The sequence below is a fragment of the Pipistrellus hanaki genome, assembly GCF_964339955.1.
Source record: "Pipistrellus hanaki genome assembly, chromosome: 19".
Classification (NCBI taxonomy): domain Eukaryota; kingdom Metazoa; phylum Chordata; class Mammalia; order Chiroptera; family Vespertilionidae; genus Pipistrellus; species Pipistrellus hanaki.
In genome coordinates this window covers 10,178,671-10,283,774 of record NC_140521.1, presented here as the reverse complement: position 1 = coordinate 10,283,774, position 105,104 = coordinate 10,178,671, and the positions used below count along the sequence as shown (strand labels likewise).

The 105,104-nt window shown below is 58.8% G+C and overlaps 6 protein-coding genes across 13 annotated transcripts; 2 read left to right on the top strand and 4 right to left on the bottom strand.

Moving 5' to 3' along the window:
• Positions 1-20,429: 20,429 nt before the first annotated feature.
• Positions 20,430-22,824, top strand: CCDC188 (coiled-coil domain containing 188; the record flags this gene model as incomplete). Its single annotated transcript, XM_084867626.1, has 9 exons — positions 20,430-20,969; positions 21,119-21,226; positions 21,387-21,491; positions 21,594-21,650; positions 21,746-21,805; positions 21,925-21,989; positions 22,182-22,230; positions 22,493-22,542; positions 22,638-22,824. 9 exons carry the CDS (start codon positions 20,430-20,432, stop codon positions 22,822-22,824), a joined length of 1,221 nt encoding a protein of 406 aa, XP_084723752.1.
• Positions 22,825-23,604: 780 nt separating this feature from the next.
• On the bottom strand, positions 23,605-40,561 carry ZDHHC8 (zDHHC palmitoyltransferase 8). 2 transcript variants are annotated; one of them, XM_084867625.1, is made up of 11 exons: positions 40,306-40,561; positions 32,694-32,815; positions 32,356-32,513; positions 31,584-31,756; positions 31,296-31,398; positions 30,890-30,981; positions 30,572-30,716; positions 30,288-30,408; positions 30,102-30,211; positions 27,141-28,156; positions 23,605-24,331 (listed from the first exon to the last, which is right to left on the bottom strand). In XM_084867625.1, exons 1-11 carry the CDS (start codon positions 40,407-40,409, stop codon positions 24,106-24,108), a joined length of 2,370 nt encoding a protein of 789 aa, XP_084723751.1. In that variant the 5' UTR covers positions 40,410-40,561; the 3' UTR covers positions 23,605-24,105. The 2 variants fall into 2 exon arrangements, with proteins under 2 accessions (XP_084723751.1, XP_084723750.1); XM_084867624.1 differs by lacking the exon at positions 23,605-24,331 and adding an exon at positions 24,949-26,166 and having other exon boundaries at positions 40,306-40,559.
• A 3,435-nt stretch (positions 40,562-43,996) lies between these two features.
• RANBP1 (RAN binding protein 1) lies at positions 43,997-52,037 on the bottom strand. The gene is made up of 6 exons (XM_084867960.1): positions 51,688-52,037; positions 50,338-50,474; positions 47,507-47,664; positions 45,607-45,735; positions 44,751-44,816; positions 43,997-44,245 (listed from the first exon to the last, which is right to left on the bottom strand). The coding sequence occupies exons 1-6, from the start codon at positions 51,700-51,702 to the stop codon at positions 44,124-44,126; spliced, it is 627 nt and encodes a 208-aa protein (XP_084724086.1). The 5' UTR covers positions 51,703-52,037; the 3' UTR covers positions 43,997-44,123.
• Positions 52,038-52,103: 66 nt separating this feature from the next.
• On the top strand, positions 52,104-58,366 carry TRMT2A (tRNA methyltransferase 2 homolog A). Of its 3 annotated transcripts, none has more exons than XR_014793506.1 (13): positions 52,104-52,481; positions 52,666-53,231; positions 53,451-53,559; positions 53,824-54,005; positions 54,183-54,297; positions 54,395-54,510; positions 54,586-54,697; positions 55,289-55,411; positions 55,601-55,676; positions 55,978-56,094; positions 56,248-56,354; positions 56,453-56,720; positions 58,158-58,366. XR_014793506.1 is itself a non-coding variant. In XM_084867921.1 (13 exons), exons 1-12 carry the CDS (start codon positions 52,443-52,445, stop codon positions 56,682-56,684), a joined length of 1,884 nt encoding a protein of 627 aa, XP_084724047.1. In that variant the 5' UTR covers positions 52,104-52,442; the 3' UTR covers positions 56,685-56,720; positions 58,158-58,366. The 3 variants fall into 3 exon arrangements, 2 of the variants coding, with proteins under 2 accessions (XP_084724047.1, XP_084724046.1); XM_084867921.1 differs by having other exon boundaries at positions 56,248-56,344; XM_084867920.1 differs by lacking the exon at positions 58,158-58,366 and having other exon boundaries at positions 56,248-56,344; positions 56,453-56,927.
• Positions 57,783-81,818, bottom strand: DGCR8 (DGCR8 microprocessor complex subunit). Of its 4 annotated transcripts, none has more exons than XM_084867890.1 (15): positions 81,660-81,818; positions 77,195-77,409; positions 75,779-76,776; positions 75,227-75,386; positions 72,974-73,116; positions 72,537-72,819; positions 69,761-69,958; positions 69,395-69,496; positions 68,579-68,677; positions 66,357-66,439; positions 63,546-63,646; positions 63,131-63,237; positions 61,750-61,877; positions 60,391-60,504; positions 57,783-59,537 (listed from the first exon to the last, which is right to left on the bottom strand). In XM_084867890.1, exons 3-15 carry the CDS (start codon positions 76,496-76,498, stop codon positions 59,454-59,456), a joined length of 2,322 nt encoding a protein of 773 aa, XP_084724016.1. In that variant the 5' UTR covers positions 76,499-76,776; positions 77,195-77,409; positions 81,660-81,818; the 3' UTR covers positions 57,783-59,453. The 4 variants fall into 4 exon arrangements, with proteins under 4 accessions (XP_084724016.1, XP_084724018.1, XP_084724015.1 ...); XM_084867892.1 differs by lacking the exon at positions 81,660-81,818 and adding an exon at positions 81,415-81,464; XM_084867889.1 differs by lacking the exon at positions 77,195-77,409.
• Positions 81,819-85,939: 4,121 nt separating this feature from the next.
• Positions 85,940-103,885, bottom strand: TANGO2 (transport and golgi organization 2 homolog). 2 transcript variants are annotated; one of them, XM_084867955.1, is made up of 9 exons: positions 103,856-103,885; positions 97,081-97,177; positions 96,045-96,133; positions 94,982-95,101; positions 94,021-94,135; positions 93,407-93,477; positions 91,513-91,666; positions 89,259-89,363; positions 85,940-87,041 (listed from the first exon to the last, which is right to left on the bottom strand). In XM_084867955.1, exons 2-9 carry the CDS (start codon positions 97,134-97,136, stop codon positions 86,921-86,923), a joined length of 831 nt encoding a protein of 276 aa, XP_084724081.1. In that variant the 5' UTR covers positions 97,137-97,177; positions 103,856-103,885; the 3' UTR covers positions 85,940-86,920. The 2 variants fall into 2 exon arrangements, with proteins under 2 accessions (XP_084724081.1, XP_084724082.1); XM_084867956.1 differs by lacking the exon at positions 103,856-103,885 and adding an exon at positions 100,022-100,161.
• Positions 103,886-105,104: the final 1,219 nt, after the last annotated feature.

Sequence of the window (105,104 nt, the reverse complement as noted above, 5' to 3'; positions counted from 1 at the left end):
ACAGAGAGAAGGAGACAGAAGTGGGGGAGGTGTGGGGCCAGTGGAGCCAGAGGAGGAGGGGCTCAGGGGCGGGGCCTGGGGAGGGAGGGAGAAGGTCTCAGGCTGCAGGCGGCCACGCCCAGGCCCCCTCCCTCCTGCCCGGAGCACTCCGTTGGGGGTGGGAGCACAGCCTGTGTGATGATGACAGCTGGACCCGGTCCTGCTCCTTGTCATTCAGCTGCAGGGACAGAAGGAAACCTATTTCGGAACCACTGGCAAGGGGAGGGCCTCCTCCCCCCACCACCGAAGACCAAGGCCTGGCGACCGGCAGCTGGGGACCCTCGGCGACAACAGGACCCGGAAGCCGCCGGGAGGGACTCCCAAGAAGCTGGGCCCTGACACAGGAAGGGGCCACCTCAGTGGGACGCCACTCCGCCCGCCCTTGCCCTGGAGCATGGCTCTGCCCCCCCCCAGGGGTCCTCTGGGATCCGGGCCCCCCACCCGCCAACAGCCTGCCAGCCCCGAGCGGGAGCAGTTAGAGGCTGATGGATGGGTAATTGTTTTACCTCTGAACAGCCCAGGCCCGTAATTTGGAGGCATAAATCCCAGCCCGGCGGGCTCAGCTGGCACAGAGCGACACCCGGAATTAAACGGGGGGAGCGTCACAATTAACAGCCCGTCAGCGTGACCGGAGCAGACCTGCCGCCGGGCAAGCACATCCCCACCTCCCCCTGGGGTCCTGGGACGGGGCGGGCACCCCCACGGGGTCCCTCTCTGTTCCTGAGTGTGCCAGGCACTGCCAGGGCTCTCCATCCCCTCGTCCCCCAGAAGGGGTGACTCCCCTGGCTCCCTGGAGCCCCAGCAGACAGAGCCTAGCAGCCCCCAGCACCCACCGGCCGGCCCTCCCTGCCCCTGCCCCTGGCTTCCCCAACCAGCTCCCAGCCCCGGCCTAGGGCCAGGGGTCACCTTGGGGGCCCACACTAAGATGGCAGCACTCTCTCCACATGTCTGAGGACTCACTTGTCCCCGTGTCACCCCTGTAACTCACATTTCCCCAAGCCTCCCGGGGGCCCATCCTTCAGACGGGGGGTCTGAGGCCGGTGGGGGGGGGGGGGGGCCTGGCCTCCGCGGCCTCGGCTCCCTCCTGTGGGGGTGCAAGCCCCCCGCTGCTCAGGGTGCCCTGGCCCTAGACCCGAGGGGCTGGGGGATCAAACCCTCCCAGGCTCTCCAGCGTGAGCCGGGTCGATGAGTTGGCCAGAGGTCGGCAGACTCATCAGTCCGCACAGAGCCAAATAGCAACAGTACGGCGATGGACATTGCTGTGGAGAGCCAGATTTTTTTAACGTAAACTTCTTCTGACGCCACTTCTTCAACACAGACTCACCCAGATGGTGCCCAGATGCCAGCTAGAGCAGAAGACTCTGTCTGTCAGGAGAGGGGCCGAGACCCCAGCCCAACCCGGTGTCTGAGGATGAAGCCGGAGGCACCGGAGGGGACCAGCCCGGCCAGTTCCAGCAGGCACGCTAGCAGCCCCCAGGAGCCATGCCGACCTCTGCCCAGGGGGCCCCGGCCCCACCAGGCCCCCTGGGCCTGTCCCAAGTCAAGTGGGGTCCCGCCTGCCAGAGGGGGCTGGAGGGGGCCCCAACACCTGGCCAGAGGTTTTACACACACAAAAAAAAAAACCTCTTCCTGACAATGAGAGCCCCGGTTAACAATCCACTTCCTGCCAAAACCGGTTTGACTCAGTGGATAGAGCATCGGCCTTCGGACTGAAAGGTCCGGGTTCGATTCCGGTCAAGGGCATGTACCGTGGTTGTGGGCACATCCCCAGTCGGGGGTGTACCAGGGGTGGCTGATTGATGTTTCTCTCATCGATGTTTCTAACTTTATCTCTCTCTCCCTTCCTCTCTGTTTAAAAAATAATAATAATAATACTGTAATAAAATATATTAAAAAGAAAAAAAAAAAGAATCCACTTCATAAAAGGCCACTTGCTTGGCGTTGGGAGCAGTCAAACGGCCGCCAAAACCTGATTGTCTCTGAGCTCGCTGTCCGGTAACTCAATGACCGTGATTCTATTTTCTTATTAGCGTCATTGTGTTAAAGCGCCTCCCTCCCCCGCGGGGCCTCGGGGTGCAGGGCAGAGGAGGCTCCCACCGGCTTCCTCCGAATGGTCCGTGTGTCGTTCGGCACAGACCGGCTCCCCTAAAACTGCCACCCGGTGGGGAGCTCCGGAGGGGCCGTGGGAGCCGGGTCTCAGGACGGGAGAAGGTCACAGGGGGACGAGGGCTGGGCGTGCTGAGGGCGGGGGAAGGCCTGGGCCAAGTCAAGGAGACACGGAGGCGGTGCCGAGGGCGGTCTGGTGAGGACCGGACGCCGGGGAGGGGGAGTCACCGGGGCAAGGCCGCCAACAGGAGGAGCGTGCCCTTGACCTTGGATGTGAGTTGGTGGGGAGGGTTCCTCCAGGGTCCCTGGGGGGCCCTGCAGCCAGAGGGTCCTGAGGGGGGGTCTTAGAGGTCGCCGTGCCTGCCAGAGCCCCGGGGGGAGCCCCAGGCAGCCCTGGGCTCGCTCTGGGCCCCACAGACACCCCGCCCTCTCCCCAGGCCCCGGAGGGAGGGGGACACCGCATTACCGATTCGGGGCAGGTCCGGCCTGCACGCTGCGTCGGAGAAATGCAACACAATTAATTAGCCCCTAAAAAAAAAAAAAAAAAAAAAAAAGGCGTTTGAAGTGTTTATTGCAGGACAGAGCTGCTGGTTTTATAAGCAGAGAGGGAAATAAAGCGGTGGGGATGACAAGCCGGGAACAGCTGCACAGGGACCCGGAACCTAATTCATAATTCAGCAGACTAATCAGAGAACATCTTCGGCGGGCGCCGTAATGAGGGGACGTGAGGCTGCAACTGATGAGCCTGCTCCCCGCAGCCCTGCCTGGCTTCCCGGCACAGCCCGGCCCCGGGCGGCCCCCCGGGTCCGGCCCGGCCCCTCCGCCCCCAGCCCTGCGCCAGGGGGCCCTGGGTCGGCCTCCCGAGAGGCCTTTTCTCAGCAGTGACGTTCGTGATGAGCCCATTTTCCAGGAGAGGACACGGAGGCTCGGGAGGGCAGGCTGTGCTGGGGCCGCAGCAGCCCTGGCCCTCCGGCCCGGCTGGCAGAGCCCCTTGGGCCTCAGTGGGGTGAGGAAGGGGCCACCCCCTCGGCAGCCTCTGGCTGAGGCGCATGTGGGTTGCTGAGCCCTCGCCTTCTGCACAGGAAGTGGGGGCAGAGCCGAAACCGGTGTGGCTCAGTGGATAGAGCGTCGGCCTGGGACTGAAAGGTCTCAGGTTTGATTCCGGTCAAGGGCATGTCCTCTGGTTGCAGACACATCCCCAGGAGGGGGCATGCAAGAGGCAGCTGATCAATGTTTCTAACTCTCTATCCCTCTCTCTTCCTCTCTGTAAAAAAAAAAAAAAAAAATCAATAAAATATAAATTAAAAAAAGAGGAGAGCAGAGGGATGGGAGAACTGGTGCCCAGTTACCTACCTGTACCGGTTGCTGCCGGTAACGAGCCTGGAGTTGGGCAGGAGTTGGGCAGGGCTGAGGATCTGTGCCACGTGAGGTCTGATGGGGCCCCCGGGGCACTCGGTGCACACCCCGACTTTCCCCGCGGCTCGAAGCCCCTCCCCAAGGCGGTCAGCCTGCACAGGAGACAGCTCAGGGCCAAGAGCAGCGGGTGGAAGCAATGGGCTGACCACAGGCGGTCCAGGTGGCCTGGGTCGGGGGCGGGATTAACCCCGATGGCCAAGGAGTGTGTGGCCGTCGGCAGCGGCCTCCTGAGCCCCGCAGGCTGGGCCCGGCACAGTGTGCTGGAGACGGCAGAGGGGTGGACGCCCACCCAGACCCAGCAAGACCCCTAACAGCGGTCGGCAAACTCATGAGTCCACAGAGCCAACTATCAACAGGACAACGATGGACATTTCTTTGGAGAGCCAAACTTTTTAAACGTAAACTTCTTCGAACGCCACTTCTTCACCAGACTCGCCCAGGCCGTGGTATTCTGTGGAAGAGCCACACTCAAGGGGCCAAAGAGCCGCATGTGGCTCGAGAGCCGCAGTTTACTGACCGTGGCTCTAGAACACAGGACCGACAGCCCTAGCCAGTTTGGCTCGGTGGATAGAGCATCAGCCCATGGAGTGAAGGGTCCTGGGTTCAATTCCTAGCCAAGGGCATGTGCCTCGGTCGCAGGCTCGACCCCCGGCCCTGGTCCAGGTGCGTGCGAGAGGCAACCAATCGATGTCTCTCTCTCTCTCTCTCTCTGTGTCTCTCCCCTTCCCTCCACTCTCTCTAAAAATCAATGGAAAAATGTCCTCAGGTGAGGGGAGGGAGAGAGAGAGAGAGAGAGAGAGAGAGAGAGAGAGAGAGAGAGAATGTAGGACCATCTGAAGCATCCTGAAGTTCCAGGCAGATTTCCCCTTGGGCGTCTTTTCCAGGAAAAGGGAGAGGGAGTGACCCCAAGATTGTAGCTGAGCTCCTGTATCTGAACACGGATGGGGAAGAAACACCCCCAGGGGCCCCTCCGCGTAGATAAGAGGTGCAGTAACCCCGGACTGACCACGCTCAGCAGGTGGGGCCACGGGGACCTTGTGGGGCCAGGAGGTGGGGCCACCGGGACCTTGTGGGGCCAGGAGGTGGGGCCACGGGGACCTTGTGGGGCCAGGAGGTGGGGCCACCGGGACCTTGTGGGGCCAGGAGGTGGGGCCACGGGGACCTTGTGGGGCCAGGAGGTGGGGCCACGGGGACCTTGTGGGGCCAGGAGGTGGGGCCACCGGGACCTTGTGGGGCCAGGAGGTGGGGCCACGGGGACCTTGTGGGGCCAGGAGGTGGGGCCACGGGGACCTTGTGGGGCCAGGAGGTGGGGCCACGGGGACCTTGGGCAGGTGGGGTCTTGGTGCTCAAAGTGGGATGCCCTAAAGAGGGCTGGCTGCCTTCAGTGTCCCCTGAATGCACGCCCCGCCCCCCCCCCCCCAGCCTGCTCCCCGGCAGCTATTTGTGGGGTCGCCTAGGGCCCAGACCACGTGTAGCCACATGTGGCCCCTCCTCCCTGTGGGGCAGATTCCTCCCTCTTTGTCCCCCGCCCACTGGCTCAGACAGAGACCCACCTGCCCGAGGCCCCCCAGTGTGCACACGGCAGCAATGAGGACACGAACCCGGTGTCCCTGGCTCCAGAGTCCTATTTTGGCCACAGGCGGGCCCCACCCACCCCCTCCTCAGGCCCCCAGAGCATGGACATCCATCCACCCCCGCCACCCCCTCTCCTCCAACGCCCCTGGTCCGGGTCCTGTCCCCCACGGAAGGAGCTGTTCCTCTTGACCGTGACCCAGGACAGGCCCTCTGTGAGCCTCTCGGAGCCCTCGGACATGGGCCCACAGGGTCACTGTGGAAGGACCTGATTTGGGTGGGTCAGGCGCCCGCTAGGCGTGGCTGCTTCAGTGTCCAGAGCTCTGGGCTGGCGGCAGTGCCGCCGCCTCCGGAGTGGCCGGGGGAGCAGGACCCCTCCAGGGCCGTGGTGCGTGCAGGCCCCCTCCACGCCTGGCCCGCCCCGGGGGGTGGGGGTGGGGCAGCTCTGGCAGCGGAGGAGGCAATCTCGCTAAACAAACACGCCCGTGTTTGCTCTGCAAACAGCAGCTGCTGCTGCACCGCGGGGGGTGGGGTGGCTCAGAGAGTGCACAGGGGGTGCTGGGCCGGGCCCAGATGGGAGGGCGGGGCAGAGGAGGTGGCTCCTGTTCCCCACAGACGCCAGGGCGTGGGGTGCCCCTAGGAGGAAGGAAGCACGGGCCCTGCTTCCATCTCCTAGCGCACACACTTCCCCAGCCCCTCAGGGGCGCCGCGCTGGACCCGGGGGACAGGAGGGCCAGCGGCTATGTCCCTAAAGCTGGGGAGGGGGTACCGGGCCCAGCACCACCACCGCCAACCAGAGACCTGCCCAGGCCCCACCCCTGAGCCCACCCACCCCCTGCGCAGCACCCCCCTCCTGCACACCACCCTCGGCCAGAGCCACTCCCCCTTCGGGGTCCCCCGGGCCCCATGGAGGAGCCTAGCCCAGAGGGAGGACAGCACCCACAGGGTGAGCTCCACGGAGCTCCCAGAGGGGCCTTCCTCCTCACCCCGCCAATTCGTCCGGGAATGGAACCAAGACTCAGGCGGGACAAGCAAACCAGGCATGACCCCCTTGGCCCCTGGGACAGCGGGGCCAGGAGGGCAAGAACCCACCTGTCCAGCCCGCCCCCCACCCCACCCCACCTCGTGCCCTGGGGCTCCTGCTGGAACCGCTGGCCCTGAAGAACAGCCGAGCTGCCCCCCCCCGAGGACAAGGGGCTCCTCACTATCGCCCACCCACCCACCCAGGGGACCCCAGCCCCACCAGAGGCCTCAGAGCACCCTAACCCCCAGGCAGAGCCCCAGGCAGGCCCCCAGGGGGACAACAGGGAAAGGGACACCCCGTTCGGAGGTGACAGGGGCCTCCCTCTCCTTTCTCCAATTTTTAAAAATATATTTTATTGATTTTTTACAGAGAGGAAGAGAGAGGGAGAGAGAGCTAGAAACATCGACCAGCTGACTCCTGCACGCCTCCTACTGGGGATGTGCCCACAACCAAGGTACATGCATGCCCTTGACTGGAATCGAACCAGGGACCTTTCAGTCCGCAGGCCGACGCTCTATCCACTGAGCCAAACCGGTTTCGGCTCCTTTTTCCAATTTTATGCATTTTCTACTTTTACTCACGTCATCGGACCAGGACGCAGGCTCCCCGCTGGTGTGCGCGGGTCTGGGGGCGCAGGGCTCACAGGAGGGGCGCGCTCCCTCCAGACGGGGCCCCAGGTGCATGGCCCGGGCACCGGCTGGGTGCCCTCCCTGCGGGCAGCTGGCGGTCCCCGAGGCTGCACCAGCCTGGTTTACTGCCTCTGCAGCAGTCACATCTACGTGCATCTGATGGGACCCTCGGCTACCGGACACGGAGCAATTCCAGCTTAATTATTCGTCAGGAAGCGGGGTATCACAGTCACAGGGAGCTAGGCACAGGGCAGGCCAGCTGCGCCTCGATGGGAAGGTGTGGTCCGGGGGCGCAAGGGAGGCTGAGAGTCCTGGGGACGGTGGGGTCCCAAGCGTTCTCAAATCCTCCATCTCCCCTCCCCTCAGGCCCGCCCACCACAGGACACGCAGGCCTGGCTCCTGACCTCCTGCCGCGCACGGCCCAGGCCTGGGCCGCTCTGCCGCCAGCGCCCTGACTCACCACCGCCTCCCTCCCTCCCTCCCTCCTCTGAGCCCCCTCCTCTCCCCGACTCCCACTCCGCAGGCTGTTGCCTCTCCACCCACAACAGAGAATCGCAAGGAGGTTTGGAGCTTCTGCACGGGTGGGAGGTGTTTTATGCAACTTTTTATTTTGAGGGCAGGACAGTTAAAGATTTTATGTGTGTTTCTCTGAGGGGAAAAAAAAACATCCAACGACTGGTAGATGAGGTGGCTTACAGCTCGGACCCAGCTACTCCTCCTCCACCTTAACTCTCCCCTCGGATTCCCTCCGCCCTCGGCCTGCCCTGGGCACCTCACAGTCAGGCTGCCCCTCGGCCCCAGGACAGTCCAGGCCCCACGGATCTCCGGTCTAAGCCACATCTCCCGGCCCCACACACAGAGTCACCTCCTTCCTCCAAGATGTTCTACCTCTATTGATGCATCCTCCTTTCCATCCTCACTCCCCTGAGGAGGCAAGTTGAGGGTCTGAACCGAGAGGGGGGCACGGAGGTCCAGGTGTCCGATGCTGTCCACCCAACACCCGTGGCCCGCCAGGCCCCCAGGCTGAGCCCAGGCCCCGAAACCTGTGAGTGAGAAGGGCCCTGGGTCCCTTCTCTCTGGCACCCAATCAGGGGACCCCCCCCCCCGTGAGACTCAGCCGGGGGTCCCCCCTGCAGCAGCAAGAGGGCCCCACCCCATAATGCTATCGGCCGCCTGCACGGAGCATCCACCGAGGGCCCCCCCCCCCGCCGCCCCCGAGAGAGACAGGCACTTGGTGGCAACCGTCCAGCCTCCCGCAGGGCGGCGGGGCTGTCCCTCCCGGAAGGACCAGGAAGTGGGTTCTGCCGGTGGGCTGCTCCGTGTGGAGACCACGCCCGCCGCTCTAATATCGCCGCTTCCCGTAATGACGATCATATTTTCCTCATCGGTCGAGGCCCAGATCAATGGCTGTTGAATAATCGGAGATTGACTTTAATTAAAGTCTGAGACCTTTTGTGAGCTGGCTGCAGAGGGGATGGCGTGAACTAGACCCCTTTCTACCTCACCCAGAGGTGGGGTGTCTGTGGGCCCTGGCCTGGGACTCCCCCACTTTTCCTCCCCAGGTTCAACCGTGTCCTCACTCCCCCCTCCCCACAGCCCCCCGAGTCATTGTGTCCCCTGCCTCTGCCACGTCCGACGCTCAGCCTGTGAGGCAGGGCTGGCCGGCGTAGGGGGACCTGGCCCTGCAGCCACTTCCCCATCTGGATCTTGGATGGCGCTGGGTCCCTCCCCTCCCTGGCCTCAGTCTCCTCCTCTGTGACATGGGGTCAGAATGGCCCCAATGCCGAAACCGGTTTGGCTCAGTGGACAGAGCGTCAGCCTGCAGACTGAAAGGTCCCAGGTTCGATTCCGGTCAGGGGCATGTACCTTGGTTGCGGGCACATCCCCAGTAAGGGGTGTGCAAGAGGCAGCTGATCGATGATTCTCTCATCGATGTTTCTAACTCTCTGTCCCTCTCTCTTCCTCTCTGTAAAAAATCAATAATATATATATATATATATTTTTTTTTTAAAGAATGCCCCCAACACCCAGGCCCGCCCACAGGAAGCACTGCCACAGTGTGTCTCCTGTCACCTCACGGGATTGCCTGGGCATGTGGTCCAAGACTCTCCCCCCGGCCCCCAAATCTGTCCTTTAGCGTCACCCCCACCCCCAGGCCTCGGCCTCCGGGGTGTGGCCGCCCCAGCCCTGCCCTGACATCGCCCACCCACCAGAGGACCGAGAGCCTCAGGCGGGCTCCCTGCCCAGTCCCCACCAAGTTATCCACTAGGCCAGGCCACCCCCCTGCCCGCCCTCAGAGCCTCTCAGCACCATGCCAGGAGCCAGGGATCCTGCACGTAACCCTGTACCCGCCTCCCAGAGCCCCCTCCCTCCTGGGGACCCCAGGCCTCAGCAGCTGCCCCAGCTGCCTCCCCCCCGCCCCCCCCCCCCCCGCCTGCTGACAGTTTAATGCCACGAAGGAGGAAGGTCATTAGCAGGGATGTATTATTAATGAGGAGGCCTCATTAGCAGACCAGTAAATCTCCCGGTCTGGCCCTGCATCCCTGATGATGAATGGGGGAGCAGTCCAGCCCCCGGGAGGGTCTGCCAGGCTGCAGGCAGGTGACCCCTGGGTGCCAGGGCTTCCTGCAGTGCTGTCCGGGTCCCGGGCAGGCGCTCAAGGACGGTCAGTGCCACGGTCTGGGGCCCCCGCTCCGCCCTGGACGCTGGGTGAGCCTGCGCGTCCCCACGCCCCACCTGCAGAGGGCAGTCACGGGAGCGCCCGCCCCGGCCGACCTCTGACCCCACCGGTGAGGAGCAGACACTGACCTCAGCAAGTGTGTCTGAGTGAGGATGGCCTCAGGACCCTGATAACAGGAACCTCAGCACCCAGGGTCAGTGCCCAAACCCACTTTACAGATGAGAAAACAGGCCTGGGCTGGGCAGCCCCAATAGCAGAGACTGGGACCAGGCCCCTCCTGGCTGCCTGGAAAGCCTGTTGTTTTTGTTTGTTTGTTTGTTTGTTTTGCTTTTTGTTTTGTTTTTTTAAGTATATTTTATTGATTTTTTAGAGAGAGGAAAGGAGAGGGATAGAGGGTTAGAAACATCGACGAGAGAGAATCATCGATCAGCCACCTCCTGCACACCTCCTACTGGGGATGTGCCCGCAACCCAGGTACATGCCCCTGACTGGAATCGAACCCGGGACCTTTCAGTCCGCAGGCTGATGCTCTGAGCCAAACTGATTTCAGCTGGAAGGCCTATTTTTTTTCTTTCCTTCCCGGCTCTGCTGGTTGGGGTGCATCTGGGAGCACTCCTCCCCGAGATCACCCTCCCCTCCTGGGCCGATGAAGGAGGCCTGGGGGAGGGGGATGACAGGAGTCAGGGAGGCTGGGCAGTGGGCAGGGCTGCCTAGCCCACTGTGCGGCCCACTGGGTGCTCCAATGGGTGGACAGCCAACGCCTGTGCCAGGAAGGGAGGGCATTTGCTGGGCGCAGGAGGAGGGTGAGCAGGCACCAGGGAGGAGCCTCAGGAAGCCACCAGGCTCAGAGGCGCTGTGAGCCCGACCCCGACCTCAGAGCCGCTGACCTCAGAACTGGGCACCATGACAGGCGAACAGGCAGTGCCGGCCAAGGCGCTCCCAGGGCCATGACCCGGACAGAAGCCCAGGGGATCTGGGCCTGAGGGCCCGGCCTGGAGGGCCAGCACCAGCCCTCTCAGGGGCCCCGTTTACCCATCGAGGGGTGATGTGCGAGGTGCACCCTCCACGGTGGGAGGTGGGGTCATGCAAGCAGGGACCACTCCGGCTTGCCCATCACCATGGCGACCACGTGCCCTGAGCAAGGCGAGTTCCCTGCCCAGCCCCCCCGTGGCCCTGCTGCCACCTTCCCTGCTGTGTCCCTCCAGAGGCCGCCTTTTCCTAAGTTTTTGCTTTGAAAAACTTCATGCTCTCAGCAAAGCCAGGACAGCAGTTTAAGTGGCCATCCCCCTGCTCCTGGCCCACCATCCCTGCCGTGGGGCAGGCGGTCGGGGACAAGGTGGCTGGGACGGCTCTGGACGCTGGGCGGACTCGGGGGAGGGGCATAAACAGGACGGTCCCGCTGGGAGGCCAAGGTAAAGGTGTCAGCTGAGTCTGGCCAGATGGGCCAGGAACCAGGACCAGGGGGGGAAAAAAATGATTCACGAAAAGGGCAGCAGGCCCCCGAATCCTGCCCCTGCCAGGGCTCCTGGCATCTCCTGACCCACTGGCCGGGGTGGGCCAAGTCCACAGACTCGGGGCAGCTGGAGCCAGGCCTCCTGTGCCTGGAATGGCCCTCTTTCTCTTCCGGTGGGTGAAGGCGTCCCTGCTAAACTCAGGCCTAGAAATTTAGGGCAGCACAGAGCAACCACTCACACTTTAGTGAGAATTGATGGATAGAAGCCAGATCCCAAAGGCATGACAGGGTAAATGGGATGGTGTATGGGTGCTCCCAACAGGGCTGCGGGCAGGAGGAGGACTAAGGACTGGCCCTCAGAGGCAGAAGATGCCCCTGCCTACCAGCCCTGAGACCCAGGACACCTACAGATGTGGGATAGAGAGCCCTGGACCCACTGACCAACTCTATGGCTGTTCCACATGCCCCCTCCGCCCCCAGGAAGGAAGACAGGCTTTGCCTACCTGGCCAGTGATTGGGCAAGATGCCCACCACTCTTGGCCAGGAACAGGGGGATGGCCACAGGTGGGTGTGAGGTCCTCACCATCCCCATGGGAAAAACGCCCGCCCCTGGTGTGCAGGCCCTGGACACGGGCAGCCCGGGGGGGCCCCAGAGTCATGCCCCAGCCTAGGTGACTGGGCCACCCCCCAGCACCAAGGTTCCTCTCACTGTGCTGGGCATCAGCAACGTTGATGGATTTTCATTTAACTTTCTCTTTATCACAATTAGGTTGAAAACCATTAAGCATAGTTGTTAATCATTAAGTAATTATTATCTGCACTTATATTAATTATCTGGCCATCGGAGTGTCACGAAGATTTAAGATTTTTAAGTGTTAACTAGAGGCGCGGTGCATGAAAATTCGTGTATGTGGGGTGAGGGGTGGGGGGACTCCCTCAGACCAGCCTGCACCCTCTTGCAGACCAGGAGACCTCAGGGGATGTTCAACTGGTGACGTAGGTCCTACACCCCATCACCCTGCCACCGCTGGTCACCGCCGCCCCCCCCCCTTCGACTGTCATCCCTCCCTCTGCCCCCTGGCACCCGCCTTGGCTGGCCTGGCACCGCCCACTCGCCAGCCCCGCCCCCTCACCATTTGGTCAATTTGCATATTAGGCTTTTATTATATAGGCTATTTCCCAAACACAAGGGAGTTTGATGCACTCCATATATTCTCTCCTGCCTGGGGTGAGGCAGGGACAATCCCCAGGGCCGTGGTCAGCAAACTGCGGCTCTCAAGCCTCATGCAGCTCTTTGGCCCCTTGAGTGTGTCTCTCCCACAAAATACCACGGCCTGGGCGAGTCTACTTTGAAGAAGTGGTGTTAGAAGTTTACGTTTAAAAAATGTGGCTCTCCAAAGAAATGTCAATCATTGTCCTGTTGATAGTTGGCCCTATGGACTCATGAGTTTGCCGACCCCTGTTAGGGGTCTTGCTGAGTCTGGGTGGGCGTCCGCCCCTCTGCCCGTCTCCTCCCTCGCCCAGCCCCCAACTGCTGGTCAGGCCCTGGCCCTCACCCCTAGGTGTCAGGACGCAGTCACACTCCAGCCCCTGGCACGAGGGGGTGGTTCTGAGCACCCCCAGGCCCTTGGCTCACCTGCTCTGCTGCTCACCTGCTGTGTGACCCCAGACAAGCCCTTTGCTTCTCTGAACCTGTGTGCTCACCTGGAAAATGGTGATGAGGCAGCTGCCTGCCCCCCCACTCCAGAGGGGGTGGAGGGGAGGGGGTGCCTGTGTTGATGATCTGTGTCCCTGTGGTGGGAGGTACGGAGCTGCTGGCCTGTGACAACAACGTGTGTGTGTGTGTGTGTGTGTGTGTGTGTGTGTGTGTGGATGGTGGGGCCTCCCCTGCCATCCCCAGGGGTTCGCCGTGAGCACCTCCCCCCACGCCCCCAGGCCCATTCTAAGAACCCGGAGTAGGGGCACCACACAGGCCTGCTGGAGGTGGGGGCCGCTCCTGCCCAGCTGGCTGGACCCTGGGCACCTGAGAATCAGGTGGAAAAGAGAGATTTCAGGGGCGGCAGAGCCAGATCTGAGGCCAAGAGCCCAGCTCAGCCCGAGACCCCAGCCCCGGCTACAGGAGAGGACAGACCCCTCCCGAGTCTGCTGACTGAAGGCCTCCGGGTGCTGATCCCAGGAAGACACCCCCCGCCCCCCAATCCAGACTGAGGGCTTCCTCCCACATATACACACACACACCCTCTCAGCCAGGCAAGCCACTCCGTCCTCTCCTTCCCTGAGGCTTCCTCTCCCTCCCCGGCCCCTGGTTGTGTAGGGTAACCCCCACCCCACCCCACTTCACCCCCAGAATCTCATCGCCAGGGTCCGATGAGATCAGATGGCCTGGCAGTGACCCCAGCCCCGGCTTCCAGGCCCGGAGGTCCCCACAGAGCCCCAGCGTGCTAGCAAGCCCCAAGGGATGAGCTGCAAGGACCGGCCGCCGTAATCAGCCTGAAACGTGCCCCTTTGCCGGGAGGAAAATCCCATCTCTGAAACCGGTGTCCCGGCGCCGGCTCAATCTCACCCTCGGGGCCATAAAACCCTTTTCCAATCACCGGTGCTGCTGGCTGCCAGCGCCGCGCCTCCTGGGGACGTTATTTAGAGCCCAGACACCGCTTGGGGGAGCGGGGGGGGGATCAGGTCAGAACCCCGAACCCCATCAGGAGCCCCCCCTCTGTTCCACCTCCCAGGCCTCCGGGGACAGACTAAGCCCAGCCCAGGGCACCGGGCAGGGAGGTGGGCGTCCAGGCAGCCACACAGCCAGCGGCTTCCTCTCTCCCCACCGAGCCCGCAGGGCCCCGGGCGGGCCCATCTGGGCGGGGAGGGAACGCTGAGGCCTGGCAGACACAGCCCCGGCCTCCTCCTGATTCCCCTCAAGCCCCTGATTACGGAGGAGAAGGATGAAAACACCATGTTTACACCTTGCCCCCAGTTCCTGAGATAGATTAACTGTCTCACCTGTGAGGCAACGCTCAGGGTGCACCAGCCAGGGGGCGTCTGCCCTCCATCAGCTTCTGGGGGGTGGGGGGGCTTCCCTAGCAGTGTTTCCCAAACTTCTCTCAGGATGAGAATCACCTGGTGGAGTTGTTAAACGACAGATTCCTGAGTCCCGACTAAGAAGTGCTGAACTGGAATTTTTGGGAACATAGAGGTAAAATTGTATGCTACTTAATTTAGTGCTCTAAGACAGAGCTCTAAGTTACGTATAGTAAATCTGTGGTAAAATTGAGTTATATGACAATTGGTGGAATTGTATACAACACAGGTAAAATTGTATACTCAACTAGTGCTCTAAGACAGTATGCAATTTTACCTCTATGTTCCCAAAAAATTCCAGTTTAGCACTTCTTAGTCGGGACTCAGGAATCTGTAGCTTAACAATGCCACCAGGTGATTCTCATCCTGAGAGAAGTTTGGGAAACACTGCAAGAGGAATGCCTCCTGCCTTCCCCAGACACCTGCGGGCCCCGCAGCCCTGAGCGGCCAGGCTGCCTGAGACTGCGCCACCAGCCGCACCTGGGCTGGGGGGAGAGGGGGGAGACAGCTCCTGTGCTGGGCAGCTGGCTGATGGTGTGGTGGCAGCCAGCTGGCATCCTAGCCCAGGCGCCCCACCCAGAGAGCCAGGCCTGAGGCCAGACGGAGGGCCAGCAGTGACCAGGCCTGGTGGGACCCCTGCCCCCACTCCTGTTGGCCAAAGCTGGCTCCAGGGAGCCACCTGGCCAGTGGGCTGTGGTGGGCACCTGGGGGGGTCTCATGTAAGGTGACCAGACGTCCCGCTGTGGGACTGTTTTAAAACGCCGCTGCGGGACGCGGGGCAAATTGTTAAAAATCGGGACTGGACGTCTGGTCACCTTAGCATGGTGTCCCAGGGTCAGGCACTGGGAGCTGCTGTCCTGCAGGCAGGGAGCGGGAGGGGGGACCAGCTGTTGGCCGGTTTGTAAGCTGGCTGGTGGGTGGGTGTGCTGGTCAGGGTTAGCTACGGGGGGGAGTGATGGTGCCTCTCGCTGGGTGGGCCGGTGGGTAACCTTTAAACTGGGTGGACGCTGACCCAGGCTGCGGACCAAATTCGCTGCACGGGTTCGAATTCGCAGGCGGGACTAGGCTGACCCACCTTCACACCAAGGACCAGCAGTGAAATGCCCTCACACCGCCTGCCCACTGACAGACAGACAAGACAGCACAGGGCCCGCCAGCCCTGAGCCCCAGCACCTTGGGAGGGGGCAGGCAAGGGGCCCTGAGGGTGCCAGTGTGAACAGTGGGGTGAGAGTAACAAGCCAACCACAGATCCAATCTGGGTGAGAGCTTCCCCCCAAGCCCCCGGGACTGTTCCTACCTTGTTGGAAGCTCCAGTCAGGGCGGAGCCACCCCTGGCTGCTCCTCCATCCCGGGGCACTCGGTCCAGCGCAGTCTGCAACCAGTCTGCGGGGTTGTGGCGCCATCTGGTGGTGAGTCCTGGAACCCACACACCGTGGCCTCCCCAGAGAGGGCACGCAGTCCTGATGGCCTGAGCTCATTGGTTCCAAGGGCCACTGGGACACTAGCCGCCTGTGGCCACTCAAGGTCTCTGCCCCTCGCCTGGCACCCAGCCTCTCATTCAACCCCTCTGGGCCTGTTTCCGGGGTGCAGGGTCGGGCCCCAGGAGCTCATGGCCCAACACCGGTCCATTCCCAGGAGGAGCTGGTTTGGGCCCGAGAGTAAAGAGCAACATGGGCAGGCATCCTGGGTTCTGGGCCCAGTGAGGGGTCTGGTCAGGTGACCCTGGCACTGACCATCGGCTGCTCCAGCCACGCCGGCTCCCCAGGCACCACTGTCTGTCCAGCGGGGCCAGAGGAGCTTAGGGATGCTGAGAAGTGGGTGCACCGACCTGGCTGGGGTCCTCTGGGGAAGGAGGGGGGGTGTCTCTGGGCCCAGGCAGGGTGGGCACATCCTGTCACCCATCCTGGAGCACAGGAGCCTCGGCGGCCCCCAGCACAGCCACCTCCCCGGCCTGGCGTCCCCGGCACCCCGGCTGCTGGTGATTTATCGGTGCTGTGTGCGTCCCCGAGAGGGTTTCCCTGACATTCCTATTATCTCCCTGATTCTTAAGTAAAAAACGAGCAGCGGTCTTCGGAGAGTCCCCGGGAAGGGAAAACTAACGTGGTCAGACACACCGGGGACAGGGAGGGCCCCGGAGCACGACCCCCATCTCAGCCCCAGCCCCAGCCCCAGCCTCAGCCTCGGAAATGGGGCCACCCGGCTGCCCCTCATGGCACAGCCCCTGGCCTTCCTCTGACCTTCACCTGCACCCCCACCTCCAGGGCCCGCCCAGACAGGTCTCCGTCCTGCAGGGCTGCGCCCCAGGCTGGGAAGGGGAGCCACCGGGGCTCAGAGAACAAGGTGTGTGCCTGCCCTCCGGCCCCGGGATGGGGTGTCACCCCCGTCTCTCACACCATCACACCCCATCCGCCTGGCTGAGTGAGCTGGGGGTACCTGGGAGGCCCAGCCACAGGTCACCCCCCGTGCGTGACACTCAGCACAAAGGACAGCTCGTCCCCGGGCCCCGGCAGGGGGCTGAGGGTCAGGGATAACCTGAAGGCCCAGGTAAGGGGGAACCCCAGACCGGTGGCTCCAGGGAGCCTGGGGGGCCTCAGGGACACACCGGGGGGCTCTGAGGACGAGAGGCGGGGGATCTGGGCCAGGAGCCCGGGTTGGGAGGCACAGAGGCGGGACTTTTCCTGAGGGGCCGCAGCTGGCCCGGCGACCCCGAGTTCCCTCTGCTCCAAACCCATTTCTCAGCTTCGGAAATGAGCGCGGGGCGCTGACTGTCGAGGCCACCACCGTGGGTCCAGGCAGGTGTGCTTGGCTCAGGGCAGGAAGGGGGTGGGGCTCCGGTCCCTCTTCCCTGGCCCAAGCCCTGAGTAAGAGCTCCAGGCTTGCCGAAACCGGTTTGGCTCAGTGGCTAGAGTGTCGGCCTGGGGACTGAAAGGTCCCAGGTTCGATTCCGGTCAAGGGCACGTACCTTGGTTTCGGGCACATCCCCAGTAGGGGGTGTGCAAGAGGCAGCTGATCGATGATTCTCTCTCATCGATGTTTCTAACTCTCTATCCCTCTCCCTTCCTCTCTGGAAAAAAATCAATAAAATATATTAAATAAATAAATAAATAAATAAAAACTCCAGGCTCCCCGAGGCCACTGGGTGTCACAGCAATGGCCACTGGCATGCAGGGTAAAGCATTGCCTGGCAATGGCTGGCGGTGGGGGGAGGTGGCGGGGGGGATACGGGGGTGCGGGGGGCGGCATGGCCTGGTGCTCCCCATCCTGTGCAGGAGCCAAGCCTTCCATCGAGGCCAGCGATTCTGCCTGTCCAGGACCCCATCCTGAAGCTACCCCCATGCAGGACCCCCTTGATTTTTCTGGGTGCTTTGCATACATGAGAGTATCCGTCCCCATTCTTGGAAATGCCACCACGATGCCGATGGGCCCCCAGCACCCTCTCCCTTGGGGCATTCTCCAGCTGAGGGCCACAGGGGGGGGGGTAGGCAGGAAGGCCTCAGGGAAGTGGGGTCCTCGGGGGGTGGGCCTGAGCCTCCAGCACTCGGGGACACAGCCTGATAAAGGTGTGGTGGCCGAAACCGGTTTGGCTCAGTGGATAGAGTGTCAGCCTGCGGACTGAAAGGTCCCAGGTTTGATTCCGGTCAAGGGCATGTACCTTGGTTGCGGGCACATCCCTGATAGGGGGTGTGCAAGAGGCAGCTGATTGATGTTTCTCTCTCATCATCGATGTTTCTAACTCTCTATCCCTCTCCCTTCCTCTCTGTAAAAAAAATCAATAAAATATATATATATTTTTTTAAAGGGGAGTGGGGGGGAGGTGTGGGTGCATCAGGCAGCTTGGAGTTTGCAGCCAGGAAGAAAGGATCCCCAGGGTCCCGGGCGGCAGAGGGAGGCTGCAGTGGGTGGGGCCAAGGCGCCGGTGTCATCCAGGAGCCCCAGGCATCTCCTCCAGCCCGCCTGAGATTGCCCCTGCTTTTGGGCCTCTCAGCTGGGCCTTTGCCCCTGGGGAGGCAGGAGGCACCCCCTTCCACACACACACACACACACCCCACCCCCAGGCTGCCTGTGATACGGCTGCTGTTCCTATGGGGACCGTGAGGACCCGTCTCCATGAGGACCGCCTCTCCCCATGGGCTGCTGGCATCTGGCGGGCCCAGGGGCACTGCACCCTCTGCACCACACAGCCGCCCAGGGCTCACGGCTCACCCCTCCCGTGGCTGCCTCACCTCCAGTTTCCCCGAAGGGGTGCTCTGAGCTGAGCCCAGCCTGACACCTGTGAGATTCTAGAAGAATGGCAAGGCCAAGGCCAGGGGAGGGCCCAGGGGCTCCTTCCTCTGTGGATGGCTGAGCAGACCCACCACCCCGGACTGGCATTTCCAAGGGCAGCTGGTGCCTGAACTTGGCTCCAGGTCCATGCTCACCTCCCACCCCGACCCCTCCCCTGCCAGAGCCTGCTGTTGAGGGCTGCAGAGGCCACCCAGGCAGGGACTCCTGGGGCCGGGCCCACATGTGCCAGCCAGTGGACGGTGCACGAGCCTCCGCCATTGGTGAGCGGCCCACACGGGGGTCCCTGCAGTGTGTCCACCGCCTGCCCGGCAAAGAGGACAGGAGAGAGGCCCCTTCGTTCCGAGGGAAGTGGAGGCTGGCTTCGCAGGGCAGCCTGGGTGTGGATGGGGCAGGGCAGGAACCAGGGGGCTGGTTAGGGGGCGGGCAGCTTGACCCCCCAACACCTCTAAGGGTGAGCGGGTGACACGTGACTGCTCCCTCAGGCACACCCGCCAAGCCTCCCGCTCCACGCCCAGAGCTAACTGCAGCCAGCAGACCTCCGCCCACCATCGGGGGCCGGCTCTCCAGGGGCCGGAGGGAGGCGCCAGCCCGCTCTCTCCTTCCTCCCTGCACAGGGGCGGGCCAGCCAGGCGCTGGAGGACAGCGTCTAATAAATAGGAAGGCCTATGAACGAATAGAAAGAATGAGCCACAGAGAGAAAAGAAAGAAGGAAGGAAACAAAAGGCCCTCTCTCCAAAAACCCACTTCCTTCCTAAAATAGAATAAGCCGCTCTGAACACAGAGGACAGGGGCTCCCAGGGAACAAAAGAGAGGCACCGTCCACGGAAACCGGATGGCTGGAATTTACAGGACCAGCAGCCAAGCCCGCTGCTCGGAAGACCACGGCCCGCCTCGCACTCCGGTGGGAAAACAACCAGCAATGGGAGGTCAGAGTGAGAAGCTCTCAGACCCCCGAGGAGCCTCCTCATCTGTCCCCCTGGGGCACACCGTTCCCAGCCAGAGCGGCGAAAACCAGGAGTTTAGTCCAGGGCTCGGCGCACCGGCCGCCTGTGGGCCATCCTTCCAGGGCCCCCCGGTGCCAATACGTTAAGGGCTTACTGGCTCCCGCGGGCGTGGAGGTCACAGTTCGATTCCCGGTCAGGGCACAGGCCCGGGTTTCGGGCTCCATCTCCCGTGTGGGGCGTGCAGGAGGCAGCCGACCAATGATTCTCTCTCATCATTGATGTTTCTCTCCTCCCTCTCTCTCTCTCTCTCTCTCCTCCCCATTCCTCTCTGAAATCAATAAAAACATTTTTTCTTTTTTATATATATATTTTATTGATTTTTTACAGAGAGAAAGGGAGAAGAATAGAGAGTTAGATCCTCCATCACACCGCGGTGTGAGGGAGGATCACACCAGACACCTCGCTTGTTGTTTGATTTTGTTTTAACCATGTGTCTGCAGTATGGTCTACGTTTAAAGAACATAGCCAAGGCAGGTGGGTAGCTGGGTGGGTTGTGGAGTGGGTAGCTGGGGGGTGGGGGGGGTAACTGGGTGGGTGGGTAGCTGGGTGGGTGGGTGGAGTGGGTAGCTGGGTGGAGGGGGGGTGGGTAGCTGGGTGGGTGGGTAACTGGGTGGATGGTGGGGTGGGTAGCTGGGTGGAGGGTGGGGTGGGTAGCTGGGTGGAGGGTAGGTGGGTAGCTGGGTGGGTGGGTAACTGGGTGGATGGTGGGGTGGGTAGCTGGGTGGAGGGTGGGGTGGGTAGCTGGGTGGGTGGGTAGCTGGGTGGGTAGTGGAGTGGGTAGCTGGGTGGAGGGTGGGGTGGGTAGCTGGGTGGGTGGGTAGCTGGGTGGGTGGTGGAGTGGGTAGCTGGGTGGGTGGTGGAGTGGGTAGCTGGGTGGAGGGAGGGATGGGTAGCTGGGTGGGTGGGTGGGGTGAGGATGCAGAGGGGTGACCGGAGGTGGGCACTTCAGGGACAGGGATACCTGGTGGGAGGGGCCCGGCCCATTGTGACCTCCCTGGCTGAGTCCGGGCCTTTGTGACCAAGGCCCTGAGGCGGCCCTGGGAGCTGTGACCCCGGGAGGGCCCCCGGGAGGGCCCTCAGTCAGAGGGCGGTAGGTCTGGCCAGGCCAGAGCCTGGACCTGGGGTCAGGAAGGGGTCATAGGGAAGCATGGAGGGACAGAAAACCCTGGGGCCCTGTGGCCACTCCCACCCCCAGTGCTCCCAACCCTCGACTTCGAGCAGCCACGGAGGCTGCCTGGAGCCGCCGCCCTGCCAGGGGTTTGTGAGGTGGCCCTGCCTGGTGCCTCTCAGCTCCACCCACTCGGTGGAGTCTTCCGGAACCTTCCCAGCCCCGGGGGCAGCGGGCTGCGGGCCCAGCGTAGGCAGTGAAGGACCCGAGGGCTTTATCGCCAGCGAAGAGGGAGAGATGCAGAGGCAGAGGCCACGGGACCCAGCGGGGGCGAGGCAAGGACCGATGGAGGCGGTAGGGCTGGAGTGGAGCTGGCCCCTGCACTCAGGAAGGGAGCAGGGCCCGTCCAGGCAGGGGGGACCCCCCAGCACGGGGCCCCGGCCCTTCCCGTGCCAGCACCTGTCCCCGGGGGCAGGGACCCCAGCCCCACCCAGGCCGGCCTCCCCCCAGCTCCAGAGCGGGCCCATGGGGCCTGCGGAGCAGTCCTTCCTACAGCTGGAGCAGGAGAACCAGAAGCTGGTGAGTGAGGCACCAGCCAGGGCCGCTCGCTCGGCACCTGTCTGTGCGGGGAGCTCACAGCTGTTCCTGGGCCTCCATGTCCCTGCGGCCCCCGCCCCAGCCCCGGCCGTGACGGGCTGCCCCACCTCTCTGCCTCCTCCTGCCCCCAGAAAAGACAGAACCAGGACCTGCGGGAGCAGCTGGGGGCCCTCCTGGGACCAGGGCAGCACTTCCTGCCCCTGTGCCCGGAGCACTCGAGCTGCACGGCCCTGACCTGGGTGAGTACCCACCTGGCAGCGGCCGGGACCCAGCAGGACTCTGGCGATGGCCAGGGCTGGCCCTGTGATACCACCGCACCCTCCACTCCGGGCCCCCAGGGGTCCCTGACCCCCCGGGGGCCGCCCACGGCCTGGAGGCTGACCCCGGGCTCTCCCGCAGCCCCGGGAGCAGGCCGGCGCCAGGCCCCTGGAGGACAGGGCCCCGCTGCAGCTGCTGCGGCGGGAGCTGTGCCGGGGCGAGGAGTCCTTCGTGCAGCAGTCCCAGGTGGGCGCCTGGGCCGGGCCGGGGTGGCGGGGGGAAGCGGGACCTTCCTGCAGCCGCCCACCGACGGCTCCGCCCACACCCCCTCCCGTGCTCCTCCCCCAGAACGAGCTGCAGCAGATCCGGCTGTCTTTCGAGAGGAAGAAGATGGCCATCACCGAGGTGCCCGCCCGGCCAGGGTGGGAGGGGCGCGGGGGGGCCCCCCTGTGGTAGGGCACCTCCTGGGGGCCTGACCTCGCCTTCCCCCCGCCCGCCAGGTGTGGGACGGTGTGGCCGAGGTACACATGGCCCTGAACAACCAGGCCACCGGGCTCCAGGTAGGTGCCCTGAGAGCCACACCTAGGGGAGGGGGCAGGCAGGAAGTGAGTGGGTGGTGAGGCAGGGCGGTGATGGGGTCAGGGGTGGGGGGCTCTTGACCCTCCCCCCTGTCCCCTAGAACCTCAAGAAGGACATCCGGGGCGTGCTGGACCAGATGGAGGACATCCAGCTGGAGATTCTGGGGTGACCTGTGCGGCCGGGGGCCGGTGGGGGGCGGGCGTGGCTCACTGAGCTGGGACGGTGCCCGCGGCGGCATCCTGTTCAGGATGGGATGCGCCAATCCCCAACCCCTCCCCGGGTCCGTGGCACCAGACCAGGGGCGGTGCCAGGCTGGCGTAGGGAGTGCCCGTGGCCCTGACGGTACGCCTCCCCCAGGGACCGCGCCCAGTGCCGCACCCAGGCCAGGAAGGACCTGTGCTTATCAGTAAGCCCCGGCCCTCCCCCAGTTTCCCACCCCGAAGGCCCTAATTGGGGAGGGGGATGGGGAGGGGGGCTGCAGTGGAAGAGGCCCAGGGTGGGCGACCCCCAGGAGCCACGGGGTCAGACTCAGCAGGGAGACACGGCTGCAGGTGCCCATCCTGGGCATGGGGGGCAGAAGCGCAGCACCCAGATCCCACAGGGAAGGGCAGGCTCTGACTAGCTCCCCCTCCCTCACACCACCCCCCCATCCCCCCGCCCGCCCGCAGAAGATGCTGCCCCAGCTGGGATGCTCCGAGGGCCTCCGAGGCCAGCTCTGGTAGGTGGTGCAGGCGTGTGCGGGCAGAGTCCGGTCCCCCCGCCCCCGGGGCCGCCCCCCGGGTGCCCCTGCCCCCTGACCGCCGCCGCCCACAGGCTGCTGGCCCTGAGGCTGCTGCTGGGGGCCCTGCTGGCCTGCACCGCCGCCTACGTGTATGTGGTGGACCCCACGCCCTTCGAGGGGCTGGTGCCGCCCCTGCTGAGCCGCGCCGCCGTCTGGAAGCTCCGGGCCCTGCTGAGCCCGTTCCTGCGCCTCGAGGTGGACGACTTCCTGCCCTTCTAGGCTGGAGGCCCAGCGGCCCCAGCGCGGAGGCGGCAGGCGGCCAGCACGGCCCCGGGCCCCAGCCGCCGCGCCCGCCCCCGCCCGCCCCGCCCGCCCACGGCGCCGCCGTGCACACCGCCCGCCGGGAGCCTCGGAGACGGGGGCGGCCGGTCTGTCCTGAGGGGCCGGGCCTGCGTGCGGCTGGACATACAGTGGTGACACACACGGCGTCTGAGCTTGTCTCCATGGAGATGGGGGGACCCTGGCTGCAGCCTGGAGCTACTCTGAAAGTAGGGGGTCCCTCAGGGTGGCACCCCACCTCGGCCGGCCTTCATGCCCCACCTGCCCGCTGGATGGCGGCCCCTCCACAGCAAGCCCCCGGTCTGCCCCCCGCACCCAGAGGCCGCTGAGCAGAAGGTGTGACCAGGAGGGTCTCCCCACGGAGTGAGGGCTGGGCATCCCCAGGGCTCTACCCTCCTCGGGGGTGGGGTTCTCAGCCTGAGCCTCCTACCTCTCACCTAACTTCAGGCCCTGCCCAGGAGACACCCCAAAGCTCCCCACACTCTCCCGGCCACCACCGCCCGCCCCACTCCTGTGCCCTCCTCAACCCAGGGTCCCTGTCCAGCCCAGCCTCCTGGACTGCCCAGGACCCAGAGGACAGGGGCGGAGCCACGTTGGTGGTGGACAGAGTGGTGGAGGTGAACACCAAGCGTTTTATTGAGGGCGTTAAGGAATTCCTCCGAGGACGATGGGAGCTCTGTGGCCTGCTCCCCCCCCCCCCCCCCCCCCGCGGGAGAGGCAGAGCCGTCGCAGAAGCAGGGAAAGGGGCCGAGCGCGCAGGTGTCCACTTCAGAGCGGAGACCGCGGGCAGGGCCAGGGCAGAGCGTGCTCCCTGGGCAGAGGCTGGGCAGGCTGGTGGCTCCGGGACATTAAGGCATCTGTGCTGGGCTCAGGGAGGGGCGAGGGCAGCGACCTGCAGGACAACCTGAGACCCGCCCACCCCCAGCCCAGCCCAGCCTTCCACAGGGGCCCGGCTTCCCGGGGAGGAAGTGGCGTCTAAGGTGCTTGGTCAGGCAGGGAGGTCAGGCGATGGTGTGACGCCCCAGGAAGGCCGTGCGGGTCCCAGCAGCTCCGGGGCCCCTGCCTGGGGGGCGTTGGACCCCCTGCGGCAGACGGGAGCTTCCTGAGGCGGCCGGGCCCCCGGTCGCGGACCACGGTGGGCGGGGGAGTCCGTCAGGGCTGGGCCCGTCGGCCCGCACCCCCAGGGCCCGTGGCCGCCGGGCCTCCCCCGGTCCCGGGTGCCTATGTGGCGTCCCGCTCGGGCCCCGCGAGGCCGGGGGACAGGCCGGGGGCCGCGGCGTGCAGGCGGCACACAGCTCCTCGGGGAAGCGGCCCCGCGGCCGGGCTCCAGGGGGCCTGCAGCAGCGGGCGGTCCTTGGGGAGGCCGAGGTGGCACAGGTGCAGGCCGGGGGGCGCCCCGGACAGGCCCCGGCGCCCCCATCCGCGGCTATAAGTGCCGATCCGCCCCCTGCGGGCCGCAGCGTCCCGTGAGAGAGAAGCAGAAAGGTGGAGGTCAGCGTGAGGCTGACAGGGGCAGGGGTCCAAGGTCTGGGGTACCCCCCCCCCGCCGCACAGGGGGCCGACCCCCGCCTCCCCATCTCTGAGCCCTGAAAAGCTGTGCATTCCCGATGCCTCCCCGCCCCCGTACCTCCCATTTAACAGGCAAAGATGGGGGGCCCAGCGAATCCAGCTGAAGGTCATGGCAACGGCCCCCACAGGGCCCCCAGCCAGCGGGGGGGCCCCATATGCACCCCCTCCTCCACCTCCTGCGAGGCCCTGGGTTCCTGGGGGGCCCCCCCGGGGGCAGCTGCAGCCCCAGCCTTTCTCCAAAAGCCCTGTTGCTGCCAGGAATGACGCAGACCCAGGGGAGCCGCACGCTCGTCAGCCAAAGACCCGTGGGCCGGCCCCCACCTCCCAGGCCTCCAGCTCCGCTTAAGTCAGCAGAAATGCCCACGCGGAACGTCAGACCCCACTCTGCCGGCCTCCACCGCTCCCGGAGCCGGGACCCCCGCCCCCCTCCAACACCCCCCAGAGCCCCCTGAGTACCAGCAACAGCCCTGGCCTTGCTCAAGGAAAGGATCGAAATGACTCTTTCTTTTTTTAATAAAATTAGAGATATATATAGATGTAGATATAAAAACATAAAACAGACACAACGCAAGCCAACGCTGCTGTGTGCTTACTCTCAGGTCCCTGGCGCCGGGCAGAGCTCTGGCCCCGCCCGCCCCCACCTCCCCGTGTGCTTCCCATGCAGGCGCTGGGCTCTGGCGCCCGACTCCGCAGGCCTCGGGGCAGAGCCGCCTCGTGTGGCAGGGGAGGGGGGGGACTCCCGGTCTCAGAGGCCCCCCGCGCCGCGTCCGGCCTGCGCCAGCTCCCACCGGCCCCCGGTGCCACCACAAGAGCATAAAGCAGAGGTTAAGGCTTCAATGACAGCGAGGTTCCCGGCAGTGGGGCGTGGGGCGTGGCATGGCAGCTCAGCGCATAGACACGGGGACACGCCCGCCGGCGGGGCGAGAGAGAGAGACGGGACACACGGAGCCAGGACCCCACCCACAGCTGGCAGTCTGTCCGTCTGTCCATCCACCTGTCCGTCAAAACCCAGAGGAGCCCTGGAAGCCGGGCGGCTGCGGGCCGGGGGCGGGCCTCCCCGCAGAAGTGACCTCGCCACCCTAGACGTCTCCCAAGGGGGTCCCTGAGAGGCAGCAGGTCAGGGTCAGCCAGGTGGTGGGTGGGCCCTCCGTCCGGGGGGGATGGCCGGGGACCCAGCCCCTCTGTCCGTTTCTGAGCCACCGTGACCCTTCTAGAAAGGGCCTGGGCGGGGGCTGGCCTGGGGGCCATCGAGGGGACATGAGTGCGGTCCACACAGATGCGTTCGGTGACCCTCAAGGCCCAGATCCTGCAGCCGGCGGCCCGGGGCCTGGCCGCACCCCGGCGAGCAGACAAGGGGGTGGACAGGAGGAGGACGAGGGACAGACGTGAGGAGGCGTGGTTCTCTCTCCTGCCGCTGCGTCCGCACCTGCCGGGCTGCCGCCTCTGTCAGGGCAGAGAGGTCGGGAGGCGGTGGGGGGCAGCCGCCGGGGGGTGGTCCAGGTCCCCGTGGCGGGCCACGGCGGGCGGGTGGCTGTCACTCCTCACACGGAGATCTCGTACGTGGTCCCGCCCACGCCGGACACCTTCTTAACGAGCGTGTGCCGGGCGGGGCTGGCGGCGGGGCCCGGGGGGCCGGCGGCGGGCCCCAGGCGGGCCAGGCCCGGGGACTGCCCGTTAAGCTTACTCGGGGGGTTCTTCAGCTGAGGGTGGTCCCTGCATCAAAGCAAACACACACACACATGCGGACGCACGGTGAACGAGGGACCGACCATGGCAGGACACAGGCCGGCAAGGCCACGGGACAGATGATGCAGACGCAGCCCTGGGCAGCCTTGCCTCTGAGCCCGGAAGGGGCCGCCCGCAAAACCAGCGGCCACACCGAGCCCAGAGCGGGAGGGCTGTGCTGTCCCAGGACAGACAGACGTCAGAATAGCTGGCACACCCCCGGGACCCTCAGTCCTCCTGCTGGCAAGAAAGACCACAGGCGTGGGGCGGCCAGGCGGACACCACCAGCCAGGCCCCTCGTCCCGCCCATCCTGATGCCCTGAGCTGGGTGGGGGCCCAGGGATACCTGTGCGGCTCCTTCCCTGTTGCCTCCTGGGAAAACGAAGGACTGCCCTCCCTCCCCGGAGCCTGCCCAGCAACGACCTCACTGCCCAGGCGTGAGGGCAGGAGGCCCACCCTTCTCCAGCCGCCATCCCTGCCTCTGCAGCTGCCACCTGCCGGGCCTGTCACACCCACAACGGGACTCCCTGCCCTGGCCTGTGCTCACGGCAGCGGGGGACGCCCTGAAGATGCTGCTATGTCCCGTGGGGGGGCCCAGGTCCCCAGCTCCGAGCAGGGAGCTGTGTGCTGCAGGGTGCGGTGCCCCAGGCTCAGCCTCCTGAACCGGGACAGAGCACCTTCTCCTGAGGAAGGAGGCCTGGGGGACCCCAGGCACAGGTCTGTGCTAGCTTTGGGGGGGGGGGGAATGTGGAGCTTTAGGCTAAGGTGCAGATCGTGCCACACCCCTGGGACATGCCAGGGTGTCCTTGGAGGGGCACACCCCCTCCGGCAGGGAAGATCCACCCCACAGGCGGCCTCAGGCCTTCGGGACACCCCACACGTGCTCAGCCAGCCGCGAGGTCCCGCCGCCAGCCGGGCGCCCGGCCCCCTGCCCGCAAGCCTGCCGCACCCCCAGCACCCACCTCTGCACGGCCAGCGAGGGCGGCGGCTCCGGGAGGTCCGAGTGGATGAAGGCAACGGCTTTGGGGCCCACGTAGGAGGGCGAGCGGGGCGTGCTGGGGGGCGGGGAGGGGGCGCCCTGGCGCAGGGGGGACCGGTGGGGGCCGCTCCCCGGCCGGGGCCCCGGGGCGTTGTTATTGGCCAGGTCCGCCTGCAGGGAGGAGGAGGAGGTCCTGGGCGCCCGGCTCCCCGCCGCTGCTGCGGCCGCCACGCTGGACAGCGAGGTCACCGACGCCTGCAGGGCGGGGTTGCGGGCGCCTCCGAAGCCGGCCACCAGGTCGTCCCGGGAGCCGTAGCGAGCGGCGGGGCCCCGGGGGCCCTCGGACAGCGCGCCGCCCGCCTGCTGCAGGCCGTAGGAGCCGGGCGCGTCGTAGACGCCCGCGTCGCCGAAGAGCGAGTCGGCCTGGGAGCGCAGCAGCCGCTCCCGCTCCTCGCGGTCCTTGCGCTCCTGGATGGAGGCCATGATGGTCCGGGACAGGTTGTCGTAGCGCACGGGCGAGGGCTCGCGGGGCCGGGGGCCCAGCACGGGGCTGAAGCTGCGGGGCGGGGGCCGCGGGGCGTCCCCGGGGTGCAGGTAGGGCGAGCGGTAGGCGGCCAGGCCGCCGGCCGTGGGGTGGGCGGGGCAGGCGCGGCCGCCGGGCGAGGCGGGGCTCAGCAGGCTGTCGTAGGACAGGCTGCCGTTGCGGTTGGGCAGGGCGTGGGGGGCGAAGACGCCGCGGTGGGGCGTGGGGGGGCCGCCCTCGGAGCGCAGGGGCTGCAGGGCCACGTGGTCCCCGCCCCGCCGGCCCGCCGCCTTGAGGCTCAGGGAGCGCAGGGCCCCGGAGAAGGTGTCCGCGGCGCCGAGCGGCGGGGAAGGCGCGTAGGGGGCGTGCAGCCCGCCCCCCGCGGCGAAGTCCGGGAGGTCCAGGCTGGGCTCCGAGGTGAAGTCCAGGCTGTGGATGCTGTCCTCCCCCAGGGTCAGGGAGTCGGGGCCCGAGACCTGCGGGGAGAGAGGGTGCACAGCGGCCACTGCCCACCCGCCGCGCCCCACCCGGTCACCCGGTCACCCGGTCCCCGGAGGCTCCGTGCCCTCACGGAGGCTGCACACTTCCTGACGTCGAGGTGGTGGCAGAGGCAACTGACAAGCTGTCCCAGAAGCTCGCCATCCCCTGGACACCCCCCCCCCCTGCCTCGTGTCCACCAGAGGAGGGCGTGGGGGGCAGGGTGAAGCAAGCAGCAGTCCCAGGGAGTATCTCCCAGGGGAGGGTGTGCACACTGCTCCAGCGTGTATTCTTGGGGTGATGGGGGGGGGGGGGGGGGGCGTGCAGGGACAGCCTCAGCAGCTGGACCTTGAGGTGACGTCCTAACCAAACAGGGACCAGGGTCCTCTCCTGAGCACCCCACCTCTGAGTGTTGGGGCAAACCAGGGCCACAACTGGCCACGACAGACACCCAGGGCAGTCAGTGTCCTGGCAGCCCGCCCTGCTCAGGGGACAGCCACACGCACGGGGTCTTAAGTGATGCGAGGCTCAGGCTGGGGACAAGAACCTGCAAAACCTCAAAGCACAGAGCCCAGCTGGCGTGTCTCCGTGGTGGAGCGTCGACTTATGAACCTATGAACCAGAAGGTCGGGGTTCAATTCCCGGGCAGGGCACATGCCTGGGTCGCGGGCTCAACCCCCAGTAGGGAGAGTGCAGAAGGCAGCCAACCAATGATTCTCTCTCCTCATTGATGTTTCTAGCTCTCTCTCCCTCTCCTTCCCTCTCTGAAATCAATTATATATATTTTTTAAAAAAGGAAAAAAAAAAAAAGCTGAAATCAGTTTGGCTCAGTGGTAGAGCGTTGGTTTGCAGACTGAAAGGTCCCAGGTTCAATTCCGGTCAAGGGCATGTACATTGGTTGCGGGCACATCCTCAGAAGGGGGTGTGCAAAAGGCAGCTGGTAGATGTTTCTCTCTCATAGACGTCTTTAGCTCTCTATCTCTCTCCTTTCTTCTCTGTAAGAAAAATCAATAAAAATATATTTATAAAAAAAAAAAAAAAAAAAGCTGAAACCGGTTTGGCTCAGTGGATAGAGCGTCGGCCTGCAGACTGAAAGGTCCCAGGTTCGATTCCAGTCAAGGGAGTGTACCTTGGTTTTGGGCACATCCCCAGTAGGGAGTGTGCAAGAGGCAGCTGATCGATAATTCTTTCTCATCGATGTTTCTAACACCCTATCCCTCTCTGTAAAAAAATCAATAAAATATAAAAAAAACAGAAGGGGCACGGGTGGGAACAAATGTGGCCTCAGGGGCCAGCCTCGGGGGGACCCCCCAGGCCCTTTGTAGGGGCCAAGGCAACCCCAAGAAGGTGCCCTCTAACGCCCAACCCTGTGCCAAGCAGGGCCACTGCACAATGGCCAGAGAGGCTCACAGTCATTGCCGAGACCAGTGGAGCCCGAGAAGAGGGGCTTTGGGGAGATGGCGGTGGGGAGGGACACGCAGGCCGAGGGGTGCCGGTCCAGCCACAGGGCTGCCTCCCAGTGGCCGGGAAGGCGGGCGCCGGCCTGGGAACGCTTGGGGAATTCCTGGGAATTCCTGGCAGCCCGGAGCAGGGCGCCGATGGCTCCTGGCGAGCAGAGTGCCGAGACTCAGGCAGACAATGTGCTCTCTCACACCATCTCGGATTCCTCCGAAGCCTTCCCGTGGGCCTCGCGGCGTGACTAACGGTGCCATTCCTGGCATCCCGGCACATGCAGCTCCCGGGGGCAGCCGCCTACCGGCCAGCAGGCAACGCCGGCCAGGACCGCTGTGCCAGCCCCGCCCACAACACCCTGCGCCGCTCCCCCCGCCGGCCCTCGCCGGGACCTCTGCAATGGGGGGCCTGCGGGCGCCCTCCGTGCCCCAGGCAGGGCCTCCCGGGGGGTGAGGCCGCCGGGGGTGGGGTCGCCGGGCCGGGCTGCCTCACCTGCTCGCCGGGTCCACAGAAAGGCGCTTTGGGGCCCGTGGGGAATGCCGGCCGGAACTTGTACATGGCGGGCGTCGGGGGGCTGGTCCTCTGAGCCGACAGGGCGCTCTCTGGGGGAGAAGGGCCGCGCACAGTCAGGCCAGGGTCCGCCCACCCCCTCCCCGCGCGTGGCCGGCCCCGCCTCACCAGCGCTGCCCGGGCGTGGGGTCTGCCGGTCCCCGCCGAACGTGCCAGCCTCCGCCTTGGGGGGCAGCGGCGGCCCCAGGTCCAGCGGCTTCTCGTCCAGCCGGTCCAGGCTGCCCTTGGACTGGGAGGGGGCAAGGTGAGGGGTGGGCGGAGGGCGGGCCTCTCTGGGGCCCCAGGACGGAGATCCTTCCGCAGAACCTGCCCAACGCCTCCGCCTTGCGTGCTTCCCGGGCCCCTCCAACCTCGCGGCCTCACCCCATCGCCTACCCACCCCGGGCCCCCACCTTGCTCCGGCCCAGGCCAGCCTTCAGCCCGTTGTCGCTAAGCTTGACCTTGAGCGGAGGCGCGCGATCCAGGAGCTCGGGCCGAAGGAAGGGCGGCTTCAGGCGCGTGGCGAGCAGTAGCCGGGGCGGCGGCTCCACCACGTACCTGCACCGGACGGACGAGAGGGGGCAGTGGCGGGGCCGGCCCGGTCTGCACGCACCCCGAGGGCAGGGCCCGCCACCCTTGCCAGGGGCAGACGTAGACCGGGCTTAGGGTCTGTGGCTGCCCACCCCGAGCCCGGCCCCCCCCCCACACCCAACACCCCGCCCAGGCCTCACCGGGGGGCCAGGGGGCTGCACAGCACGTGCTCCACGTTCCCGTAGCAGCCGCGGGTGAAGGGGTTCACGCCCCCGCGGAACTTGCCCGTCACCTGTGGACAAGGGGCCCTTCAGCCGGCGTGGCTCCCGGGGCCGGCCCGCCGTGGGCGGAGGGACCGCGGGGTGGGGTTCCTCCCGGGTGGCCGGTCAGGGTCACCCCAGCATGTCCCTGCAGGGGGCCGTGGAATTTCTGCACCCGAGTCCCCGGTGGCTGCAGCGGCCGAGCTCCGCCCACCTGGGTACGCCCGGCCACAGCCTCCCCCACCCCCACCTGCAGCCGTGCCCCGGCCCCCAGGGTCCCGGGGCAGCATCGGGGCCCCCCACCCCTGTCCCAGCACGCACCCCCTCCCGCCCGCAGGGTCGGCACCTGCTCGTTGGTCGTGCGCCCCCGCGTGACCAGCACCACGTGGAAGCCGGTGAGGCCGATGACGGGGATGAAGAACAGGCCGGCCACGCACATGACGGCCATGCTGGCCCGTTAAGGCCAACGGCCGAGGGCGGAGGAGACCCGAGCAGGTGCCCGTGGGCAGACCTCCCGCCCGCCCCCTGGGGTCCCCAGGCAGCCGCCCGCCCCCCCCCCCCCCCCCCGTGTCTCCGTTTCCCCCAGAAGCGCGCCCCCCCAGCCCACACCACCCCGCGGCCGGGCCAAGGATACGTGATGGTGGTGTGGGCGGCGCCCAGGCCCTCGGCGTGGTTCAGCACGTAGACCAGGCCGAAGGCCACGACGCCCACCATGTGGGCGCTGAGCGACAGCAGGAACAGGAAGAAGTAGCGGTAGTTGCGGCGGCCGATGCAGTTGTTGACCCAGGGGCAGTGGTGGTCGAAGTCCTGGGCGGGAGCAGCATGTCAGGGCGGCCGGGGGGCGGGGGAAGGGGGGAAGGGGGGGACGCAGGGGAGGGGATGGAGGGGATGGGGGCAGGGGGCGGGGGAAGGGGGGGTGGGATGCGGGGGGAGGGGGCGGAGGGGACGGGGGGAGGGGACGGGGGCGGGAGGTGGGGGGCCGGGGGAGCGGGGGGGACGACACGGGGGGGGGACGGAGGGGCCGGGGCCGGGGGGTGGGGAGGATGGGGGCGGGGGTAGGACGCAAGGGGGAGGGACGGGAGCAGGGGGTGGGAGGGGACGGGGGGCTGGGGGGGACGCAGGGGGAGATGGAGGGGACGTAGGGGTGGGGGATGGGGAGTGGGGGGGGACGCGGGGGCTGGGGGACGGAGGGGACGGGGGCGCGGGGTGGGGGGGATGGAGGGTGGGGGTGGGACGCGGGGGGGGACTGAGGGGACGGGGCAGGGGGGTGAGGGGGATGGGGGGCGGGGGTAGGACGCGGTGGGGGGCGGAGAGGGCGGGGGGGGGGCGGGGATGGGGGGACGGGGGGTGGGGGGGGACGGGGGGCAGGAGTGGGACTGGGGGGACGAAGGGGACGGGGCGGTCACCTCCACGCAGTTGTCGCAGACGCTGCAGTGGGAGCAGCGCGGCGGGCGGTAGAAGTGGCAGGTGGCGCACCACTTCATGCGGACCTGGATGCCCCGCACGTCCACGTTCTTGTACAGCGGCGCCCGGAAGTCGTCCTCCTTGTCCTCGTCCTCATCGGCTGCAGGTGGAGCCGAGGGCGGCGGGAGGTGACTTCCCTGGCGGGAGGGCCCCTCCCCGATCCCGGCCGCCCGACTGCCCGGCAGGAACCCCCTCCCCGAAGACTCTGCCCCACCCCGGGGGCAGCCACTCACACCCGAGTGAGAGCGACAGAGGACGGCCCGGCCCGCACAGGCCCTACCTCGGGGGAAGACGCCGGGGTCCATGAAGGTGGCCATGCTGAAGTTGGCCAGCACGAAGAGGAAGATGATGCCATTGTAGACGGGGACGGCCGGGGACAGGGCGCGCGTCAGCCACGGGCACCTGCGGGGCGCGGCAGGGTGAGGGCTGGGTCCGGCAGTGTGGCGGGCGGTGGGGAGGGGACTCGGGGGCGGAGAAGTCAGGTCTGTACACGCATGTACAGGCCTGCAAGGCCACTTGCAAGACCCCTGCCCACCTGTCCTTTGCTCAACCATCAGGCCATGCACACCGTGCATGGTGCATGACCTCCGTGTGCCAGCTCTAACCCCAGCAGGCCCCCTGGTGGCTGCTGGGAATTTAACTCACGGTCGGGAAAACGGAGGTTCCGAGAGGCCCACGGGCCTGGGGTGGCACGGCTTAGAGGAGGGGTGACCACAGCCCCCCCATGTCCTCCCACCGCCCCCAGCGTCTCTCCCGGCTCCCTGGAGGGAAATGAGCCCGCCCGGTCTATGCGCCGAGACAGGCAGAGGCCAGGGACCCGCCAGGTGGCTCAGGCCACCTCCGTCCTCACCCAGACCTGTCCCCGCCCGGCGGGGCCCCCGAGCGCGGGGCCCCTCGGGTGCCAGGAGCCCCGGTTCCCAGCCAGCGAGTGCAGCGCGGAGCTGTCCCTGCTCTTCCCTGAGGGGCCCAGCCTCCGAGTCTGGGCCGCCCGGCAGCGCCTCCTTTTCACTGGGTCACCTTCCCCTCCGCGTGACCATGCAGAACGCGGGGGGGGGGGAGACTCCAGGAAAGGACGACGCCCCCACCCCTTCGAAATCTCTCACCACTTAGCTCCAAGGCTGCCCCCTCCTCCAGGAAGCCTTCCCAGACTCCCGCTGCCCGGTAAGGGCCATGCATACCTCCCTGATGGGTGCTCTGCCATAGACAGATGGTGTATGTGTGTGTGTATGTACATGTATATATAAATATATATTATTTTTTATTTGATTTTATACAGAGAGGAAGAGAGAGGGATAGAGAGTTAGAAACATCGATGAGAGAGAATCATCGATCAGCTGCCTCTTGCACACCCCCTACTGGGGATGTCCCTGCAACCAAGGTACATGCCCTTGACCGGAATCGAACCCAGGACCTTTCAGTCCGCAGGCCGGCGCTCTATCCACTGAGCCAAACCGGTTTCGGCGACACAGACAGATTCTTCCTCGGTTCTCCTGGGGCCTAACCAGAGCCGCCCCCCCCCCCCACAGTCCCTGGGCCCCCGGCCTCTGGCCCCCGCCCCACCCAACTCCCAGCGGGTCCCTGAGTCCCCTCCCTCCGCACCCACAAAGCCCCTCCGGCCTCGGGCTCCCCGTCTCTCCCTCCCAGGGTCCCTCCGGGGGGCTGCTCCCTCCCCAGTCCCGAGGCTCCCTGCGAAGTCGGGGGGGGGGGGGGGGGACAGGGTACGGGGGATCCCCGCAGCAGCCCCGCCCCTGAGCCCTGCCCTCGCCCAGCGCGTGCCGGCCACACTGCGCACCCACGGCCCACTTGGCCGGAGGCCAGCCCGCCACCCGGCAACCACCTCCATGGCAGAGAACGCCGCTATTTTTAGTGGGAAGCGAACAGCTATTTAAAGCCTGCCTGCCCACAGCAGCACGCCTGGCACCGGAGCCCGAGCGCCCGGCCCCGAATCCAGGAAGGACCCGCCGTGGGGGGGATGCTCAGCCGGAGACGGGGTTCCCTCCGCCAGGAGGGCCCCCCTCTGCCACCCCTCTCCCGGGCGGCCCAGAGCACCCCCCGACAGATGCCTTCCCTACCGTCCACACCCCCACCCCTGCCTGCGGAGGCCCAGCACACAGACGGTGCTCCGTGCGACCCAATCCCACTCAGCGCCACAGCCGTGGGCCCCTGGGGCCTGGTCTGCCAGCAAGGCGGGGGCGGGGCCCAGGCCCAATGCCAGCGGGGTGGCCTTTTCACGCACGCCCGGCGCCCACGGAGAAGGGGAGCGCTGTGGACCCCAAACGGGGGGAGCGGGGGGTTTGAACCAGGTCCCCGTGGCAGCGTCTGGGAAGGGCTGGCCACGTCATCTCTGCCAAAATGAAAATGTTCCGCTTGTTTAAAAAGTATGAAGAGTTGGAGGGGTGGGGGATTGCCATGGGGGGGAGGGAGGGGGGAGTTGAGGACAGTCAGTCTGCGGACTGAAAGGTGCCTGGTTCGATTCCGGTCAAGGGCATGGACCTTGGTTGCGGGCACATCCCCAGTAGGGGGTGTACAACAGGCAGCTGATCCATGACTCTCTCGCATCGATGTTTCTAACTCTCTATCCCTCTCTCTTCCTCTCTGTGAAAAATCAATAAAATATATTTTAAAAAGAAAAAAAGTATGAAGAGTTTCAAGACAAGTGGAAGCATTAGAGCCACTACGGGCCCTCCTGCACCTGAGCAGCCCGAGGCCGGCGGGGCAGCCTGGTCTGCGGAAGGAAGAGGCCGAGGGAGCCCAGGATGCACCGGGGCGGCTGAGGCCGGGAGCTGGGTGGACAGGGCGTGCGGCAGGAAGGTGGGCCCTGAGGGCAGGGCACGTGGGGGAGACTGGAGAGCGAGCCCGCCCACCACTGTGTCCGGGTTTGGCTGATGAACACCCCAGACCCAGTGGCCGCCCTCCGGCTGTCGGAGATGTGGGGTGCTTCTCGCCTGTCCTTCCCATTTAAAAATATATATATATATATTTTATTGATTTTTTACAGAGAGGAAGGAAGAGAGATAGAGAGCTAGAAACATCGACGAGAGAGTAACACCGATCAGCTGCCTCCTGCACACCTCCCACCGGGAATGTGTCCGCCACCAAGGTATATGCCCTTGACCGGAATCGAACCTGGGACCTTTTCGTCCGCAGGCTGAGGCTCTATCCACTGAGCCAAACCAGCTTCAGCTCCTTCCCATTTTTCAGACAAGGAGCAGGTATCGGAGGGCTCGACACATGCCCATGGCCTTGGGGCAAGTCTGCATCAGAGCTGGGATTCAAGCCATGACACCGGCTGAACCCCGCCCCCACCCCGGGCAGCCCCCACCCCTCTGCTGACCAGAGCTCCCACTGGCCCCGGCAGTCTGTACGGCTCTGTCCTCCCTGAGCCTTGGTGAGCCCAGGCCACAGGGGCTGGACAGCGGCCCTGCCGAGAGGCCTGAGGCTGGGGGGAGGGTGTAGCTGGGCAGCACTGGGCCAGGCTGGGAAATCGGCACTGTGATGGGCCCATGCTGCCACGGAGGCGCTGGGCGGTCTGTCCACTGTGGGCACCGCCGACCCACCGCCGGGGCTGCACGCACCAGGAGGGGGCAGGCCTCGGTTGGTGCTGGGTAGGCTGGGAGGGGGGCAGGTCCTCTGACTGGGACCTGAGCCACGGCCCACTCCGCCTCCCCTCTCCATCCCCCCAGATGATTCAGACCCAAAGATCAGGCACTCCCATGCAATCCTGTCCCCGTCCCCCACCCCCGGCTCCCCCAGGGGGCCTGCACCCACCAGAAAGTGCCGTAAGGGGAGCTCAGGCTGGGCTCACGCTTAAGGGGGATGGCTCACTGGCCAAGGCTGCCCAGGCCTGGAACGCAGCCACCTCAGGAAACATGTGGGCTGAGGGGGGACGATGAACGAGCCCATGCAAACACGTGCACAGACACATGCATGTACCCAGGTGAACACGCAGGGGCAGGTGCACACACACGTGCGCAGAACATACACAGACGCACAAACGCTCCATTTGAGACATGCATGTGTGGATGCATAAGGGTGCGCTGAACAAGCATGCACAGAGACACATGTGCACACATAATTGTGCATAAAAGGCATGCATGTGTGAACACTCATGTACACGTGTTCAAGGTACATTTGTGCACACACTAGCACACCTGCATGGATACAGATACATGGCCACACAGGCACACCTGCATAATCAGACATATGCACTTGTGAACACACGTTTCTCACAAGTGCAGATGGGGCTGGGGTCAGTGACCCCAACCCCATTCAACTGACCCCAGCCAACTGACCCAGCCCCATCCAACCCGGGTTGGGCTGCCTCTTACTGCCCTTCCACACACACACACATACACACACACACCCCGGCTTCCCTGTGCTCTGGGACACGTAAACATAAGGATGTGTGAGGACACACAAGCTCCGGGCAGGACCTGACAGGCAGCTCTGCTCAGCCCACCTTGAGTCTGTCCTGGGCTCCAGGAGGGCCCCTCTGCCCACAGGGAAGTGACCCCGCCCCCGCCCAGGGGACCGTGCCCTGTAGGCTGGCCGCCCGCTGCTGGCTACAGCCAAGCTTGGGCCAGGGGAGACCAGGGGGAGGGGGAATGAGCTGAAGCCCTGAGCCCTCCTGCCTGACCAGCCCCTGCCTCTCCAGCGCTGGGGCTCACACCACTGCTCTGAGCTCCCCGCATGCCGAGGCCCCAGGTCCTGCCGAGGCCAACGGGGAGACACCACCCAAGGGCTGTGGGGGGCGATGCAGGGGCCACGTGTGCACCAAAGTTCAACGTGGACCGAAATGTTTCACTCAGGCATCTTCATTAAAACTGGGATCGTCATTACCAGTCTGTGTTCACGCACAGGGATACCCAGCACCAGAGGGTCTGTGGCCACTCTGCCCTGGTGCACCCACCCATCTATCCCTACAGAGAGGGAAACTGAGGCTCGGCGGGCCACAGGCAGCAAGTCCTGGCAAGAGGCTCATACCAAGTCCCCCCTCCCCATGCCCCTGCCAGCGGCTCTGTCCACCAGGGCCCACCACGGTCTGGCCTGGTCCTGGGCTGGCCCTCCCGCTGTCTCAGGCTGGGCCTTGCTGCCTGTCTGGGCCTCTGAGCCTGGAGAGGGCTCAGCTTCACCCTGAGAACCAGCCCCGACATCCCAGAATCAACCCACTCCCCCCCCCGCCCCCCCCCCCCCGGCCTAGGCAAGATGGCCCGGCCCAGCCCCCGGCATCGGTATCCTGCCCAGCAAGCCCAGCCCTCTGATCCTCACAGGGTCCCTGTCCTTCTGCAAAGGGGCTCTGGGAGGAGTCAGGGGCAGGGGCAAAAGCCCAGGCCCTCCCACACACCCTCCCGCCTGGCCCCGCCTGGCCCTGAGCCAGTGTGAGGAGCTTCTGGGGCGCAGGGGGACACCGCTGCCCCAGGAACCCCGGAAGGCTTCCTGGAAGAGGCGGGCCTCTGGGAACCTGCCCTACGATGTGCTCCCCATCCTCAGGGGAGGCCTCCTCCCGCCTCCTGGCATTCCCCGTGCACAGACCGTCCTAGCAACACGGCCCAGGTCTGAACGTGCCGCTGGTCCCAGCCCCTCGGCGAGCTGGCCTGGGTCCTCCAGGTGCCGGCTGCTTGCCTCGCATGACCCCAGGCACTGCTGCCTGTGTGGACCTGCCCTACAGGGGCATCTCATGTTTACCGCGTGCAGCGCGGGGGGGCCCGGGGCCCTCGGCATCCAGGGAAGTCCGAGGATCAAAGGCAGAGGAGACAGCCCTGAGGGCCTGAGGGTGGGGAGAGGGACAGGGAAGCACGTGTCTGAGTCCGGGGCAGGCCCGGGCAGACCCGGGGCAGGAGCATGGGGTCTGGGCCGATGAAAGTCCTAAGAAGGGGACCGCCTGGACCCCTGCTTGCCCAGAACTGGCAGACTGTGCCAGCATTCATGGGCCAGGCCTGACCCACAGAGCCCCTTTGCTCAGGAACCCAGCTACCAGGGCAGGGGCAGGGGCAGGCCAGGGTTCATTCGGTCCGAACAATGTGGCCTCGGGGTTGGGCTACTGGGGAGCCCAGTCCGGGGGATGAGCGAGGCTCCCTTCACTAGGTGGTCACTCCGCCTGGACCCCGACCAGTGCCCCCGGGTCCCCATCCTGCCCCAGGGACACACAGCCACACACAGGGTACCCCAAAGGAACCCTGCACCTCCTCCTAGCAGGACGTCCCTGAATCCAGACCCCATCTGTGAGCACAGAGGGAGGCTGGCATGGGGCAGGGTGCAGAGGCTGCAGTGGCCTTGGAGCCCACTGCCTCGGGGAGGGTCAGGTCCCCAGGACAGGGAGCAAGAGCCCTCTGAGGTCACAACCTCAGGACAGGCATCCTTCGGCAAGGCCAGGGGAGTCCACAGAAAGAGACAGGGGCCCTCTGGGGTTAGGTCCATTTCAATGTCTTTTTAAATGTATTTTTTTTTTTCTTTCCCTGCATTTCACAAGTTCTCCATAGAGAGCAGGTATGACTTTGAAAGTTGGGAGGGAAAAAAAAATAGCTGAAGTGAACGTAGGAAATGAGAACCTGAGATGGTCAAGCAGAGACACCCCCCCTCCCCTCGAACCTTCCACCCTGACCCCAGAGCCAGGACGCGCGGGGCCCCACCCCTGCAGGAGCCCCAGAAGGACCCGCCGCCGCCCCCCTCCCCGCCCCGCTCTTCCGGTGCCTGCTGCCCACCTGCCCCTCTCCTCTCTGCCCCGCAGCCAGCAGCTTCTGAGTGACAAGAATCCGCCTGCTCACCGAAGCCAGAAATAAGCCCGTCCACACACCACCCGGGCCTTTTTTAAACAGGCTCCCGGCAGCCTGTGGCACCTACCCAGCGCCGGAGTCCAGGTAGAGGGCTCGCCCGCCTCCACCGACACCCGGCGCAGCCTCGGCGAGCGCCAGGCAGCCAGCAAGCCACGCTGCTCATGTGAAGGGTGCCAGGCCGGCCCCTGCCCACCCTGCCCCAGGTGCACTCTCTCTCGGGGCGGAGGGGGGCTGACCTGCCTCTGAACAGAGGTCCCCCGGCTTCAGGTCCCCAGGCTGCTTCGGTCCCCAGAGCTGTGTCTAAACCTGGGACAAGCGGAAGGGGGTGGTCACGGACCTTCATGGCTGAAGTCTGAAGCCCCCAATCCCCCCTTGTGCCAGAGGAGACCTGGGGGTGGGGGAGTGTTATGATTGTGAGGACGGAGCTGACCTGTGAGCCAGCCTGTGTCTAAAGCTGCCAAAGCCCAGCGCCCAGCCTGCCCTCTGCCTCAAGGGCTCCAAAGCCCGCCGGGGCCAGTGTCCCCGGGTGTGGCCTGGCCCGGGCCCTCCAGCTGCAATCACTGGGCTTTCCCGTGAAGGTCAGGGAAGGGAGGAGGGGACTGCCACGCCGGTGTCACCGGGGCCGTGGGGGCAGGCACGTGGCAGAGGGGCTAGAGACCACACCTCCTCACGAGCAACTTGGCTCCGGCCCCCGGCCAGACAGCCAGGAGAGGGGACCCTCAGAGGCGTCCCCAGCTCCTTGCAGGAAGGGCTGGTGGCTCTGGGCAGCCCACGTCCCCTCCTGAAGCCTGCGGGGAGGGGACGGCTGCAGCCACACCCTGGGCAGCCGCTGCCCACACTCTCCTGTCCAGGCCCAGGGGGCTCACGCCCGGGGCCTGCCTGGCACACTCCTTAGGTGCCCCCTAGGCACTGGTGTCCCCCCCACACACACACAGGACTCACCTTTCCCTGGTGCCCAGGACAGGCATCTCCACGGCCTCAGCCCAGGGTGGGGGCTCCCGCTGCCCAGAGCCCTGGGTGCCAGCCCTGTCCTGCCCAGCCCCCTGTGCCCGGTCCCTGCGCCCGGTCCCTGCCACCCCTCCTGGCCGGGCCGCGGCCCCTGCGCCCCGGCGGACTCACGTGAACACGAAGAACAGGGTGCTGGAGCCGATGAGCAGCGCGGCGGCGGTGGCCACGGGGATGTACTTGGCGGGTTTGAGGCGCGTCCCGGGGCTGCGGGGCATCCTGGGCGCCGCGCCGCCGCATCCCTCCCCGGGGCCTGGCGGGCGGGGCCGGCGGGGTCGTGCCGGGGTCGGCGGGGCGGGTTGGACGCGGCGCAGGACCCGCGGCGGCAGCGGCGGCGGCGGCGGCGGCGGCGGCGGAGGAGGAGGAGGAAATCCCACCCCCGGGGCGGGGCGGCGGCGGCGGCGCACTGATGTCAGCGCGCCCCTTAAGGTGGACCGGGCGGCGGGGGGCGCGGCGCGGGGCGGGGCCCCAGGACCGGGAGGACGCCCCGCCCCACCGCCACGCCCTCTGGAGGATGCTGGCTGGGGGAGCCGCCTCCAAAGCCTGGGACTCCCCACAAAGCCTGGGACTCCCGAGCTCCCGCTGCCCCGGGCCCTGCACCCTCAGATAGCGGGCCTCCCCTCGCCTGGGTGCCCCGGTCTAGCGAGTGCCCGTGGCTCTCTGGAGCCGCACAGCACAGCCATGGCACCCCTGCAAAGCCATGCCCACCAGCTGGACACGGTGGAGGACACCGGGCACCCTGTGTCCAGTCCGCAGACCTCTCCCTAAGCAGCCCGGAGCAGCGTGTCCCTGCGGGCAGGCGGGTGCCCCTGCTCAGTGCCATGCTCCATAGCGCCAGGCCCGTCTCATCGGGAACCCCCCCCCCACCCCCCCCCCACCACGAGGGGGTCAGTGGCGACCCAGCACGGGCACTGTGGTTGTGTATCTCCTCCTTCCCTCGGCTCAGCCCTCGGGCCACTTGGCCGGAGGAAGTCCGCTAGCGGACAGGACAGCCTAAGGGCAGGGGGAGTTGGTCCGGGGCCTCTCCAGGCCCAAGCTGCAGGCTGGGAGTGTGGGTGGGTCAAAGGCCCGGGGCCAGGCGAGTCCCTCGGCCTCCCGGGGCAGGGTGGGGTGCCCCTCTGGAAGCCCCGGGCACTCTGCCCCTGCTTGGGATAGGCCCGTGGTCAGGCCCGCCTCCGGCAGGAAATCCCCCCGCCCCTGCCGCCGCAGCTTAAGGTGGACCCGCCGCCTGGCAGAGCCGGCGCGGGGTGGGCGGGACCGTCTGGGTAGCGAGCCCAGCGCCTGTGGGAGGTGGGGACCTCCATCAAGCTCCAAGGCCTCCGCAGTGAGCACCAGGTGCCTCTGCGGCAGTCTCCTCCGGCCACGCGGACGCAGGCCCGGTGGGTGGCTCCTGGGCCAACCAACAGCCCCTCCAAGCCGGTAGGTGGGCCTTAAGGCCCCAGCCCCACAGGCTGCATGCAGGCTGCTTTAAGGAGCCCTGGATGGGGGCCAGACCTCAGCGGTAATGCAGCTTGACAGCAGATATGGTGATGTGCCTTCTCCCACATCCAGTTGCAGCCTCTGCCCACTCCGGGAGGCCCGAGCCGTGGGGGACTAGCTCTATGATAGGGTCTGGGGCAGTGGGGTGGATTCAAGGCACAAAGAGGGACAAAGGACAGACACACACACACACACACCCCGCCTTGGAGCAGACCCCTCCTCAAGCCTAGCTGAGAAGTTGTAGCCCTACAGTCCAAATACAAATAGGCCCTGGGGTCAGGGGACACCACTCCGGCCAAACCCTGCCCCACTTCACTCTTGTCCTTGCCCTTCTACAGCCCTGTATAGGGCATGAATGCACCCCCCACCCCGCACCCCAACTTCTGGTAACAGGGCATGGACATAGGCTCCTCCCAACGACTCACCCACTGCCCCCAAAGCAGGGCCCTGCTTTGTGTAGGGTGCCAGGTCAGCCGTGGAGTGCCAAGTGCTGGGCATAGGAAGAAAGTTCTCTCATGTCTTTGCTGAGGTCCCTGCAGAGGGGGAGCTGGGTGGGGTGGATCCAGTGAGGCCACAGCCCAGAAATCCTCTACCCAAGGAGGTAAGATCCCAGGGGAAGGGAAGTGCAGCTTTCCCACCCCACCCCCCGTTCCCACCTGCAGGAATGTGAAAATTATAGGTCACCTCCTCTCTTCTTCCCCACTATTGTTAGCACCTCAATTCTGGCTCAGCCCCACCTGTGCCACACTGGCTGGGGGCATGGAGTGAGGGGGCTAAAGGGGCCCCTGCTGGCGTCCTTGCTCATACCCGCATGTCTCCCTTTGCAGCGCCTTCTGCAGTGTGAACAGCTGCACCTTTAAATGCACGGCTGGTCACAGCACCTCCTCCAGCGGGCCTGAGGCCTTCCCGCCTAAGACACATCTCCTCGCCCAGGAAGTCTGCCTGGGGTTGACATCAGTGGGGTTGGCTTTCATTGGAGCCCAAAGCAGGAGCATCCATTCTGTGCTGAAGGCATGTCTGGCCACCCTTCCCGAAGGTCACGCCCCTGGGACCTCTCACACAGCACACCCAGCAGAGGCCTCTCGGGAAGGGGCTCTGCCCCTCACAGCGTCACCACTCCGGGTCAGGAGTGGTGCACACCCAGTGTCCTTCCTCGGGTGGGAAAAGCACTGCACCAACCCTGGCCTGTGCCGAGGCCTAAGGCTACCAGGACACAACAAAGCCGGCCCACGAAGTCTTTAGCTTTAAAACGAGTGGCTTCCTTTGGAGTGTATCACTCAGTGACCACGGCCGGTTTAGACTGGACAGACATCACAGGACACAGGGCCCAGTAGACTTAGCCACAGGGTCAAGTGCCTCCGGTGGGTATTACTGTCAAACAGCCCCGGGCGGCCTGAGCACATCCCCTCTGGGTGGGCACCAATCTGCTCCTCCCCTGCTGCAGGGTGGGAGGCCACAGCTCCCGAAGGCCTGGTTATTTGCCAGGAACATACTGTCCCAGGTAAGACCGTGTGTTTTCAAAAGCCTGCCGGCAGGCACACTAAAAATCCTCCCTTGCACAGGATGGTTTTACAGAGGCAGCCCATCTACAAGACAGACCCCCAAATGGCACTAACCCATTTGCATTCTTGAAAGCATCCTTTTATTTAAAGCCTTCGCAGATGTCTGTAATCCACCCAGAGGGATGCTGGGAACAAGTGGACGATGGGGTGGTTTTCTCTGTCGATGGCAGTGGGGCCGAGGCATTGCAACAGCCTGGATTGGGTGCTGTGGGACCGGCCTTTCCCTGGCTGAGGGCCGACTAGAGACAGCCTTGGCCGAAGCCTGGAGACCTGCTTGGACACCTGTACCACAGCCAAGGAATCTGGTGATTCCTTTCTCTTCCCCAAAGGCAGGAGAAAAAAATCCTATCTACTCACCACCTGGCCTTCAGGAGGCAGTACCCAGCACTGGTCTCCCTCAGCCCAGTTGCCCCACTAGTACCAGCTCAGACATACCACGGCCCCAGTAGCCAACAGTGGCCCAGAGTCCAGGGCAGAACAAATGTAACCAGCAGGGTCAGACCCAGAGGGCCACCCCAACACCATGGAGCCAGCAGGAACCCACACAGCCACCAGGACAGGGCCGGCGCACACGAGGCCCTGCCCTCCGTGAAGGTTTCGAATGAGTTGTTTATTCACTATGTTTGATGACTATAAATAAGTGTTTCCACTATGGAAAAGAAAGTTATTAGCACAGTACATTTTCATGACTGGGGAATGGATTTTCTGGTCGTCTTCGATGGGGCAAAAACTTAAAAAAAAAAAAAAAAAAAAAGCCACCTGAATGTTGGAATTCAGTTCTTTATATAAAGTCCCTTGTAAAAACAAAACAGAATAAAAACAAACCGAAAAGAAGGGGCGGGGCAAATTTTTTAAAAAAGGAAAAAGGAACAGAAAACAAGGGCAGAGGACTTATTGCTTCTCCTCAGCTTTCTCCTTGGTCTCCTCCTCTTCGGACTCCTTTTTCTCCTCCACCGTGAGAGCTTCTAGCTTTTCAGCCACTTTCTCGGCATTATCGTTTTTGCCCGATCCTCCTGGAACACGGGGGACACAGTAAGAAAAGAGAAGCCCATTCTCCCCAGCCATGCTGAGCCGAGATGCACCTGCCTCTCGAGAGCCTGACACACTCCCCACAGGCCAGGCTGCTGTTCTATCACATGCCTCCACCCACCACACACCCGGGACCTCAGGCGCTCTGCTCAGTTGTGTCTGGTCACCGGCTATGGCAGCCGTTATCAGGCCCTGAATAAGCAAATGGCCGTGAGGACCTCTCAGAGTCCATTCAGTCAGACACTGGGACCTGTCCACCTGCCCGAGTGCAGCGAGGCCAGGCCACTGAGCATGCGCCGGGGCCTGGATGGCCAGCTCACTCCCCAGAAAGCACCATGTCCCCAGGCAGCTGCATCACCCTCCACAGGGCAAGGTGGCCGCAGCCCCCGGAATGTTGCTGTGGCAGACAGAAAAAGCACCCGCCTGGGACTGCAGCCGGGTGCAGAGTGAGTCTGCAGGGAGGCCCCGCATCCAGGAGCACCACGTTACCTTTCTTTTCTCTCTCTTCGATCTCTTTCCTGCATTCTTCAAACTTTGTCTTGAATTTCTGTGCATCTGCAGAAAGAAGAGACTTCCTCAGAACCCTGAGAAGGGAAGGGGACAAGCCCAGCAGCTGTGAAGAGCCAGGACTCGCTCAGGGCCTGTGCCATGGCCATTCTGACAAGCTGGGCCATCTGACATGACCCTGGGTGCACGTCTGCCCAGACTGTGCAGTGGCTATTTCTTAGGTCCCTCCAGAGGCTGGTGACTCTGCTGAGCTATCTCCTTCCATCTGACTCTGGAACAATGTGGACACAGCAGCAGTGTGATGGTCTCATGCAACCAAGGGCCAGGGCCTCTGCCCAGGTGCTCCGCTCTCCTCATGGTGACGCGGCTGCTGGAGAGGCCCCCTTCTTAGGGCAGAAGTGAGGCCCACTCACACCTCCAGTGAGCTACCGGGCCGCTGAGCTCCAGCACCCACCCAACTTCTGCAGGGCCCACTCGGCACAGCTTTGACATCTGGGCTGAAAAGACACCCAAGCGGGGCAGAGATCGGCCTAAGCCTGTGGATCTGGGCACAGCCCCCGCTGGCACCCAGGTGATGGGGAAGGGAAACCCGCTGGTGCAGCCTCCTTCCAGGTGAAGAGGGAAAGGCCCTGCTGGACTGAAGGGCACCTGGCTTGACTGCACTTAGATCCCTTCCTGGAGGACCCACCAGATACAAGGTATTAACAATTGCCACAGCTTCCCAATTACCATCACTTCACCCTGAAAAGCAACAGTGTTTCTGTTTGCAACGAACTGCTACCCTGTAACACCCGCGACAGCAGCAGGCCCGCCCAGAGGCCCGCCCCCTCCTGCTTACTCTCGGCATTGAGGAAGCGGATGGCCAGCAGCTCCGGCTTGGGGCGCTCGTCAGCAAAGTCGGCATGTGTGTTCCAGACCCAGGCACGGTCACTGCCTGCGTTTGGCTTCAGCTCCATCATTGGCGTGACTGGAGGAAAAGCGCCATGAGGAAAATGCCCACCGCCACAGAGCCAGCTTACCCCCCGGCCACGCCACTCCAGGACTGCAGTTCTGGCTGCCAACCCAAGGTCCCATTTTGGGCCAAACAGGATGATTTCGGGCAATCTGGAATTTACCCAAACTTCTTTTAAAATGCCCCGTTTAATTAAAACCAGGAACACCCTAAATCAGAGAACAGGGTGGCCCTGCTCCCTGACCATGAGGTACCTTGATGAGGATCTCTGATCCCAGTGCGGTCAAGGGCTCCAAAGCCAATGCAGCTGATCACACCTGCCCCTTGGTGCAGGCTCCAGACCCAGGAGACATGGGCACAATGACCAGCAGACTCAGCCCTTCCTGGGGACCTGACCCTTTGGAAGGTGGGGGTCATCAGAGGGCCAAAAGCTGAGAAGTGGGACGATCACCCAGAATGGTGCAGTCAGAATCGCATAACCAATCTCAGCCACAAAACTGGCAAGGGAGTCCAGCGAGGGGGGAAGGGGGAAAGGCTACAGGAAGTGGGCATATGAGCTTTGTAGACATGGTCACATGTCACGGAAGACATAGTCATGGCCGGAATAAGCAAACCTGCCCCATCTCCACAGGCTCCATATAGATCCAAGGGAGACTAGCTGTTCTGAAAGAAAAGCACCCCCAGTGCCATGCCCAGGGGTCTACCAGTTGCAGAGGCCTCTGGGATGTGGGACAGGCCATGCCCAGCCCCGGGCAACACATCACCATCACCACCCAGATGAGTGGTGAGCAGCGTGCCTCGCAGGGCATGCACAGCCTCCTCCCACCATCAACCTCCGGGTCCATCAGGGCCTGTGGTGTGCACCAGGCCCAGGACTCACCTGCAACTCCCACAGAAGTGGCCTAGCCACCTGGCAAGGCTCTAAAAATAGCACAAGTGTCTGGAAGACCCCCGAGGAGGCACTTCAAACTGGGCTGAGAGGCAATGACAGGGAAGAGCGGACAGGCTGGGACGTGGAGACAGGCACACAGAGGCTGACTGGGCCCAAAGCAACTGTGGTACAAGGAGGACCCCCCCCCCCCCCCCAATCACTCTGGATCCTGACAGCAGTCACCCTGTGAGCACAGGGGCCCTGCGCTGGCAGACACGTCACACCGGAAATGCAGCCGGCCCTGGGTCAGACACGGAGTCCAGGACACGCTGACCTCAGTCACCTCTTCGCAGGCCAGGCCTCGGGTGGCTAACCCTAACCACCCCACTGCACTGAGCCCGCGCTAACATCACACCTGCCTGAGGGCTTCCACCCGCCTCACCTGCTCCTGTGAAGCTTCACGGGCTCCTAAGGGCGAGGCTGCCACCTTCTCCCCACCCCGCTCCAACCCCGCGTCCTCCCCAGGGCACACCATGGGGGACAGAACACACCAACGGGTGGGAAGGCTGCCGCCCGGGCACTTCACACACAGAGGCACGTGAGCACACACAAACGCACTCACACGCCCTTAGGCCGGGCCTGGTTCCGAGGCCACACTGGGGCTCTGCCTCCATCCCGCTTGGTCCCACCTGCCCAGTGTCCACACCCCCGTGGGCTATAAGCTTCTCTGCAGGTCTGCTCTGAGTTCTGAGGCACGTTGGCAAACCTCATTTCCTAGTTTAAATTAAAAGAAAACACACACTGTGAGCGTGCACTCGCGGGCCCCAGCGCAGCCCGAAGCAGGCTGCCCGCGGTTGGAAGCTGCCCGATGTAGTGTCGGGGCCCAGAAGGAAAGCACAGCCGGGAGGCACCTACTATAGTGGTTGGCGCAGATCTTCAGGGTCTTGTCCCTCCGCATGAGGAGGCGGATGGTCCCCTTCTCCTTGTGCTTCAGGAGCTTCACGTCGCCCGTGCCCCGCTCCTTCCATTCCGGGAGGTCGTTCTCGGAAGCGAATCGGAACAGCTTCGCCCGCCTTCGAGAAAAGGCATTAGGTGAGAGCTTAGACACACAGAAAAGGCACTTCTTTTCTGGGTGTTAAACGAACAGCTGCATCTGATATCTCAACGCACACCCGTTCCTTTCTTTGCACTACAAAAACTACAAGCCGCTAAGACCGGTTTGGCTCAGTGGATAGAGCGTTGGCCTGCAGACTGAAAGGTCCCGGGTTCGATTCTGGTCAAGGGCATGTACCTTGGCTGCGGGCACATCCCCAGTAGGGGGTGTGCAAGAGGCAGCTGATCAATGATTCTCTCTCATCGATGTTTCTAACTCTCTAAATCTCTCTCTTCCTCTCCGTAAAAAAATCAATAAAAATATTTTTTTTAAAAAGAACTACAAACCAAAATGTCACCAAAAGAGCAAAAAAGCAAATTCCAGTTTTAACATGATGATAAGAAAGAATAAAAGATTTCTACAGTCACATCGTTTTCACTTTTTTTTTTCTTCTTCCAGTGAGGGAGAGATAAAGAGATAGAAACATCAATGATGAGACTCATTGATTGGCTGCCTCCTGCATGCCCACTACTGGGGAGGGTGGGTGGGGGAGAATCAGGCCCACAACCCAGGCATGTGCCCTTGGCCAGAATCAAACCTGGGATCCTTTAGTCCGCAAGCGATGCTCTATCCACTGAGCCAAACCGACTAGGGCCTGTCACAACGTTTTCTAACACAAAGACCTGACTCATCGGCAAGATAGTTCACCTATGTCTCCTGAGCATGTCTGTGAACATGGTACAGGACTTCCTGGTGACCGGTGGGGCCACAGGGAGAGCATGGAAGCAGATGGAGGCCAAAGACCCCTGCCTTCCACAGAGCCAACCTTTCCCTCAGCTGTGAGATGGCCCTGTGCTTCCCCAGCCCCCACCGGCCACCAGGCTCTGGCCCAATACCCGGACTGCCTGTGAAGAACAGGGCCTCACTGGCCTCACTTCCCTCAGGAAGAGCCTGTGTCTAGGACACCAACAGTACTTCCACCCCCACAGGGACAAGGAGGTGACAGTACTAGCACCACCAGCAGATCTCACTCGTGGGACAAGCCAGCCCTGGCTGCAGCATCATTTCTGGGCAGAGCAGAGACTTGGAGAGGGGCTCATCCATCTCTTCTGTCCTGCCAAGGCCGACCAGCAGCCCCTGCACATCGGATGGACGGATTCCTCCAGCACAGCTGGTCTGTGGGGAGAGGGCTAAGGAGCTTCCCTGGCCAAAGGGTCCCAGCAGCCTCACTGCCTGCCTCATTAGGCTTTTATTGGAAGTTTTATCTTTAGATACAATCAGTAGGGTGAGTAATCTTGGGAGAACACGTTTACTGTCCTTAGGCAAGGGCATCCAGGGATTAAGCATAGGATTCCAGTAAGCACAGGGTCTATAGAAGCACAGACTTGTTTGGGAAGATCAAGGAATAATCGGAGGCACCACCTTCGACACTCCCCTCCCCTAAATCGGAATTATAAGGGCAGACGGCCTTCCACACACTTCCCTTTATCAGAACGTCCTCCTTACAAACTTTCTAACTGAGTCTCTGTGCTCCCAAAGCTTTCCCAGGTCCTTGGGGGTTGTGGGGAGCTGGTCTCCCCAAGCTCCCTTCCTTAAAGGGATGGGTCCCAGGGTTGGTGACTGTTTCTGCTCCCCTGCCACCACCCAAAGCAAAGCACTCAAACCATAACCCAGTATCTTGGATAGGTTTGGGGAGGGGGGGAGAGGGAGGAGTTAAACTTGGACGGGGGGACGACTACACCCTATTCTCATGAACTTGTAGCCTTTCCTGCAATTCTAAGCATACCCAATAGGCCACAGGTCAGACATCTCAACCACACACTGCTAGTTAGGCACTGCTTCCAAACAACACCAACCGCCCCGCTCCTCCAAACACTATGCCTTGTAGCTTCTCACTGAGGGTGCCAAGAAGCACTTTCAGAGGAACTTTTAAAAAGTAACTCAGTAACTGTAACACTACCCGCTTTCGTTTGGAATTCCAGGCATTTTTTGTGCATTAAACACAATGAATCAAGGATTCACAAGCTTCAGAATGCTGAAGTCCATGTGCAAAATAACAATAACAACAACAACAATAATAATAATAATAATACAGTAATAGCCGAGACCAGTTTGGCTCAATGGATAGAGCGTCGGCTTGGGGACTGAAGGGACCCGGGTTCGCATGTACCTTGGTTGCGGGCATATCCCCAGTAGGGGGTGTGCAAGAGGCAGCTGATCGATGACTCACTCTCATCTATGTTTCTAGCTTTCTATCTCTCTCCCTTCCTCCCTGTACAAAATCAATCAAATGTATTTTTTTTAAAATAATAATAATACAGTAATAATAGTAGACTCCCTGCTCAACCCAGGCTGTGGGAGCCGGCAGGCCATGGGGAGCTGCACCTTTGTGGACAGAGGAACAGCCACAGGATACCAGGGAGCGCCTGTGCCCTCCACAGCACTGGCCCCGGAGCAGCAGGGGTACCCAGGAAAAAGTGATGTAAGCAGTGGATTGCAATAGCAGCCTTGATTAGTCATCACAGATCCCAGGTCCTTTCTTCAGCCTCGGTCCAATTATAGGTCAAGCCAAGGCCTGGGCACCCCCGTAAAAAGCACAAATTCTGTCCTAAACAGGAAGATATCCACTTCTCCAACAGGATCAGTTACTTACATTTTGAAAAGTTCCTCTTCATCTTCTTCCAGGGTTTTAATTTCTTGCTCAGGAAGAGAAACGATAGGCTCAAACTGAGGGTCGTGGTTGGATTCGTCTGCGTTCTCGGTGGAGGTATCGTGGTCCTCATGGGTGTCCTGCGGAGGGAGGCGTGGAGAGGTGACGGATGGCCCACAAGCCAGGGCTCCCCAGTGTCCAAAGCGGGCATCCCCACCAGTGAATGGCCTCACCACAAAGCAAGAGATGTCGCCTACAGCCTTTCACACTGGGAAAGGTTTGCACGTCGGCCCAGCACATGGTGGGACTCGAACCCTCCTCTGGATGCATCCATCGCATCCAAGTGGCCTGGGAGAAACCGCCCCACTTCTTTGAGCCTCAGTGTCCTCGTCCGTAAAATGCAGGCACTGATATCGCCAAGTTTAGATTAAAGGGCACAACGAGGGACTGAAAGAGGACAATGTGACAAGGAAAGCAAAAAGCGACCCGCTGAGTTCATACTGGCTGAGAAAAATGGGTGCTGTCGCTTCCTGGGCGAAAAAGTTGGGGCTGCCAGCTCCCACAAGGAATTCACAGTCCTGTCGGAAACTTTACCTTGGTTCGGAAATTAAAGTCAAAAAGAGCCTTAAAATCCCGGTTCGCTTTAGCTAGGGCACAAAGGACCTTATCTGTGGTACAGAACACGCGGCTTTGATCCACAGAACTGTAAGAAACCCGGGCCCTTCATGAACAGATTGAAGCCGAGAAAGAAAAGATAAGCCTTCGCTGCTTTCCCCGGCTGGGCAGCACTGCGGCAGCCAGCTCAGCAGAGCAGACAGCTGCTGCCAACAAAGCCGGGGCCCCCTCCCTGGGTCCGCACGTCCAGGACCCCCCCCCCCCCCAACCCCGCCCCGGACCCCGAGAGCTCCCGCCGCAGAGGCCTACGGCCGCTCGGATTAGGCCAGAATGAATGAAGTGCGGCGTAGACCACGGAGGGAGGGAGGGGTGCACGATCTCGGTGGCAAGCCCGCATGTGGGCCGAGCCGGAGGAAACCGGCCTGCGTCCTAGGAGAGCGGCGAAGTGAACACGAGACCAATTAAGATGGGGCGGTGGGGCCGCCCCAAGGTCGCGTAGACACCCGCAGACCCCGGGCCCGAGCCCGCAACCCCAGGCCCCGCGCATCCTGGCTCCGAATGTGTCGAGACCCCAGGCCGCAGTCCCCGCAGCCCGACCCCGCGCCACGGCACCCCGCAAGCGCCGAGATCGCAGGCCAGCGGGGGTTGGCGGCAACGGCGCGGGCCGCCCACGTGGCCGCCGGTAGCGGCCTCGGGCCCCCGGCCCCCGCCCATTACCCCCCCCAGGCCCATCCGCACCTTGGCGGCCGCCATGGCGGCGCGGCGGCGGCGGCGGAGCGGCTGGCTTGGTCGTTGCTGGCTCCGGGGCCTCTCGGCGGCTACTCGTAGCTCTTTCACTCCGCGTCTGGCGCCGGCGCCTCCCGCCCGCCCGCTCTTCCCTCCGCCCAGCGACCCGAACCCTGACCCCTGACCCCGGAGGCGGGAAACGCGCCGCGATTCAAAACCAGCGCAGCTTTATTGGCTCAGGCGACGGACATTATCATTGTCCGGCCCGCCCCGCGCTTCCCGCCAAAACGCCCGCGGCGCATGCCCGGCCCTCCGGGCAGCCCAGAGAGCGTGCGCTCCCGACGGCCCTCGCGCGCACTTCCGCCCCGCGGCCGCGCGCCGTCTCGGGGCTCGAGAATGCGGGAGCCAGGTGCTGGAGTCGGTGCCGGCGCGCGGCGATGACGTAGCCGGAAGCCAGGATGATGGAGGCGCACCGCCTAGTCTGCATGCGCTAGCCGACTGCACAGCGGCTGGCGAGGCGATCCACTTGCGCGAGCCCCTGGTCGGCGGGCGGTGCACCCCATTCCCGAGACCGGGACCTGAGCCCCGAGGCTTCGAGTCCCGCCAGCGGGTCGGAGCTTTGAGGCGGCCTCAGGGTGCCCAACCCCGCGCTCTGCGAGCTTCCCCAGGGAGAGGCGGTGGAGACGGCCCCTCAATCCAGGCAGCGGGACGGACCGGACGATGACTGACAAGTGAAGGGAGATCCCGGCTAGAGACGCGGGCCGGCGATGGCGGACGTCATGGAAGGAGATGGAGATGGGGGCACGGTGGGAAACCACTGGGGATGGGGGTGTGAGATGGGAGAGAAGGGATTGGAGGGTGAGGATGATAGAAAGGGTGGGGCCGGGTGTAGGAAGCACTAAATGGAGGTCTAGATGTGAGGCGATGAAGCCTGGACGTTCAGGACCCGGAGTCCATCCCTCATCCCAGCCCATGCCTGTCTCCTCACAGGGCCCTGGGCCAATCGATGGCTGCGGCCAGGACAGCAGCACTGCCCTGGGCATCTCTGCAGCCCCAGTCCCCCACGAGGAGGAGGAGAAGGAGGAGGAGGAAGGAGCTGGGACAGCTGCACAGTCAGGCCCTCAGCCAGGGCTCTACAGCTACATCAGGGACGATTTGTTCACTTCAGAGATCTTCAAATTGGAGCTGCAGAACGTGCCGCGCCATGCCAGTTTCAGCGACGTCCGACGCTTTCTGGGCCGCTTTGGCCTGCAGCCCCATAAGACCAAGCTCTTCGGCCAACCTCCCTGCGCTTTTGTGACATTCCGCTGCGCCGCCGAGCGGGACAAGGCCTTGCGTGTGCTGCACGGCGCCCTCTGGAAGGGCCGCCCTCTCAGCGTGCGCATGGCCAGGCCCAAGGCTGATCCCATGGCCAGGAAGCGGCAGCGTGAGGATGAGGGCGAGCCTCCAGCCACGTGTGTGGCTGATGTAGTGACCCCTCTTTGGACGGTGCCCTATGCTGAGCAGCTGGACAGGAAGCGGCTGGAGTGTGAGCAGGTGCTGCAGAAGCTTGCCAAGTGAGTGAACACAGTCCCTCCCTTGACACCGAAGCTCTGTACAGACCTGCTTGGCATCTGCACAGACTCTTGGGGAGCTAGCCAGTAAGAGCCCTGTGTTACAGTGGGGGAAGTGAGGTACAAAGTGAGGGTCCTAGGCGCCTTGGTGTTTGGAGAGTAGTTGGAGATGGTTCGGGGGCAGCGGGCTGAGTCTAACCCTGGTCCCACCTCACTCTGCAGAGAAATTGGGATCACCAACCGCGCCCTGCTGCCCTGGCTGCTCTCACAGAGGCACAAGCACAACAAAGCCTGCTGCCCGCTGGAGGGGGTCAGACCATCGCCCCAGCAGGTCAAGCCCACACACCTCTACCCCGTGCTCCTAAAGAAAACTGTCCTCACCCACCCCTCTTGCTTTGCATTTACTACTCATGTTGGTCACTGGGCTGCTAGCTGCTGTCAGCCTTGTCTCCTGGATTGCCACACCCTGGGGGGGGGGGGGGCTTCTCACACATTGCCCTCTCCCTCTCACTGTGGTTCTCTCCATGAACAAGTGGTGGGCTGTCAGGGTAAGGTCCCCTGTGTCTCTCTGCCTCCCTCTGCTCACCTTGCACAGACCGAGTATCGAAACAAGTGTGAGTTCCTGGTGGGCGTCGGAGTGGACGGGGAGGACAACACTGTCGGCTGCCGGCTGGGAAAGTACAAGGGCGGGACGTGTGCTGTGGCGCCCCCCTTCGACACCGTGCACATCCCCGAGGCCACCAAGCGGGTGGTGAAGGCCTTTCAAGAGTTTATCCGGTGAGGGCTTGCAGCAGGGAGAAGGTTCCGGGATGTTGTCTTATAGCAGAGAGCCTGAGTCCTGCTGGGGAAAGGCGGGGGTGAGGGTCCTATGGCTGTGGTGGCCTGGCGAGTGTGGCTAAAGGAGAGAGCAGGAAGGAGATGTTGGGGACTCAGGGCTGCTTATCGCTCCTGCAGGTCTACTCCGTACTCGGCATACGACCCGGAGACGTACTCGGGCCACTGGAAGCAGCTGACCGTGCGCACCAGCCGCCGCGGCCAAGCCATGGCCATCGCCTACTTCCATCCTCAGGTCTCGGGCTGGGGGGCCCTGCTGGGTGAAAGTGTCCCAGCCGGAGTGGGCTGCATGCAACACAGCCTCACGGAGCCTTTTCTACCGTTTCCTCCAGAAACTGAGCCCTGAGGAGCTGGCAGGGCTGAAGGCCTCCTTAGCGCAGCACTTCACAGAGGGGCCGGGCAAGGCCAGCGGGGTGACCTGCCTCTACTTCGTGAAGGAGGGACAGCGGTGAGGAGCCTGGATGGGAGGGAGGGATGAATCCTTTTGAGGGCTGGCAACACCGACCGACCTCACCACCCACAGAAAGACTCCCAGCCAAGAGGGCCTGCCCCTGGAGCACATAGCTGGGGACCAGTACATCCATGAAGATCTGCTGGGGTTGACTTTCCAGATTTCCCCTCATGCCTTCTTCCAGGTAGACGACTGCCCTGGGGATCATAAAGACGCACGGAGGGAGGCCCCATGTGCTACCAGGACACAATTGGGCTAGTGGGCTAGCGTAGGTGACAGGTGTTAGCCTGCAGAAGTTTGGGGGAGAGCATTCAGGCGGGGGAGCCACAAGAGCTGTGATGTAGTAAATTTCTCTAACTGGACCTTTGTGATAAGCTGCTGGAGAGCCAAATGTAGGGAGTGGGAGCTGGGTGGTGCCAGGGCTCTGGTGAGAGTTCTGGAGTCTTCTGTGTCTGACGATGGGGGAGGTCCCACACATCCATCACTCAGAAGTTCCTAAGTTAGGGATGTCGGGGGTCAGCACCAAGTTGCTTTTAGAGTCTGGGCCCTGAGTGAGGAAGCCCAGCATCTTGTAGATGGAGGGGCAGCTGGACCACTAGCTCTGGGTGCTTCCACAATTAGAGGTGGGGAAGGGGTGGGATCAGACCTAGAAAAAAGATGAGCCAGGGACTGGCCACAGGTCTCAGAGAAGGGGGGTTCCCTGGGGAATGCAGGCACTTGGTGGGACGCTAGTGGGGCTGCTTTGACATTGGGGTTGTGCTGGCCCACCCTCCAGGTGAACACCCCAGCAGCTGAGGTCCTCTACACAGTCATCCAGGAATGGGCCCAGCTGGACATGGAGAGCACAGTGCTGGACGTGTGCTGTGGCACTGGCACCATCGGCCTGGCCCTGGCCCGGGTGAGCCTTCCCTCCCAGCCCAGCTGAGGATGCCCTCTCCTCACCCAGCCCTCCTGCTACCACCACTTTGTAACCCCCTAGCCTGTCCCAAATCCTCTTCTCCCAATGCCCCCTGCTACTCTCCACCCCAAGCCCCTGGGGTGGGGGGGGTGCAGGGCACCCTCAGCCTGTACCCTCTCCTTGATTCAGAAGGTAAAGAGAGTTGTGGGGATTGAGCTGTGCCAGGAAGCTGTGGAGGATGCCCGGGTGAATGCCAACAACAATGGTGAGAGCCAGTGGGCAGTCCCCACCGCTATATACCTCAACACCACATCTAGAATCCATTACATGGGGGGGCGGGGGGGCGGGGAGACACGTGACAGACTGCAGAAGGCACAACAGGATCCCTAGTGTGCACCCACAGTGCCTGGGGCTGCCTGATAGGGAAGGAGGGTGAGCAGACTCCCTGGCCAATGAGTTTTCCTAAGACACCTCTGGTCAGGGGCTTCAGGACACACCAGGCAGCTCAGCGGGTCCAGTGTGGCAGAGCATCCTGGATCCCAACAGGCTTGCTGTACCATCTGCAGAGTTGAGCAATGTGGAGTTCCACTGTGGGAGGGCCGAGGACCTGGTACCTGCCCTGGTGAGCAAACTGGCCTCCCAGCAGCTGGTTGCCATCCTGGACCCACCCCGCGCCGGCCTGCGTGAGTAACTCCACTTGGGGGTGGTACAGGGAACGGAGGACAGTGAATCTGGGTGGGACCCCAGGCTGTGCAGCCTCAGGCCTGAGGTCCACATCCATTGGGCTACCCCTTCTTTGAGGTGGGGACCTTCCCTTAAGGTGTCTACCTCCTCAGATTCCAAAGTGATCCTGGCCATCCGCAGAGCTGAGAACCTCAAGCGGCTCCTGTATGTCTCTTGCAACCCTCGGGCGGCCATGGGCAACTTTGTAGAGTGAGTTAAGGTGGGGGCTTGGGGTGAAAGGGGGCCAGCACCCAGCCCCGTGGCTCCCACAGGAGCCCAGCCATGGGCCTAACCAGGACCACTCCCTTCCCACCACAGCCTCTGCAGAGCCCCATCTAATCGAGTGAAAGGGACTCCCTTCCGGCCGGTCAAAGCCATGGCTGTGGACCTGTTCCCGCAGACCCCGCACTGCGAGATGCTCATCTTATTCGAGAGGGTGGAGCACCCCAATGGCACAGAGACCCTGGAGCCCAAGGACCCACCAGCTCAGCACTCATCTGGGCCCCAAGATGACACCCAGCAGGAATCTGGGTCCTCCCCTTCTTCCTAGGCCCTGGAGCAATGGAAACCAGCCTTTCCAGAACAGGTCTCATTGGCATCACAGGGGCAGACCAAGTGGCGCCTCAAATCCTTGCCTCACCCCAAAACACTGAGGTGGTGCTCCCAATAGGACACAGACCCAGCTGTCCTGCCCAGGGCCTTTCCCATTACTGTGGGTTATAGGCTCTTGCACCCTGCACACAGGTATACACATTCTTTTTGGACAAGGGCCAGAATAAACAACTGCTGAACTCCTGATGTTTCTGTGATGAGAACCCAAAGCTTTTGCAGACAGGGGTTCTGCCCCCTCACTGCAGTGCAAAGGGACGGAGGTGAGAGGGCACCTTTGGGAGAAGTCTAAGCCTGAGCCTCTGGCTCTGCCAGCATCCTGCCAGCCCTGCATACAGCCAACAGACCCAGCAGTGTTGGGGCAGTTCTCCCAGCCCCTCTGTACAGCAGGGCTTGGTGTTTTATGCTTAATGAAAAGCAGATTCAAATTTCACAAAGGCCAAGTGTGGGGGGGGCTGGCCTTGCCTGTCTAACCCCCGCCTCCTTCCCCTGCCCCAAAGGGAGGACCCTCAATTTTGTTCCACCCCCAAGTGAGCCTGAGGAAAGAAGCTGGGCTGGATGCTGCTCAGCTACCATGGGGAGCAGCTGTGTCCAGGCTAATGCCCTAGGCTCGCTGGGGATTGCTCCAGAGAGGTTCTGGCAAACTGAGGTCCACAAGACCCCTCGTCTCCCACAGCTAGAAAAAAACACCAGTCGGAACCTTTTGGACAGTTTTGTTTTATGTGTCCAAACAATCCAGGCTCAGTTACAGCCCCGGCCCAACCGCCATCTAGGAAGTGTATGATGCACAGAGGTGGCATCAGCAGAGGCTCTCCCTGCCCTCTACCCCCACAGCACAGCTGTGCACACAACACACACCGCACATGGGCTGAGAAAGGATGTGGGGCCTCAGAGACCCACCCACTTCTAGGAACATGTGCACAAAGCTTTGGTTCATAATGGCGCATCTGGCTGCTTTAAGGGCAAACCGTCACAGTCAGTTATTCATTGCTGCAGACAGACACAAGCAAGAGAGAAGCAAGAATATAATTACAGCAACTTGATTGAGGATTCCGTTTTATAAAGGTCAACACAGAAGCTAACCTTGGTCACATGGGTGTTGAGGGAGGAATACACTGGGTGGCCTACAAGGCCAACATTGTCTTCCCGGAAGCAGACACCACCAATTGTCTTCCTGGAAACAAACCATCCACAGGGGATGTGGTGGACAGGCACACCCAAAGAACGTAACAATGCAACCCAGCGCTGGGCTCCTGTATCTGGCAGTGCACCATGAGTGTGGCAACCTGAAGAGGTACTGGAACAGGAAACCAATGGCTAACCACCACTACCTTACATGTGGGGACAAGCGAGGGCCCCTCACACCCCCTGGGACTCAGGGCAGGGTCACATCTAACCCCGCACCTGTCCACAGGGGCCACCTGGAGAGCACAGGCTGCTGGTCAGAGGAGTGAGCTGGTTACCAGACCTGGCTGCACAGGGCGGCTGCCTTGGAAATCCAGTGAAGCTGCCATCCATGTGCTTGCACGAAATCTGGAGAGGAGTGCCAGTTTGTGATCAAGAATGGATTGCACTAAAGGTCCTTGTTCCCTCTTCTTAAATAAACCCACGTGCTAAAATTCATTAATTGTTTATATCTGCTACATACATGATTCCAAATCTATCTTCTACACACTGTAAAAGTTTCTCTCCAAATGCTAAAATATCATAAAAGCTTTAAAAACTGAAGGGGGGACAGAGGGATTTGACTGTGCAAAAATCTTTAGTAAAAAGTTGCCAAAGGCCAGTGAAGGCAACCAACCTAGTTATCTAAGGTGGTGAGTTTTGAGGGCATTAAGACTTACTCAGAAGGCCCTGGCCGGGTGGATAGCTCCGTTTGTCAGAGCATCATCCTGATATGATATGCCAAGTTTGTGGGTTTGATCCCTGGTGAGGGCACATTCATGAATCAACCAGTTAATGCATAAATTAGTAGAACAAATTGATTGTTTTTCTCTGTCTCAAATCAATAAAAAATATTTAATTTTTTAAAAGACGGAAAAATGGATCACAACCCAGCTCAGGGCTTGGGGAACAGCCAGGCAGAAACACACTGGCTGAAAAATAATCACCTTGATTTGCCGGTAATCTCTGAAAAATAGCTCTGATACTAAAACTGTTCATTTTAAACCAAAAAGGTCTGAAATACTTCCTGTTAAAACATTTTAAGAAAAAAAGGAGAAACACAGGAGGCAGAAAAGGGGGTGGTGCGCCAGCATGCGCCTTCTGACCAGGTCCCTGCAGTGCCTGCAGGAGCCCTAGGCACAGGGCGCCACAACTCTCGGCCATCACTTGTCATTTCATCTGTCATCCATCATTTCTTGTCAGTGCATGTTACATACTAAAATTCATGAAAATGTTCGTAAAACCAGTCTGCAGCAAACCTGTAAAAGCATAGGTCATCTCCAAGCTCAGCTTCCACCTGCCCGGGCAGGATGAGCTGATGCTTGAACACGTCCACTCAGACCTGTGGGTGGCCCACAAGGAAACGGAATAGTAGAATGTGGCCCTGGCTGTCCCCATACACCGGAGCCCCACCCCTCTGGCCCCAGCCTCAGACATGTGGCTGCAGGGGAGGAACTTAGACTGGAGATGAGAGGCTGCAGAGTGAGCAGTGTGTGGTCTTCCTGGCATCAGAGCTGGCAGCCCCCGTGCCTGGTCCACCATCTCCTCACACGTCCACAGTGCATAGAGGCTCACCACCAGGCTGAGCAGATGCCACGATAGACATCTTGGGCTTCTTTCGCGTCTCCTCCTAGAAAAACAATGAAGGTCAGGGATGCTTTAGGCAAAAGGTTCCAGAGGGAGATGGGTGGGTGGGGGGTGAGCCCAAGACTGGTGCCAGGCTGGAAAGATAAAGACCTGAGGTGTGGGCCGGTCAGGGGCCTGGATGGGAGGATAACCCTGGACACCATCAGAGTCCATAATTCTTCCCTGGGTATCAGGACAGTCAAAAATGAAGAGCCAAGGAAGTGACAGCCACCAGATGCCCCTAGTGAGTCTCTCTCATCCCTACCTGAGGGCAACAGTGAGGCATCCCCTGGATCCAAAGACAACAGACACCTCCTCAGGGTTTCTACGGGCCCAAGCTGACACCACAGAGGCCACCTGAATGGGAGGCTTTAGAAACTGCATGGGGACTGAGCCCTGCCTGGGTTCTGTGAAACACACTCCTTCCTCAGAACTGCTAAGGACTCCAAGAGGAAGAGGCCCAGGATGGCAGTCTGTCACCCACCAGGACCCTGTGTATGGGGAGGGGGCAGAGGGCTGGCCAGTGCACTCTCCCTACCCTCAAAACAGCCAGCTCTGGAGTCAGTGTAAAGAGGCTGGGCCCTTCACAACCTCTATCAAGCCAGGGCTGCCAGCTCTCTAACTTAATTACATAAAATAGGGATTTAGCATAAGTATCATGAATGCTGAAGCTCAAGGGAAAAGCAAATCTAATCTGGATGGCTTTCCAGGTGCCTGGGCACTGCCAGCGATGGGTTCCTGTGGGACAGCTTCCACTGACCCCCACCCTCAACTGCAGTCGCCATAGTGCGTGACACAGCTTGGTACCGTCCCCTGCCTTGGGGCACGGGGATGGGGGAGCCATGGCCTGTGCTCACCCTCTCCTCGGCGAGCCTCTTCATCTCCTCCTGCAGCTTGCTCAGGATGTGCAGATTCGGCTTGTTCTTCTTGGCATACTGCTGCAGCTCAATCACACTCTTGTCTGAGGTCTCCTGGGGAGCACAGTGCCTCCATCTCAGGGCTGCCCTGGACCCCACACCAGCTGCCCTACCCTCAACCTGCGCAGAGAACACTGTGCTGCTCCCCACTGCCCCATTCTCAGTGGACAGAAAGCCACAACCTGCTCTGGGACTAAAGCACCCTGGTACCCAGCTGTTTCTACCCCTGTCCAGACCCAAAGAAGCTAGACACTGCCTTAGACACAGCAGTCAGCCAGACCTGCTGTGCCCAGAACACTCTGACTGAAGTGGTGCCTAGGCTGCGAGGCCATCAGCCCCAGCCACTGAGCTCTCTGCATGCCCTAGATTTTCAGTGCAAGATCTAACTGTCCTAAGGCCCTCCGTCTCTCAGGACAACTACTGTATCTGGGGTGCCAGACCCCTCCTGTCTTCCAAAAGCCACATGCTGGGCTGTTCCCAGGCTTGACCCCTCGCCCTCCAGTTTAGGAAAGGTTCCCGCCCATGGGCCAAAGTGGGCTTTCTCTCCTTCAACCTTAGCCCGAGAGAATACACAGAATATAGGCATATACCAAAGGCAAGGTAAGTTTCATGTGCATTCTATTCTGAAAAACACATATCCTGAGGTTCCTCTCAGCAAGGTGAGGACCCTTCACCTCCCTCACCAGGCCTACTATCATGCCCAGAGCAAGAGCACTTCAGGGATGGCCTGAGGGTCCACCTTATGATCTTTGGAGTCACCACCTGTAGTCCCCAACTCTACACTGACCATCCCTCTACTTACTGGGGTGCTGATAACCCAGAGCGTTTCTATAAACATCAGGGGGAAATTAAAAATGTAAACACTCACCTCCTAGTACTTCCCTCCACCCAACAAAGCATCTGTCATCCAACTATCTGCGATCTACCTAAAGGTATTGGTTTAAATCTCAAGATCTTGGCAAAAGTAGCAGAAACAAAACAAATGACCCACAGGTTGTTGAACTAAAGCTCGGTAACTGTTCATAGCCAAGAGAACTGCCCTTGTATGCTCCCTCTCCCTCAGCCACTGTGTGGCCTCAAATTAGCATAGGGCCTGCCATCACCAGACTTCCGCTGCTCCAGTCTCCTCCCCAAACTGCCAGCGCCAGGCCCAGGCCCTTTGGGCAGGATGACCCCCCCACAAAGTCACAGGTAGCAGAGAACCCAAGAAAGGTAGCCAGCGCTGAGCGGCTTGACTCTATCCCTGTGACAGTGGGACCCCAAGCATGTGCTCCCAGGTTGGGAGAAAGGTCCCGTTACCTGTTTGACCATCTTGCTGCTTTCACGGCCATACATGCGTAGTAAAGACCCCCAGTTCTTGACATGTGGGTGCAGGAGCTGAAGGATTTTCTGAGAGGCTAACTGCTTCCCAACTCTCTTATTTTTACCTGTGAAGACGGAAAGGATACGCAGAGGGAGTCACATACATCCAGCTATCCATAACAGTCACTTTGCCTTAAAAGGAGCTCATCTGCCCTCCCTACCCCCCGCGAGCTGAGAGCACATTCTACAGGAAGCAGATGAGAAGTGCTTCACCAAGCACGCTGAGCACAAGCACCTCACAAATTCCAGGCCAGGCCCCACCCCTATCAACTTCACAGAACAGCCCATCAGAGGCTCTAGGTCAGGACATGATCAAGTCACACAGTTTAAGAATCCTTCCTCCCACCACAACCCCACACTTCCAGACACGCTATCAAGCAGCAATGAGGTGTCATGAAGCATGGGCTTCAGGTTCCTTGGAGGAGGCAGAGGAGGAGGGTTTTCCCAGAAGGCCATACTTTCAGAAAGGGCTTCCCAGCTTGGAGGAGAGAATCCTGGCTCCACCCACCTGCTTAGGAGCACTTCTCAGTGGGACTGGTGTCTGCTGGAGTACAAGGCACACCAGGTCTCAACGTGGTTCTGAATGTTCCCAGGGTCAACCTGTGCACTACCTTCTAATTTATACAGCATTGGTTTTGTGTATATACCGTGTTTCCCCGAAAATAAGACCTAGCGCATGGAAAGATAAGACATCCCCTGAAAATAAGACCTAGCGCAACTTTGGGAGAAAAAATTAATATAAGACACTGTCTTATTTCCGGGGAAACAGGGTAGTAGTAACACAAACTTTTCTTTTAAAATAAAGTTATATTTTAAAAGGCAGTCATTTCAAAAACTCACATTAGGTAAAGAGTACAGGTAGTGCACACAGACCAGAAGGCAGAGGGGCAGCACGCACCCAGCACAGGAATGCAGAACAGAGCAGGGTGGAGACTCTGCTGCTGTTTGAGCAGCATCGACCGCAGGGACCAAGAACTGTAGGGGACAGAGATGGCAGGAGGGGACCGCATGGCCTAACCAGAATGACCAGTCCTAGCCCACGAGAGAGAAGACAAGAGACAGCATAGACAGGACTACCGAAGTCGAGTCTCAGGCTGACTGTGTTTGAGATGTTGGCGTGAGATGCTGGTGGACAAAACTGGAGGCAGCCAGTTCCCACAGCTGGAGCTCGGGAGCAACAAGAGGGCAGTGACTGGGGACCAAGGCAAAGGAGCTCAAAACTCCCAGAGAGACCACAGGTTGGGGTGGCAGCAAGGCAACACCCCCCAGGGGTCATCTGCCAGCGTGGTGGGTGGCAAGGAGGAGATGGGGTCCTTACACCAGCCGCGCACTGTGTGCTTGCCGCACGCCATGACATATTCACTCTTCTGGTTTTTACCAGGAACCACTTCAAACTTGATGGATGTATCACCCATCCCATGGTTTCTAAGAAAAAAACAAAGACAACAGCTGACATCAGCTGAGGAGGAGGAACCAGTTGCTTTCAGAAAGTTAAGGGTTCTCTCAAGATAATGCCAACCCTTTCCCCAGAACTGCTGCTCAGCTGGAGAGTGAGGCTCTCCAACCTGACCCCATGGGCCGCCAGGCAGGAGCTTCTGTGCACGCAGGGAACACTTGCAATGGCTCTCGGGCTTCAGCATTGCTTTTTGAGTCAGGATCAACAGCCAGGAAGGATGTTGGGCACCCAAACAGAAGCCCCCGACCAGACTTTGGACGGCAAACTCCCACCCTACCTTTTAAGGCACTCGTGGAGGATCTGATAGGGAGACAACAGTCCGGCCTTGCTGGTCAACTCGTAGACCCGTGAGTCCTCGATACTGATGTGGTTAAAATACTACAAAACAAAGCAGCCGCTTCTAAGTAATGGCCTGGCGGAGCTGCTCCCCATGCTGTCCGCTTCCCCAGAGGCTTACTGTCCTCCTTATTACCTCACAGAGCACCTCGCACCCCGCACTTCACTGCCCAGCTGGCCCTCTTGAGACAAGGAAGAGTAGCTGCCCTACACCAGGCTGGAGAGAGGGCATGGGTGGGGTGAAGGCCCTGCGTAGCTAGCCAGCCCGGAGATAGCCTTTGCTGAGCCTGAATCTTCAGACTTCACATAATTAGTCTGAAATCTAAAGATAAATAACCTTTGGAGAAAAACTTGAACATCATCATAAGTGAGATTATAGAAAAGAGAAGGTAAGCAAAGCAAAAGCTGCACTCTAATTCTCCCCAAAGGCTACAGTGCCAGGTCGGGCTCTAGTCAAATACAAATGTCATCCTGGATTTTAAAGTGACCACTGCGACCAAAGAATAGAAAGGTTAAAGAAGGGTTAACAAGAAACCATTTAACCAATCAAGGAAAAAAAGGAAAGTTCTGCACAACAGAGACAGGAGCCGCCCCCTGGTGAATGGATGCCGCTCAGGAGCAAGGTTCACGTCCCCAGTAGGGCTGTGTACGTCTCCTGGAGCTGCCCCAACAAAGTACCACAAGCTGGGTGGCTTAAAACAACAGAAATTAATTTTCTCTCACTTCTGGAGGCCGGAAGTCAAGGTGTCAGCAGGGCCCTGCTCCTTCTGAAGCCTCCCAAGGAAGAGCCTTCCTTGACTTTTCCAGCTTCCGGTGGCTTGTGGAAGCGTAACTCCCATCTCCACGTGGCGTTCTCACCATCTCCCTCCCCTCTGCTCTGAGCAGGCAGGTGGGGTTCCTCTACCTCCACTTCCTTCAGTGAGGAGACAGGCTCACCATGACTGAGTAGAGGGAAGGAAGGCACTGTCTCTGATGAGTATTGTTGATTTTGTGAACAGGAAATCCTCTCGCTATCATCTGGCTACTTGTTTTCTCACAGGTCCCACAAGGTGCCTCCATCTCAAGCGCCCTTATCATTGTGGATCAGTTTCCAGGAAAAGTTACTCACCAAGATGTAAGGCCCTGGGGCCATCCTTAATGGCTGGTCAGGCAGCCAACACATCAGCAATATCTGGCTTTCTCATTCAGCCCATGAGGACTAACTTTCTAACCAGCACCTGTAATGAGGCTGAGCAGGCGGAGAACTTGTACGAACCCTACAGCTCCAGGTTCCTCCCTGACAGAGCTAAAGCCAACACACACACACCCACGCTAAGAAGACCCAAAATACGCAACAGCCTCTGCCAAAGGTCAGCACTACCACTACCAAGTAGTCCAGGTGCAAATGGCCACATGTTACTGATGGTTCACCTGCCAGGGGAGTGGACGTTCTCCAACTCAAGAAAGCAAATGCAAAGGGCAGATGGGTCCCAATGAGAAGAGCAAGAGCCCAGGTGACTGGCCCAACAGACAGCGAGGAACCACGAGAACTCAAGAACACCACAGATAACCCAAGACCCATAAACTTAAAAATTTAGATAAAACAGACCAATCCCTGAAAAATGCAAACTACCTGCATTGCCCTATTCCAGCAATTTTCAACCTTTTCATCTCATGGAATAAACAAACTAATGACTACATTTCTGTGGCACTCCAAAAATATATTTTTTGCCAAATTAAAAAAAAAAGTATGATTTTAATTCATTCACATTAGAGGGTTATTGTGGTATTGTTGTATGGCTGTTGTCATTTTAAAAAATATATATATTTTATTGATTTTTTAGAGAGGTATAGAGTGTAAGAAACATCGATGAGAGAGAAACATCTATCAGCTGCCTCCTGCACACCCGCCACTGGGGATGTGCCCGTAACCAAGGTACATGCCCTTGACCGGAATCGAACCCAGGACCTTTCAGTCCACAGGCCGACAGAAAAACTATGAGAACATCCAACATCTAATCTATTCCTGGCAAAAAGTCTTAGCAAACCAGAAGTAGAAGTAAACATTCTAAATCTAATAAGATCCACAAATAACACAGCATGTTAAGTGAAAGAAGCCAGTCACAAAGGACCACATATGTGATTTCATTCCTATGAAAATGTCCAGAATTGGCAAATCCAGAGATAGCAAGTACATTAGTGGCTTCTAATTAGTGTTGAGGGCTAGGGAATGGGGAGAATTGGGAATTATTGCTAAAAGTTTTTAAGGTTAGGTTGTTGTGATGATTATATACAAAAAGCCACTGAACTGTAGTTTAAAAGGATAAAATTCATGGCATATAAATTACATATCAATAAAGCTTTTAGTTTCAAACTCTTTAGAGTTTGAAAAGCCCTTGTTCCAAATCACAGAAACAGATTTACCCAAAAAAAGTTCAGAAGCAGTTTTAAATGGTTAACATAAGACTAATTTAACTTTTGTAGACCCTGCCTTAAAGGTTCATTCCCACCACAGATCTACTACAAGGAGAGAGCTGATTTATTTCCAAATACATTTATTGCTCACAAGCAACTTCCTGCTACCAATTACAAGACACAGGGGACAAAAATGCCATTTCTTTCCTGTGCTTGCATGAAGATTAGCAAGTTTCCTTTTATAAAATATAAACAAACAATATCACCTTGAACGATTAAATCATTGAGCACACCCTGCACTGACCGGGCAGGCTGAGCTGAGAACTGCAGTTCCAAACAGGGCAGTCATGACACTCACCTCAAGCTCTTCGCTGTCTTTGGGCTTCTCCTCGGAAGTCTGTTTAACAAAATCAGGGATGAGGATTTCCAGCGTAGCTCGAGCTATGAAAAGAAAAATCTTGAGGATGAGCGTGTAGGCCCAGCCTGCTTTCCAACTGCAGAGCAAGCTACACACTGGCTCCTCTGAAGGACCAGGGACCCCATGGCTCAGGGGACCCAGGGCTCTAGGGAGCAGCAGTGGTTTTGGAGACAGAGACAGCAGGGGATGGGAAAGAGCACATCCTAAGAAAAGCAGGCAGTGACAGAGGCAATGTGGCCCTGAGGCACTTGTGGCAGGATAGCGAGAGTTGTGCATGTCAGAGGATTCATGTGACATGGAGGCCAATGGCTCAGCAGAACCTGGACCAAGCAGAGAGAACTGCAAACTGAGTGAGCTACGTGTGTGGCAGGGAGAAACAGCCAGACCAGATGGATTCTCTGGAAAAGTCTGCAGGACAGAGCAGAGATGACTCCATACTGAGCACAGGTGCCCAAGTGAGCAAGGCTGCCATCACCAAAGGCACGGGAATGTGGGGCACGGAGGGAGGCGGGAGGGATGTGGCTCTGTAGGGTTATAGTATCAGCAAGATATCCAAGTGCAGGTGTCTAAAGAGAAGCTAAGGTCTAGGCAGAAAAAGTGGGTCTCTGCTCATGGGGAGGAGTGCAGCATGGTCCTGCCACCAGAATGTCTCCACCCCCCATGGTGGGTCCTGCTCTGTGTTAACTGCTGCATGACTTTGGTAACACCCAGCCTGTTGAGCTGAAAAAGTCTTTTGGGCCCAGCCAGTATAGCTCAATGGTTGAGAATCAACCCAAGAACTAAGAGTTCACCAGTTTAATTCCCAGACAGGGCACATGCCCAGGATGTGGGCTTAATCCTCAGTAGGGGGTGCGCAGGAAGCAGCTGATTGATGATGTTCTTCTCATAGATGTTTTTATCTCTATATCCCTCTCCCTTCCTCTCTCTCTAATAACCAATAAAAACATTTTTTTACAAAAGAAAGTCACCCTAGAGGCTAGAGAGTGGGCCTGTGGACCCAAGGGTCCCAGTTAGGTTCCGGTCAAGGGCATGTACCTAGTTGCAGGCTTCTCCCCAGCCGGGGCCCTGGTCAGGGCTTGTGCAGGAGGCAACCAATCTATGTGTTTCACTCACATGGATATTTCTCTCTGCCCGTCTTTCTTCCATTCTCTCTAAAATCAATGGAAAAATATCCTTGGTTGAGGATTTTAAAAAAGAAAGTTTTTTGAAAAAATTTCTCAAAAATGGACAACAGGCCTTCCTGGAGAATGGGGTACAGTGTATGAGCCCAGCACAGCCTCACAGAGGAAGAGCAGACAGTAATGTATTATTCCAATTGTATTCAGCATACACCATTGAAAGAAAGCAACACCAGGGGAAACGCTAAGTCCCATGAGCAAAAACACTTGACCCGAGACCTAGACAAAACTGACATACTTCCCATTCTGTGAAGGGCAGAGCTGCTCTAGAAGACAATGGGAAGGGTATAAACCTCCAGAATCAGCCTATGGTACCAGAGTCTGGGGTGCACCAACACCTACCCTGCAATGCGGTCCACTCCTAAGAAGAGGCCAAATAGCCCTGAGCTGGGACAAATGGCTTCTGGAAAAGAATGCCAGCAACTACTAGTGCTGAGCACAAAGTGAACAGCACATACACGGTCAAAAAGAGCAATGGGTTTTAACCAGAAAACAAGCCTTCCCTGGATCTGCTGTGTTCAGTGAGTGGCAGTCCCAAATGTGCAGTTTGAAGGACTCAGGAAATCGCCCTCACAAATGTCAAAACCACTCAAAGAGAATGCCAACAGCATGCTGACTCACCTGTTCCTCACTTCCTAGCGTGCCCACATTTTGCTCCATTTAAACACAAACCCACCCTACACGTGACCAGTGCAGCCCAGTCAGCTCTGTGAGTAGGGAGGAAAAGGGTGAGAGATTTCAGCCAGGCTGCCAACGAGTTAAGAAGGGACTTTCTACTTTTATTACTCGGGTTTTACTTTCTATTGTATATCGGAATCTTTCCCAAAGAGCAGATAATTTTTAAAAATCAAAATAGATAAATCCAGAAATAAAATGGATTTTCCCCAACCACACCACTCCCACCCCTGCTGCTCAGCCCTCCCCAACCAAGAGGAGGGGCAAACACAGAGGGTAGCATGGGCTGACATCTAAGAGGCACATTACCAGCTTTATTCTTCGCAAGTTTTTTGCTGCTTGCAGTTCCAGATCCATAGGTCACACCATCAATGGTCACCGAGGCGCCAAAAGGCTCACTTGGGTTCTCTTAAAATTAAAATTACTGTTTTAAAACACACTCGCCAAGACATTAAAAGACAGCGTGCGCACGCGCACACACACACACACAATTCGCTCACACCAGCAGACACGAAGGGGCCAAGACTGCTGCTGGAAGACAGAGACCTGAGGACTCCCTGAGGCACTGAGATGGGGCTGAGATGGTCACAGGCAGAGAACACACCAGGAAAATTTCAAGGAAGGGGGACCACGGGATAGTGAGCTGGAGGTCAGAAGCAGAACCACAAGGAGCAGGGACCAATGTCTGTGAAAGACTGACAGAGTACTGAGGGGATGCATAGAGGTAGCGAGCAACAGAAACATGAAAAGCAATGAGTAATTCCTAAGTTCTGGCTTCCAAGGGGAAGAAAAATTGGTTTTCAAGGACGTGACGAGGATGGACAGGAGACTGCTAATGGGAAGAGCAGGCCTAAAGCTCCTTCATCCAGCTCGGGGAGCCTTCCTCAACGAGCAAGAAACACAGGAAGATGAGGGAGGGTGGGGTGTGAACAATAAAAGGGGAAGCAGAGACAGTAAACCTTAGTCTGGACACATTCCCATGAAAATGACCTGCCTATCTGCAATATCCTTCTCCTTGTCCTTCTCTTTCATTTCCAGCCCAACTAGCAGCCAGTTCCCATCTCCCAGCTCTGATCAAAGCGAGGTGCGTGACTTCAGTACTGAGACGAGGAAGGTCAAACTTACCACATTCAAAGAAATTATAAACCGGGCGGACCTTCAGGACTCGCTGCATGTACTCGTGCAGGATGCAGACCTCGGATTTTCCATTGGGGTTAATGACAAATTCTGTGACAAGAAGGACCATCTCAACAACAGGGTGAGGACCCTACTACAAGCTAGCACTGGGAACCTGGCACCATCCAAATCACCAAGTCACTGAATCACATTGAATTCACTGCCATGAATGTGTTGGAATTCTGCATTCATAGGGTAAACATAAGCTTTCAATTAAAATGTAACTCACACACAAAGTATACATTTTAAGAACATCCAATGAAAAATAACAATGTAACCAGTCTGCCAGTGTTACAATTTACAAGCCCCACTCACCTTTCTTGGTGGGAGCATCTTGCACAGAGAGAGTAATGAGCTTCTGATTGGCCGGCAGGATGGGCCTCTCAGACTCCGCCTGTTTCCGTTTCATTTCTCGGTTAAACTGCCGCCGCTCGGCCCAAGTTCTGAATTTTTTCACAGTAACTTGCTCGAAGTCAAAACGCTTCTCCAAATAGCTCCGAAATTCCTCCAGATCTATATAAGATTCACCAGTGAACCATGTTACTAATTTTCAGTGTAAGTCGTTTCCTCTGTCCAGTGATGGGCTGCCACCAGACAGATCCCATCACGTAATACCCACCGCTCTTTCCGTGCTCCTTTTGAAAGACCAAGAATGAGGTCCCTTCACGCAGTCAACTCAAATTATTCTGAAAGGTCTTTAGGAACAAACTCCTGGATGTTCTTTTAGTTATTTTGGAATAAGAACAAGGATTTAAGAAAAGCTTTAAAAAAAAAAAAAAATCAGACGGCCTTCAGAGCCCATCAAAACAGGTACCTAACTGTCAATAGCAGGCAGGGGAGCCTTGCACCCACTGCCCATCTTGCTTGCTTTCCCTCCAAATTCAGTGACACATCCAGGCAGCTTAGGCCTCAATACTCAACATGCCTCTCCACACTTGGTCCCTGGCTCAGCGCCACAGCTCATGCAGGTGCCTTGTCTCGGCTGCGTATTCTACCCCCGCGCCATTCAGTGAAGTTCCCAGGGGCCTCCCACTTTTACTGTTATACCTACTATTATGCCCTTCTCCCCAGAACTTCCTAGAGGTTCCCATCAGCCTCAATAGTTTCCTGTCTGCCTCCTAGCACTCGAGTGTGCCGTGGCTCATGCCCAGAACTAAGAGCAATGCCAGCAGAAGGTGGAGAGAGGGGTTCCATGTAGGAAGATTGAGGTGTAGCTTTTCAACACAAAAGGCTACAAAAAATATACTTGCACCTACTCAATTATAAATTGAAACTAGTACTTCTTTGCATATGAATGCAGAGAAGTGAGTCTGGAAGTAAGTCCCAGTGGTCACCTCTCACAGGAGAATGAGGTTAGAAGTGGGAGGGAGGTGTTTTAGAAAAACAGAAACAATCATTTACACGTGCATAAAGATAATACAAAAAAAATAAATAAGTGAAGCGCTGTCTCAAAGGGAGAGCTTCCTTCCAGCCAGGTCCCAGAGAAAAGCCCTGGCACACCCACAGAAGACAAAGGAAGCAGGCGTGCAGGAGGGAGGAAGGCAACACCAGACAGGTTGAGGGAGACTGAGGTCCATCCATGGGGGAACCCGGGGACCACTGAGATGTCCAGGGCTAACCAGCATGCTGATTCTCTCCCTTCCCCCAGAAGCCATCTCCCTAGCTCTTCTAAGGCTCCTTACATGAAATAGTTATGAGACAAGCCAGGCAGCAATACACACAATCAGAAATCCTGAAAAGGCAAAGTCCTCTTTGAAAAGGATTCAACCCAACCAGTATGGCTCAGTGGTTGAGCACTGACTCATGAACCAGGAGGTCATGGTTCAATTCCAGGTCAGGGCACATGCCTGGGTTGTGGGTCAATCCCCAGTAGGGGGCATGCAGGAGGCAGCCAATCAATGATTCTCCCTCATTAGTGATGTTTCTATCCCTTTCTCCCTCTCCTTACCTCTTTCTGAAATCAATTCAAAAAACATCAAAAGCCCTAAATGGCTTTGCACAGTGGGTAGAGCATCAGCCTGCAGACTAAAGGGTCCCAGGTTCAATTCCAGTCAAGGGCACATGCCTGGGTTGTAGGCACAATCCCCAGTAGGGCAAGTGCGGAGGCTGCCGATCAACGATTCTCTCTCATCATTGATGTTTCTATCTCTCTCTCCCTCTCTGAAATTAATCCTAAATAATAAAGGCTAATATGCAAATTGGCCAAACAGCAGAACGATCAGTTGCTATGACATACACTGACCATGAGGGGGCAGACACTCAACGTAGGAGCTGCCCCCTGGTGGTCAGTGCACTCCCACAGGGGGAGAGCCGCTCAGCCAGAAGCTGGGCTCACAGCTGGTGAGCATAGTATTGATGGCAGAAGCTTCTCCCATGAGCCTAAGCTGTCAGTCAGAGATCCCCTGAGGGCTCGAACTGGGAGAGGGTCCAGGCCAGGCTGAGGGACCCCTCCCCCCTCCTGAGTACATGAATTTTGTGCACCAGGCCTCTAGTAAAAATATAACTTTTAAAAAGTAATAATAAAATTTTTTTTAATTAAAATGTTAAAATTTGAATGGGTGAAACTAAGCTAAAGGACAGAAGAGATAGTAAAAAACACCAACACACTCCCACAATTGCAGGATTTAAGTGTGAAATGCCCACAGAATAGTGACAGTTTCCCAACAATGAATCTGTGGATTGAAGCAGTCCATTCTGAGTACATAACAGATAAACCAAAACACCACATCCAATACATCCTACTAAAAAAAGCAAAACTTCAGGGAAGAACATAAAAGTGACTAGAGAAAATTCAGTGACAAGGTCAGCCTGCACTAACAGCCATCTCCATGACAGCACTGGCCACATGGGCCCTACAGAGCCCAGGAGCAGGGGGCTGGAGTGGGACATGGGCAGGTTCTTCAAAGAACAGGGAGATGGGCCTTGCCAGCCATGTTGTGGGAAGACAGAGGTCCCCAGCAGTCCCTTCCTCACTGACGTAACTAAGAACAGATGGTCTTCAGCAGAAGGAAGGGGACCCCACGGAATGTAGTGGCATCCCTGCAGATAGTACAAAGCAGATAAACGGAAAGAATTCACTCTGGAAACTTACCGACTGATTCGTCTTTGCACACCTCAACTTTGGCCTTCACCTGCCCCAGGGCCCCAGGGGCAGCCTCAGCCCCCAACGGGTCCTTCTCATCCGGGGGCCCCGTGTCGGCCCCTATGGATTCAGGCTCTTCCAGGGGAAACTCCAGCTCTGCAGATCGACTGAGGGGCTTGACAGGGGACACCTCCCCATTAGGGGAAAGCTCACTGTTTTGCTCCCTTTCCTCGTTGTCCTTCATTTTCTTGTAATGCAGACAGGGGATGCTACTCAGAGGAGGATCATGTTTCTGTGGATAGGAAAATTGTAATAGGTTATAAGGATGACCCCAAATGTCTGAATTCCGATGTCTTTCACCTGCCTCAGCCTGGCGATGATGCAATGTGTGCACATTCTCATCTGTGAATTTGCAAGGCTCAAGTCAGGACTGATGCATCCCATACCCGTATGCTTCCCGTTCCCAAGAAGTACGGCCTGGACCAGGTGACCACCCGAGACTCTCTGTGTAGGTACACGGGGACTCCGGAGTTATGGAATGTCATGATCCACCCATCAGGCAATGGTTCTGTAGGTGGGCGGCCACGACCTGCATAGAAGAACATCCTACAATCACTTGAAAAACAAAAAAACTGTTGGGATTTTTTTTTTTCTTTAATTATGACATAAGGCAGATAAAAACAGTAAAATGGACCATATATTGAGAAGAACCTCTAGAACTAAGCAAGTAGGGAAGTGCCCCACCTCCAGACAGAGCCTATCCCAGCCCTGTCTGTTGCTTGGCACCTCCCAGCACCTCCTGCACAGCTGGTGTCAGGACAGCCCCTGGAAGGGAGTACTGCAGGTCAGAAGTGCACAAACCCTATCAGGCACGCTCCCTGGTGAGCCAGGTCAAGGAGCTACCTTACATCAAATGAAATACAAACCAAGCACAATAGGGGACCACAGGTGCATGCAGGCCACTCATTTATAACTATGAGTGCTCATAAAGCTGCACCGGTTGTCTGAAGAGCTCACATGCTGCTCATATGCAGTCTGTAAGCCGGAGGAGCAAGCTACAACTCCTGAGAGGGAGGCACCGCTGCCAGCCAGGCTGCCAGGTGGAGAAGAATGCAGAGGGAAAGCCGGTACCCAAGCAGGTAGGCAGAGTGGCCAGGCATACTGCTAGCCTGTGCACTGCTCAGGACGGACACGACTTTACCTGCTCAGAATGAGGCTGCTGAAACCACGGAAGGAGCACAAAGCAAACCTGCCAGAGGCACCAAGGTGAACACTGCCCCTCAACCCATTCTCAGAAGCTGAGACCCAAGTTCATCTCCATCTGCAATCAGTGAACCCAGCCTATCCCAACCACTAGTCCACATGGGCAGACACACACCTGCTCACCACTGACACATCCGCTACACAGCCAGAGGAGCCTGCATACAACCTACCCCTCAGTTTCCTCCATCACACCGCATCACCTTCTGTACCATGCACCTCAGAGTAAGGTGTCACCTGTCTGCCCAGCTGAGTCCCCATGCATCTCTTCAGCCCCTCTGCTGCCCAGGCCTACATCTCCACCTGAACACTCAGAGACTCCTCTCAGACTGGCCCTGCATTGGCAAAGCAGCTGTGGGAACAAAACTCTGGAAGTCTCTCGACTGCTCTCCATCCTGTCCTCAAATCCAAGTGTAAGTCCTTCTGCCTGCACCTTTAAAACACCTCCACCTGCACACCAGGAGCTCCCATCCTGCCTATCTGAAATGCGCGAACCATGCTGCAGCCACGGGAGCTGTACTCTTATTTTAAAATTTTGTAACAATGTCTTTCTGCTTTTTTTCTCCCTCCAGCTACAAAGATACATTTTTTCCAAGTTATCGGCATCCTTTTCATCTTTAAAAATGTAACATGTTTCTAAATCTGTTTTTAAAACCAGCCGGGGCAGGGGTTGCTTAGAGCATCATCTCGCACAGCAAAGGGTCCCGGGTTTGATTCAGGGTCAAGGGCTCAGACCTGGGTTTCAGGTTTGCTCCTCACCCCATGTCCAGGCGAGTGCAGGAGGCAACCAGTTGATCTGTCTCTCTCATATTGATGTTTCTCACTCTCATTTCCCCCCTCCCTCCCTCCCTCCCTTTCTATTCTCTCTGAAAAAAGATGGAAAAAATATCGTAGGGTGAGAATTAAATATAAACAAAACAAAAAAAACACACAAATCATTAGATTTGGCATTTTTATTGAGAGCAATTATGCTACAATAAGATTTATTCTACCATGGTTTGTTTTGTTTTGAACACCTGCTTGCTTCTAATGACTTCTCCTGAGAACAACAGTCTAGAACTTGGACCTTGACTTTCACCTACCACCATGCTGAGCACCCACCTCTGGCCTCGACCTCCACACACACTTGTCTGACTTGTCATCTCCCAGAACACACCGATGTCTCCTCCTCAGGGGTCCACTCCCCACTCCATCAGAAGTCCCTTCCCAGTTCCTCTGCAAGACACTAGCTTCCCTATGGTTTCCACAGCGTACACCACGATCTGCACCTGGGTGGTAGCGCTTCTGAGTGCGTTCTTGTTTCTTGTCTGTTTTCCCTTCATCAGACATGATTATCTTGCCTTCAAAAGTGTGCCGAGACTGTCATCTGGTATCCAAAAACCTCTCAAACCTGCTCCACCGTTGCCCTGCAAACACTCACTCCTTTTTCCCCAACTTACTTTTGAGCACGGTTTTAATCTTGGTCATCATTGGCTGCACGCTTGTCTCTCCATCGGATGGATGGTCGCTGTCTCCACCATATTTCTCATCCACTCTCCTCTTTTTGGGAGCACAAAGGCCCTCTTCCAACAGAGCATCAACGTCGTTGTCAAAATCATCCTGCAAAACATACTGTTCAGACACTACAGCCCTGGCACCTACATTCCTGCACCACAGGCAAGTTTAACAACATTAGTGAGAACAGACACAGAAATGAGGCACTCTCGATGGGATCTAGATGTGCCTTTATGGTGCATGATCATCTGGGGGAAAAAACAAACAAACAAAAAAACCCTGAATCCAAAAGGCTTGGTCAGGCACACACACCATCGGGGAGCACATCTCAGCAGCACTTTCCAACACAGGTTGGAAAAAGGCTGACGTGTCAGCCAAACTTTTCATTAGTTTAAAAATGTGGACACTTTAGAGCCATTACAAAAGCTGCTGCTGTTCCCAAACACCTCTCTTTGGGTTATGTTAAGAGGACTCCCAAGGAGAGGTCACCCACATACCTCGTAGGAGAAATTCAAGGCCTCTTCATCCACTCTGTCTCTTTGCACGATTGCTTTAGCCGTGAACCCGCCTGCTCCTTCTTCATCTAGCTCCAAATTGTCAGTAAAATCTTCTAACTCATCGAGCACTGCATACTCCACTCTCTTTTCCTGATCCAGATCATTCTCCTCATCCTTCTTATCAGCACTCTCACCCCCTATGCCTACCCCGTTACCGACACTCCCGCCAAAGGGACAAGCATGCATGTCTCCACTGACAGGGCTAAGGGCCAGGCTGCACTCGGCGGGAGCGGCGCGCTCCGCTCCTGTGTACAGCACCTTCCTGTCCTTACTCCTGCAGCTCTCGGTAAAGCTCACGCTAATCTTTACATCCTTAAGCAACTTAAGGTCAGGGGAGAACTTCCGGACCGCGGGTGCGTGCCGGGCGGTGCGCGGGCTGTAGCCACTACAGTTCGGGTCTATGAGGAGACGGGCTTTAGAGAAGGATCCTTTGGAGAGAAGAGAAGCTCCGTAGAAGTTGAGTGGGTCCTCCGCCGGGGGTTCGGCCTGTCCATCACCACCAGAGCCAACGTCCATTACCTCTGCATCACTGGACGTTTGCAGGGGAGGTGGTGGAGACTGTTCGCGGGGCAGCGCTGGGAGGGGGCAAGCACGTTTCTCCATCACCACTTCTCCTGCGGGCTCACGCGGGAGAGGAGAGGGGCTCTCATACGTCTCCATAGTAAAAAGGTTTAAGACTACTTTAAAAGACCAGTTTTTAAAAACCTTACATAAATCTATACTGCTAACATGCACAAGTCCGTCGAGACCCGGTGCCGTCCTGCCCGCGCTGCACACACTGGCGGCTTAGTCAAGCTGGCCACATTGCTCTTTTCATTAATGTAGACAGCTTTTAGAACCACTGCCTCAATTATTGGAAATCACAATGCACTCAGCTTAAAGGACTGACGACTAAGCGAGTCTGTCTTCATGCCAAAGTGGCACCTTTCTTCTTCTACCTGCAAAGAGATTTAAAAACATCGTCACAAATGACAGAAACCTTCCGTTTCCCCGGTACCAAGAGTCAAGTGCTTTTAACAGTATAGCAAAAAAATAAAAAATAAAATACTGCCTAAGAGAACCGTTTAAGCTTTAAAACAAACTACCTTTACTTTGTTTCTTTATAACCTGATAGTAAGCCCCATTAAATATTTTATTAATTGTCCACTGCAGTTCCTATTTCAGAAGCATAAAAACAGTATTTAATCTTAAGGCTCAAAAGGATTAAAAAAATATATCTACACTAAACTGCACCACAGCATTCTACGAACTCAGTTTACTAGGTAAGCAAGCACGATGTGGAAGGCTGCCCTTTCCAGAGCACACATAAGGTGTGTGGCCTCCCTCCGGCCATCAGAGCAACATCAGTCTACTCACCTGCTAGGGCTGGGTCAGGCAGAGGGTGAGCGCGAGACCCTCAGCTCAACTCTGCAGCACTAGGGCCTCAGAGGTACGGCCGGGCGCTCTGCCACCCTGGACCCCCAGGGCTCTCCTGGGCCCACAAGGTGGCACGTGGACCGGGACAGTGCTGCAGCATGCTGAAGTCGCCAGAGGTGGCGTGGTTCTGTTCCCAGTAGAGGAAGGGGTGGTGGCTGTGGGAAGGGAGCCAGGCCAGGGTTGGTGGGGCAGCTGCAGGAGACAGCTGGAGCCAGGGCACAGGGAGTGCTAGGTACCATCTGGAGCCTGGCTCCATCCTGGGGGCAATGAGGAGCCACATAGGGTGAGTTGACTCTCATGCCACAGTGTAATCCTTATTTGAGAAAAGAGGCCAACCACTGCACCAGGCACTGTCCCTGTGCCCAAGGGGTAGGAGTCCTCTAGGCCAGAGGGCCAAGGCGTGAAAGAACGGGAGCCTTCAGGAACAGTGAGGACACCATACTAACCACTCTGCTGACCGGGTGGAGGTGGAGAGCACAAACAAGAGGGAACTGAAAGCAAATGAGGCTTTCCCTGGAGGGACACATGTGTTTCAGCATTCGGGCAGGAGCCCTGTCCAACAGGTGCTGAGGTCACCGCTCTGGAACTAACTGGTCCTGAGAATACGGGCCAGAACATTCGAGAGGTGGTAGTCGTCAAAGCCACAGAAGAAAGGCTGCCCAGAGAGGGAACACAGACCAAGAACAAGGTTGAGGACGCGGCTCTGAGGAGCTTCACTCCAGAGGAAGCATGACAAAAGAACTGGTATAGGCTGAGAAGGCAGCTCAGAGGGGCAATCCAAAACCCAGAGGTGTGCAGGAGGTCTGAGCATCAGAGCAAAGCACGTACAGGCGCATACCCCGTGCAGACACACACACATACACACAAATATGCCATGCACATGGTGCAGATACACACATGCATGCTTATATATGCACAGGGCAGCATGACTGGTTGCATAGACAGGAATCAGCAGACATCATATGTTTAAAAAGTTTGTGGTGAAGGGACAGAGTACGGTGGTTGTATTTTGAAGGTGGCACAACATAAACACCAGAGACTTGTTTAATCAAGTCTTTGAACAAATACTGGCTGTCTACCCTGAGGAAGGCACTACCAGAGACAAGGAAGGTTCCCACCACCTGGACACAGTTGGAAGGGCAATGATCACCATTGCTGTCACTCTATTTCCAAGATTCTAAGATGTCCTGACTGTTGTGGTTTCAATGGTAATTTAACACAACACCTCCCCAGAGAGGTGTCTGTCAAAGGTGCTAAGGATGAAGGAAATGCAACACATAGATGAGGACAGACAGACTGACCTGAAAGTAAACACTGAGGAGGCTGCAACCAGAGAGGCACAAGGAACACTGATTAGAGTAAGACCAGTTTCCTGGCAACCAAGAAAGATCATTTTAAGAGAAGGACAAGCAGGTCAGCATGACCAGTGCTACAGAACACAGATCAGACCAGGACAAACCCCTCAGAACCTGGCGGGTCTGTCCAGACTTGAGCTAGGGTCAAATGTGACTCTTGAGGCTAAAAAAAAAACCTAAAATGAAGAAGACATAAAGTGTGTGTGTGTGTGTGGGGGGGGGGGGGGGGTGTTTGAGAACAAAGAACAAATGGCTATAGGAGAGGGGATGCCTACTACCATATAAAAAGGCTAAGAAGCAGCCATGTAGAAGCACAAAGCAGAGATGACAATAATAACTGGAGGCCTGAAGGGGTGCCTAGGGTGAGGTTGGAGAGCTGTGGAGAGAAAGATCTTTCCTTGGAAGATCAGGAAAACCTGCCCAGCCCAAGCAGCCAGTAGCTCAAGGTGCAAAGCCCAGAGGGGGGCAGTTCTGAACAAGTTCCTTACTCTCCCTCGACAAGCTTTCACTACTCACTCAACAAGTGTTTGCCGAATGCCTTCCATGTGGCACACACACTCTTCTAGATGCTGAGGGCATCAGACACACAAAATCTCTGCCCCACAGAGCTCACGGTTTAGCAGGAGATGGTCAAGTAACAACTAAGAAAAACTGATAAGTGCTCAAGAGAAAAATAAAGCAAGGAGTTGAAAAAGAGACAGCAGCTTCAGAAAGAATGGGCAGTAAAGACCTCACAGCCGTTGTTCATAAAAGGTAAGGGGAGTGTCAGGTGGGCAGTGGGACTGTGAGGAGGGGACATTCCAATCACACAAAGAACAAGGCCCTGGGGTAGGAGTGTGGTGTAGCAGGTGAGAGCAGTGTGCTGAGGAGAAATGAGAGGAGGCCAAGTCTGTGAGAGCAAGCAAGACCAGGACTCTGGCTCTTATCTATGAGATGGGCTACAGGACTGGAAAGTCCAAGCAGTGAGGTCACATGATCCAAGGACAGCAGTGGCAGCCAATTCTCAGCTGGACCCTTTTCTAAGCCCTTCATGAACTTATATTCGCCAGTGCTCACACAGCACTGAGAAAGGTTAAGCAACTTGCTCAAGGTCACACAGCTAGAAAGTGCTAGAGCTGTTTTACCACCCAGACAAGCTGCCTCTAATCTAAGCTGCCTCAGTTTTACATTATCTTGCAATGTAAAACAATCATGATGAGAGGGGCAAGGGTGCGAGCAAAAAGAAAAATTAAGAGGCTTATTACAAAACTTAAACCAGAAGTGATGATAAATGATCCTGAAGGTTGTATGGAGGCCTGAGAAGGATCCAGGTGGCTCCAAACTCAAGAACAGAGCTGTCATGAACTGAGGTGGTGAAGGCAGTAAAGATCTGGTGTTTAGCCCTAACTGGTTTGGCTCAGTGGATAGAGCATCAGCCTGTGGACTGAAGGGTCCCAGGTTCGATTCCAGCCAAGGGCATGTACCTTGGTTGCAGGCATATCCCCAGTGGGGGGTGTGGGGAGGCAACTGATTGATGTTTCTAGCTCTCTATCCTTCTCCCTTCCTCTCTGTGAAAAAAATCAATAAGATACTTTCTTTTTTTTTTCTTTTTTTTCTTTTTTAAATGATCGGGTGTTTAAGTTTGCACATGGCTACTTAGTATCAGAGTAACAACAGAGAGAGGTGGAAGAGGCAGCCAGAAAGCTGAGGCTGCAGCTCAGATGGCAGGCTGGGCTGGAGATGGAGATGTCAAGGAGAGATGGCATTAAAGCCGGGAGGCTGGATGAGATCACCACGGAGGGGAGGGCCACTACAAAACGGGCCATGACTGGGCAAACCAGTCAGATGTCTGCTGCCCCCAAGGCCGTGATGAAACTATAAAACATTTGGGAACTGTCCCACACAGTGCCTGACCACAGAGAACTCAAAGGAGGGCTCACCCCGCCGCGGGCCTCACCACTGCTTCAGCTGCCTGAACACATGCAGATCGTGCTTGCCAAGTGGACAGTAAGCCAGCAGCAGGCTTAGACCAGGCTTCCCCGGATCCCTGACCCGGGGATAAAACCACCAACACACTTGGACAGCACCCTTCGCTTACTGGGCTGGCATGGAGGCGAGGCTGTGATAAGTTACAACGCTGTGGCTGCTGCCTTTAGGTCAAGCCTCCCCTGCTGCGGCTTCCCGCCCAACCCCAGCAGCAGAATGACCTCATCCATTCCTTTTGTCATCCTCCAAGGGGCCTCATCCTGTACTCACAGGCAGCCCCACCGACTGACCATTCACTCCCTTTGGTGAGCGAAGGCCCGTGAGGGGGTTTTGCCTATATTCCGCTGCCAGGAAACGGCGGGTCCCGTCCTAGTGGTTGGCCTCCCGATCACCAGCACTAGACTGGACCGCGGAGCATGGAGCATCGGGCAACAAGGTACATGCAAGCATGCAATAACGGTAAATCAAATGCCTACCATGAGCAACCCAAGTCCATGAGATACTTGACAGATATCACTGTCAACAGGTTGCCCCCTTGACATTTTATCTCTACCACGATCATTGTTACAATAAAACCACATCCAGAGTATCTATGTGATACTCTAACCCATGAGTATCAGTGGAGAAAAAGAGACTTGGGCGACTTCTCAAGATTTCCCGCAGGGTCCTGAGCAAGCACGACCATGTTCATACCTTTCCCGCCAGAAAGCGATGCTAAAAGGCTTCGGGCCCACAGGGTGAGAGGGTTTCTTTACACTCCGGACCGTTAACCCGGGAGGAAAGCGACCGATCTCGGCGCCACCCGGTCCCGGGGCCCGCCCCCCAGCCGCAGAAACTCACCGTCCCACTCTCCCGCGCCGTGCGGGACCCAGCCCCACGCTCTCCCAGGCCCTGATCCCTAAGACTTCACAAAGGCCAAGACTCCGCGTGGCCAGGCCCGCCTCCCGCACACCCGCCCCGCCCCGCCCCGCCCCTCCGTGCCACCCGGCCCCGCGGCCCACCGCCCGGGAGAGTTCAGGGCGCACCCTCGCGCAGGCCGCAGCGCCCGCCCGGCCCGCGGGGCGCCCTTCGCGCCCAGCACCTACCTATGGCGCCCGCGGCCTGCCCGAGCTGCCCGCAGCCCGACCACAATAGGGAGACCCTCACGGCCCGGCCGCCGCCGCCGCCGCCAACCAGAAAGGCCACCCAGGCTCTCCCGGGTCGGCGGGACCCGCCTGCCGCGCGGGCGAGCGGAGGGCGGGCCTTGGCGGTGCGCGGCCAATCCCCGGGCGCGGCCGCCCCGCATTGGGGAATCCGCGGAGCGGGCTGCAGAGGCAGCCAATCGGCGGCGTAGGGCTCTCGAGGCCTCGGCGTGCAGCCCAATAGCGCAGCTGCGTGGGCGGGATCAGAACCTGAGGCCGCGGCCGCGCTAACCGTCGCAGCCCGGGCGGGGCTTGCCGCTCGGAGGGCGAGCGCCGCGAGGAGCGCCGGGAACGGGGCGCGCGGGGAACGCCGGGAACTAAAGAGCAGCGCGGGGAACGCCGGGAATGGGGGCTTGGGGCGAGTTAGGGGGATGCCGGGAATTCGGGAGCTCGGGAACGCCGGGAGTTGAGGGCACTTGGATGGTCTCAGGGCTGCGTCTGTCTCCAGTCTAGGCAGTGTGGACGAGAGAGTCCACACAGAAATTTTCCAGTTAAAATCATTAAATGTAACCATTAGGGATAAAAGGACAAAGTATCCTCAATTGTCTGGCAGTTTTCCATTTGCCGATACTGTATCAGGAGCCTCAAGAAAGGGAGGATACATTATAGGAAATGAAAGGGCTGTTCTTCTTTAGTTAGACCAGAGTTCCAGCAAATAATTGTAGAAGGAATGATGGAAATACAAAGTATCCCACTTGGCAGACAGCACTTTAACTGCTTCAGACAAAATTCATGGATGCTAAAAAAAAAAAAAAAAAAAAAAAAAAAAAAAGGTGGGCAAGCCTTGACTGATTTGGCTCAGTGGATAGAGTATCGGGCCAGGGACTGAAGGGTCTGGGGTTTGATTCTGGTGGAGTGCATGTACCTTGGTTACAGGCTGCATCCCCAGTAGGGGGCGTACAGGAGCAGCTGATTGATGTTTCTCTCTCTTTGATGTTTCTAACTATCCCTCTAACTGTTTTCCCAACCACACTGTATCACAATTTAGCTGTTTTGCACTGAATCAAGTTTCCTTATCCTCACACCCCAAATTGGGAATTCCTGTTGGCATTGAATTAGCCCTAACTGGTTTGGCTCAGTGGATAGAGCATCGGCCTGTGGACTGAAAGGTCCCAGGTTCAATTCCAGTAAATGGCATGTACCTTGGTTGTGGGCACATCCCCAGTAAAGGGTGTGCAGGAGGAAGCTGATCGATGTTTCTCTCTCATTGATGTTTCTAACTATCCTTCTCCCTTCCTCTCTGTAAAAAGTCAATAAAATACATTTTTTTAAAAACAGGGGGGAGGGGGGGGGAGAGAGATGGGGTGTCATGGGCAGTCTCTGCAAACCTACCAGGACAAAATTGAAGGTCAGGCTGCATTCCTGAGCTGGCCATGCTTGTTCATAGACTTGCCTCTGCATCAGTCAGCTCCACACCTCTAGCCTCCATGTGGCTGTCTTGGAGCCAGAGAGTAGGAGAAGCTCATCTGGGGAAAAAGGGCATCTGAGAAAGGGATGAATCTTCACCCAGGAGAAGAAGACCCCTGTTGGGGAACTCAGGGGCCAAATGCATCTGGTGGCAAGCAGAGAGGACTGACCTAGCCATGCCAACATCAGGCCCAGGACTTCCTGGATGGCATGCCAAAAGTGCTTCTAGAAGGCATCAGATTCCTATGGTCCTTGTACCCTTCTAACAGTCTAGGGGCCTCACTAAAAGGCACTCAATAAATGGAGGCTTGAGCAACATCAGCACTATATCCTCGATTTGAGGCATCGGGACATAGCAGTAGGCAAGAGAGGAAAGGTCCCAACTTCCTGGAGCTCTACTGACAGGGAAACACATAAACAATCGAAACACATAGTATGTCAGACCGGGCTTGCTGATACAGAGAAAGACATAGAGCAGGGAACAAGGCAGAGAAAATGGCCAATTTAGATGGGATGCCCCTCAAAAAAAAAACACGTTAGCAAAGGTCTGCAGACGGGGATGGAGAGTGCAGTTGGGATATTTGGAAGAGGAATTATTTAGGTCAGGGGTCTTCAAACTACGGCCCTCGGGCCACATGCGGCCCGCAGAGGAGTCTGATCCAGCCCGCCAGGTTTTTTGGGCAGTGAGCGCAGCCGAGGTGTTACAGTAGGAATTATTATAGTAGTTCATATAGTCCAGCCCTCCAGCTCTCTGAGGGACCGTGATCTGGCCCCCACTTTAAAAAGTTTGAGGACCCCTGATTTAGGTAGAGGAGGCAGTGAATGCAAAGGCGCTGCGGCAAGAGCTGTGCAGGAAATGAGCCAATAGCAGTGGCAGGGGCTTCCGTGAGGTGAAGGTGGGAGGGGTGCCAGGAGCGGGATGGGACCAGCGTGGGAGGACACTGTGGGTCTACAGGGGCAGGCACACACACACCTTGTTCTCTTTATGCTGTTTCCTAGCCTCATGGCTCCGTCTCCCATTTGCTCTGGGGACTGAGGGACTGTCATATCTAAGCCTCGGTTGTCTCATCTGTCAAGTGAAGGTCATAATTATATTATTTTGCTAGGACTGCCATGACAAAGCACCACAAACGAGTGGCTTCAACAGCAGAAATGTATACTCTCACGGTACTGAAGGCCTGAAGTCTAAGATCAGGATGACAGCAGGGGGCCACACGCCCTCTAATGGTGCCAGGAAAGGGTCTGTTCCAGGCCTTTCTCCCAGCTTCTGGCAATTTCTTGGTGTGTGGCAGCATAGTCATTGTCTTCATAGGGCATTCTCCTGTGTGCATGTCCAAATTTCCCCTTTTTTTTAAAATAAGGAATCAGTCATATTTGCTTAGGGCCCACCTTCATGGCCTCATTTTATCTTGATTACCTCCAATACGGTCCCATTCTGAGGTCCTGGGATCAGGCTTACAGCATATCTTTTGGGGGCACAAAATTCAAAACCAGTTTGGCTCAATGGATAGAGCATCCGTCTGCAGACTGAAGGGTCCCTGGTTTGATTCCAGTCAAGGGGATTGGTTGCAGGCACATCCCCTGTAGGTGGCGTGCAAGAGGCAGCTGGTCAATGTTTCTCTCTCATAGATGTTTCTAGCTCTCTATCCCTCTCCTTTTCTCTCTGTAAAAAAATCAATAAAATATATATTTTTAAAAATCAACCCCTAACAATCACAGAATTACACCTTTAGCTGCCTCTTGCTCTGGGGACCCAGGCTATTGGGCAGCCCTGGGCAGGCTAGGCACCGAGGAGTCCATGACACAGGTGGGAAAGCATTCCCTTGATGCCCACCCCTGGGGCAGAGGTGAATACCTTTGGAGGCTCTTCAGTGGCTCTGCACCCAGCCCGGTGGTGCCCCACGAGGGTGAGCATGCCTGGCTAGGGTAGATTCTGGTGTGGGCACTGGCCCCCGCTGTGGGGCAGCCTGCTGAGGCAGAGAGAGGGTGTCTGCACTAGCAGTGCCTGAGCCGGAACCCTGGCTCATCTGGCTCAGCCAGACACTGCAGGGACTTGGGGCCAGTTTCCTCTTGGGCCTGGGGACATGGGGCTGTGTCACCTACGCAAGCCCCCTCCGAGCCTAGCTCTGCTCAAGCACTTTTCTTCTCAGTTCCCAGTGAGCCAAGGAGGGCATCAGACCCCTGAGGGCTGAGGAGGAAGGGATGAGCAGCACAGTTGGGCCTGATGCACCCCCATAAGCTCTCATTTCTCTGCGAAGGCCAAGTTGGGGGTCGGCTACGGAGGCAGGGGGAAGCCTGGGTCCTGGCATTGGGCATGTGGGACCCCCTTGTGCCTGGCCCCAGATGGGGATAGGAACTCCTGAGTGCTTGCCCAAAACCCTGGTCCCGGGGCTGAGACAGACTCCATTCCCCTCTTACCTTGAAACCCACTCCACAGTCCCCACCAAGTGCAGGTCTGACCACACTGCTCCCTCAGGGGGTTCCCAGGGGCTCCCCACGGAACCTGGATAAATCCCTGGCTCCTCGGCCTAGCTCAGGAGGCCCTGTCACTGGCACCTACTATATCCCATATACACAGGCCCTCTCACACCCCGGCATCAGCCAAAGGACCTGCGCCGTGCTCTCCTCCCCGTGAGCAAAGGAGAAAGTGGGAAGAGCCCTGTTCTAGCATCTATGCCGCCGGAGCGCCTGCAGGCCGGAGAGCAGCCACCAACCCCTCGCATACAACGGCTCCATTTGTCCCCCTCACACAAGTGAAGCAAGCGGAATGCATGGACTCACCAGAGCCTCAGAGTTTTATTGTCAACATCTCACAGTCAAGTACAGGTTCCTGTGAAGTTTGATTTGCCTAAGGAGGAGGGATGGGCCGGAGCTGGCTGTGTCCCCTCGCTGAGATGGGCCCGCCCAGAACCCATGACCAGAGGGCAGGCAGGGCCTGACAGGCTGCTGGGTGCCCAGCACACACAGGACTCCAGTCACAGGACAGTCCCATGCACACGGGGCCACTGGACCCACCAACCAGACTGTGCTTCTGTTATGAGAGGAGGCTTTCCTTGGTTCTTACCCAGGACCCAGGACCCAGAACCCAGGACTGAAGACTCCAAGGACATGAGCACTTGTGAGCTCAGTGCTAGGAAGGCCTTGCTGGACCTGCAAATGCCTATTTGTCCTCCAAGAGCAGGTCTGGTTTTTGGGAGAGAAGCGGACACTTCTAGACAAAGGTCTACTACTCTTGAGTGTGGGTGAGAGAGGCACGCCTCTGCCTGTCGTCTGGCACAAGCACGTGTGTGTGTATGCCTGGGAGCGTGGTGCGTGTGTGTGTGTGTGTGTGTGTGTGTTCCAGTATGTGTGCACACATCTATTGCCTGTGCCTATGATTGTGTGTGCCTGTGTGTGTGTGTGTGCCCCATGGGTGTATACGTGTGCCTGTACACCTGTAGGCATGTATGTAAGCATGTGCCTTGCGTGGGTGTCTCTATGCGTGGGGAGGGGGCAGGGCCAGGTGCATTCACACATGCTCGGCACACCTGGATCTGCCCCTGACCTGGCTGTGGGACTCTTGCCACTCCCTCTGGCGTAAGGATGGACTTCGAGCTGGATACGGGGACACAGACAGATCACACACAAATCAGAGGGGCCTGGTCCTGAGGGATGCTGGCCAAGTCACACACAGGCAGTGCATGTGCTGTGGAAGGTTCCCATCCGGTCCTCAAGGCAGGGCCTTACATGAGCCCGCTGGCTGCACTCAGGGGTCGGTCTTAGCTCTGCAGCCTAAACTCGTGGGTCCTGGTCTCCCAGCGGGAAGGGTCTTTGTCTAGCATGCTGCGCTCTGTGAAGGTCACGTGCCCATCCGCGTCCACGAGGATGACCGTGTTGGTTCTGAAAGAGAGCACAGGGCCCACGTTCAGCCCGCTGCCCTCGGCCCCTGCCCACCTGTCAGAGCCCCAACTGGGGTCAGCTCTGAGGCAGAAGGGGCAAGTCCACCACGCCTGGGGTCTGTGCTGGGCACTCAGCACGGCTAAGGGCAGGTCACCAATGAGCAGCAGCCTTGGGAAGTAGGGTGACCCCCTGGGGTGGCTGGGCACTGAGCCTGGTGGGGCCTGGAGCTCCCTGGCTGAGCCCCCAGGACGAAGCTTGATGACTACTGGTGCCTCCACGCTGACACACCCCCAGCCTTCCCTGCCCACCCTCTGTGGTACAAGTTCCAACCATCCACCGCTCTCACCAGGGTGAGCCCTGGGCTCTCTGGCAAAATGGCCCAGCACACCTTTGGGCATTCGGCCACACTCAGCTCTTCCAAGCGGTCAACCTGTCAACCATTTGGGGACCAGGCCTCTTCACCTAGAAAACTCCTCTGGGCCCTCCCTCGCCTGCCCCACCGCCCTGCTCCAAATGCTCAATGCACCTCTCCTCCTGCCTGGCCCTCCCCACAGTCAAGGTGGGACCTAGCAGCCATGCAAACAGACAGGGAGTAGACCTGGCATTCTGCCTCACATACCAAGTACACATGAGCACATGGTTTGGTAAATAATAATAATAATAATAATAATAATAAATAATAATAATAATAATAAGCCTAGGATGGAGGAGGGCTTGAGGGAAATATGCCCCTGCCCAAGGAAAAAGCCGCCCAGCCAGAAAGACTGCCATTCAGGTGTGCAACCCTCCTGGGCCCTGGGAGCTTAAGGGCCAGGCATTCACACCATCCACCCCACCCCCAACCCCCAGCCAGAGGGCTTGGAACGGTCATTTCCTGGGGACAGAGACTCAGAGGGGCCTGCCACTCTCTCGGCAAGCTGGTCACCAGGACTTCACATGCCCATTTCCCTGCCTGACGCCCTCAGCACCCGCCGAGCCTCAGCCATGTCACCGGAGCAAGGTTGGCACACATCCATCCTCCTGGGGAGGCAGCGATAGCCCAACCCCTCCCGCCGGCGGGGAAAGCAGGGGCTCGGCTCACTCAATGTCAAACCTGAATCCAAAAACCAGGCGTGTGTGGGACAGCACCCCAACATTAGTCAGTAGTACTGATCGCGGCCTGAACGCCTCTTCTTGAGTCCTCGGTACCCATGGGGCCCCCAAGGGCACGGCCCATCCACCACAGTCACTGCAGGTCCCCGGCCTGGCACAAGGCGGGTGCCCCTAGGGCCTGATGCCAGCTGAGCCTCGGTGGATGTGCTCCATCTGCAGGCCGGGGGGCCAGGCACGTGGCAGCAGCACTCCTAACGCATCTGGCTGGACCCCAACCTCCCCTCCCCTGTGCATGCCAGCCACCTCTAAGTACAGCACGTGGGCTGCCCTCTGATGATGGAGCCACGTGGGCAGGCCGGGACTCCCAGCCTCACACCCAGGAGGGAGGAAGACAAGAAAAGAATTCAGCTAAAACCAGTTTGGCTCAGTGGATAGAGCATCGGCCTGCAGACTGAAAGGTCCCAGGTTCGATTCCGGTCAAGGGCATGTATCTTGGTTGTGGGCACATCCCCAGTAAGGGATGTGAAGGAGGCAGCTGATCGGTGTTTCTCTCTCATCGATGTTTCTAGCTCTCTCTCTATCTCTATCCCACTCCCTTTCTCTCAAAATCAATAAAATATATTAAAGAAAGAAGAAAGAAAAAAAAAGAAAGGAATTCAGATGCCCACGCCAACAGCTTCTCCCTCCTGGACATTATCATCTTGAGGCCGAGATCTTTCCAACTTTCCTGGGATACGTCAGCATCCCAGGCTGAGGTGACCGAATCCCGACCCTGGTCACGCAAAGAATATACAAGGCACAGGGACACAGGCAAGTGAAGGGGAGAGCCAGACAATAGGACCCCCAGGCTGACAGGGATCTGCCCAATGCCATGTTGGCCCCCTTGTGGTTGTGGAAGAGGGTAGGGGGCAGCCCAGGACCCCCTCTTCGGAAGCCATGGCAGCCTCAGGGGCCTTGTGCCTGGTCTGCAGCACCCCTGGGAGCTGGCATCTGCTCACCCCACAGCCCCCCGAGCTGAAATGGCACCCACTTCTAGATCAGGCAGAGGCTCTGGGGTCCACAGAGCACGGGTAAGGCCAGGGTCCTGGTGAGACAGGACCAGACGCGCCCAGCAGCCCGCCGTACCTGGTGCCGTAGCCTGGGCAGCGCACGCACACGGCCGCGTACTTGCTCAGAATGGGCTGCACGTACTCCCTGCCCTGGTCCTCGATGGCCGGGTCTGGCAACTGCCTGGAAGGACAAAGGAGGGGTCACATCCCCACCGCCCGCCCCCACTGCCCGCCCGCAGCCTTGTAGTGCCCGAGGAGCTCGCCAGCCTCGGAAGTCTATTTTGTGCACTTTTCTGCTCAAAGGCTCAGATCGTGGTCAAGACTTAGGCCGAAACCGGTTTGGCTCAGCAGATAGAGCGTCAGCCTGCGGACTGATTCTGGTCAAGGGCATGTACCTTGGTTGCGGGCACATCCCCAGTAGGGGGTGTGCAAGAGGCAGCTGATCGGTGATTCTCTCTCATTGATGTTTCTAACTCTCTATCCCTCTCTCTTGCTCTCTGTAAAAAATCAATAAAATAATAATAATAATAATAATATATATATATATATATATATATATATATATATATATATATATTTTTTTTTTTTTAAGACTTTCACGCCGAAACCGGTTTAGCTCAATGGATGGAGCTTCGGCTTGGGGACTGAAGGGACCGATTCCGGTCAAGGGCATGTACCTTGGTTGCGGGCATATCCCCATAGGGGGTGTGCAAGAGGCAACTGATCGATGACTCTCTCTCATCGATGTTTCTAACTCTCTATCTCTCTCCCTCTCTGTAAAAAATCAATAAAATATATATATATATATTTTTAAAAAGACTTTCACTTAGGACTCCGTGGCTGGGCCTAGGTGACCGGACAGTGGTTACTGGGACAGCGCCTCCTGCCAGGGCCAGCAGCAGCTTTCCCAGGACCCAGGACCCAAGACTCTGAGGACATGAGAACTCGTGAGCTCAGTGCTAGGCAGGCTCTGCTGGACCTGAAAATGCCTGGGGAATGAAACCTGACTCATGCTACAGGGTCCTCTGCAGGGGGAGAGAACCCGTTCTGGGAACAAGCTTGCCTCCTCCTTTCCGTGGGGCCTGGGCCAGTGGGGGCGCTGCGGGCGGGGGCCAGGCTGAGAGATGCAGTCACCTGGCCGCAGGTGCGCCCGCTTATGCCAAGCGGTGCCCTAATGGGCATCTCTCCGCATGACAGGAGCCCACTCAAGCCCTGCAGCTTGCTGGCCACCACAGTTGTCAATAAAAGCAGCCAGGGCCGCCAAAGCCGGTTTGGCTCAGTGGATAGAGAGCGTCGGCCTGCAGACGGAAGGGCCCCAGGTTCAATTCCGGTCAAGGGCATGTACCTTGGTTGCGGGCACGTCCCCAGTGGGGGGTGTGCAAGAGGCAGCTGATTGATAATTCTCTCTCATCGATGTTTCTAGCTTTCTATCCCTCTCTTCTCCTCTCTGTAAAAAAATCAATATAATATATTAAAAAAAAAAAAAAAAAAAAAAGCAGCCAGGGCCTGTCATGGGCCGCAGGGATGACAGGCAGTGACCAGGCCGGCCCAGGCCGGGCTTCCCTGAGGGGTTGGCTGTGCTGAGGCTGTGCGCTGGTTCATGGTTCAAAGAGGAGAGGGAGGGGGAGCTGGGGCAGGAAGGGGCTGTAGGGGAGCGGAGCGAGAGGCAGGCTGTGGGCGGCTCTTCTCAGAGGCCATGGGCATCTGGGCAGGACGCCGGCCCGGCCTGAGGGGGTGGAGGGGGCATGTGCGGACCGTGCTGCTGTGCGGGAGGGAGGGAGCGTGGCCAGCACCTTGACAGACTCCCCCTCCCCCTCCCTGGGATGGCTGAAATGTGCCGTTCCATGCAGAGACCTCTTAGGTGCCTCAGGGGAGCTGGGCCGGAGTCAGCTTCTCCCCAGGTGCTATCTGGGCGGGCCTCAGCTCTTGTGTGCAAACAAAGGGGAGCCTCCAGCTCCGGGAGCACCACCCAAGCCCACATCAAGCTCTGAAAGCACCGAGCTTCCCAGCACCCTGGCCCACGACGGCCCCATCTCCCATCCTCAAAGGTCCCCGTCGGAAACCTTACCCGTCCACAGGGGTCACATGGGCAGGCCGGGGGGCCAGGCACGTGCAGCAGGGATGGGGGTGGGGTGGGGTGGGGGTGGGGGTGGGGGGAGGGGGCAGAGGACAGCGTGTCAGCATATCCCTCAGGTTCTCCTTCAGCTGAGGAGCTGGCCCCCGTCACCTCCACGGGCCTCATGGGGCAGCAGAGACCGCCTGCCTCTCTGCCCCAGGGCCGGGGCGATGGGGAGACACTCTGCTCACCCCAGCAGGACCCACCCACTCACGCCTCCTCGTTGTTGAGCACGTCCAGAAGCTGGGCCACGAGGGCATCCTTAGGGAGCGCCTGGCTCCGCTCCACAGCCTCCAGGAAGAGCCGCTTCCCGAAGCACAGCTTCCTCCAAGGCGTGTCCAGGAGCGCGTTGCTCAGCCCGTAGGTCCCTGCAGGGAGGCGTCAGTCTACCAGTGCAAAGGGCCCGCGGTCTGAATTTAGGGTAAGCTCCCGCCCACCTACCCAGCACCAGGCAAGGGGCCAGGATACAGCTGGGGGGCAGGGGGGGGGGCACTGAAGCCAGGCCGCCCCACACGCCAGCATCTTCTCTATGGGTGTTCCCAACCATCTGCATGGCAAGAGGTGGAAAATTCAACATGGCAGGGCACCAGTAGGAGACTGCAAGGTACAGAGGCCAAATGGCCTTGACAACGAGGAATGAACAACCAGAAATCCAGCTGGGCCACAGAAAGGGGATACCACCTCCCCATCTCACTCTCATCCCTCCCTAAGCTAGGAAAAGGCTTCCATGTGAGGGTCCACCTGTGAACAGGTCAACCAGAGGCCAGGAGGGTGACGGCCCCAAATGGGTCCTGGCTTAGATCAGCGGGTAGAGGACCCACCACATCAGGACAGCCCCACCTGGTGGGCACAGGCAGGGCACCCTCTACATGCTGGCAGGGACCCTGGCTGGGGAGCCTTAAGGTCTTGACACAAGTTTCTCAGAACAAGTTCTAGGTGGTTAATAGAAGGCATCACACACACACACACACACACACAAATATATATATATATATAATGAACATCATCAATTTACAATAATGCACTTCAAAACTTTCTTGATCAACAAGAAAGTAAAAATAAAACTCACAGAAGGGTAGACAATTTTTATAAATTATATATCTGATAAGGGACTAGAAGCTACAATATATAATGAACTTCAACTTAATAATAAAAACACAAACAATCCAATTCAAGATCTGAATAGACATGTCTTCAAAGAAGATATAAAAATGACTATCCAGCACACAAAAAGTTGCTCAATATCATTAGCCAACAGGAACATGCAAATCAAAACCACAATGAGATACCACTTCACACACACAAACAGACAATGACAACTTTTGGCGAGGCTGTGAAGAACCCGGAACTTTATATACTGTTGGGAATGTCAAATGGTGTAGCTACTTTGGAAAACAGTTGGCAGTTTCTCAAAAGAGTAAATAGTTGCTTTATAATCCAGCAATTCCACTCCTAAGTATATAACCAAGAGAAATGGAAAACATGTGTCCACACAAAAACTTGTAACAAATGTTCCTAGCTGCATTATCCACAACAGCCAAAAGGTAGAAAAAAATAAAAGACCCAAAAGTCCATCAAGGGATGAAGAGAGAAACAAAATGTAGGATATACATGCAATGGAATATAACACAGCCGGAAGAACGAATGAAACTGATTCATGCTACGACATGGATGAACCTTGAAAGCATGCTAAGTGAGAACAGGAAAAGCCACGGAGACAGGAAGTAGATTGGTGGTTGCCAGGGGCTGGGGAAGAGGAGGAAGGGAGCGACTACTAATGGGTCTGGTTTCTTTTTGAGGTGATGAAAATGCTGAATTGCCAAAACCGGTTTGGCTCAGTGGATAGAGCGTCGGCCTGCGGACTGAAGGGCCCCAGGTTCGATTCCGGTCAAGGGCATGTACCTTCGTTGCGGGCACGTCCCCAGTAGGGGGTGTGCAAGAGGCAGCTGATCGATGATTCTCTCTCATTGATTTTTCTAACTCTCTATCCCTTTCTCTCCCTCTCTGTAAAAAAATCAATAAAATATTTTAAAAAAAGAAAAGTACAGAGGTGTCCCCACAGGAGCAGCGCCCACCCTGCCACCACCCGCCAGGGCGGGCAGGCTCACCTGGCGCCAGGACGATGGGTTCGGGGTCCCCCTGGTTTCCGTAGTAGCAGAAGACATCTCCTTTCTCGGTGCTGTCAACAGGAGGGCGGAGAGGGTCGTATGGGAGCCACTCGCTGCCTGGCCCTCTCCACAGCCCTACCCCCGTGGGGGCCCGGAGTGCTCCAGGACCACTGCCGGCTGTGCTCGCACCTTCCTTCTCCAGCAGGGGGCACCCCTGCCTCCCGGAAAGCAGTGCAAGTGAGGCATGGTCCCAAAAGAGGGGGCTCCTCAGCCACAGGCACAGGGAGAGGACCCAGGGCCGAGGGGCAGGTGTCGGCCAGGGCATGGCCTGCACCAAGAGAACCCTGCAGTCATGCTCCGGTTCCCCGGTGGCAGGAGCCATCAGCCCTCACCCGGTCATAGCAACCCCCTTTGCTTCCCAAGTCCCCACGGCATTGGGTTTGAGAGGGGCCCAGCCCTCAGGACGCTCACCAAGCCAACTAAGAGAGGCTGCCAGCAGGGCAGGCACCCTACTCCCTGCTGAGTCCGGTCCCAATCCTGTGGGGGCACTCAGTGGGCTGCCACCCCCCCCCCCACAACTTCCCCCACTTTCCCCCCTCCCGCAGCAGGCTCACCTCAGGTCAGCGGCTAAGAGGTTGAAGCCGTTGTACAGGTGACCCTCTGTGGAGACCTTCTTCAAGTAGGAAAAGCTGTCCATGTCTGTGGTCAGGAAGTGGGTCACCAGCTCACCTGTGAGCAGGGAACAGCTGTGGCTGAGGCAGCAGGCTCGGCCCCCTTCCTTGGGGGGGGGGTGTGTGGAGAAGGATGGCCCCGTATGGGCTGGCTACACCTCACAGCCCCCACAGCCAAGGAGGTGGACATAGAGGACTCTGCTTTTATTGGTTAAAAAAATAAAAATAAAAAAAAGTTTGCAGAAACCGGTTTGGTTCAGTGGATAGAGCATCGGCCTGCAGACTAAAAGATCCCAGGTTCGATTCTGATCAAGGGCATGCACCTTGGTTGCAGGCACATCCCCAGTAGGGTGTGTGCAAGAGGCAGCTGATCGATGTTTCTCTCTCATCGATGTTTCTAACTCTCTATCCCTCTCTCTTCCTCTGTGTAAAAAAATCAATAAAATATATATATATTTTTTTAAAAAGTTTTCCTCCATTATGCCCCCATATGGAAGTCCAGCATGAGGGGGAAGGTCTTTAGTAGGGAGGGCATGTGTCCCTGGAACTATCCTCCCAAGGGCATCTGCTCTGCAAACACTGAACAGGTGAGGACAATGACACACAGCCAGAGTGGCACACGGCCTGGAGACAAGTCTGAGGCGCGTTCCAAGACGTGAAAGGTCAGTGTCACGGGTGTCATGTGGGCCAGACTAAGGGTGGTGCCCACAGTGACTGCCAGCCAGTGGATTACAGGTCCCAGGAAACGTGCCCTCTTCCCCGTTCTAGCTCCTCCTCTTTCTCCTCCTCCTCCTCCTCTTTCTCCTCCTCCTATCTCTGCACACACCCAAGGAAGTCCCCATCCCAGGCCCACCCCCCAGGGCCAGCCCCTGCTCCCCTAAGCTAGCCCCCAGCCCCATGGTACCTCGGCCCCTGGCATCTGGGTCCTGCCGCGGCTGCAGGTAGTTGGTGAGTGCTGCCAGCTTCCCGCGAGTGCTGATGCCCAGCCATGTGCCTCCTTCCTTGCCCTCCACCATGTCGAGCCCTGGACAGACGCCAGCATCACCACCAGCCATACCCACCCTCTCCCTGCGTCCTGGCAGTCAGACCTCATCCCCCAGCCCTGGATCCGGGGACGTGACTCCACAGGGCGGGGCAGCAGGACACTGGAAAGATGCCCTCACCATGCTCCGCCCCTTGGGCCAACTAATGCCAACAGCATCCTGGAGCTTGGGTTGGCACTGGGCTGGGAGCAGAGCCCCAGCTCCATCACGGAACCTCACTGGGCACCCTGTCAACTCTACCAGGCTCCCCGGTGCTTGCCTGGCGCCTGGCTCCCAGGCAGAGGGACTCCTGGCCTGGCCAACACCTGTCTGCATGCCCTCTAAGTCAACCCCTGCCCACCCCATGGAGGCTGTTGGCTGGGTGGGAGGGGGACCTGGCTGTCACCTTCATTTCTCCTCCAGGGGGACCCCTCATGAGGCTCCCACCCAAAGGTGCCCCAACCAAACCTCTGCTCCCCAAATTCAGACCAGCTCTCACTGGAACAAGGGTGCTTGGATGTAAACAGAAACGTGTTGCCGAGATAAGCACACGTGTGTGTGCACATATACACACACACGCGCGCGCGCACACACAACTATGATGCTGCACAGAGTGACCGAGGGTGGACTTACACCTCATACCAATACAATTGCATGCCCACGGGGAACATGTGGATCCAAATAAGACCAACTGATCCTTCCAGCTACTTCTTCTGGGGATCCACAACACATGAAGCCGCGGGGACGGTGGGGGTGGACAATTCCAGGGCTGGTCAGCCCAACACTGCCCCGGGATCGAGACTTTGGGGCCGACCCCATTAGACCCGTGAGTGTCCACTTACTCATTCCGGGTTTACACAGGGAAGCAGCACCATAACTGCTAGAACCGTCGGGGGCTGGCGCTTCCTGCCACGCTGGGGCCACCCACCACGAGTAAAGACTCACCGCTGAGGATCTCGTTGTTGTTGCCCCAGAAGTCCGCCATCTTGGATGGTCTGTGGTAGAACTCATCCCTGTTGGAGGCCAGGATGAGCCTGAAGAAGAAAGCACGACTCAAACTCCCAGGTCAAAACAGAGAAGCCACACTCCTCTCTCGCTAGTTAACAAAGAAAATCTGCCTCAGTAACAACGTGAGCAAGTCCCAAAGAGAACAGGAACCCGCACCCTGACTACATGACCCAGACCTCTTCCAGCAACACAGACCAGCCAGTGCAAGTGGGGCTCCCACACTCAATTCTGCTGCGCCCGTCACCCCCCACTTACCCCACCCCCACCCCCGTCCTTTGTCAGCCCACAGGGATGTGCCACTTGCCTGGACCCACTTCACTCCTCCATCCTGCCCACACAGTCAATTTTAGAGGCTGAGTCTTAGTCTTAGTATCTTATCTAATAATAGACAGACATGTAAATTGACCTACCTCCACCACACCTACCAGCCAATCAGGAGTGATATGTAAATTAACCCAACAAAGATGGCAGTTAATTTGCATACACAGGCACCCAGCAACAGGAGACAGGTGGGATGCTTGCATCCTCGCCATGGCGATGATGCAGGCATTCCACCCCACCCCTGGTCTCTCAGGGCCTCTGGGCAGCGTGGGAAGGCAGGAACAGAGCAGAAAGAGGCGGCTCCAGGGCTGGGCCGGAATGGCAAGGCGGTGCCAGCAGCCAGAGAAAGGAAGGCCCATTCTAGCACAAATCTTTGTGCATTGGGCTTCTAGTATTTGTACAATTTGTACATCAACTCAGGTATTTATAGCCGAGAGGTATTCCCTCCAGCACCCACACTGAATGACCACTGTCTGACCACTGTCTGAGAGGCACTGCCGGGCCTGTGCGGCTCGTCCCAGGGCTGCCCTCTCCCTGCCTGGGCACAGCAGCAGCGGCATGCCTCTCCTGCTTGGGTCACCTACATGGGCACTGTGGACTGTGGGGCACCCAAGGCTGAGCAGATGATGGCAGACTCAGAGTGAGGGGTTACCTGTACGCATTTTTGGAAACAGGGCGAGGATCGAACTTAAAGAAGATGATGCACATGGGTCCCTGAGGGTGGCTTTGCTCACACGGGGTTACACAGTCTGTGGGGAAAGGTGGGGGAAAAACATGATTTGAGTAACTAGCAGACAACAGAACCACCATCCCAAAGCTGCAATGGTCTTTGAACAGAACCAGCTCTGTACTGCCCTCGGCCTTCCCTAGACATGCCAGTCATGTGCCCAACGGCATGACACTCAGCAGCACTGCCCAGCCGTCTCCCTGCCAGCACCCCATGGGCAGGTGGATGGGCTACAGCCACAGAGTACAGAAGGGACAAAGGAGGCCAAGTCCCAAGGCTGTCACCACAAACACAACCTCAGCTGAGAGCCTCTCTGAGGCAGCCTCACCCCGGGGCCTCCCTGTGGACAATGCCAGGGTGTTCCCACCACTCCACTCACTTCTGCTCACTGGTCTGGCTGGGGGGAAGGTGGGAGTGAGGGAGAGGGTGAGGGGGGCAGGAGAGGAGGCCTGACTCCACTACTATCTCCAATGGTTCCCACAAGCCCTGGAGGTACCCCCAGGACTTGGCCCCCTGTTCCTCCTGGCCCCTTCAGGCGCAGGCAAAGGAGAGGGCTTCAGGGGAGCTACCTTTGCCCCAAGTAAAGCCTGTAGCTGTGCAGGTGAGGTGTCACCATGGTGACGAGCAGAAGTGCAAGGTGCTAGGAGATGTACAGCCATAGGAGACGGGCTGCTGGCCACCAGCCTGAGCTGACAGGCGCGGGCTGCGTTCCCACCCGTGGGCGCCCTGACCATCCCAATATTTGTGGGCAGCCTGATGGAACCGACATTCTTGGTCAAAACTCAAAATGCTTGAGAGAATGCGAAAATATCTTCCAAGCAGCCAAGAGCTAACTGGTCACATAGAATTTAGCCAACATCTTGGAGAACCAGAGAGGGGAAAAACAGAGCTTGGGGCATTCCTTGCCCTGGGGCACTGACTCATCTGGGCAAACCTGGCTCTGGTGACCCTGGGAGGGAGGGCCAGAAGACAAAACCCAGGACCGCCTCAGGGCGGACCTCGTGGGAAACCCCCCAAGGGAAGCTGGAACCCTGAGGAGCAGCGTTCAGAGGGCGAGGGTGGGCTGTATCCACAGCCGCCAGGGGCAGCAGGGGCGGCCTACAAGGGAGGAAGTCCTTGAGAAGCTCCGAGAGCCGAGCCAGGGCCACATCAGGGGTCCAGGAACCCTCAAGCCAAGACTCGGTTTGAGGAGTCCCACACTGGCGGTGCCCCTGGGCACCTAGCAAACCAGAGTTCTTGTCTTCACCCCAGACCTCCAAGGAGTCTCCCAAATAATCTCTAGGACAAAGCAGTGCACGGTCTGAAAGAACCACATAGCAGAGCGAAGCACCAAGCACAAGAACCAGCAGAAAGAGATCTCCCCCCGCCCCCCCCCCCCCCCACACACACACACACACACGTCTCGTCAATAACCACACTCTGATTGCAGCAAGAAGGGAGCTTGGGAATACCCACAGAGAAAAAGGGGTTCACAAAGCACCAGATACAACTTTCCCAAGTAGGAGGCATAGATAACGGCAAACTACAACTCGGCAAATGGACTGAACAGCAGGTTAGACACAGCGTATGAGATGAGTCAGCGCAGAATCATTCAGAACATAGTGCGGGGAGACAGGAAGCATGCTGGGCCTCCCGGGACCCCAGGTGTCCCGCCCACCAGGCATGGCTGGCAGGGTTCCCAGCAGTGCCACCGGATCATGGTCCAACACAGAAGACACAGGTCTCCTCACAGAGGAGCTGGTCTCTCTCAGGCATCAGAATGCTCCAAGCAAGGCCGGCTGGTGGTGTCCCTGCCACCCAGGCTGCCCCAGTCAGCAGTAGGAGCCCTGCCAGCCCATCCCTGCTGAAATCCCATGGGTCCAGACACACACACACACACACACACACACACACCCCGGGACAAAGGGCTGTTCTGAAGGCTGCTTCACTAAGGATGCGCTGCTGGAAACCAATCATTGTCTCACTAATAGAAAGAGGCTGGTCAGTCGTGAAGCTCTGAAAAATCAGAGCCAACCACTCCCTATCTAATTGAGACGATGGTAACTGAGGCAACGTCCCCATCTTGTAATCATGAAAATCCTTACTGATATAATCCGCTTATTACCTGCCTGAGGGCTATGGGTGTTTCCCAAAGCTGCTTAAGGGTAATGGGTGTATCCCATAGCAGCCTCAATAAAAGGAAGAGCAAGGCCAGAGCCTACTGGTAGTCTTCCCACTAGAGGTGGACTCCCGCCTGGCCCCCCATTTCTCCAAATTAACTCTTCCAGTCTCTTCATTTTAGAGCTCGGCCTTCTCCAGAAACGGGATCCTAGTGGGCCCTGAACCACGTGGGGCGTGTTAAGGGATCCCACAATGCGCCACTCGGACTGTCATCATGTCTGCCTGGACCTACCGTGTCCCTCCCTGAGCTGCATGCCTGGCCACTAGGTGAGGCCACCGGCAAAGGGCAGATCTGGCCACTGAAGCTCATGGGCCATATAGAGACTCGGCTGTAGGACCCCATTGACCTAGCTGGCCCAAGTGAGTGGCAGGTCAGCCTCCCAGGTGGCGCAGGGAGGGTTCTGTGGTCTCAGGATAGGCCACCCATGGGTCTCCAGGCAGCCGTGTGCCAGAGGGGTGGGCACAGAGCCCAGGGCTGCAGCCTCGACGAAAACGCAGTCATTGGGAGGGAAGGACCAGAGGAAAGCCAGCTCCTGGGGAGGGGACCATCAGGAACTGCCTTTCTCTCCAATCCCTCGCCCCCCCACTCAGCCAGGCCCGCTGCCCACAGGCCCCTCCCCTTCCTTGCTTCCCTTCCCACCTGCCGCTGGGGCGGACCCACACGTGTAGAGCATCCCACATGCACGGGGAGTCCCCGGGTACACACCTCTGAAGGGCGGAGCAAAAGGAAAACACCCTCTTCAGACTCAAGCCAGAGCTTCCCATGCCATCTAAGCAGAAGTCTTCCCAGCTCACAGCGAGACGCCTCTGGCTTTGCCCTGGTCTCACCACCTGGTAATTCGGAAGCACGGGAAGGAGCGGGTCGCAGATTTGGCGCTGGTGCCGGCTACCGAGCACAGAAGCTTTCCAGGCAATCAGCCCATCTGCTGAGAGCGCTTTTGCGGGTTCTCCTGGCCTGCTGCGTCCTGCTGCTCACTCCCTGCCTCTGAATCACCCCCTCCAGCTGGCGCCGCCTTCCTCCTCTCCCGCCTCCAGGAGGACCAACAGGGCTGCTTCCAACAGCCAAGTGGAAACAGCCAGGTAAACTGCCTGACTCTGTCAGAAGGCTCAGGCAGCTCAATGAATCAAGCTTCAAACCTGACTCGGTGTGGCATCTCACAAGAGCACGGTGAGCAAATGACAGGCAGGCAGGCAGGCCTGGCCAAGTCAGGCCAGGGCAACGTGCCAAGAGATGCAGCACATTTTTTTTTTTTTTTAAATCAGTGTCCTACCCATCTGCACATGCTAAGGCTCCGGACAGATTTTAACTGGTCCCTGAAGCCAGGTCCAACTTCATTACGCCGAGCATTTCACACATTTGGGAATACATGTGTAAGTCTCGCCAGCCTGTCTCTCTGGTCTCGAGGAGCCGTGCAGAGGATGGGATCGCTCAGGCTTCACCCTCCTCCCCGCCCGGTCACAGCTCCCCGGGGCAGAGCTGGAAAGCACCGGCTCGCTGCTCTTTTCACATGCACATAGCCGCCCGAAGCCCTCCTAGCGGTTGCCAGCAGGCGAGGTAAACACACATGGGAACACAGTGTCGCTGTCCCCAGGCCTTGGCTGGGAAAGCCCTGACGTCTGTAAATATTCCAAGCGGCCGGCCCGCTGCAATGCTCCACCCTCCTCGCCACTCGGGGACGGAGCACTCCTGGATCCACACTCGGTGGTTTTGCCTGGGAGGTGGCATTTCACCGTGACAGATGTTCCGCAGTGACACTCTCTCCTGAGAGATCTGAGATGTTTTAGGAGCACTGACTCATTCCGCCTCACGCCACGCGTCCTCGTCCCCTCGCGGTTCAAAGAGCAGCACGGAGGAGGGACAAAGGTGAGCGCTGAGGAACGCCCCCTGCACCTCGGCCTCTCCTGCAGGAACACTCGCCAGCCAGGCCTCTCAGTGGTTAGCACAGGAGGAAGGGGCCACCAACCCTTCAAAACAGGACGAAAGCAAGCATTTAAAGTTGGCCTGGTCCTGAAGACCTCAATAGATGAACCCAAGCAGAAGCAGTCACCAGGAGATGAGGCTCGGTTTTTTACTTTTAAGTGTGCGTATATTATTTTGCAATCTGAAAAGAAAGTTGAGCCGAAACCGGTTTGGCTCAGTGGTAGAGCGTCAGTCTGCGGACTGAAGGGTCCCAGGTTTGATTCCGGTCAGGGGCATGTACGTTAGTTGCGGGCACATCCCCAGTAGGGGATGTGCAGGAGGCAGCTGGTCGATGTTTCTCTCTCATCGACGTTTCTAGCTCTCTATCTCTCTCCCTTCCTCTCTGTAAAAAAAAATCAATAATAAGATATATTAAAATAAATAAATAAAAATAAAATCTTTTAAAAAATAAAAAGAAAGTTGAGCCCGGCTCAGTGGTTGAGTATCAACCTATGAACCAGGAGGTCACGGTTTGATTCCCGGTCAAGGGCACCTGCCCGGGTTGGAGGCTTCATCCCCAGAGTGGGGCATGCAGGAGGCAGCCGATCAATGATTCTCTCTCATCATTGATGTTTCTCTCTCTCCCTCCCTCTCCCGTCCTCAGTCCTCTCTGAAATCAATAAACATATATTTAAATAAATAAATAGAAAGTTGATGAGAGAAAGAAAAAAAGCTGCACTGATAACATGAAAGGGCAGCTCAGTAATTCTGGGGTGACCTATTTTCATAGAACCCATCATCAAACCCATGGTCCAGACCACATGTGTCAAACACAAGGCCCGCGGGCCAAATCCAGCCCGCCAGGCCTTGCAATGTGGCCCGCACCGCGCTGTCATCACTGCACTCCACTGTCAGTTTATGACATTGTCAGTTTATGACTGTTCAGTAAACCATTCGGCCCGCGATTTAGGCTGGATTTTAGATTTTGGCCCCTTCTCTGATTGAGTTCGACACCCCTAGTCCAGACAAACCAACACCAGGCTCTGCCGTGCTGTCCTCACGTGCAGACTGAAACGTTAGCAAAGGATGGGCTCTGTTCTGGAACCGGAGTATCAGTGTCAGCATAGCCCCACTTCTAGAAGCCTCCAGTTCCCCTGCCTCGGGGCTGTTTCTCTCCAGACAGGCTCTGGGGTCCCCTCATCTGTTCACAGGGGACCTCAGCGGCACCAGCTGCAGTGCCCTCGGAGAGCTTGCCCTTTCCTACAGAGGCCAGGTCCGAGAACACGGAACAAACAAACAAAATGACAGTCATCAAAAGAAAACACAAAAGAAGCTCAGGGGCAGGGCCGCCAAACAGAGGGGCTGGCCTGTTGCCTTCGTTCAGGGAAGGACTGTCATCACCACACGCTGGAGCAGGCAGTGGCCTGCAGTCTGTGGACACATAAGAACATGAAGCTGCAGGACTGGGGTAAACAATCAGGGCCCTGGGGGGTGCGAGCCCCCGAGCAAACCACCCTGTCCCACGGGAATGCTGGGATCCTGGAGAAGAGGGTCGGAGTGGGATAGAGACCTCTGTTCACCTGCCTACACAACACAGCCATCCTCTCCAGTTGTCACCTGACAGGTCACGTGATGCAGGAAGGCTCCTGGGAGAGAGACCCAGAAAGAGCAGCGGCACTAGGAGCCAGCCCTGATTCTATGTGACCTTGGGAACACCATTTGCCTCTCAGCCTGAGTTTTCTTCACTGTGGTCAATGCACACTTGCCCCAGAAGATAGCCCAGAGGATCATCAGACAAGTGTGAGGAAGCACTGCCAAAGCACTACCAGCTGGAGGCACCTCTTACAGCTGCCACCGCATCACGTCTGTCTGCCTCACAGAAGAGGGTGCGGAGCCCAAACAGCAGCAGCAAAACAGTGGTCAGCTGGTCTGGAGCAGGACAAGCCAGGCTTGTACCTGAGGCTCCGGGACCTGTCCAAGGGCAGAAGGTTCCCTCTAGCTGTGGCCCAGCAGGCAGCCAGGAGGCATGGAAGGTGTCAGGGTGGGAAAAGGGGTCTCAAACGCTAGCAAAGGGGCCAGGCCTCGCCCTGGGCGCACGCAGCTCTACCCAGCTCCCAACCCTGATGACCTGGGGGAGGGTCTGACCACCAGAGCCACCCCAGGAAGGCCTTGCCCAGGCGAAAGGATAACCCAGCATTTGCTGCCTGCTCAGACATGCATCAGCTGTCACCCCGCTGGCCCCGCAGCGGGACGCCAGGAGGCAGCAGCGTGACTCAGGGCTCCGGAGCTGACCGACACCGTGACCACGCAACTCCCAGCACGGACAGTCTCTCTTCGCTGCAGTGAGACCAGCCCCTGCCTGCCAGCAGCCCCCGCATCCCAGCCTGGCGGGGATCCCTAGAGAAAATGCCTTTCAATTACGCGCGGGGCCCTCCGTCAGCCGGGGTTGGTTTGGTCTCCCCGGAGCTGCCCGCTGGATTTCTTACTCCAAGCCTCAGGAAGGGGAAACTGAAGCAGGCAAGGCAGGGAGGTGCGACCCCGCCCCTCTGCACCCCAGCGTCCCGAGCCCAGCGCCCGGAGCCCAGGCCCGCCCCCCGGGGAGCTGAGTCCGCCAGCCCAGGCAGCCAGCCGCGCACTCACCGCCTCCGCCGCCGCCGACTTCCGGGTGTCCTGCCCCGCACCGCCGCTGCCACCGCCCAGGTCCCGCCTCTGACACCATTTTCGCGCTCTTCATTGGGTCGTCTGGTGAGGGGCGGGGCAGTGCGCTACAACCCCGGGTACGATTGGCTATCTGCGCTGTCGCTCCGGGACTGCAGCCTCCCGGCGCCCCGCCCCCAGGGCTGCGCCAAGCCTCAGGTCTGCGCGGCGGCGTCTGGGGATCCGTGGTCTGCACCGACCTCCCAGCCTTCTGCGCGTCGGGATCCTGGGGACGCCCCGCGGGAGTTCGCAGCTGCTTGCAGCCGCCCCCGAGCTCACGCCCGCGAGGGGCCCGTGGGGCCGCGGCCTGAGCTCCAGAAGCTTAAGGGCAACCTGTCCACCCGAAGGCTCGCTGGAAGCACTGCAGGGATGCTCACTGCCGGACCCGCCCCTCAGGTCGGGGTCCTTGTCCTCCTCTTCCCCACCTCCACCCACAGGTCCATCCTTTGTGGGCCTCTGGACTAGGCATCCTAGCCCCTTCCAGCCTGGAGGCTGTTCTGCAGGTCCAGATCCCAAGGATGGAGGGTTAGCCAGGCCTGATCTGTACTAGGTGAGCCAGTGAGCTCACCTAGTACACAGTGAGGCCAGGAAAAGGCACTGAGTGGGGCCTTCCCAACTGGACAAAAGCAGTCACTGGGCTCCCTCGCCCCACTGCCTGGGGCACCTGAGTGTAAGGAAAGTGGAGAATCAGAGGCCTAGGGCAGCTTGCTCCAAAGTGAGGGGCAAGCAAACTATGATAGCAAACTATGACAAAAAACTATGACAAGAATGGCACTTATATATAATAATAAAAGCATAATATGCTAAGTAGACCAGGCATCCTTCCGGGTGACCTTCTGGACAAAGCTGGGGCTTTGAGGGAAGTCCGGGCCCTGGGTGCCAGTGCTGGCAGCCGGGGGAAGGAAGGCCTACTCTTGCATGAATTTCATGCATGGGCCTCTAGTATTAAGAATAATAACAATGTGCTAAACTCTCTAAACCTAGTGTTTCAGTGCACAGCTTTCATGCATCCCATCTTACAGATGCAGACACCAGGACTCAGAGCAGTTACGTCGCTTGTTTGAAGTTTAAAAAAGGTGGTAAGTGGCTAGATCAGCTCCACACTCAGCATTGAAGATCTAGGTGCCTTGATCCTGACTCAGAGCACTGATGACCTGTGGAAAACTGGAACTCAGAAAGGGGATGGGTCTGG

What these genes read in the sequence shown, in the direction of transcription:
- ZDHHC8 (XM_084867625.1), bottom strand. Translation starts at nt 40,409, where the DNA reads ATGCCCCGCAGCCCCGGGACGCGCCTCAAACCCGCCAAGTACATCCCC. An exon ending in TGCAGCCCCCTGGCCCCCCG is followed by an intron (nt 30,717 to 30,889) that starts GTGAGGCCTGGG and finishes CGTCCGGTGCAG; the next exon opens with GTACGTGGTGGAGCCGCCGC. An exon ending in CCCTCGCTGGCCGTGCAGAG is followed by an intron (nt 24,332 to 27,140) that starts GTGGGTGCTGGG and finishes TGCGGCCCGCAG; the next exon opens with GGGGCGGATCGGCACTTATA.
- TANGO2 (XM_084867955.1), bottom strand. Translation starts at nt 97,136, where the DNA reads ATGTGCATCATCTTCTTTAAGTTCGATCCTCGCCCTGTTTCCAAAAAT. An exon ending in GTTTCCAAAAATGCGTACAG is followed by an intron (nt 96,134 to 97,080) that starts GTAACCCCTCAC and finishes TTTCTTCTTCAG; the next exon opens with GCTCATCCTGGCCTCCAACA. An exon ending in CCCAGATGCCAGGGGCCGAG is followed by an intron (nt 94,136 to 94,981) that starts GTACCATGGGGC and finishes CCCTGCTCACAG; the next exon opens with GTGAGCTGGTGACCCACTTC.
- TRMT2A (XM_084867921.1), top strand. Translation starts at nt 52,443, where the DNA reads ATGGCGGACGTCATGGAAGGAGATGGAGATGGGGGCACG. An exon ending in GCCTTTCAAGAGTTTATCCG is followed by an intron (nt 54,006 to 54,182) that starts GTGAGGGCTTGC and finishes TCGCTCCTGCAG; the next exon opens with GTCTACTCCGTACTCGGCAT. An exon ending in TCGGCCTGGCCCTGGCCCGG is followed by an intron (nt 55,412 to 55,600) that starts GTGAGCCTTCCC and finishes TCCTTGATTCAG; the next exon opens with AAGGTAAAGAGAGTTGTGGG.
- RANBP1 (XM_084867960.1), bottom strand. An exon ending in GATCTGCGCCAACCACTATA is followed by an intron (nt 45,736 to 47,506) that starts GTAGGTGCCTCC and finishes CTTTTCCTCCAG; the next exon opens with TCACGCCAATGATGGAGCTG. An exon ending in CCGCTTCCTCAATGCCGAGA is followed by an intron (nt 44,817 to 45,606) that starts GTAAGCAGGAGG and finishes TTCTTTCTGCAG; the next exon opens with ATGCACAGAAATTCAAGACA.
- DGCR8 (XM_084867890.1), bottom strand. Translation starts at nt 76,498, where the DNA reads ATGGAGACGTATGAGAGCCCCTCTCCTCTCCCGCGTGAGCCCGCAGGA. An exon ending in GATTAAAACCGTGCTCAAAA is followed by an intron (nt 73,117 to 75,226) that starts GTAAGTTGGGGA and finishes TCTTCTATGCAG; the next exon opens with GTCGTGGCCGCCCACCTACA. An exon ending in GTGCAAAGACGAATCAGTCG is followed by an intron (nt 69,959 to 72,536) that starts GTAAGTTTCCAG and finishes AATCTTATATAG; the next exon opens with ATCTGGAGGAATTTCGGAGC.